The following is a 144,179-nucleotide window of genomic DNA, read 5'->3' on the forward strand; positions in this document are numbered from 1 at the left end:
AAGAGTTTGATCTAACTCAGGGACAAGCAAAATCATTTTATCAAGGACTGCAAATAACCGAAAACTAATATTTGTGACAGTTTATCTAAGATGTATTTCTTTCCACTAGCATACAAAGACAGATACTATACACTGGAGCTGTTAGTCAGTCCTCAGTACAGTGTGAGAGTGAATTATGCTAATAAATTTATACTAATGAATTACAGGCCCTCTTGGCCTGCATGGGGTGAAATGTTCACATTCTTTGGTTGCCACTTGACCAGCAGGGCTGGGAAAAAGTTTGGAGTCAATAAACTCTTTAGAAGAAGAGGAGATGAATGCATAAGTTCCACATATCATGAATTGGACATTTCTGAGATAAATCCTAACAGAGGTTTTAGGAGGAAAGGCCCCCAAGAATAATTGCCACTTCACATAGTCATTTTTAAAGTATAAAATTCACTGAGGCAATAATTTTGAAGCTGTGATAACTTACTACATAGGAAAATTTTCATAAGAGTACTGCACCACAGGAAAATAGAATATGAATGAGAAAAGTTGTAAAATGGTGATCTTTCCACAACTCGATTCTCTTGAAATCAGTGTCATGTATTCCATCAATCTTAATGCCTTATCTAATAAAGTCTCAAAGTACTGTACACTATAAAATACAATCACAATAAAGACACAATTAATAAAATTGTACAAATAAAAAATTAAATTGCACCATCAGGAATTAAATTTGAGGAATAAAAGTAATATGAAACAAATAACTACATTCCGTGATAGTAATTAAAACAATTAAATGCCAAAAAACTCCACAACTGCACTGAAAAAGAGATCCTTTTAGACACCAAATATTTTTGCATAACTTTTCTTTCTTCCTTTCAACTTTGGCTGAATTGGGACTAACAAATCTTTGAGCTCTCCAATGGATTTAATACCAGGTTCAAAAATGGTACAGAAAAGGAAACATGTCTTTCTTCTTCAGTAACTCACACCGTGAACACTTTACTTTGGGGAGAGCTCATGTTCCATCTCCTGTTAGAAGACTTTTGTTAGACAGAGACATTAGAAAGAAATGGCAACCACACAATTAACTGCAGTAGCTTTCAAAGCTTATTTAAATTTTGCTGATGATGTGAGGCTGGGATGCATGAAGGCTGAATCAGAGCTTTCCTCTCCCCCCCAACACGTGTCTCTCTAACAATAAGCATTTCCATTTATAGAACCTTGGTAGATGGGCTGATGTCACTGCCTATTCACTTGGTAAACATAGCCCCCTGTGTGTGTGTGTGTGTGTGTGTGTGTGTGTGTGTGTATGTGTGTGTGTGTGCATTGCTTCCTACCAAGAAAGCAAAATCGCTACTGGATCACTACTGCTGCTGCATCCCTTCTAGTGCTGCTAAGCTTGGAGCATTTGCAGTTTGGGCAGAGAGGAGAAGAGGACTGAGGTCTCAGCACTTGGGGATTTCCCTTGCAGAAAGAGAATCCATGGTATGACTATTCTGTTCCATCACATTGAAATGAATGTACCAAATGAATGTACATATGATGACGCACCATTCGAAGAGAGAAAACCTGGATAATAGACATGCCAAATGCATCAGCTGTTAGGTAAATGGGGCTAGAGAATGTGGCCAAAATAAATCAGTAGTAATGCCATTGCCCTTCTATTTATTGGACAAGGTATTTAATTTTGTGTTTGTGTTTGTGTGTGTGTGTGTGTTTATTCTATTAAATTTCTATATTGCCAAATTCAAAAGCAACTCCTGGCAATTTGTATAATAAAAATATAAAACATTACCAACATTTCAGAATAATCCAATACAGAGACAGAATGCAAGGAAGCATAGCCACTTTACTCCCCCAGGCCCTCCAGAAAGCAGATTAATCAAAAGGGAGACTAATACAAGGATCACAATGAGGAACACTCTGCTTCTGTGCTTACCCTCCTCTTTCACCTCAAGGATTGATAATCAAAAGATGTCGATATGTGCCCTAAAACTCATGTGAGCCGCTTCTGTGTGAAGTGAATAGTCCAGAAAGTACCTAAAAGCCTTTTGCCATATTGGACTTTCTAAATTAAAAACCAGCATTTTGAATTTCAGCTGAAAACTTATTGGTAACCAAAGAGGTAACAGGCATTCCTGGCTTGCCCATATACAAGCAAAAGTAGTTTGATAAAGTTTACAAGAACTTTCCAGCATTATCTATTATTTAACAAAGAATTGAATAAAGAATTAATAAAGAATTATTTTAATTGCCACTGCTTGCAACGAGGACAGAAAATCTTTTTTTTTTAAAAAAATCACTTTTTAACCATTGTCCATCATGGAACCCAGATTGTATACAGTTTCCCAAAATATTATTCTCCTATCAGTTCTACAGAGAGTGGATTTCATGAAGTTGTGTTCTGGTCCCAAGGTCTAATCAGAAAATGTGTACACTAATACCACACAGAGACGATCATATTCTGATCTGCATAAACCTGTATTTTATTTTCTCTGAAAAATCAAGCAGTTTTAGACTGAAATTAAAGATACTCAGGTGATCTCAAGAAGCAGTTTTCCCTTTTCATATGTTTGGAATTCTGAAGAGACAATAGCAAGAGTCAAAAATCTAGCCTTCAGTGTAGGGTTATACCTAATGCATTTAATTATATAAATATGTAAGGATTACTTCTGCTCTAATCATAAGCATGAACCAATGGCTTAGTACAAAACTAAGCAGTGGTGGATGGTCAGGGCAATACTTCTGTAATTCAGCAATAGCAAGTAATTTCTGGAGACTGGGCAGATTTTTCTTAACTTTCCTGCTTAAAGTCAGTTTAAAAAAACAACAACAACCAAACTTTAATAAGGATTTGCATCATAGTTTTCATGTATTTTCTACCAGGAACATGTAGGTATATGTAAAAAAAAAAAAAAGATCAAAATAGTGGCTCTTATTTTTCATGACACCTGACAGGCACTCCCCTTTCCTACTTCAAAATGCCAAAAACAACACCATTGATTTTTGACAGCTGCAATCAGAGAGGGCCCAGGGAAGGTCCAGAAAAGAGGAGCAGAGGGTCATAATACCCAAAGGCTCTGGCTGCCCATCCTTGTTCTATGCCAGGGGTGTCAAACTCAATTTCATTGAGGGCCGCATCAGCATTGCAGTTGCCCTGGGGTGTGTGTGGCCAGAGTGGGTGCAGCCTACTGGGTGGGTGTGGATGGAGTGGGTGTGGCCTACTGGGTGGGCATAGCCAGCTCTACATCATTCGCGTCAAGGGTGTCTGTGGGTGCCTGGGCAGGGAGTGGGACAGATCTGAGGGTCTCTGGCAGAAGGGGGTGGGCAAGCGCCAAGGCATGGTCCATTTCTTCATTCCTCACAAAAGGTGACACCTACCCAGCATGCACCAGGGGGCAGGGCTGACACGGCAGGGGCTGGTTCCTCGCTGTTTCTAGACAGCCTTGTGGAGCTAAGACTGAATGTGTTTCAGCATAAATGGCCAGCACAAAATTGTATATTGGCTCCCAGACGGCCTAGGCCAGGGCCAAGGTAGCGGGGGCCATTCTCTTACTGTTTCCAGGATGGCTTCGCGGGCCACATGAAACCACTTTGCAGGCCGCATCTGGCCCTCGGGCCTTGTGTTTGACATGTCTATTCTATGCAATCTAGTGAACTGGCCTATTCACTAAATTAACCATGATGCAGGAAAATGTATGAACTCGGTCCAAGCCTCAGCCAGGTTAGGTCTTTGTCTGCAATGATCCCATATTGCTGCTGTATGATTTCTCAGAGATTCCCGATTTCCACAGCAGTAGTCATGCTAGACTGTTGCAGCAAAAAATAAGTCTCATAGCAATTTTACACCAAAATTATGAATGGGACACCTACTGAACCCAAAGGTTGTTTCTTGTCTTTAAGTTGCCAGGAGTTGGTTCCAAAAGCAATCACTTTGCTCACTTAAAAAAAAATAGTACTTCATTTCCAAGCAGACTTACATAAAATAAAAACAAACAATTTACCACACAGAAACAAAATGGGGGAGGGGAATAACGTGACACAACAAATGGAAACATAGACAAAACCCCTCCATAATTACAAATATATTCCAAGGTCACCTGATTTTATAAAATATTTGAAAGGGAAAACTAAGCTTTGAATATTATTCTCCTCTTGCTTGACCACAGAGGACATCTTGTCTGGAGTCTGTTTGGATTGAAACGTGTTCCTTTTTTTTTTTTTTTTTTTGCTTCACAACACTCACCAGCTGTTTCATTGTTTCACAGATATCCCCAAGATCTTGTAGGCAACACATTTGGCAGAAGGCCAGGCTGGGTTCATTGTGTGATTTTACTACACAACAGACACTTAGCTCTTAATAGAAACACAAATCCAAAGCTATAGTAATATATAAAGGAAGGGAGGGGGGAAATAGAAGACAATGTAGTAAAAGCAGGAGCACTTTTGTCCTGGAATGAGCTTTCCTCTCATTTTTGCAACGCAGATGCCTGACAGACTACATTAGGCATATGTTAAGAAGGAATTCAGTAAAGCACAGTGGGATGTGGCCTTTAAGTTCCATCTATCCATATATGGTGCAGACTTTTTCATCAATATATCCACACCCGCAGCTCAGGCTGAAATTTAACATCCACAAAGTACAATTCACAGATGCTCACATAAGATCAAAACAGAGGGGTTTAATAAATTAATACTATTTATTTATATTATTTAAATTAACACTCATTGATTCCAGTTATAAAATTACAAACACTGCATTGTGAGAATTTAATTATTCAAAATTGCAGGGAAAAAATCAATAATTTTTCACTGCTATATACAAGGTATAGCCCATCTGAATAGAATAATGGCTGCAGAAATCTAAAAACTGAGAGGGCCTTTTCAAGTTTTTAGGACAATTTTCCCTACTTGATAGCTTCCCAACATGTTGAGACTATAGCTCCCACAATTACAAGCAAGGGAGGGAGGGAGGGGGTTCTCATGCTGCTGGGAACTCTGCTGCTGAGAACTGCAGTCTAATACAACTGGAAGGCAACAAAATGAGGCAGTCTATTTGAGGTTGATAACTGTCTGGCAAAGTTGTTTTAAGGCACATATTTAGGAACAAAGCTGCTCAGCTTCTGTTTAAAGATCACAGCTCATTCTCCCAGCACCAAATACTTTTAAATACTATAAATTTAAGAAACAATCTTAGAGTGCTTGCATTTGTTTACCAAGTTAAGACATTTAGCACTTGGAGTCAGTTTTGGTTTTTCAAAACTGTGGAGCCCAATCCATCTGAAAATTCTCCTTTGAAATCAACTAGGAGGTCAATGGATCTTGTGGAACCAAGTCTCCTGGAGACTTTTAATTCTGAAGACAGAATAGGCCTGGTACTGTATACTTGGATTTAACCCAAGGGCTAAGAAGTTCTAATCTGGTATCTAAATAAGGAAGTTTTAAGAATGAATAGTCAAAGGCTTTCATCACAAAGAATCAACATACTGTACTGAAGGAGCATGAAGTATTGAGTAATCTAAAATCAGAGAAAAAACTACATTCAACAAAGCCAAACATGTTCTAGGCATCTCATGCAACCAGAATTAAATGCTTCTAGAGCTCTGTAATCAAGCCTCTCTCTGGAATGCCTTGGGTGTGAAGTCTCTCATTGACTATGTTCACACTATATATTAAGCCAAATTTATCTCTCAAGTGCTACTTTAAAACCAATGTGTTAAGCAAGCAACTCATGGTCTCTGAATCTAGGGCCTTTCCTCATATTTTGGTTAAAATACTATCCACTCATCCTTGAGCTGGCAAAAATGATGCAACCATAAAGTTTTCTGTTGACCTATATAGATGCCTCTATAGCATTGACACCCTATGATGGTGTCCTGATTCTAGGTGTGCAGAGCATGTTAGGCAAACCCATTGATTAAAAAACGGGTGTCAAACTCACGACATCATGTGTCATGATATATCGTGACTTTTTTCCTATTGCCTGCAATGGAGTGGCTGGCATGATGCATCCAGCCCGCGGGCCAACAGTTTGATATCCCTGGATTAAACCCTCTGGCCTTCCTGCCCTCCCCTTTTCTGAATGACAGCTGGTGGGAAACTATCTACCAATCACAGTACAGCTGGTTTTCACAGATGGCCACCTCCTATTTTACTAATGTACTTTAAATAAAGAAAAAGGTAGGAAGACTTGAATCCATTAGTCACAGCCAATAGAATAATGTACATTTTCTTTAAATGTTGTTGTTATTAAGGATGACTTTAGATAGATTTACTCTTTCTTAAAAATTAGCAATTGCTAGCCATGCAACACATAGGCATACTCCTTCTACATCAGCATGGTGTGCTATTCCAGATTAGTAAATGAGGCATTAGTAGGTTTGTGGAATTTTCTACAATGCTGTTGTTCTTCTAGGTTTGTGTTGATGCTATCTAAGTTTCAATTAGTCCTCTGACCCTGACATCTGTTGGAATTCACAGATTTCAAAATTCATAAATGAATTCTATTAAGATTTGCCTTATCTTACTGTTACACTTTTGTCAGCTCTAATACAAAGCCAACATCATGATATCCTGTCTCTGTACTGGTAGCTGTGTTTGCATGTATCAGGATGAAAAACAACTATAACAGAAGAAAGACATAGAAACATTGAGGGGAAAACAAGAAGCTTCTGTCAATGGTTTTAAAAGAAATGGAATCTTGCACCAGCTACTTGTTTAGACTCTTGAGAACAATGAAATTAAACAAGTTCAGCCTAGTGTGGTAGTGCCTATACCCTTCCACAAGGCTGCATTCACTGAGGCATACATTTGGGAGTGAAGAAACTTTCACTGTAAACTATTGTTGGGAAGATGTGATTGTCATATACAAGAACAGCGAGCACAAGAAGGAATGACACCAGAATGGAATACAGCCATAGTGGATAGGGATTTTGGGAGTTAAATTCCTGGCACATTCAGAGGCAACAGATATCGCTATGGTTTTGATTTATCCAAACCACTGAGCAAAGGCAAGTGTGCCTTGATGCTAGCCTTATTAAAACTATTGTTTTCTGGTCTTTAGGAGTGTAACCGCTATAGTATCAGCAGGTTTCTTCGATGGAATGCCAAGTTTCAGTTGATTTAGTAAAACAAGGATGCTATTTACAGTACTGCTGTCCTTCTAACCAAGGTCCTGAAATCCGGCCACTGGGTCCTGGGAAATCCCACCGTTTGTAGTCATAACTGGGCACTATTTCTTCCCTCACCCCTCCACTATTTTCCATCCACTTTACCACTAAACATGGCCCAAAAGTCCCTAGCAAACTGGCAATCAAGGAAAGATAACTTTCATATATATATTTCCTATCTCTTCTTCCCCCAGAGCCAGTCTTTTCTTCCAAGGAGGAAATGGTACCTGATCATCATCCTGGACAGACTGATAGCTGAAAGAGATTAAATTCCTGAATCTATTAGAAACACCACCTGTTCAGTGGTGAAGTCTCATTCAAAAGTCCTATGGAGTATCAGCAGAGTCCCCCAATCCAGGAAACTGTTGACCACTGTGTCTCCCAAGCATTCCCATTTGTGCCAAAGGAATCCCTAGACTAAATATACCTCCATTTTAAAACTGCCTGTTTTCAGCCCTGTGAAGTGCATCTATAGCCTCATCTCTAGAAGATGGCAAATCGCTGAATCTAGTCAATTTGGCCAAGACCTTTCTTTGACTGAATGGAAAACTATATGCTCCCTTTTTAATGATTCTGGGATTCTTTCCCCAAGGACATAGTCAGGAGCAATTCCTAGGGCTAATGGCTTCTAAGGGGATTAGAAAAGGAAATCCATCTTTGTCCAGCAGAACATGGGTCTTCCAGGTCAAGTATCACCACTTTTCTTTCTTCATGCTGCCTTGTAGATCTTAGACCGGTATAAAGCTCGGTAGAAGCCACGGACAATGCGGTACATCCAGACCAAATTGAGCATTTCCAAGGCAATGCTTGGCCCAATCCAGGCCAGTTGTACACCCAGGCCCAAACGTTCATATTCAGGAGTTCCGTACCAAGAGTACACCTGCATATAATAGCTGGGGATGACAGCAATGCGCACCATAAAGAACACTACAGTCATTGCCAAGCCATTGGCCAAAACAAGCCTTGAAGTACGTGGCCAGCCAGCTGCATCCAGGAACCACCTGAGGCAACACAAATTTAAAAAAAAAAAATCAAATGGATGTTAGTCCATTCAGATTCTCCACCTCCCCCAGAAGAGCAGCAGCATAAAAATCACCCTCAGGATTACAACAGGTAACTAAAATAGTTAGATATGAGCATGCAACAGGGTTGAGGTGTTGAGCTCAGCCCTGTGGCTTTAATGGGGAAGGAGTATAGGTGATTGCTGTCCATTCCTAGAACATAGATACAAGGGCCCCCTTTTCAAGAAACTGGTGCACATTCTTGGGCAAGCTATTGAATTCACCCATTTTGTTTCTTATATCACCAAACTCACCGCAAATTCACAAAGGGTGTAGAGAATTCCGAAAGGAGACGGAAGTTGGCAAAATAGGGAAGCACCCCACGACTCTATGACAAAAGAAAGAAATACCTCAGATTTTGGTTTTACCATCCCACGGCCATACTAAAGGCTTTGCCTTTTTCATTGAATCTTTAAAGTTCTAAGCAGATATCTCAAATCTCCTTTTCCCAGAAAGAAAGAAAAGTAAAATATATTAGACAGCAATAGAACAGATGACTAATATAGGCAGACATGCTGCTACCACTAAAACATTCTTTTTTTTTCAAAGATCAGTATCAATATTTACATTTAATGCTACAAAATAAATTCAGGAAAGTTTAGGTTGCAGACATAACATTGATACTTTTACCATGAAATAATGGGTGCTTCCAATTTAAAAACAGTCAATAGATCTGTTTGGAAGGTAAACTGGGTCTCTTACAATTTTACTTCAACTTATGTCTTATGATAGCTGTTTTTAAAACTAATTTGGTTTATCAAATTTTTGGCTGTCTGTTCAATGGTAGTTTATTCAACTTAAGCACTTGCTCAAGCTCTTTGGCCCTGGTGCCTTTGTTCCTTCTTAAGTTCCATGGTTCTCATGGGTTTTGTGAGAAACAATTTTGAGTCCTAATCCTAAAGTAGGCAGAAGAGGACTGAACTATTTGAGTGTATATTAGAAACTGCAGAAAATGTTGAGTAAGGAGGGGACACAATCAGGACAGGCAATTTAGAAATTGAAACACTAATTCATCAGATCTGCTTGACTATTACCGTAAATGCCGGCGTATAAGGTGACTTCCGCGAGCGCTGAAATCGGCGCCAAAGACGGGGGTCGTCTTATACGCCGAGTCGTCTTATACGCCGGAAATACTGGTAGTTTCCGGCGTATAAGACGACGTTCTAGGAATGCGGCCTGGCTATAAAGACGGGGGTCGTCTTATACGCCGGGTTGCCTTGTACGCCGGCATTTACGGTATATACTCTGGCCTTAAATTCACATGATTTTAAATATGACCTTAGTAAAGGTCATAGTAAAGGATATATTACATTCTATATTCTCAACTTTTAGAATTTATTAGTACATCAGGAACTGTGGACTTTTCACACACAAAATTACTATATAACACTGGAAGACTAAATCTATATCTAATCTACAGAAGAGGACCGCTGATTAAGTATGATCTGTCAATTTTCCTCTCCTCTCCCACTTCCCTTTCAATAAAAAGAATATTTGAACAATTGGGTCATTTTTTGATTTTGTATATGAAATATATTTTAACATTTCTTTTTCCTTATTAAATATAAATTTCACTATTACATACTTTTGTCTTATATATGCTACTTTTCTTTATTTATTTTAATTGGTTTTATTATTTATCTATATCTATCATCTTTCCCATAATGTTGTGCTTATTGGGCTTTTATATTCAGTTCTAGGTGACTCATAGGAACCTGCAACATTCATATAGAGCAAGGGTGTCAAACTTGCAACGTCACGTGACGTGTTGTCACATATCGTGAATTTTTTTGCCACTGCCGGCAATGGGGTGAGCACGGTTTTGGTATGATGCATCTGGCCCATGGGCTGGCAGTTTGACACCCCTGATATAGAGCATAGAAGTTTTCTCTGTACTCCCTCTTCATTGACATGCGGTGATTTTTTTTCATTCATATTTCAAGATGAAAAAGGAACTTTGAGGAGAAACTGCATATTTTATTTTTACCTGGGTTCTCTGCCACTTTGTTGAAGTGGTTCACTTTCTAGTAGCTACATGTAAATCTATATATGTGTGTTCTCATATGATCAGAGACAATTGGAGATCGGGAAGGAACCTTTTCAGCTCAAATCAGTTTGGATTGTATGATAGATTCACAAAGCCAACTGTGATATTTCTTTTCTTATATGGAATCAAAGATTTCAGGAAATTGTTTTATAATTTCTGTTATACTGGCTTAACATTTGAGCACAATACAGTTGATCCAAAACTATCTGACAGATGTAGGGATAATATGCCAAACTTCTTGTTGGGTAGAAATTCAAACTTCTAACACTAAAGAGAACATTTTTCCTTGGGGTTCCACACTCAAGTGTGATAACTTCTAGGTTTTGGCATAGCCTGGGGATATAATTATTAAACCTTGACTTTTCCCTGACTTGGCTTTATACCAGTTCATTATATGATTACTCTGAAAGATGTCTGATTTTTAAAATTGCCATAGGGAGGTTTAAATGCTGGATTCATTAAATCTTCTCTTATTCCTTATATCAAATCAAATCTTTACAATCAGCAAACTTTATTTTTGTGACTCATTTGGAATATGTTTTGCCCTAAAATAAGTATTATTCTAGGATAGGCTTTATTGTTTTGGAATAAATTGTGTGTAAAATCTAGGCAGGGAATGCCCTCTGGACCACAGAATGAATCAATAGAGCAGAATTCTGGAAGAACATTGTTCCCCACTGCATCTTAGAAGCATGAATGGATGTGTTTTTAAGGGAAGTCAGATATCTCACATTTTTGGTTGGGAATCTACAACACGAACATGACTTAAAGGGCACCACCTCAGAAATTCAAGGCTTCTAACACCTTCTCCTCTAAAGAGTCCAGTCCCCCACTGTATAGGTGGTCCTCGACTTACAATAGTTTGTTTGGTGACCATTCAAAGTTACAAAAACACTGAAAAAATAACTTACGACCATTTTTCAATTACCATTGTGGCATTCCCCATGATCTCATGATAAAAATTCAGAGGCTTGGCAACTGACTCATATTTATGATGGTTGCAGTGTCCCGGAATCATTGTGACCTTCTGACAAGCAAAGTCAATGGAGAAACCAGATTCGTTTAACAATTGTGTTACTAACTGCAGTGATTCACTTAACTACTTTGGCAAGAAAAGTTGTAAAATGGGGCAAAACTCACTTACAAGTGTCTCCCTGAGCAACAGAAATTTTGGGCTCAATTGTGGTCGTAAGTCGCAGACTACCTGTATTGTATGTGTCTTCTGAATGAGGACAACAAAAGCCAGGTGACCACTAGATGGCAGCAAAGAGTTAGGGTTTGCCATCCTCGGTTCTTTACATTTTATTTCTACTGCATAACAAACCTAGGTCTCTTCATTCTTAGGAATGCTCTGCATCTGGCCTCCTTTTTTCAGGTCCGGGATTTGTACAATTAAAGCAACATAGAGAAGATAACTAACTGTCTCACCCTTCAGGTGATTGGGAGGGAGCAGATGGCAAATACCAGAAAATGTTTGCTCATAGAAGTTGGATTGGAGGATGCTGAGGTGATGGATAATGCAGAAAGCACTGAAGCATGTTGAAGAAGCACAGCCTTTTTTAAAGGAAGAAGAATAAAGTCTTCTCTCCCCCACCCCACCCACCAGAAAAATTAAAGATCTCTGGAACTAACCAATACATATCCATAAGCATATAGTGCCACCAAGTGGTGGCAAACGAAAAGAGAATCCCCCAATGTCTTCCAGTAGCGCACTAGCAGCAACAGATCTAGAATTCAGAGCACAACATATGTTCATAAACAAGTAGCTTGTTTTTACTGGAAAACAAACATATAGAAAATGATTTCATATTTAAGAAAGAAAATGCAAGAGTAAGGTGCTTTCTTTTTCTCCTGTGGCCCTGCTTCACCTGTGCTACCTGCAGGAATTTAGTAGTTGAGGCTTTTCCAAATGTGGGTAGAAAACATTTCACTCCTAATTTCTTTCTCTCTCTTTTTGCTGCCATTAGCAGCACAGGTGCATGGCAAACACCGGCAGTCTGAGCATTGAGATCATCTATTCTTGAACAACTCAACTAATATTCTGCATACAAAATGCCCTTCTTTGGCAAACACGTTACATGTTTCCCAATCCTTTCTTAAAGTGACCTTGATTTAATAGGAACTCAGCAATCCACTGATTCCTCTGAGTAAATAATTTTAACTAATTAAACTTCCCCAAACAAAACATTTTGTCAAACCAGAGGGAAGGGGGAAAATTTTGCTTTTACACAGAGAGTCTCTGTTTGAGGAAGGAGATCTCAGCTAATTGAATAGGTGAGATCAAAACCTCACTGGGAAGATCCAATCTAAACCAATCTCAGAAGCAAAAAAGAGTCCTCGGAATGCAGCTGGGCAACAGAGAAATCCTAGCCAAAAGTGAATGAGCAAAAAAAAAAAAAAAAGGCTGAGGGGAACTCCTGAAAGTAAAATAATTCCTCAGAGCAAATGCTGGGGAAAAGGTCCTTTGCACAAACCATGATCAGGCTCATTGTCTTCTCTCAAAGAGTTAGCCCTGCAATCTGTGCCAACCTTCTTGGAGATTAAAAATAGGCAGCACTGAGGAGCAAAATAAATTCTCATGGCCCTGGCCCCATTTTTATGGGAATAGGATTTTCTTTGGAAAAGGACTGAATTCACCTCAGATTCTTCTAGTATTTTTTTTAAAATACTATCTGATAGTTAATAATTGACAGGCAATTGCAGGTAACACGACTTGCACCGGTATTCGGTCACTTTTGATTCTAACCTTACCCCCCTATTCACATAATCCACACATTTATTAATTTATTATTTAACAAATTAATATAGCTGCTCAATTCATTCATAGGTGACTCCAATGTGATGGATTTTTAAAATGTTGTAAGCCAATCACCTACCAAATTATCAAACATTAAAAAAACATTTTAAAAATCCACTGCATAATAAAAACTCATAATAAACTACCCTCCCTTCCCCATGGTTGCAACAACACACTCGAATCAGCCACTTGATTGGCTTCATCTCCATTTGTGGTTCCCTTGTTGTAATTCCACGTTTTTAGGGCCGTTGAGAGAAGCAAGATCTCTACATACCACAGAGCCTGTTGCCCTAGCAGAGTCTTTAAGTCTGGAAGGCAAGAATTGAGTTGAAAACTGCCCCAGTTTTAATGATAAAGTGATCTGTCAGAGCGTAAGTGCCTCAGCCAATATTTCAACCACTCTACCTTCCTAGAAGTATCTCATATGACATAAAAGTATCTCATATGACATAAAAAGGGTGTGGAGATAAACGGTTGGCTTTAATACTATCAATGGGACTGTTTGAAGACAAGAGGCATGTGACCAAATATTGTAGAATATATATAATATATAAAATTTTGGAGCCATACGGACGGGACTTGAAATTCTTCTCTAAGCTGGAAAACCTGGCACTAACACACACGCTCTTGCAAATATCAAATAAAAACTTACTTATTTTGTCATACCTTCTACATGACCGATTTATTGTTTTGTTTATTTGCTTATATGTATTTAGTTTCTTGTGCTCTATAAACTTTATGTATTTTTGTAGTAATAGGAAAGGAAAGGAAAGGAAAGGAAAGGAAAGGAAAGGAAAGGAAAGGAAAGGAAAGGAAAGGAAAGGAAAGGAAAGGAAGAACAGGATAGCAGCAAACGCAGTTCTTCTGAGTCTAATCCAATTGCTCCTCTTTAATAGTTAAAGTCAGCCACTTCCAGGAAAATGTCCTATAATGGGTCACATTACAAGATATTCCCAGTGGCACTGGCTTAAAGGAAGACAAAGAAAAGATAGGCATGTGACATTTGAGCACATCATAGGGCAGTGGTAGATTTGTTCATCTTTATTTAGACATCTGGATTTCACTTGAAAACTTGGCTTTTTCCAAGTGTCAAGCTGAAAAGTTGTTCAAAGCAGTATGGGGCAAAATGTTTGAAAGGAAAAGTGCAACAATAAAATACAACACACACACCCCCAGTGAGCTGACAACATAACTTCGACTGGCCTCAGTCACTGCAACCCCTTACAAAGTTTTCTCCCTTTTAAGGACCCCTCCACCTCACTGCATCATGATAAAAGAACAGGGGGGAGCCATGAGCTCCCAGCAGTCTTGCTTTGATTTAACTCTTTTGGATAGAAGCTATTGGAAATGTCTTAGTGAAGTAATAACTGCTTGTATATTGCAATGGATCTCACATAGGAGGTATTCCCAGTAGGACTGGCTGAGAGGGAGGCAAGGAAAAGACAAGATGATCATTATATGTCCGGTTTATTATGGCAAAGAAAATCTTGATAGCAAATCTGAAAGCTGCCTTGAAAATCACTCCAGCAGTGAAATGGGCAGCATATACCTTTAATCAATAAAATAAAATAATAAAATAAACCCTCCAGCCTACCTTGTGAAACCCAATGATGGGGTGCTTACCATAGAGCAGATAGCCACAAGTGACAGCTACGTTCAGTTTGACCAACCTAGGATCTCCCCTACAAAATGAATGAATGGAAACAAGGTCAAAAGACAAAGATCTGATATTGAGAGAGGAACCCCCTTCCTAATGCATTAGAGGCCCATTTCTTCCCCACCCTCCATCAAGCAACCTCATGTGGCATTATGGAAAAAGGACTTTTTAGGTCATTTCCACCCTAGTCATTCAGAGTTTCTTCTAGCGTCAACCAGCTTATTTCTGGGCCTATATTTTTCAGTGTTGCTAAACTGATACATATATGTATTGTACACACACATATGTAGATAAACTGATACATATGTATATGTACACATGCACATATACATGTACATTCATATGTACAACCCCTATACATATACAAAGCTTGCTGCATTTGTCAGAATGACACAAGAACTGTTATAGCATTGTATTGGAAGCTCTGGATTATTTTGTACATGTGTGTGACTTTATGACATACAAAACAAAACTTGCAAGGTTTCTTTCACAAAGATACAATACTGCTTTCATTATTCTGTTTCATTCCCTTCCCCAATATAAAATAGCATAAAATCCTGATAAAATTAAATGGTGTCCTACCCTATAGAATTATTGTAAACAATGGAGTAATAAATCGTCATATAGTTATTAGATTTATTTCTGCCTTCTCCTGGATCCAACCACCTGTGTTCTTTCTTTGTTCTCATGTCTAGTAATAATATGTTTCTGAACTACTGTCCTGTATGGTTAGTTCTATTATTTGAAATGCCCATAGAATTCCCACCTCATTTTTCAAGGTAGAAAATCAATCTTTAACTCAAAATGTCCATGAGCAATGGTGACTCACAAGACATGATAAGCAGAGGTATTAATATGTTTCTATGAAATTCTAATTTAAGGCCATTTGTTAGCAAAATGTGATTGGTGGCAGGAGTGAAATTGCTACAGCAGGAACCATTATTTCCCAGGCTTGAGAAAACTGTTACATCAATCTTTCAACTGCAGCCACCTTGAAGAGATGGGAAGGCAAAAGAAGATGGATAGGACTTAAATTCTGAAGCACAAGCATATACCTTTTCACCCCTGTGTACTGTATTAGGCTTTATTTTAAAATAGTGTAAGGACCCACCCCACTTTGCATCTTAAGAAGACAGAACTCTTGGAATAATTCTTCCAACAGGAATCCTTTATTAAGAAGAAGTGGTTGCAGGCATGCTAGACAGGACTTGGGGTCCAAGCTCTCCCATTCAAGGTTTTAAGGGGTTCCCCAGCAGTCCCACCCAATCACCCCCCCTTCCAGTGATAGTTTCAGGCATCACAATTCCACCCCCTTGCTCCTTTCTTTCGTCTGTATGGAGACTTCAGATAACTACATGAAAGGTAATTAGCTCTCTTTTGTGATGGTAAAGTTCTTTGATGCTATTTACATTCAAAGTCTCTCTTTGAAGTTGCAATAAACACATTCAGCTCCCTAGAAGTCTACTGAAGGAAGTGAGGGCCATAAAGCCCCTTTGTTCTCCCCCTTCTCTCCCTCTTATGGCAGAATCCAGAGAAGGCAGAATTGGGAGTTTCTATATTTGATAATTAAAGATGAAATATAATTGGATTCTGACATCCGGCCCCTCTTAACAATAAGAGAGATCCACCTGCAAGAAAACAAAACAGGTATAAAAGTTAGTTAGGCTTGTTGGGATACTCTGTGTGAAACTTCTTCAATAGTTTCGGGGCTCTGACATGACGTTTATGGACCCACTCGTTTTGTGAGGCAGGGAGGTGTTTCCAGGCAACTAGGTACTGAGTTGCTCCATGATATCTCCTAGAGTCAAGGACTTCCTTTATTTCGAAGTGTTGTTCACCCTCCACCATGATTGGAGGTGGGGGGGGGGATTTTTGGCCGTAGAGGTGACTGATGCTCTCTTTTCAGCAAGCTGCAATGAAAAATTGGGTGTATTTGCCTGAGATTTTTGGGTAATTCTAATTCTACTGTTACTGGATTTATGATTCTTTTAATTGGAAAAGGTCCTATATATTTTGGTCCAAGTTTTTTACAGGGCTGTAGGGACTTTAGGTATTTTGTAGATAAGTACACCATTTCTCCTATAATGAATGGTGTAGGCTCAACCCTTTTTTTATCGGCTTGTGCTTTGTATGCCCGCCTAGCTTCATCTAGTGATTTTCTGACTATTGGCCAGGTGTTTTGTAGGTTTTCCATCCATTCTTTCAGTGAAGGGATCGTTGGTTCTTTTGGGGTTAACTCTGGCATAGGGTTGAAACTTTGCCCGTTGGCTATTTGAAAAGGAGTGTAGCCTGTGCTGGAGTGGACTGCATTATTGTAGGCAACTTCTGCAAAAGGAAGTAAGTCCGTCCAATCACTCTGTTGGAAATTTAAAAAACATCTCAAATATTGCTCAAGTACCGAATGGCACCGTTCCGTTTGTCCATCCCCTTGTGGATGATGGCTAGATGTCAGTCCCTGAGTGGTCCCTAAGAGGGATAAAAATTCCTTCCAAAATGCAGACGTAAATTGCACTCCCCTATCAGAGATGATGCGTTGGGGTGCCCCGTGCAATCTGTAAATGTGCTGGATGAAAAGTTTTGCTAAGGCCTTTGCAGTGGGAATTTTTTGGCAAGGGATAAAGTGCACCTGTTTGGAAAATAGGTCCGTGACTGTCCAGATAACAGTATTCCCATTGCTTTCTGGCAATTCCACTATAAAATCCATGGCTATTTCCCTCCAGGGGGCTGAGGGATTGCCACTGGTTGTAATAGCCCTGGCGACTTCCCTTGCAACCTCTTTGCCGATGCACAGGTTGGGCAGCTGGCAACATAACTTTCTATGTCCTTTTTTATTGATGGCCACCAAAATTGCCGTTTAATTAAGTGTAAAGTTTTTACAAATCCAAAATGCCCTGCTGATTTTGTGTCATGGCAAAGCTGCATGAACGTGATTCTTTGGGTTGTTGGTATATATAACTTTTCCCCTACCCAAGGCAACCCGTCTCTCATTGTGCACACATTTTTGTTTTTCTGGAACCATTCATCTGTTTCCAAACTTTTTCTGAATTCAATTCCAGTTTGGCTGTCCAGTTGTGGTTTTAATTTGGCTTGGGTTCTTGTGGTTACTGGTGCTGCCAGTTGTGACTCTGCCATTATTGGTCTAGAGTCTGTGGTTCGTGCGCTGTTATATTGAGGCATGCAAGATAGAGCATCTGCCAGGAAGTTCTTTCTCCCTGGTAAATGTTTGAGTTTAAACTGGAACTGGTGAAAATGCTGAGACCAGCGGGCTTGTTTGGGATTGAGTTTCCTGGACGTTTTCAGGGCTTCTAAATTTTTGTGATCGGTCCACACCTGGAAGGGGATTTTGTTGCCTTCCAGGAACTGTCGCCACGTGAGTAATGCCCAACGTATCCCATAAGCCTCCTTCTCCCATACGGGCCAGCGCTGTTCTGTTTCCGTGAGTTTCTTGGATGTATATGCACAGGGTTGCAATACTGCATCATTATTTTCTTGTAATAGCACAGCCCCCACTGCCACATCACTTGCATCTGCCTGTATTATGAAGGGCTTGTCCATATCTGGGTGCCTTAGTACTGGTTCGGCAGAAAAAAGTCTCTTTAGTCTCTCAAACGCTGCTTGGCACTCCATTGTCCATGTTAGTGGCTGGCTAGGTTTTACTGAGGATGCTCCCTTCGTTTTTAGTAAGTTAGTGAGGGGCAAGGCTATCTGGGCAAATGAGGGGATGAATTGGCGGTAAAAGTTTGCAAAGCCCAGGAAACTTTGTAGTTGCTTTCTTGTGCGGGGTGGCGCCCAATCTAATACTGCTTTGACCTTCTCTGGGTCCATTTCAATGCCCTGTGGGGATATGCGATAGCCTAGGTAGTCTATCCTTTCCTGGTGGAATTCGCATTTTGAGAGTTTGGCATATAGGTGAGCGGCTCGCAGCTTCTTTAAAACCGCTCTGACAAGTTTGACGTGTTCTTCTTTTGTTTCAGTAAAGATAAGAATGTCGTCCAAGTAAACAAGGACCCCCTTAAACAGGTGCTCCCTTAGAACGTCATTGATTAATTGCATAAAGACTGCAGGGCCCCCTTGTAATCCAAATGGCAAGACTTTGAATTGATAGCACCCCATGGGGCAGTTAAATGCAGTCTTCCATTCGTCCCCTTCCTTAATTCTCACGCGATAGTAAGCTTCCCTTAGGTCTAGTTTAGAAAAAATTTTCCCTTTCGATAGGTGTGACAGCATGTCTTTCATGAGGGGCAGCGGGTATAGGTTGCTTTCACTGATTGTATTCAGGGCCCTATAATCCACGCATAAACGTAAAGAGCCATCCTTCTTCTCTCTAAAAAGGACCGGGGCAGCCACTTTAGGCTTGGCTGGCTCAATGAAACCTCTCTCCAGGTTTTTTTTTATAAATCTTTCCATTTCCTCCTTCTCCTTTGGGCTCATGGAGTATAATCTGGGCTTCGGGAGTTTTGCCCCAGGCTTGAATTCAATGGTACAGTCTGTGGGTCGGTGGGGGGGAAGCTCATTCGCCCTCTCCTCACTGAAGACTTCAGCAAGGTCCTTATATTCCTCTGGTATTTCTGTTAATCTTTTTTCCTCTCCTATGGATGCTTTTTCTATTCTTGATTCTGGTAGCCTCCCTTGGGGTTTTAAGTCCATAGGGTCCCCCTTCGGGAATTTGATTTCTGTCGTCCTCCAATTTACCCAGGGGTTCCATTTTTTCAACCATTCCATCCCTAGAATCATTGGGCATTCCATACCTGGGGTCACCACAAACGTTATGTCCTCTTCATGGTTGCCCAGGGAGAGGTGTATTGGCAGAGTGGCTAGGGTAGCTGGCACCCCCCCTGCTATGGATCCATCTAGCTGGCCAAATGAGATTGGTTGTTCCAGTCTCCTGGATGGGATGCCCAGATTCCCCACTAGTGTTGGGCTAATGAGGCAGCGGGTGCAGCCACAGTCTATTAAGGCTTTCACCTTCACAGCTTCGGGCATGGGGGGGATTAATATAGTCACTGTTTTGAAGATGGGTGTGATGCATCCACTTACCAGGGGTTCGCCCTCCGAGCTGTCATCTGAGGCATCCACCGGCCCTGTGGTGTAGGCTGGAGTTCTTTCCCCTTGGTGAGCAGAAGTGGGGGGTTCTGCAATTTCCATCATTCTCATGGCCGTTTCTTTTGGCTTAGCTGAAGACTTTCCGGGTTTGTTGATTGGGGATCTGTCTGGGTTGTGTTGGGGGGCCTTTGAGCGGCATTCTACAGCTCGATGCCCTTCTCTTCCGCACTTGAAACACCCCATTTGCTTCTTGGCTGTATCCGATGATTTCACCGGTTGGTGTGTCAGCTCAGGCGGGGGGCGGCTCCATTGTTTTCCTCGGCGGTGCCTCTTCAATATGTCGATCTCTGCTTCCTCTGCCAAGACGTACCATTCCTCAAGTCGATGTGGTCCCCTCGGGGCAGGCAAGCATCATATAGATCATAGTTTAGTCCGTCTTTGAAATGGCCAAGGAGGATGTCTTCTGGCCAATTCAGTTTGCTGGCAATGGCCCGGAATTCTTGTGTATACTCAGCCACTGGGCGTTTGCCTTGCCTCATCGTTTTTATCTTTCACGGGCTTTGCGATCAGCCAGGGGGTCTTCAAATCGTCTTCTCAAAGAGGACATGAAACGGTTGAAGTTACTGAGTTCTGGGGCATTGGAGTCATGCAAGTTCACCACCCAATCTGCAGCTGGTCCATCCAGGGCAGATTGCACGATCCGGATGCGGGCTTTGTCGCTGGGAATGTCCTGCCCATATTCCTCCATGTAGCTGAGGACTTGGGTTAGGAAAAACCCCAAGCGTGTTGGCTCCCCTTTGAATTTCACCTCCAACGGTGGACGTCTTGGAATGGATCGGTGCCTCCGTTGTGGGTGGTAGTGTCTTCCGTCCAGATTGCCATCTGTGGTCCGGTAGGGGGTGGGGGCTCCTGGATCAGTAGATGTCCCTGGGGTTGCAGGTTCCACGTCCCCCTCGGTGTCTCTCCCTTTGCGGCTCCAGGAGCTGGGGCGGCCGTAGGGCTCAGTATTCTCCTCTCCTAGGAAGCTGAGAGTTCTCTTCATCAGGTCAATAGCTTTCTCTAGGATCCAGTCTGAGTACGGTGCCCAGCTTCCTCCCTCTTCACTTGCGTGCAGGGATTTCTCCATCTCCTGCTTCCATTCTGGTTGCTTGGTCCCCCGTCTCAGGGTCACCTTTCTTGATTCCTTTCCCCACTCACTTTTCTTTCCAACGCCCATTGACCAGCGAGGCTTGTGGTCCCGTGTCTCCACCACTTCTTCTCCCGAGGAATCTGACCTCTCGGATCCCAACATCTGGCAAGGTTCCAACTGGGTCAGCGGCTCTCTTTCCAGGGAGTTTTCCCCCTCTCTTGCTCCATTGTCTGACATGGTAAATTTTTGCAAAATCCCCCGGCAAGGGTCTCCCTTCCAGGTGGATTAATTTTGCAAGTCCTGTCTAATGTAAGGACCCACCCCACTTTGCATCTTAAGAAGACAGAACTCTTGGAATAATTCTTCCAACAGGAATCCTTTATTAAGAAGAAGTGGTTGCAGGCATGCTAGACAGGACTTGGGGTCCAAGCTCTCCCATTCAAGGTTTTAAGGGGTTCCCCAGCAGTCCCACCCAATCACTCCCCCTTCCAGTGATAGTTTCAGGCATCACAATTCCACCCCCTTGCTCCTTTCTTTCGTCTGTATGGAGACTTCAGATAACTACATGAAAGGTAATTAGCTCTCTTTTGTGATGGTAAAGTTCTTTGATGCTATTTACATTCAAAGTCTCTCTTTGAAGTTGCAATAAACACATTCAGCTCCCTAGAAGTCTACTGAAGGAAGTGAGGGCCATAAAGCCCCTTTGTTCTCCCCCTTATGGCAGAATCCAGAGAAGGCAGAATTGGGAGTTTCTATATTTGATAATTAAAGATGAAATATAATTGGATTCTGACAAATAGCTTATCTAGTCAAGTTTTATCCATGAGTCTTCTGCAGCCAAATCTTGAATGAGCAGTTCAGAATCTAGAGTGCCCTGACTTTCAGTCATGCCACGTGCAAGGCCAAACAAGGAAACTGGAGAAGTGGGATTAAACAGGAATTGGGGAGAAAGAGCAGAAAGATAAAATGTGCTATAGACAGACACAGTAATGGTATCAGTGCCTTCTTAGCTTTAGAATCTCAGCCCATTCATTGAAAAAGGAGGCATAGATCTATGGGGCATGTGTGGAATGGGATTAAAGGAGTGATTATGGCTTGGGGAGGAGTGTTTGCACCTTTTTAGGCTCAATGCCAGGGCCAGTTCAAATCCTCTTGCCTAGAGTGACCCTGTTTCCATCCCTCACATCCTAAAATCAAAGTATAACAAAGGCTTATTCTTTCTCAGCATAAAACAGTCCTTGTGCTTCTCAACACAATGAAAACAATCAGGCTCATAGACACCTCCTCCTCTTCCTCTCTTTCTCTCTCTTGCCAGGGAGAGCAGGCTGCCAAATCTATACATGTGTGCCTAGGAGACATGCATGCAAGTCGGTTGCCTGTAATTTCTTACCAGATGGGGTTGGCATTTATAGCATCATCATACCAAAGGATGTAGAGGCAAAAGAGGCCGACTATCACCGCATGAAGAGTAGACACACATCTAAAGAGGAGAACACATAAGGGTTATTTCATAATTGCAGCCCTAGCCAACGATCTCTCTCTTGCAATATGCACACAATTATTCTGTGCAAAGCACACTAGGAGTGGAACATAACCTCTCAAGTTCTATAGAGATTCTTACAGTGGAAAGGCGAGAGAACTGCAAATCTCGCAACCATTCGTCCAGCCACATCCACCAGAGCCTCTCTCTACCTGGAATTCCATTCACTCTGCTTGACCGAAGGAAGGCTGGAGTAGCTGGGGCTCAAGGACAAGGACAGCTGGGGGCTGAGGGCAGAAAAGGAGAACTGGAAGACTACGAAGCTGCCAGCCACAGTGCAGTAACCCAGGCGAGTGAAGTCCTCCATTGAGTTTCAGTAGCACCTGCAAGTAGACAAAAGGGTCTGTTCAGAGTAGAGAACAGAGTTGCTAGACCCTCTTCCAGCAAAAGGCCTCAGAACTAAGGGCAGAGACAAAAAAGGGACCAATTCTTTAAACAGAGAGAAGTCGAAAAATCAGGACTGAAAATCATAATGACAAAACAAGACAGAGAAAATAAATAGTTGTATGATGAAAAGCTCTCCCTAAATCTGATTGTCATATTGGGAAATGGAAGCTGGTCAAAAGTGGATCCTGGGGTGGGGGGTGGGGTAGGGGATGGAAGTATTGAAGAAGAATGTGGGAGTATTGGGTTGGCAAACATATGATTAATTGAATTCTCTCAGAAGAAGAGAGAAATTGAGAAAAAGAAATGGGGACAGCAAACAATATGTACAGCATAAAAATTATAAGAACATCAAATGAATTCTGAAGGGAGATGATTAGGAGAATTAACAACACATAACAACCTCTATGCAAACCAAAGACAAGCAAAAATGGGCACAGCCATCTTGCAAAGTAGAATCCAGTTCTGTGTAGGACTAAGAACATGGAAAAAGAAAAGAAAGGCCCCTACTAAAAATTGATTACTACTAATAAAAGACAGATAATTAGTGGAGGAAACTTTTCAGTTGGTGTTCCTTTTTTGCCCACCAATACTATCACAGTCTAATTTCCAAAATGTTTTTGTCCACCACAGACCTATTGACTGCCACAGGGTAGATCTGATTTAAATCAAGTTGAATTTAAAAGTAAAAAGGCTTGATTTAAATCAACTCGATTTAAGTCATAATTTTTAAAGAGCAACTGTCATCTCTGTAACACAGTGGCTCATCCTCTGACCTGCTGTTGACTCACCAACAGACTCACTTTAATGGGATGGCTGGTGATGCGGCAGTGACACAGCAAGGTGAGGGACGTGGCGGGCAGCAGGTGAGTGGATGCCTGCTAACAGGCGCTGCCATGATGGATCTGAAATGACAGGTGCTCTTTAAATATAAGGACTCATTCTTGCTTGTAGTTAGAATCTTTAATATTATTGTGTGAATGCATCAATGCAGTGCCTGTTATCTCAGCTTGCAGAGCTTGGATTCATTGAATGAGTTTACCAAAAATGTAAATATTGCAGAACATACAGCCTCATGCTAAATAACTAAGCTCCATTTCATGCTGAATAAATTACATTATTAATATATCTTAAATAGAAAACTGTCTTTAGATAGATTTTTACTCTAAAAGCATTTTATTAAAATAAATTTGATAAAAATAAAAAAAAATCTGATTTAAATAAAAACAATCTGATTTTTTAAAAAAAAAAATTTAAAGAAACATTTGATTATTATCCACCCTGGACTGCCATGCTATTCATGTTGCGATTACAGCGTGGACACATCAAATTTGCATTAAGTCATTAGCAGTCAAGCTGGACTGCTGACATTATCTTTACTTTACTTCAGAGTAAGTTCATGTACCAAGTAACTATTTGCTGCAAATGAATATACAGCTAACTCTATATGTCTATTCATTTTTTAAACCCTGTAATTCATTTTATCTATTTATGTATATGATTTGTTTGGCCACCCATAAGTGTACAAAGATTAAAAAAATAAACTTGTAGCATTCAACCTCAGCTCCCAGGGTTAAAACAACAGCCCCACTCAAAACCCAAGCTGTGTAATGGTTTGCAGTTGACCACTTAATGATGGTTTGCCTCCCCTTTACTTCAAAATTCAACAGAAAGAGTCATGATTTTCCTAGGAAATTTATTCTAAAGTCTGCCTTTCACTTGAACTGACATCAAGCTACTTATACGTTACTCACAAGGGTAATGCTCACAAGACAACCTGTTCCCATTCTTTGTTCAGAAATCCTTTTAAATATTTCTAAACCTAAACAGATGCCCACAAAGGATTCCTTCAATTTGGGGAATAGATGAACATTGCATAACATCAAATCTGAGCTGAATGGCAAAAGGAGTTAAGACTGTGAGATCACAAGCTATTAAGCAGGGCTCAAGAGGGCTCCTGGACAATCAGGAATGTGGGTCTAAAGACACAGGCCCAGTCACCGTCCATTGGAGGCATTACTTTTCATTCAATCTTCATATATGAAACCTTGTAGTTTTAGACCAGAATGTGCATCCAGAAGCTAATCAGTCTCGCAGCAGAAATGCCAATTATTTTAGCCCAATCTTTAATCTTATACAATAAGATTTGGCCAGTTGTTACAAAATACTCTTAATGGGTATTCAAAGGATTTACAGATTAATGAAAAATAACAGTTCAATTTATTGAGGCATACAATAAATTCCTATGCATCATCATCATCCTTTACCAAAGCACAGCACAGTATAAATCAGAAAAACATTATGCCCTGCGAGATGATTAAGCATATAAACTTAACTCTTATTGTTTTAGGTGGAGGTTTATTTTGTTTCCTTTAACCCATTCAAATGGAACTGCTGCATTTGAAAGAGAAATGTACTTTACATATTGCAATCTGTTTCAACAGACTACTGATGACTTGAGTCTATAATAAATATATTGGCAACAAAGAAAAAAATGGCATTATTAAAAATGATATAACATTGCCTATCAGAGATTAGTTTTCCATCACATATGGAAAGGATTTCAATGGACAGCCACAGGATTTTCACAGCATTTAATTATCTGAGTTATATACAAGTGTATACTGTACGTATATAAATCATTGTTAACCACACAAGATGCATTCACACAATATACTAGGTTAAATTGTGGTCTGATAAATTCTGTGTGTTGTGTGAACACATTAGAAAAATGGATGCTTCAAATTGAAATAACAGACTTAGCCTTGAAAAGGCCATCTTGCAGTTAAGGTATGACGAAGGATGATATAAGAAGTCAGATAGATAAATAGCCATTAGCCAGCCTGATTTCTTTAGTGTCCATCTGGATATGCTAGCACTCTGCACTTTCTGGATTCATACATCACAACATGCAAAACATTTTTGTTACTTCATGACTAATTATGTTATACCAACTTAAACCACAGCTTACTATGTGTGCAGAGTGATCTGTAAACTTCACAGATTCCTGAAGAGACGATCCCCATACAAAGCCACTGCCCCTAGAGAAACAGCTGTAAGAGAGGTTGTCAGGTTGGATTAAAACTGACTTACCCAGCCGCACAATCTAGAATCGGAGACTTTTATACAGCTACTTTCAGTCTAAAGAAACTTTGGACTGAAGGGACAGGGGCAGCTGGGTAGGCCTGTTTCTATCTCTTGCCTCCTTCCGGGAAATACCTATATAGGAAATGACCACCTTCTGCTCAGCCACAGTCACTGCCACTAACCTATACGGTTCTGACAGGTGTGCCTCTTTTCAACATTGGACCTTTTCAAACAGTAGCCCATTGACACGGAACTCTCTCCCCCTCCTCTCTTGAAGGGTCTTTAGTCATAGTTTGCTGGATCTGGCAATTTGAATTTTAATATTGTGGTTGTATTTCATAAATGTGTTCTTTTTTTACATAAGCCATCTTGGGTGGTTTCAAATGTCAAATTCCAATTGTAGGATATAAATTTTTAACATCAAATGCAGCAGGTGTGCTTTATCTAGGAGCTGCCTCAACACATTCAGGCTGCAGGGACTCTTTTACATTATGATAATAACAATCCAATACAGGACCAAATGAGCTTTTCCAGTGGTGAAGCAGAACCATTCACTTTAATCTGTCCCTTGCTGAAGATAGAGAGATAGATAGATAGATAGATAGATAGATAGATAGATAGATAATATATTCCTTTTCCCTACCTGTAGACTATATAGTTCATTTATCTTTGTGAAATTGTGCCCTGAGTTAAACACTTTTGATGCCCTCAATTAAGTACTAAACTGCAATTTCTTTCCCCACATTCTCTGCACTTGGTGTGGTCACATCTTTAATGTGACATTTCCCAAGAATACCTTGGGGGGGGGGCCTTTCCCATTTTTCCACTCTGATTTGTAAAGGCTCACAAACACAGGCTCACAGAACCCCCTGTCCGGGGTTCTTCTGATGCAACGTCCCCACACTACGTGTTACATCCGTGTGTCACGGCCAAAGGACCTTCTCCGCTTTGAGCCGGAGGGCCGCCGAGAGGGCGACTGCTTTCAGTTCCTTCCCCGCAAAAATTATGGCGATGGAAGGTGCGAGCGCGCCAGGCTTAGTCCCCAAAACGAGGAACTCCGAGCGCCTCTGCCGTTCAGGATTGCGACCTCCCGAAGCATTGCAGTCTTATGCCTACCTCACACAGCTTCTTTCCTCGCAAAACCGACGTTCCTCCCGCCCTTCGCCAAGCAGTAAGCCAGCTGGCGATCGGGTCGACTTGACATGCCAAGCTTTGCCGCCCTTTGCTCAAAACGATTCCCTCCCATGCATGTTTTGGGAGGGGGGCTTCAAGGAAGCCAGCTTATAGCTCGTCCTGCCGCGCCTTCACCCGCGCGGGGTACTCACCTCCCTCCGGCTGCCTGGTGCCTCTCTTTCGGCCGGGGGCACAAGTACGCCCACGACGCTGAGCCTATCCAGGCGGGACTTCGGTCCGATGGCCATCCCTCCTTCCCCCCCCCCGACGGACCAGCGCCCCCCCTCCGCTTCGGCCAATCGACCGCTGCTTCACAGCCCCGGTTCCTCCCCCGCCCCGTAGACTGGGAGAGGGAAACAGAGAAGCCAAAACCTGGGTGGGGCGAATGAGTTGCCCCCTCCCCCGCGAGTGTGCTGCCACAGAAAGCGAAAGGGAAGCCCTGCTCCACGGTGCACAAATTACGTTCAATTTCGAGGCTGCTTATTTTCCCTTTTGGTTCGCCCGGCTCTCCTTTTCCTCAGGATTTACTCCGCCTCCCGCCCATCCCCACCCCGCGCAGACTGCGACAGTCATAAATCACGCAGTCAAGGTAACACGTTTCCTTTCCCTCTGATCTCCCAGGTCACTGAGCAACCCTTGCCCCACGGGACCCGGGCTTGCCATCGAACGCAGCCAGCATGTTAACGGAGACGGTCCTGAGGAAGTACGCCCTCTGCCGCCGCCGCCGAACTTGGCAATTAAATTCAGCACCGCCTCCCTGCCTGCCGATGCCACGTGTCACCTTTCCTAGCAGACAGGTATCTTCCCTTTCACGTAGAAAGGATCCGACTCCACACGACATGGAAATCGATTCTGCAGGGTTCACACGGCTTGCTAAATCACATATCATGTTTACTGAGATTTATACAAGGTGTTCAACCACAAACAAGCAAATTACAATTTGGCTGAGTGTGTGTGAACCCAAACTAGTCCATGCAGTGATACCTTTTTTTTTTATTAGATCTGACTAAGGAATTCATTTTATAGCAGGATATGTACCGTCAACCCTCATTTTATCCTTACAACAACTTTGTGTGGTAGGTTGAGGCAAGAAAAAGATACAACTCACCCAATGAACTCTGCATTTCAGACCCTTATCTCAGTCCAGCATTCAAAGTACCATGACAGTGGCACGTATTACCTAAGACAGGGATCCCCAACCCCCGGTCCGTGGACCAGTATTGGTCCGCAGCATGCCAGCAACCGGTCCCCACAAACAAGGAAAGCCCAGCACACAAATGCAGGCAGCACACAAAAACCACACCCCCTCTGGTCCACAGAAAAACCTCTCTCAACATAACTGGTCCCAAAAGGTTAGGGACTTCTGACCTAAGACATCTTGTAAGTTGTTGGGTTTGGCTCAGTGTTTTGAGTAATGTCCCGTTTGGAAAAAAAATCAAGTCACTGACCGAACTTGTGCATTGTGTTAACTATGCTAAGTTTAATTAAGCTTAGTTAAATAAGCTACAACTGATTAAATTCACCCATTACATACAGACATAAAGTGTGGATGCAAACTATAATCACTGGAGAAGCATCCAAAAACTAAACATGTTATATTTAGGACCTAATTGATACCATAGGGTTAAATTATATTCATATGACATACTAGCCAGTCTAGGAGGAAATTTGTGTATCCATGTGTGTGTATAATGCCATCTTACTTGTCTTCCATGAAGTTTGATAATAAAATACTGTACAATAGAGAGGCTTTACTGAAATGGGTTGTACTTTTTAGTATGTGAAAATCAAAATTTAAAAGAATCATAATTCATGATTTTATGTATATTGTATATAATTGCAGTAAGCTATTGTGCACTTAACTATATTTTATGAAATAAGCCATGGTCACATGGGTTCACAGTAAGCCATTAATCATATTTACAAAGCACCGTGGCCATGTTCATACAATATGCCACAAACCAAGCAAAGCATAATGTGTGCACTACAACATGGGTTGTGTAAACATTGCTTCAGTTAAAATATAATACACTTGGTTTTTAATGTTATGTGTTCTGAATGCAGACATAGTTCATAAACTCCTCTTTATAGCTTAGATCACAGGTGTCAAAGTCGCCGCGTCATGTGACATGTTGCGATGTATTGCAACTTTTTTTGCATTGCTAGAGCTGGGGTGGGCTCGGCCTCCGCATGATGCAACCAGCCCGTGGGCCGGCAGTTTGATACCCTTGGCTTAGATTGTTCGGCAAAGCTAATCAACTGTTCTTTATTCAATAAAGTTTGTCTAAACAATCAGAAGACAATTCTCAGGAGAGGATAAGGAGTGTAAATAATTTAGACTTAGCACAATATGTGAGCCCATGTAGTCTAAGGAGCCTCTGAAACATAGCTCCAACCCTCTTTCCGTCAAAGATCTACAGCAGTGGTTCTCAACCTGTGGGTCGGGACCCCATTTGGGGTCGAACGACCATTTCACGGGGGTCGCCAAACAACGCAGTTCACCATTTTTTTCCCCCTTTTCCTTAGCTGTGCTACTCCCTTTTATTCTATTGGCTTTTGAAAGCCAATAGAATAGACTCTCTTGAATAGAGTCTAATTCTATTGGCTTTCAAAAGCCAACAGGAATTGTCCAGGATGTCTCTGCCCTGCTGAGACCGCCAAAAGTCCCATTCTGCAAACCGTGCTGCACCAATTGAGTAGTCCTCGACTTACGACCAGTTGAGTAGTCCTCGACTTACGACCGGTTGGGGGTCGCGGCATTAAAAAGGTTAAGAACCACTGATCTACAGTGACCTACAGTCAAAAAAGGAAAAAAAAAACAGAGCCAGGAAACTACAGACCAATCAGCCTAACATCAGTACCTGGGAAGATATTGGAAAAAAAAATACACAAAAAACAGATCTGTGAACATTTAGAAACAAATAAAGTTATAACCAGAAGCCAGCTCAGGTTTGTTAAAAACAGACCATGCTAAACCAATCTTATTTCATTCTTTGACAAAGTGATTAAATTAGTGGACCAGCTAAATGTTGTGGACATAGTGTACTTAGACTTCAGTAAGGCATTTGACAAAGTAGACCATAACCTACTTCTCGGTAAGCTAGAAAAATGTAGGATAGACAGTATCACCACCAGATGGATTTGTAAATGGCTGACAAACTGTACTGAACGAGTAATCCTTAATGGTACTACATCTACATGGAGGGAAATAAGCAATGCGGTACCACAGGGCTCCGTCTTATGCCCAGTACTTGTAAGGACCCACCTCAATTTACATCTTAAGAAGACAGAACTCTTGGAATGTCTCTTCCAACAGGGATCTTTATTAAGAGAAATTGATTGCAGTCGTGCTAAACAGGATCTGGGGAATCCTCTCCCACCATTCAATGTTTTAAAGTGTTCCCAAGCAGCCCCCACCCCACAGTTCTTCCAGGTGATTCAATCCGTCAGTCTGCTCCGTCGGCACGATCACTCATCCTCTCTTTTCCCAGATCCCAGGCGTTGCATTTCCCACCCCTTTTTCCTCACTGCCGGCAAAGGGGAGAACTTCAGAGAGCATGAGATGAAAGGCGATGGCTACACTGTTATGGGTAGTTCTCTCAAAGAGAATCCAGTCACTTTGTAGTTAAGGAAGGAAGTGAGAGTCATAAAACCCCCATGCTTACCCTCCTCCCCTTTCGTAGTATGACAGAATCCAAAATACAGTAAGAATTGTTTTTTTATCAGAGTAAGTAGTTAGAAATGAAATATAATTGGATTCTGACAGTACTCTTCAATATCTTCATAAATGACTTAGATGAGGGAATAGAAGGGGAACTCATCTAAACTGCAGATGACACTAAGCTGGCAGGAATAGCCAACACCCCAGAAGACAAGCTCAGGATCCAAAAAGATCTTGACAGACTTGAACTATGGGCCCTATGGGCCCTATCTAACAAAATGAAATTTAATGTGGGGAAAAGCAAGGTTTTACACCTGGGCAGGAAAAATCAAAGGTACAAGTATAGATTAGGCAAAACCTGGCTTAAAAACAATAACTATGAGAGGGACCTTGGAGTCCTAGTGGATGAACACTTAAACATGAGTCAGTAGTGGGTAGAGCAGTCAAAAATGCTAATATAATCCTTTGTTGTATAAACAGAGGCATAGAATCAAAATCACAAGAAGTATTAGTATCACTTTATAAAGCCTTAGTAAGGCCATACCTGGAATACTGCATCCAGTTTTGATCATGTTACAAAATAAATGTTGAAACTTCGGAAAAAGTACAAAGAGCAACTAAGACAATTAAAGGCCTAGAGACTAAAACATATGAAGAACGGTTGCACGATTTGGGTTTGGCTAATCTAGAGAAAAGAAGAATTAGGGGGGACATGATAGCTGTATTCCAGTATTTGAGATGCTGCCACAAAGGGAAGGGGGGTCAATTTATTTTCCAAAGCACCAGAGGGCAGGACAAGAAATAATGGATGGAAACTAATCAAGGAGAGAAGCAACCAGGAATTAAAGAGAAACTTCCTAACAGCAAGGACAATTAACTAGTGGAACACCTTGCTTTCATACATTGTGGGTGCTTCATCACTGGAAGTTTTTAACAAGAGACTGGACAGTCACTTGTCTGAAATGGTATAGGGTCTCCTGCTTGAGCAGGGAGCTGTAGTAGAAGATCTCCAAGGATCTTTCCAGCTCTATTCTGATTCTGAATTCTGTCTTCAAAATAATTCCCACAATACTGTTTTATGTTTAAGTATATTTACCATCTAGTATGGCTTTATTACATTTATCCTTCTCATCTGTTCCATTACCTTCTCTTATTGGTTCATTATTATGATTATTACTTCGATATTTTGATTATTATTACTTTGTTGTTTTGTATGTACACTGAGAGCTTATGCTCCATAGACAAATTCCTTGTGTGTCTAATCACACTTGACCAATCATGTATTCTATTCTATATGCTGCTTAAAGTTTTTAAAGAACTAGAAGGGCACATTCTCCCTATGGAGAGCCCAATGAAGAATATCCAGAACTTGTGCTATTTCAATTTCATGATGGGTCTGGATCTGGCAGCAATCCAGATAATTTATTTCTTCTGGGACTTTCTGAAGCCGAGTCTCAAACTTTTTCTCAGAAGTCTTCTTCCCAAAGGCAAGGTTGGAGATAGAACGTATTGAAAATGATTGGATCCATCCTCAAGAGAAAACACACAATTTCCTCTACATTATTCCCTCCTTCAAAGAAGCACTGACAATTTTCTTAATCCAGCCACTGACCCCTTGCCTCATTGCCTGCAGAAGATAGGAAAGACATGGATCCAAATCTCAGGTACACAACTCATTCTGTAGAGAACGCTATCCAGTTCCTATGGTTAAATAAGCACTGAAAAATCCTGGCATTGGCACAATAGGCAGTGTCCTGCACAACTGCTATCCAGTCCTGAGCAGATGCAAGGGAGACATATTTGCATGTTCCCCTCAATCTAGCTTAAAAATGACTGGTTAACACTTCTTGAATAACACTTCCACATGATGCAGTATGTTAAGCTTTCCCTTAGCCAAGCTCATACAGTAAGTAATTCATGACAATGAATTCCGGATCCCGTGAACAGATTAGACATAGCAGTAATTACTCAGTAAAGGCCAGAGTGTGCCATGGACAACATATTTACAAACTGCTGGAAGAAGAAAAGGGATTTAATTAAAATGACTGAATTTGAAATGCTTATGTGAAAAAAAAATACTTAATAGATATACCAAGATACTGTGAATTCTAGTCCATGAAAGCTGGTTGATGACCTTGGGCCAGTCACTCTCTCTCTGAATCCAACCTCATTACAGGGTTGTTGTTGTGGAAAAAATACAGGAGGAAAGAGTATTAGGTATGTTAGCTGCCTTAAGTTATTTATAAAAACAATAACAGAAGAATAAACATAATCTAAGTAAATAAATATACACTCCTACTTAGATATGACACAGAGACAGAACAAATAAGAACATACATGATAAATTGGACTCAAAATTTCAAAGAACTTGTTTCAATCCAGCAGTTGAAAGAATTTTGGAACAAATCTGTAATATTCACTTCAGATTATTGTTTGAGAGAAAGCTTTATAGGGAGAATTCCTAGGATGCATTAATAAAGGGATAGAATCAAGATCACATGAAGTATTAGTACCATTTTATAATGCCTTGGTAAGACCATATTTGGAATATTGCATCCAGTTTTGGTTGCAATGATATAAAAAAAGATATTGAGACTCTAGAAAGAGTGCAGAGAAAAACAACAAAGATGATTAGGGGACTGGAGGCTAAAACATATGAAGAACAGTTGCAGAAATTGGGTATGTATGGTTTAATAAAAAGCAGGATTGGCGTGACAAAATAGTGGTGCTCCAATATTTTAGGGGCTACCACAAAGAGGGTGTCAACCTATTCTTGAAGGCACCTGAAGATTAGGACAAGAAAAAATGGATGGAAACTAATCAAGGAGAGAACCAACCTAAAAATAAGGAGAAATTTCCTGACAGAACAATTAATCAATGGAAGGACTTGCCTCCAGAAGTTGTGGATGCTTCAACACTGGAAGTTTTTCAGAAGAGATTAGACAGCTATTTGTCTGTAATGGTACAGTGTCTCCTGCTTAAGCAGGGAGTTGGACTAGAAAACCTCCAAGGTCCCTTCCAATTCTGTTTTCTTTTAAAAAACATTTCTAAACATTAATACACTGGAGATTTTGACATTAAACTCATTACTTCATTTTAATAACATAAAAATGGCTTAATGTAATCTGCTTTGAATCCTTACTAATGTCATAGTGAGTAATAATTGCATAACATCAGTAATTATTAGTTTATTCATATTTTTTGAAAATTTAAATTTTGTTTTAAAGAAAATGATTATAAGACTAAATAATAATCAAAAAAGCACACAGTACTGCTGATATATTTAAAATAGGAAAAATTATCTATCTATATTTAGGTATCCACATTGTACCATTGTTCAATAAAGTTTTTTTTTTTTTTAAAAAAAAAAAGACTGGCTATTTGCATGATGCGGTGATGACAGGCAATAGGATCTGTTTAGCAATTAGACCCTGCTTTTGGCTTCTGGAGAAACATTTCCTCCCCTCCAATCTGCTCCAGTAGGTAGTAATAATTTTTATTTCCTCCTCTCAAATCTTCCAAAGCACATCAGTTAAGTTGGTGGTGAATTATTAGGTGTCAGAGGTTAGAAATATTGGCTGAAATAGAAGGAAGACCAGTAAGTTTAATCAGCCAGTGCCTTCCTCATGACATGCTAACAAATCACACAGGGGATTTGGGAGGTCTCCAACCCCAAGTCACCTACCATGTAAACCAGTTACTGCAGCAAATAACACAGGGACATGGGCATATACTTTTGCTGCCATCCTAGCCACATGTCTGCCTTTCATACCTTACCCATCAGCACACCAAACTTTTATCAGTGCTATGCCTAGCATTCTTCCTGCCAGACCCAACTGTGTCATGCAGGCAGAGCGCTGCCAAACTAGTCCTGAAACAAAAGTATCTGGCCAAGCACTTACTCAGCATGGCACAATTCATCAGCATAGGCTTTCACCAGCAAAAGGACTTTACTGAATATATGACTTGAAATCCCTTCACAAACAAGTAAGTGAGCAACAAGTGCTTGGCATAACAAGTTTTCTATAGCACCCAGTTACCCTCCTGGTTGCTAGCCCAGGGCAGTGAAGCAACTGTGAAAGACATTTTACCAGGCAGCCTCGATAGGAATAGATACACAAGTGAGGTTGGTTAGAGTTAGGGTAAAGAAATGAAATTTATAGTGACATTCTGTGTGCCACCTCATGGACTGGCGGACTACATCTTAAACTAGCTATCTGGACTGCCAGAAGAGTACAAACTGCAAGGGAAAACAACAGCAAACCAATTGCGGGACGGATAATGGCTGTTTCCCTAAGGCAAGGGTAAGCAACCTCGGCTCTGACTCAGGAATTCTGGGAATTGAAGTCCACGAGTCATAAAAGAGCCGAGGTTGCCTACCCCTGCCCTAAGGCTATGATCATTACTTCTTTTCCTGCCCTTTGATGCTTTAGACTAGAATAAATCAATCCCTTCTTTTCTGACAGCCTTTCAAATAGTGGTTTATTGTTCAGATAGGTTTATCCTACCTTCCTATGTTCAAGTTATTTTATGTACTCTCCCCCCTCCAAAATCTTCTCTGAAATTGAGGAAAGAACAAAAAAAAAAAGAGAGAGAGATGATACACATTTGCAGTATTAGCTCTGTACAAATGAAGGTGTTGTGGCTGACAGCGTAACCGCCTGGAATTTAAGGACAATAGTGCAATCGGATATGCGCAGAATTTTCCCACAAAAGCCACTTTACTGGAGTGGTTTAAAAATAAAATTAAAAATCCTGCCAGGTGAAAATTGTCATATCCAAGAGACAACGAACTTCCAACTTCCAGCTGTAGAAGCTTAGCCAAGAAATTAAAAGACAATTCCAATCGAAGGAATCCGCGGACGCGCTCTATCCGCTAACGCCAATGCTGGCTATGGAATTTTGGGAGTTGAAGTCCAACCGTCTTAACGTTAGTAAGGTTGAGCAAGACTGCACTAACGCACAGGAAGCCTCCCATCAGAGGCGGCTCTCGCGAAACTCCAATTACCCCCACCTGCCTCGAGTCTGAGAGGAGGCGGGACTTTAAGCAACAATCTGAGCAATTGGTGGCGAAGACGTCACGCGGAGAAATCCCAGGATGGCGGTGGAGACAGCGCAAGGTCAGAGGCATAAGGGGAGCGTGTGAACTTGTCTCGTGGGGGAGGGATGGGTTGGGGCGCTTTGAACAAGAAGAACCTGCGGGAATAGGACGGAGGAATGTGCTAGAACTGGGAAAAAGTCAGCTAGTAATCGTCCATGCGCGTTATGCCATTTAAATATGAATTAGATTGACAATGAGGTTAACGTTTAATATATCATTATATCTCTGTGACCAAAATGTATACGTGTTTATTTCTTATCGGCTCTAGGTTTTACTATATATTTAATATTTCCTAGCTTTTTAAAGGAGGTGCAGGCTGAGTTCAGAGTGCTGAGCATGCGCCACAAGTAAGCGGAATGGGGCATAAATATTTAAACGAGCAGCGAGGAAATTAGCTGGAATTATGGGCAATCATGTAGTGATACACTTGTGTTACATATAAATTAGATGAGAGTTGGTGTGTACTGAGTTGGGAATTGAGGTATAGTACATATTACAAATTCTGATTGCAGGCCATCAATAATTTTTGACACCTAGTGACCACATCGATATATTTTCTTCATAATGATCTGGCCCTAACCAGGTGTTTCAGGTCTTCCAGCTGTGCTCTGGATGTCCCTGTAACTGAGTCCATCTGCATTGCTGCCAGTCATTCTTTTTTTTTTCTTCAATCTTTCCCACCATCACAGCCTTTTCCAGAGAGCTAAGTCTTCACATAACATGTCCAAAGAAGGTCTGTCAAACATCCCATTTGGACATTGAACAAAAGAAACCCTCAGTTCTTTTAAATTAGCAAGAGTGTAGCTTTATTGAAAGATCCATCTAGGTACAGCTGAAGCAAAGTCAGTAGTGGGATTTTTCCAGCTAAAGCCTCATAGGTAAAACCTCTTTTCCCCCTCCGGGCCACCCACAGTTCATAGTTCACTAATTAGGTTCAATTCTTTTGTTTTGGAAAAGACTATGCTGCTCAAACATTTCATAACTTGACTTTGGTGTCTAACGTCTCTCTGGCAACAGAAGGCACTCTTGCATTACAGAGCTTCCCTCCCTCCTTAGGAATTTGCCCACCCCCTTCTTGCTGTTTGGCAAACTGTGACCGACAGCAGATGCAACTATGGAGTTGAGTCAGGTTTGACAAGGACAATTTAAGCTCTATCATTTGTTCCTCAAGTGAGAGAACTCTGGGCCAATTTGTTCAATGATCCATTTATTTGTTTTCTTGGCTGTGCATAGCATTCTCAGGATGTTCTCCAATACAAAAATTCAAAAGTGTCAATACTACTCATATTCTGCTAGGTAGGTAGCAGGTATCATATCCTGCTAGGATAGGTAGACCACAATCTACTTCTTGGTAAGCTAGAAAAAATTGGGATAGACAGCACCATCACCAGATGGATTTGTAACTAGCTGACAAGCCATACTCAGTATGTAGTCCTTAATGGAATTATATCCACATGGAGGGAAGTAAGCATTGGGCTATCCCAAAGTTCCATTTTAGGCCCAGTATTCTTCAACATCTTTATAAACTATCTAGATAAGGGAATAGAAGGGGAACTCATCAAATTTACAGATGACACTAAGTTGGCAGGAATAACCAACACTCCAGAAGATACACTCAAGATCCAGGTGACTTGAACACTGATTTTGGTCCTGTCTAACAAAATGAATTGCAATGTAAAGAAAAATAAGTTTTTATACTTAGGCAAGAAAAATCAAATGTACAGGTACAAATTAGGTGAAACTTGGCTCAAAAGCAGTAACTTTGAGAAGGATCTCGAACCAAGAAAATTTTTCCTGATAGTGAGAACAATTAAGCAGTGGAACAGCTTGCTGTCATGGTTCCGATAGTTGAAACCATTTAAAAGAACTTCAAGGCAAGGATTTCTTCCTTAAAGAACATTTATTTAGGAAACAAGATATTGGCACATACAAAGGTGAACCCAAGACTAAAATCCCCTCCTCAGGCTACAAGGATTGACCTTGATTCTCACACTGAAGTATTGGTATGGTTAACTGAGAAACTTAACACTCCCTCCCCCTCCTTCATCTAAAATCTCTAAACTAAAATGTGGCAATGAAGACAAAATGAAAAATGGCTTCAGTTTAGTTTGTCACAATGTTGACATTCAGCTCCTCTTAAAAGAAAAGAGAAATCCTGCAAATCAAACAAGAATAAAAGTTAGGAATCTCCCTCCGTTTGTTTGCATGTTTATCATAAAATTTACATATGAGCCTATCAGCTTTCACATCAGTACACTTCACCCAGGTAGCCTCTGATAACGGATATCCCTTCCACTCCATTAAATATTGCAATTTCCCTTTATACAATCTAGCATCAAGAATACACTTCACTTCATAATGAGTGTCTCCAGCTGTCACAAGTGGGCCAGGTGTTTTCTTGGGAGGGGGTCTCAGAGTAGAATCTCTGAAAGGCTTCAACAAACTGCAGTGAAATACTAGATGGATCTTTCCTAAAAGTCAAGGGAGTTTTAGTTCCACAGTCACTGGGTTTAAATCTGCACTATGGGAAAAGGTTCCAGGTATTTTGGCCCCAATTTTTTGCTAGGTAATTTGAGTCTTAAATATTTTGTGGAAGGATAGACCTTCTCTCCCACACAAAATGACTTTTGAGGTGCCCTTTTCTTATCAGCTTGTTTTTTGTAAGTCTCTGAGGCTTTTTTCAAAGCTTTCTTTGCATTGACCCACACCTCCTTCCAAGCAGAAACCCATTGATCTAAAGTGTGAGATGCAGGTGGTTCCTGGGGGTATTCAGGCATTGGGATGAAATCCCTCACTGTGGCTATTTTAAACGGTGTAAATCTGGTGCTGCTATGTACAGTGTTGTTATAAGCCACCTCAGCGAAAGGGAGGAGATCAGTCCAATTTGTCTGTTGGTAATCCACATAGTATCTATTCTAAGATATTGTTCCATCATTGTGTTCGCTTTTTCAGCCACCCCATTTGTAGACGGGTGAAAAGCCGATGACAGTCCTTGCATAGACCCAATTAATTTTAGAAAATCCCTTTAGAACCTGGCCATAAACTGCACCTCCTGTTGGAAATTATTCGATTTGGCGTGCCGTGTAGTTTGTAAATATGCTTAAGGAAAAACTTAGCCAATTTCTGGGCAGAAGAGAGGCCTGAGCAGGCAATAAAATGAGCCTACTTTGAAAATAGATCAATCACAGTCCATATTACCATATTTCCTCTACTCTCAGGTAATTCGACAATAAAATCCATAGTGATCTCTTCCCCTGGTTGGGAAAGATCCGCAATAGGCTGCAATAGGTTTTCCTGGGATTCTTTTCATGGTAGCACAGACTGCAAAGCTTTTTACATAGTTCTCCACATCCTTCTTTAAGCCTGGCAACCAAAATTGCCTCCAGATTAAGTGTAGTACTTTTAGGTAACCAAAATGACCAGCTTGTTTAACATCATGACTGTGTTGGAGTGCTTGGAGTCCGAATGATTTAGGTAAATATAATTTCCCCTCTTTCCAAGCTAGATCATCCCTATGGGTAAGGGTGGCTTGATTGTCCTTGAACCATTGCTCAATAATCAATTCTTGTTTTAACTTCTTTGTCAAAGGATTGTCAGGGTTAAGAGTCTTTGCAAATTGGTGACTCTGGGAAGTTATTTGAGCAATAACTTGAGGTGGGGGCATAATAGAATCTACGATTTGTTCATGTTGGCTTTTGTATTGGGGTAATGAGAGGGCATCAGCTAAGAAATTCTTTCCACCCAATATGTATTTCAGGGTGAAATTAAAACAATTAAAATATTGCGCTCAGCGTACTTGTTTAGGAGACAGTTTACGGGGAGTTCTCAATGCCTTTAAATTTTTGTGATCAGTCCATACTTCAAAAGGCACCTTGCTTCTTTCCAGGAAAGTCCATCTAATCGCAAAGGCTTCTTTCTCCCACATGGCCCACACTGCTCTGTGTCAGTGAACTTTTTTTGAAGTGTAAGCACAGGGCTGCAAAACCCCCTCATGATTCTTTTGTAGGAGTATTGCCCCCATAGCCTTGCCCTGATGCCTAACTTTAGAACAGCTGGGAGGTTGATTAGGCATCGTGAACATCCCGAGTCCGCCAACATTCGTAAGTCCATTTGAGCACTTGTCTTAGGAACTATAAGTTTGGCAGAGAGGGAAAAAGGTGGAATAGGCTGACTCACCATCGGGTCGTTCTCCCCCTCGTCGTTGCTGTCATATGGAGCAGGTGCGATGGCAATATCAGCTGGGGCCTCGACCTCTTGGGTAATTTGCTCTTGAGTAATCCAATTTGATTTCTCTCTGGTGGAAGGCTGGCTTCCTTTTCTCTTTTCTGGCGGGGCCGAGATGCTTTTCTGCTGAAGAAAAGAAACGGGGCAAGCTGCTGACTGGTGGCCCAGCTGGCCATATCTAAAACACTTGATCGGCGGTCCTGAAGATGATTTTGGAGGTTCAGTCATCCCAGTTGTTGGGGTTCGTTGGGCAGGTGGCCGTCTCATCTGGTCTGGTCTCAGTCCAGGTCCAGAAATTGGCATTTTTTGTAGTGGGTTAGCTCAATGTCCAATTTCACTGCCACACGATACTATTACTGAAATTCGTCGGGAATTCTTCAGTAGACACAAGCCTGGAATAGATTAGGGTGCAGGCCCTTCTTGAAATGGTGGACCAGGGATCGTTCTGACCACTACTCAATTCTGTCTGCCACTTCCGGAATTCATGCACATATTCCTTCGCTGGTTTGCCTCCTTGCTTTACTTTGTGAATGTCCTTCTTAGCTTGCAAAGCTATGGACTCATTCTCGAATCTGGTTCTTAACCCTTGGATGAATAGATTGTAGCTCAGGTGCTTGCTCATTATGTAGTCTGTTCAGCCATTCCGATGCCTCCTCCTCTAGAATCATTGCTATCACGTCAGCTATAGCGGCAGAGTCCGGGTAGGCAAGGTGCCTTTCAAGTATATTATTCTGCTATTTCAACATCTAACGTTTGGTTCCATAGGGTGTCACATGACTTGTATAATTTCAATATTTTTGAAATCATAAAATCAACATCACTTATCCATCACCAAGGTTGGAGATGAAAGACATAACATGGAAAAATAGGGTAATCTATAATTACTATTTTTATGTTAATCTTCCTGCCAACTTTTGACTGCTATCTTTCCATTGTTTTATATGTTTTGCCTGATCTTGGGATTGGTCTGTGAAAACTTTTTGTGTTGCATTTTGACTACAGAATGCACACATCAAGGAATAAGATATCACAACACAGTTACCCTTTTATTTCACACACAGTTATAATGTTTGGACAATGAAGTTTTGGGACAAAGCAATTTGGAATGGTTGAGGGGAAGCTACAGAATGTACTTGATCTCTAATTGTGAAAGGAATATGCACTGTTTATGTACAAGAATGATGGAAAGGTAATAGCATCCTAATATCTTCCTTTACCTACAGAATCTTAACGTGTTTCTTCTATCTTTAGCAATTTCTGCATCTCCAGAGCTATTATTATGCTTGCATTGCAGCCCCTCAATACTAGTTTATCCCAAACTGAAATCCCTAGCTCTCCAAGCTTTGGACATCAGCATAAGTATGGGCTTTACTCCCTGTTTTGGTGGGGTCATACTTATCTCTTTGATAATTCTTTGATTAGGGCATTGTTTTCTATTTGATTGGCCCAGGGTTAATATCTGTTGATATGGGTTTTGGCTGATGGAGAGGATGTGTTCTGGTCTGTTCATTTCCTTGTCCATTTTAATGAAATTATGGTTGAACTTGTCCATGTGATTTATGAGATTTATGTTGTGTCCCAGCCTACGTGAGTCCTTGTTATGCTCACAAGGAGAAGCCCCTCTTCCAAGAAACAGGCAGGAACTGCAAGAAAAAAACAAACCCTTTTATTCTCACAGACTTGAGTCAATGTCCAAGGAAAACAAACACAGTCCACAGAAATTCGATCTTCAACACGAATGGTTGCCTTTGGCAAGCAGCACCTCTCACACCTTCCCTTTTATTTCAGCCAAGGCATGGCTTCCTAATGCCTTCTCCTTTGCCTTTGGAGCTGCCCCATTGCATTCCTTTGTCCTACTCGCTTCTCTTTCCTGCGCATTTGTGCATCCGGAATTTGTCCCAACTGTTCTTCATCCCTGTCCAACTCAGGCTCCCAGCACAGCTGTGTCTCAGCCTGAGCGCGAGTAGAGGGGCCAGGTTCCTCGTCGACTAAGTCTTGGAGCTCCTCAGAGCCTTCCTCTGATTCTAATGTCACTCCAAGCCTCTTCTCCTCATCTGATTCCTCAGACTCAGCTGCCAGATCCACTGGCTGGCGAGGAATCACAATTTGGGAGTTTTCACAGTGTCTTCTGACTGGTAGTTGGCATTTATGGATAAACTCTGCAAGTCTTCTGTCTGCCTTATATAGTGACCATTATAATACATATTGTAAGTGACTTCTGTTTTTTCTTCCTGGTCTATTGAATCTTTTGGTTTACTTCAGAAGTTTTGAAGGGCTTTAGTTGGTCAGTGTACTACAGTGATGCTATGTGGTTGTCATAGTATTTTTATTTATTTAGGAAATTTATATGGCCACCTACTCGCTCAAGGCGGCTTACAAACAATAAATAAGTATAGAAAATAAAATAAAAACAATAAAAAATAGTATCTCCTCCCTCCCCCGCCGGTATGTACTATGCTGGTTGTTTATGACATTTTCAATGTATGGTAGTGTTAACTTTTCATAACTTGTGTTGTGTTAGAAAGCTATGAAAAGTAAGTTGGTGAATTGAGCGTCAGGCCCTTTATGATAAAGTTGCATGGGTAGTATGTAGTTTGTTGGGGGATTTGCATAGGCAGCCTATTTCCTTTTTCTGGTGTTCTGGGTGCTGCAGTGCATTTTTACTTTTGTGAGCAAAGTTCTTATATAGCTCCTTTTGTGGGAGGTTGGGTTGTTACTTTGGTAATCGAGCATTTGGTTAGTGTAGGTTGTTTTTCTATAGACTTGCATTTCTAATTTGCCAATGTTTCCTCTGTTGATGAGGCTATCCAGGAAGGGGAATATGTTGTTGCTTTGTTCTTCTCTTGTAAATTTTATTCCTTTGACAATTGCTGATTGTCTCATGTGTCTCATCTTGTTATTCCTTTTTATTGTGACAAAGTTGTCGTCTATTTACTGGATCCATACTTTAGTTGTATGCTATTGTTTCTAGATGCTGCATTACAGTCTCTGCTATGAGTTCTGAGAGTGGTGAGCCATTGGGCGTTCCTCTGATTTGTTGATATCATTAAAAACTGCTAATGAAGCAGAGGTTGATGAGTCCCATGAATCTGGATATCTCCATCTTAGTGTACTTGGCTCGATTGGGTATGCTGTGTAGTACTGCTGCCATGGGTTCTTTTGTTACTTCTGGTTCTACGGATGTAAAAAGTGCTGTGATGTTGAATGAAACCATAATTTCATCTTCTTCTGTTTTTAGGTCTTTGATTTTTCTGGAGGCACTGAAATGGGGAGTTGGTAGATCCCAATTGTTCTGGAAAACAGATGGACTGTCATGAAGTGTCTCAGGGCATTATTAGTGGCTGGGGAGCTTTCTGCAAGAAGAGGCTCCTTTCTTAAAAAGGATCTTCTACAATTGCAAAGAAGCTCTTCTTTCCAGGTACAAAACAAAAAATCCTAAAAACTTCTCTTAATTTCTGAGATTGCATAAAAATGTGAGTCTATGCAACTGCAGTATTTCTTTGACTGATTCTCTTGTCTGTAATCCTTACATCTCTCTAATAAACTTTGTCTGCTTATCTTAGAACTCCAGGTTGATCCCTGTGAGAAGTATCCAAATGAGCACAGTTCTTGGCACTTCCAACTTTGCCATAAAGAACCATGAAAAATGTGACAAAGAATCCACCAACCAGTCGTTAGTGAAAATTGAAGATATCTTCGAGACAACATCTGTACATGAAAAAACTAAAGCTACATTTCAGGAAGCCATGGATATCTTCTGCAAACGGGATGTCCGCCGCACGGGTCACGTAGAGTTCATCTATGCAGCTCTAAAGAAAATGCCAGAATTTGGAGTGGAGAAGGATATTAATGTGTACAACAAAATCTTGGATGTCTTCCCTAAGAAAGTGTTTATTCCTCAAAATATTTTTCAAAAAATGCTCAAATATTACCCCAGGCAGCAGGATTGTGCTGTCCAGCTGCTTGAACAGATGGAGCACTTTGGTATGTACATAAAAATAGCAAGAGGGCCCCAAAAGCATGGAAATTTTTTATGATATGTATGTGAAAAAACATGGGATCCTTCATCTTCACAAGCTGGCTCTTAATTTAAAAATTGTGCCATGTATTACATGAATAATCTTAACATAGAATGTTGACTAACACTGCTTATAAAATAACTGTTAATGGAGAACTTTCTGGTCACTTGGAGAAGTTTTTTGGGGGATTTGCTTTGGAAAGATTTTTACAACATAGTTCATAAGAAGTAGTAGAATACTTGTATTTTTTTTCCTCTTAATATGAAGAAATGGAACAATTACGGGAAGGAAGCCGTGGAACATTACCATCTAAACTTGCTATTGAGTTATACAGGACCAACCAGTTTGAAGTCAGTTGATGACAAAAAGCTGTCTTTGGAACTGTACCTGCCTCTGAGCAATGTGCTAGTGATTTTGCTGCTTTTGGCTCTTTCTATCAGTGATGGGACCAACACATCTAAGTGTCTCTGTCCATGATTTCTTTTACTGATACCTCACTCTTTGCAGATACATTAAGTGTCAATAATGGGTAAATAAAAAGTTTCTTCCCAAGCCTGATAAGTTCGTCCTTTCTCTTGTCCTAAAGGTGTCATGCCAAACCAGGAAACCAAGTTTTTGCTTCTCGAGATCTTTGGTAATAAAAGCTACCCTGTAAGAAAATATCAGAGGATCATGTACTGGTTCCCTAAATTTAAGCATATCAATCCTTATCCAATCCCAACTCCTCTGCCAGAAGATCCTATTGAACTTGCAAAGTTGAGCTTGCAGAGGATTGCAGCTGACCTGAATGCCAAGGTTACGGTATATCAGGTAAATTGAGAAATTTGCAAGGTCCTACTAGTATAGTAGATAATTTACTGTGCCAATTGAAATGATTAGTTTCTCCACTAGTTTGAAGTACTGGTCTTTCTTTTGGATGTAGTACATTTCCTTTATCATGTGTCAAACATTCAAATTCCTTAATAGAAAAAATCAAAACCTTGACATTTTGGCCTTTTACAGTATATGGGCCACTGGCTTTGTGTAGAATATATAGGCATATTCCTGAAATCACAGAAAGCTTAATTATGAAAATCTTAACTTTGTAAAAGAAAAAAAACAATCAAAGTTTGGAGTTCTCAAGTAAATGAAAGCTAAATCTGAAAATATTCTGGAAGAAATACTTCCTTCCCTTACCCATCTGCTCCTCTACTGATACAGATAGTCCTCAACCTATGACCACAGTTGAGCCCAAAATTTATGTTGTTAAGTGAGGAATTTGTTAAGTGAGTTTTACCCCATTTTACAAATTTTATTGCCATATTTGTTAAGTGAATCACTGCAGTTGTTTAATTAGTAATGCGGTTGTTAAGTGAATCTGGCTTCCCCCATTGATTTTGCTTGCCAGAAGGTCGCAAGAGAGAATCACATGACTCTGAGACACTGCAATTGTCATAAATATGAATCGGTTGGCAAGCATCCAAATTTTATTCACATGACTCGGGATGCTATAATGGTCATAAGTCACTTTTTTCAGCGCCATTGTAACTTTGAATGGTCACTAAATGAACTGTTGTAAGTCAAGGACTACTGGTATTTCACCTCCTAATCCTCCTGTTTCATTCTCATCTTTATCATCTGTCCCTTCAAGGCTTCCTGTAATTATGTTGCTCCTTAACTAACTTTTGGATCACCAATGAATTTAAATTATCTTAACGTTTGCAGATCTCCCACTCGGAAGTCCTAGATTCTGGGAAAGAAATTAATCATCCACATATCATAGGTACCGAACTCTTTCTGTCTTTTTTTTGTGTGTGTGTGCTGACTGGATAATCTCAGATGTGAGGACCAAATGAATTGGGATTTTCATCGTAATTTCTGTAGGTGCCACTGTGTAGCTACAAGTAAGACAAGGGTGCTTCTTTAGCTACGGTATGTTAAAAATGAAAAGAAAAGAAAAGAATCTTATCAGCTGCTGGTTTCTTCCTTCTTGCTTACCTTCTCACTCTGCCATAGGAAACAGAAGGAACTCTACAAAAATGTGTGACTCAATATATACCTGCAACAGCCATTGTTTGCATAATTATTGACTTGAATAGACTTGGGAAGCATGGGTATTTGTGTACCAATTGCAGAAGATTTGTGCAATCCATATTCTTCAGCTCAGAAATACAAATGTTGAAACTAGAATGGTAGCAGATTGGTCAGAGAGGAAAGAATAAGGAATTTCCTTTGCATGCATTTTTTTCTGTTCTGTTTATTTTTCTCATAGCTAGCACTTAATTCTCTATGTTCTAGCTATTTCATTTCTTCTAGGACTAGAAATACAACCACAGGAGAATTATATAGTGACAGAAATACTGTGGCAATGAAGTGAAATACTGACTTATGTTTTCAGGATGTAATACTTTGGCTGCCAGCTTCAGAGTTGAATAATATGAATGAATAGGAGGATCTGAAACACTTGTGGACATTGTCCAGAAATCTCAGTCTGGTTTCTAAACTCTTCCTTGGACATAGCTGATAATGCTGAGAATTCTTGTTTTGAATTAAAAAAATATAGCAAATCTCTTTTTATTTTACTAAAGAGCTAGAGTTGACATACTTTTTTATATTTTAAAATAACTGCTGATCAATCTTTCTTTTATAACTTGCTCTTTTTGTGTCTCTTCTCTGCCTTTCAGGAATCCAAAGCCCTGATCAGCAGTCACTGCTGACTTCTCATAACACTGAAAAGCCCATTTTCCTTGAAGGCCCCTTTCGCTTATGGCTCAAGTCCAAGTGTGTTTATTATTATGTGCTCAGAGCAGAGCTTTCAGAAGAACATGTAAATTAATATTTGGTATCTTCTCTAAAGGCTGCTTGTAACATTGAGCTAGACACGGAAGGATGCATGTAATTTCTCTGCTAATGCACCAGATGGAGTTGTGTGAGCATGTGTCAGTGCAAAATGAATTTATAAAAAAAGGATTAACTGTGATTGTTTGTCTGCGGAAAGGGGGGAAACAATTCAGGGTGTGAAAAATTATTCCTGATAGAGTTTATTCAGCTTAGAAATTTTAGAGATGGAAACAGTGTAATTAAACAGGATACTACACAGGAATTTGATATCTGAATGGTTTGGTGTTATTTTTAGTGTTAACGTCTTAGTTGAGAGAGAAGAGCAAGTAATTATTAGTGGTTTTGGAAGACAAAGACTAAATTTTGTTTAAGAGCAATCTGTGTCTTGCACAAGCTGAAGCTCCAATAAAGCACTACCATTCATTTCTGATCAATTATTTGGAAGTGAGGGCCAGAGGAGCGAAACAAAATGATAGACAATTTGTGTTTATTTAAAAAATAATTCAACACCAAGCACATTAAACAAAATCTCTGTTTGACATGTTCAGGTGCAAGTATGTAAAAGCCAAAAGAAATGAAACTGGGTATCCCAAAATCTTAACTGGGAATAAAAGAGGGCATCCAGCTACAGGAAAAATGGAGAAAAAAAGGCTCATTTCTGTGACTTTAGCTGAGCAGAGAAAAAGAACCTCAGGGAGCTCTCAGTTGTTTATATGGGAAAATGGTATTTTTATACTTCAGAGGACATCTGAAGGGATAGGCAGGCTTTGGAAGAACCCCGAGTACTAATCAATCAAAAATAGTAGAGACCAATAACTTTACTATACTTTGAGTATTTCTAAAACCTTGTTGAAAATTGAGATTAAGTATTAGAATAAAATACATCATAGAGATTGCTCCGCCATATCCTCTGAAGCATGTAGCTTTAATGGAGATGAACACAGGAACAGGAATAAGTGACTGGATGTTTCTGTTTATTTCTAACCAAATATAGCAGGGTTTTGATCAGATAATTTGCTATTGAAAAAAAAGAATCTACTTCCTTGCTTCTCTTCACAGATGGTGGAAGTGATTGACCCAGAAAGGAATTTCTACTACCCCATGCATCTGGATATTGATCTAGAAAGGGATGTTCTGGATGATTATGAGTTTTACACAGATAAAGGTAGCAATCATATATGTTTTGTTTTGTGTGCATCATCCCTAACAAGTAGGATGAAATCCTTCCCAAAGTTAAAACTAGGAAAGGATAGGAGAATAAAGTGAATGGAGTTTAAAGTAACAGCTTCTCTTATTTTACATGACCATTTTGGTAGAAAGATCCCTGACTGCTTGTCTATGACTTCTCTTATGAAAATGTGAACTCCCAGGATGTGGGATCTGTGTAAAGTCCCATGCATATACAAGTAGTCCTCAATTTACAACCCAAATTGGTATCAGAAGTTCCAATGCTAAACAAGGCAATTGTTAAGTGAGTTGCACCCAATTTTATGACAATTTTGTTAAATGACTCATGCAGTCATTAAGCAAATCTGGCTTCCCTCATTGACTTTGCTTGTCAGAAGGTGACTGGGAAGGTCATAAATGGCAATCATTTGACCACAGGATACAGCAACTGTCTTAAATGCATGCCAGTTCCCAAATTTTGATGATTGCACTATAAGGATGCTATGATGGTCATAAGTGTAATGACTTGTTTAAAGTGCCATTGCTAGATAGGGGTGTCAAACTGGCAGTCCGCATCATGCGCAGGCCATGCCCACCTCGGCTCCGCAAAGGTAAAAAACATCTTGATACGTCATGATATGTCACATGATACGATCAAGTTTGAAACCTGAACATTAGATGAATGGTCGTAAGTCAAGAACTGCATGCAAGTAACAAGCTGTATTCTGGGATTTGACAGTGGATGATGAATTGGCTTTGAGGCGTTTGTCATTGTCCGCTGATGCTTAAGTTGAATATTTCACACCTATAATTCTTTGTAATCTTTTTTGAGCTGCCTTATAATGCTGATACTGTATTTTGTGTTTCCTCTACAGTTAAGGAGGGCCCTGTTTTTGCCATGTGTATGGTTGGGGCAGAAAACAAGGCTACCTTGGCCAAATGGATTGTAGGTCTTCAGGAAACAAACCCTATTTTGCATGATACAGTTGTCATATTCCGCCTCACACACAGCCCTCAGGAGCTGCAGTGCAACGAAGAATTAGAGGATGATAATGCAAGAACACAACCCAAATTCTTCAAACAAGAAGTTTGAAACTTCACTGATCATGTTTTAGGTTTCAGTCATGTTATATGAGGGCTTTAAGGGCACTTGAGCCAATAAATTCCTGAATTGTAAATCAGGTTAAGATGTAGGTTAATAAAATATGTTTCTGATATTGCAGATGGAGGAAGATTTGTAAAATAAGATCTGACATAAAACCTCCAATTGTCTTATGTATATAATTAATTTCAGTGCTGGATAGCTGTAGATTAAAGAAACAAATTTGAGAATGTTCAAAATGTTACAAATTCTTCACAGTTCCAGATCAAGTTTAATTCTGTAGATAATAGTTAACATTTTCTGGATGTTAGTAAATCTGGAAGGAAATCCTCCTCACTGCATCATACCTTATGTCAACCGAATTGCCCATCTTTTCATGTGTTGGGGAGAGAGCTAAACAGTATTGCCTATAGTAGTTAGTACAAAAAAGTGGTTGTATTCTTGCCAAGGACACATCCTTGTCATCAGAATTTGGACTTGACTTAAAGGAGGTATATTTATTAGCCTCATATAAAGAAATTCCCCAGGTTCACCAAAAAAATGAATAGTATGACAAATAGAAAAATTCATAGTGCTTAGTGCTGACACTTAAACAATCCAAATCCTGCCAGGAGTCATTATCCAGATCATTCTCTTAGTGTGTCATTTGCATTTCAACTTTATCCACATTTTTTATTATTCTCCAGTATTTCAACAGCATTATTTAATATTTCTACATCAGATATATTTGTTTCAGCTCTTTATCCTATGGATGTTCCCAGATATTCTCCAGCATGTAGAGGAATGTAGACTCCACGAATGGGTTGATTTAGTCTTCTAGTCCAATCAGACCAAACAATCAAGGTTGCCATGCCTCTGCAGGGTCTGACCATGCCCCAGTTTCGTTTGGTCTCAGCCCTGAAGAGACGTGAGAATTTGGCTCCTAATTTAGATTCAGAAAGGTAGTTATTGCCATTCATGGATTCTCTATCCTTTTTTCCTTTGGGGGGGGGATTGGTTCAGCTCTGAGCTCAGTGCTGCACCATTTCTTCTCTCTTAATCAATTCCCTTCTCCGTGAGTTTTTCAGAGGCAGACAGCTGATCGTAGATTGCTGCCTCCTCATTACAATCCACCTCCCCCACCCCCTCCCAGGATCTTCGCTGTGAATGCGAAGCTTTAAACTACTAATTTTCAGCTGAAAACTGAAATCACCTTCCTGGGTTCATTACCAATTCAAACAACCTGCGGGCGCCATTTTGAGCCTCTAGAAGGCTCGATCCTCATACTACTCAAGTACTTCCTTGTTACTGTTGATTGTCAGCTGTAAATTACCCAAAAAACCGCAGGTGAACTGTTTGACTAAAAGACCTTATTACCAGATTACTTGCAGGAGAGGATCTTTTCTCTCAGCTTGTCTTATCTCTCATCAGATTGTCCCGGCCGCCATTTTGGGCTCCGCCCAATCGCACACATTAAATTGACTGCTTTGTCCTAATTACAGCCTTTTCAGTCACAAAGTAACTTACTTATTTGGTGATTCTCCCTAAGTGGGGGGGGGGGAATAGGAGTTCTAATTACATTCCTTTAGATCTTCATTCAGCTGCTTAATAGGCACCATCTCAGGTTGCCTAGTGGACATAGGGAAAATACCTTGAGTCTCTCACTCCATTTTATCTGGTAATATTCCAGACTGTGACTTACCAGTACCTTTTAAATATCCAGTGCCAACAGATTGGATGGCTGTTTGCCTTGCCTGTTTTCCGCTGTCTGCATAGTGGTCGGCACTTACTGTCCTAGCCGTCACTAAGTGAGACACGAGGGTCAAAAAAAAATAAAAATCAATTAAAATAAAACAGAATTAAATTAAACAAGATATATACCTATATTCATATATAGACTTATCTTTAATTGATACCTTTTTGGCCAAATTGTCTCTATTACAGTGGGCCTGAAAAATTGAATGGGGAGGACAGCCCCTGAGTGTAGCGCGGCTTATATCACGTAGTGACTCCGTGCTTAACGGCGGGCCGGACCTCACAGACCCTCATGCAGGCCTGTACCACCCAGGTGGGCCGTGGCCTTCCTTTCTCCTGCAGACCAAGGGCCGATCCAGGGATCTCCTGGTGAAAACCTGTCTTTTCATCTACTGCAGTACAGGCCAGATGCAGGGATCTCCTGGTGAACACCTGTTGTTTATTTCCTATTGTTTATTTCAATATGGCAGATAACACCGTTTCACAGGCTTCCACCTCCAGTGGAAATATAAAACGCAAGCCATCCAGTCTGGATACACCTGCAAAAGCCAAGGCCAAGGTCAAACGGACCTCTAAGGCCGATGACAAGCAAGCAGATAGCAGACATAGGGCGCTGGAGCGACAATTCTCCAAGACAGGAGAGACGCAGCTTATCCCCTCACCTCCTCTTGCATCCACATCAGGGGAGCATCGACCTTCCCCTTTTACACGGGCTTGGTCTCCTGAGCAGACCCTGGACCAGGGTTCTTTGCTGGGATATGAACGGGAACATCTGTCCCTCTTTGACCGAGAATTGAGATTACAGGTCCAAGATTCAATTCCAGCTACTGAGCCAGGACCTTCCTCAGTGTCTTGTGGGTTTCGGGGAGGTTACTACAGTTGTCCCTCCCCCAATCCTGTCAGCATCTTTCATGCCGACGGCGGCGGGTCTTCGGGGCCCCGAACATCCTTCATTTACTGTCCAGCTCCAAGCCATGATCTCACAGGCGGTGGCTCAGGCAATGGTGGCTTCAGGGAGGGCCATTCCGGTCCAAGGACCATCAAACCCCCCTACGCCCACGGAAACTATGCATCCCAGGGAGTATGTGATCTCAGATCACAGTTCTCCACCTCAATCTGAAGGGAGCGAGATATCGGATTTTTCCGCTCAGATTCCGGAAGAAGGCATGTGGTCAGACGGGGAAGACATTCAGGCGGAGGCCACTCCTATGGTAGGGGTGTTTAATCCAAATTCCTTCTATTCTCTTTTACAAAAGGCCTATGTCACCGGAAAAATTGAACCCGTGAAACCACAGACGACCGATCAGGACTCTGGACAGAGTTCTGACCCACTGTTTCTAGAACCGGTCAAGAAGAACCTACCTTGCCCCCCCATGTTTCTCAAATCCATTCAGGATCAGTGGGGATCTCCTGGAAGTTTCTCTGCTCTTGGGGGATTAGATCGTAAGCTCTTAGATACGGTCCCTTCCCTCAACGATGTCCTCGAAGTTCCGAGTGTAGACGAGGCTCTCGCCCCCATACTGTCAGACACCAAAATCCCAGGAGATATGTCGGAGGCCCTTAAGGCTGAGGACAAGAAGTCTGAGATTTCCCTCAAAAGGACCCATCAGGCATCGGCTTGGGCTATAAGAGCCTCAACATCTAACTCCTTTTTCGCCAGAATTGCATTAATCTGGCTCAGGGAATTACAGGCCAGATTATCCCCAGACGAAGTAAGGGTTCACCAGGATGTCACTAAACTAAGGGCCGCACTGGAATACATGGCGGATATGTCTCTGCAGTCGGCCAAATATTCGGCTCGGGCCATAGCTTCCAACGTGGCCACACGCCGGTTCTGGCTAAAAAATTGGAAGGCCGATACCAGGCACAAATGGAGAGTAGCTGCAGCACCATATCAAAAGGGTCGCCTTTTTGGAGAGGCTCTCACTCCTTACCTGACTGAAAACAAAGAAAAGTTGAAAGTACTAGCTCATGTTGTCAAAAAAACGGGCAGACGTTTTTCTCCATACAACCGGCGTCTGTCGTTCAAGTCTGGCTCAGACCGAACTACATGGAGCGGGTATCGGCCCTTTCAAGCAGGGCTGGACCGCTCATCGGACCGGTCCGGCTACAGAGACAAGCCAAAGCCACAATTCCAGGCTAAGCGGCCCTTTCGCGGCACAGGAGCTCGTCCTTTCTGAAAGTCAAAGTGACTTGAGGCGGATTCCTCCCATTGGCGGAAGACTGGCACTATATTTCCACAAATGGGAAAGTACCACCACGGACAATTGGGTTCTAACCACTATCAGAGATGGACTGTCTCTGGAGTTCCTCACACTCCGCCCTCGGCGCTTCATCTCCTGCCCCCTATCCAGAAATCCCGTGAAACAAGGTCTCGTGGAGGAGGCCATTTGTCATCTGTTAAGCATAGAGGCAATAGAGCGGGTACCCCCAGATCAATGGGGACTGGGTTTCTACTCCATCCTGTTCGTGGTACCAAAACCCTCAGGAGGATGGAGGGCGATCCTAGACCTCAAGGCTCTAAATCGGTACCTAATTTACCAAAAATTCAAGATGCAAACTCTTCATTCTATTCTGGGCAGTATTCGGCCAGGGGATTTTCTTACATCCATAGATCTGACAGAAGCTTACCTGCACGTTCCCATACATCCAAATCACAGGCGTTTCCTCAGATTCAGGTATTCCAACCATCACTATCAGTACAGGGCCCTGCCATTCGGCCTATCATCAGCTCCAAGGGTTTTCACCAAAATCCTGGCAGTTCTCACCGCATAGTTCAGGTTGTTACCAGTCCGCGTTCAGTGCTACTTGGACAATATCCTAATCCAGTCATCCTCAGCACTAAACGCCCGTTCAGACATGGCACTGACGATCAAGACACTCCAGGATCATGGATTTATGATCAACTTCCCAAAGAGCCATCTGATCCCAACAAACCGTTTGCTCCACCTAGGCGCAATAATAGACACCAGCCAGTGCTGAGTTTTCCTGTCTCAGGAGCGTCAGCTCAGCATACGTACGATGGTCAACAGGGTGCGCAAGGAGAAACGTGTAACCCTGCTCCTACTGTCACAGCTGTTAGGGAAACTGATCTCATGTATTGCCATAGTGCCTTGGGCCAGGCTTCATACGAGACAACTACAGTGGTTTCTACTCCCTTACCAGAAACGGGGTGTAGCATGTTTTCCACAGAGGGTGCGAGTCCCACCACAGACACTCACGTCCCTCATCTGGTGGTTGTCCCCAGCACTGTCCAAAGGATCCCTGTTCAGAGAACCGACTCAGGTAACCTTGACCAGATGCCAGTCTGTTTGGATGGGGGGCACATCTGCAATCCCAATTCGCCCAGGGACGGTGGTCTCAACAGGATCTCAAGAAAAATATGAATTGGTTAGAGCTCAGAGCCATACACTTAGCACTTCGCCATTTCCACAAGAAGTTGGCGGGCCACCACGTGCTGGTTCTGACAGACAACGTGGTAGCAAAGGCCCATGTCAACAGGCAGGGCGGCACTCGATCGCAGATTCTAATGTCCGAGGCCCAGTGTCTGGGGTCATGGGCGGAACAGAATCTGTTGTCCCTAAAGGCGGAACACATTTCAGGGGTGGAAAACGACCAGGCAGATTTTCTGAGTCGATCTACGATAGATCATTCAGAGTGGCGTCTACATTCCCATCTCTTTCGGGAGATAATTCACCGTTTCGGTCGGCCCAAAGTTGACCTGTTTGCATCCCCGAAGAACACCCAGCTTCCCCGGTTTCTATCTCGGTACCCATCCCAGGGTTTGGAAGGAGCAGATGCCCTCTGCAGCCCTTGGCCGGCGGGCCTTCTATATGCATTTCCACCCCTTCCCTTGATCCCGGCCGTCATCAGGAAGCTGTTACAGGAACGGGCGGAGCTAATCCTTGTGGCCCCGTATTGGCCAAAGCGTCCATGGTTTGCGGATCTCGTGAACCTCGCCGTAGCCTCCCTTGGCAAATCCCTCCAGAGAGGATAATTCTAACGCAGGGGGCCATATGCCATCCAGACCCACAGTGGCTACAACTAGCCATCTGGCATCTAAGCGCCAGTTCCTGATGTGCGGATCTTACTCTTCAAGGGTGATAGCTATGATCCAAGCTTCCAGACGGCCGGCGACGAACCGAATCTATGATGCCACTTGGAAGAATTTCTGTGACTGGTGTACCTGTAAGGGTTTGTCTATCTCTTCTGTCACTATTCCAGTGATTCTTGACTACCTCATGGATGGAGTGGATAAGGGCTTAGCGCCCAACACCTTGCGTAGACAGGTGGTCGCTCTTTCCACGGCATTCACTTGTGCCAACGCTACTCCATTGTCCCATCATCCCAGGGTCCAATCCTTTATAAAAGGAGTCTCCAACACCAGACCTCCGGTAGTACACAGGTATCCATCTTGGGAACTACCTTGTGTTCTGCAGGCACTCGCTAGGTCTTCCTTTGAACCTATAAGGTCTTGTCCTCTTCACATTTTGTCCCACAAGGTGGGTTTCCTAGTAGCCATCACGTCGGCGAGACGCGTGTCAGAGCTAGCTGCTCTTTCAGTTAGGGAAGACCTGTGTACCTTCTATCAGGACAGAGTGGTGCTGAGGTTAGATCCCTCATTCATTCCCAAGGTGAATACACTGTTTCACCGGGCTCAGGACATTGTACTACCAAACTTTTGTCCCAATCCTTCTCACACACTAGAAAAGCAGTGGCATTACCTAGATGTACGTAGGGCATTACGTCATTACATTAAGAGGACAGCTTCCTTTCGCAAATCAGAGGCATTGTTTGTCTCTTTCCACTCAACTTCCAAGGGACAGAAGGTTTCCTCCTCTACTATAGCCAGGTGGATCAAGGCCTGTATCGCTCAATCTTACCAGACTTCCTCTTTACCTCTCCCAAGCTGCCTGACAGCGCACTCTACTCGTAGTGCTTCCACATCGGCGGCGTGACAGACTCAGGCGTCCATAGAGGACATCTGTAAGGTGGCTACGTGGTCGTCCCCTTCATTCATTCACCACTACAAACTCGACAAGTTTGCTTCCACGGAGGCCGCTTTTGGCTGTCAGGTTTTACAACAAGTGGTCCATTTCAGCACCGACACTTAACCAACCTGCTTCCCACCCGTGGGATCATAGGGGCTTTGGTATGTCCCATTCGTGGAGTCTACATTCCTCTACATGCTGGCGAAGGGGCGTTGTCTTACCTGAACACCTTTTCTCAGCATGAGGAATGTAGACTCCACCCCCTCCTTGATCATTACTAGCAGTTAGGTTAGTGTCAGCAGTTTGGAGCCATCACGTCACACAATCATTCGCTTCGCCCTTTTGAAACTGGGGCATGGTCAGACCCTGCAGAGGCGTGGCAACCTTGATTGTTTGGTCTGATTGGGCTAGAAGATTAAATCAACCCATTCATGGAGTCTACATTCCTCATGCTGAGAAAAGGCGTTCAGGTAAGACAACACCCCTTCTCTTTCATATCTATTTCATTGGGAAATAATCTATCCATAGAAGACACCACTGCTGATATTGTAACTTGTAGTTGTATTTGAACATTTACCTTGTACTGCAAAAGAATTTTGTACTATTTGCTTACTGGGGGGAAAGTAATCTAGAATCCTTAGGAAATGCAGCTCTTGTCATTTGAAGAAAAAATTATTTTTTTCTTCCCTTTGATTAAGTGGACAGAAAGGAGGAGGACTTTGTTAGAACCAATAAGCCTTCTCCCTATCCATATTGACTGGTAATTCTTGGTCAGATCTTAAGGACTGTTAAGAAAAGTACCATCACTTGCACAGAGTGAAAAGTAATAGTACTTGATCCAAAAGTTTGGAGAAATGTAGTATAAGTATTTGCCTCATCCTCCTTCCCCACAGCATTTTGATATAGATGCATACCTTTCTTACAATAGGTGAGCTTTAAAATCAATAGGACAATACAAATAAAGGCAATTATAAGAACAATGGCAGAGGAATATTCTGATCACTGTAGTCAAGAAGATGAATTATTATCAACAATTAAGGGCTAGATACAATGATTCACAGTATTCAGATACAGCATTTAACAAAGTCTGGAGTATAAAAAGAAAGGATTGGAAAGGACAACTTGTATGTTTGTGATCAGAAAAAAAGGACTCTGTGGAGCTCCATTTGAGTGAATTAACTCAATGATAGGGGAAATATCCACCAAAGTTGAGGATGCATTGGTATGTGGAAGTGGAAAAGCAAGGAGAGAAATCCAAGAAACAAAAAGGAAGAAAAGAAAGTGGTAGGCTTGTACTTTTCTAAAGCCAAGATGACCATGAATAAAACAAAGCTTTCTTTTCCTTCCTACAGTAGTATATAGTGGAACAGAGAATACAGAAATACAGAATTTTCATAACAAGACATAGGAACAATATACATATCAACTGAAGGAATCTAAATGGTTCTCAGAGTGTCTTAAAGTGTCTAGGTCCAGGACAACTCACAGTGGCTAACTAGCTGCCCCAGCTTGCCAATGACAACTTACTGCAGGAAAACATGGTAAACTCGCCATGGGGACAACTCTCCATGGGAGCTGGCTGGGCGAGTGAATGGGTGGCCAGAGCTCACAAGGTGCAGTGAGAGCATGGGCTGCATAGGCAGCTGGAGGGTGAGCTGGCTGGGTGAGCAAGTGGATGGGTGGGCAGAGTGCATGGCTAGATGATGGACTGGGCAGAGCTGAACAAGTGGGTGAGCAGAACAAGCGGAGTGTGGCGAGATGATGGACCGTGCCACCAGCAGCAGTAGCTGTCATCACCGCCCCCAGCCAGCCAGTGCTTCGCACAAGTTGACACACGCTGCAGCAGGTTAGTGCCCCTCTCCCTGCCCGGCACATCTGATGTGACCATGGTGATGCCAATGCCACTCATCCCCCTCACTGCCTGTCCCACCATCCATGGCCTGTTTTTTTTTCCTTTTATGGTGTTTGTTTTATTCCAGGCTTAATTAAATGGTGGTCGCTTTATGTCATTTAGTTGACTAAACCTCTAAACTAGTCTTCCCCATATCTGACATCTTCAAAAACTGTTGGAGAAAATCTTCACTCATTTCTTGCCACCCCAAAAAACAAGCTAGTGAGAGCCTCTTTTCCTTGATTCAGAACTCATTGAATCATAGGGCAGGAAGGGACCTTGGAGATCTAGTCCAACTCCTACCCAAGGGAGGAGAACTTACTGCATCCCTGACAAAAGGATGCCCAATTTTTTTTTATAGTTTTTATTATTTTTTTAAAATTACAATCTTTGGAGCCTAGCAAACAACATGTTGTCTGGGTTCACATATTTAACATTAACTTCTTCAATATAAATCTATTCAATACTGCACAATCCAGTATTTTTCCTTGATCTTCCTTTCTTCCCCATATTTTTCCCTTTCCCCCTCATTAAACAATTACAATTCTTAGTACTATTGATGTGTACAAAATTATAGACATCTTCATCATATTTTACTAATATTATAGAAATAACATCAATTCACAAGTCAATATCCTGTTTTTGTGCTCTTATTAAAGTTTGATTTCCCATCAATATTTAAAGTATCTTTGTCAATTATGATTTTCTCAATATTAATTACATTTATATAGCTAAACATTTTATTCATACCAATCCTCTTATTTTCAAATTTCCCATATCAAAAGAAGAAAAAAGATGCTTTTTTAATTCTAAATCATATCTTCCATGATCGACAAGGCACCCCCTCCTTCATCACCTCTTCAGGGCGACTTTAGGCCCTTTTCAGGGGCCCCAGCCACAACGCAAAACCGGAAGTCTCCATGGTCTCTTCTATATGTAGCCCAGAGAGGGGGTAGCATTGGGCTCTGGCATCACCATAGTCACATCAGATATGCTGGGCAGAAGGAGGGGCGCTCTTAGCGCAGTCCCACTGTGACCCACACCAGTTTGTGCCGAGCACTGGCTGATCGGCCAGGGCGGCAGCTGCTGTTGCTACTGCTGCTAGTACACTCCATCCTCTTGCCACTCTGCCCATCTGCTTGGCCAGCTCCTGTGGTGAGTTGTCCCTGAGGTGAGGTAAATGTGTCACATTTCCTGGGGTAAGTTGGCGGCAGTGAGCTTCCAACAGCTAGTTGGTCGTGGCTGGTTGGCCATGGTGAATTGTCCCATTCTGGACCTAAGATCCTCCATATGTCATGCAAAAGAAAGACAGCTGATATGTCAATGCTGATAGGAAATATCTCTTGTTGCTGCCAACTCATTTAAATGTTGGATTTCTTTAGCTTCTATTTATGTAACAGAATTAAGCCAGTGATTTCAATTCTCAGTCAGTTATTTAGATCCAAACAACCCAAGTTAAAACTAATGCCCTCACAGTTTTTATGGTTTGCACAACATGCTTACCCCCAATAGCCCAGTTAGAGCCTTTCCAGTTCTATAATTCAATAATCTTGTACTTCGGACTTCTAATTTCTTTAAAAATAGCTTCCATTAATATACTAACATATTTTATTTCTGAATTTGATCCTGAGTATATAAAATCCACATTGCTATTTGTTGGAACTTTTTAAATTATATTTTATTAATTTTTTACAATAACATTCTTTAGTGCTTAGTAAACAGGTTCATATGTTTAAAAACAATAATTTCTATAATTCCATAATCAATATGTTAATTAGTGATATATTTCTTTGATTTTCTCTTCATCCAATGGTATTCTTCATTTATCAACATTTAGCAAATATAATTCTTAAAATTCAATACATATAAAGTTAAATATAAACCTTTTTCTTGTATTTATACAAATAACAGTAACATCAACACATAGCATCTTTTTTATCAGTTTATATTTCAGTTGTATTTCAGTAATCATCTTATTAAATCACTATGTCTTGTTTTCAAAATTCTTATTTAAACTTAATTTCCCCTCTGTATTCAAACCATTCTTATCAGTCATAGTTTTCTCAAAGTTAGTAACCTTTAAATATCCAAAATGTTCATTCATATACCCAATATTTTCATATTTTACATTTCACAATAAAAATTACTATACTACTTGTATGTCTTATTTCTTTTACTATGAGACCCCTTTATATCCATAATGTATCTATTCTTTTAACAATATTCAAACAAGTATTTAATCATATAGTACTCCCTCAGTTAGATCGCATCAAATATCTCAAATCTGATTCTAGCCTTCTTCTTTTGCCAAGTAGTTTTCCAAATTAATGTATTCAACTTGCCCAGGGGTTTTTGCTTTATTTTTGTAACTGCTGTTGGGAATAGAAAAAACAAGTTAGGTAAGACATGTATTTTTTTGTCTCCCAAACTTTAATAATTATCCTGGTTGCTCTATAGTCCATTTTATTAGATTTTCTTTTCAATCTTCAAGTTGATTTTGAGGTCATGAAATATAGAATATCTTTTCCATTTCCCTTGTTATGGTAAAACCTTTCAAATTTTCTTTTGTTTGTATTAGTTTGTAGTTCTCTTCATCTGTAGTTTCCCTTTTTGGGTTGCCGACCTTTGATTTATATTCTGTTATCTGGTCTGTTTTTTTCATTTTTTTTCATCATTTTCTGAGAACTTTTTACTTGTAAGTGTAAGTTGGAATGTGCTCATTTATGCCAGCAAAATTGTTTTTAATCTCATCATGATTTGAAATTATTGTCATTTGAATCTGTCACAGCATTCCATACACCTCCTCCTGGGAAGTATTTGCCTTGTCTTGAATTATTGCTCCTGCAGAGCTCTAATGTTCCAGGCTGGGGCCTTCAAAAAAGGATATTATATGTAGTTTACTGCCACTTTTTAATAGGTGTGCAGTATCCATTTTATCTTCCCCTTCCAAATGTTCTTTCACCAGTACCATAGTCTCTGTGTTTTGCCTTTTAAATCAGCCAATCTTAAAGTCCAAACTACCAAATTTTATATAGTTTTTAACTTTTTATATATTTTTTTTTTATATAATCCAATGTGTTTCCAATTATCAAAGCACCACTGAAGGCAGTATTTTATAATGTTTCTTCTGTTCAGGGGTTTTACAATTTATCTTCCAGCCAAGGTTGCAGTCCAAAATATTTGACTATCCAGTAAAATTCCCTCCTAGATTAGCCAATAGTTAAAGTTTTTCTTTTTCTGCAGACACAGAAAAGATCACAGCTCAGTAAATATTTATAATCCCAGAAGGTCAGCTGTTTTTGAAGCAAGTATAGTTCTCAATTTATAATATATGGTCCAGTATGTTTACTTTCTTTGTTCTCAGTTGTTTCCTATTTGGCTGAAAGTTATTAAAGTTCAAGGGAACAGATTATTCTTTGTTTCTGGGCATCTTGCAAATTTCTGAGTTAGTGTTGTTGTTGTTCTATACTCTAATTCTCCACTAGATGTCAGTATTTATTTATTTTCCAACTTTTCATACAAATTGTTTTTTTATAATTTCATCAAAACTCTTTTAGATATAAAATCTTAATGATTATTCTTAATTTTCAGATTTATCCAGACCAGTGGTTCTCAACCTTTTTAACGCCGCAATCCCCAACTGGTCGTAAGTCAAGGACTACTCAACTGGTGCAGCACCGTTTGCAGAATGGGACTTTTGGCGGTCTTTCAAAAGCCAATAGAATAAAAGGAAGCTAAGGAAAAGGGGAAAAAATGGCGGACTGCGTTGTTTGGTGAACCCCCGTGAAATGGTCGTTCGACCCCAAATGGGGTCCCGACCCACAGGTTGAGAACCACTGATCCAGACTATAACATTATTAATTTCATTTCAATGTATTCCCCCGTGAAGTTAATTCACCACTGCATCTATGGAAGGGTGGGAGTACAATCCCCTCCCTTCTCACTTTCGGAGGATCTTGCTTTGGGGATTTTTTCCAGGGAATCAATTACAAAATAGAAGAGAGAAGATCGATGTTCTCACCCTGTTCCAAGCACGTTGTTCTGGTTTGTGTTCTTGGACTTCGGCTGCTGGTAGCTTGGGCTAGACACTGATGTGCAGCTAGCCTTTCTCCTGTCGGGTTGGAGGGCTTCCCCTGGATCAAATGGATCGACCACTGTCATTCTGTGATCATTGGGGTGCCCCTCCTTTGTCGCCTCTCTGGGGCAACTTTAGACCCATTTTAGGGTCCCCTGGCAGAGCAAAACCAGCTATGGGGTGCAGAGCCCCGCAATCCCTTGGCCATGTCACCACAGGGCAGAACCAGAAGCCCTGTTGGAACTTTTTAAATGAGTAGAAATTACACTTATGGTAGTAATAGCACTTAGACTTATATACCGCTTCACAGTGCTTTACAGCTCTCTCTAAGCAGTTTACAGAGTCAGCATATTGTCTCCAACAATCTGGGTCTTCATTTTATAGATCTTGGAAGGATGGAAGGATTGAGCTGTGAGAATCGAACTGCCAAACTGCTGGCATCCGGCAGTCAGCAGAAGTAGCCTGCAGTACTGCATTCTAACCACTGCACCACCACGTAGTGCAGAGAGTGGGCATTTTATTTTCAGAAAATACTGAGTAATAAGCAGTTTGCTTAAACAGACTGATTGTTCCTATAAACTGAACACGATTTGAGGTAGGAAATTGAATCCAGTCCCAACCCACCTTTAGGCTTAATATCAACAGTGGATATGACGTTATAACTGAATACTGATTTCCTCTTCCAGAATCCCTGTTGTTAACAGTCCTTGTCTATGCCTCCTTGAGATAAAATATTGGTAGTTTCTGTTGCTACCAACTATTTTCTCAAAGGCATTTCACAACCCCCCTCCCCATCTCTGCATGAGAGTATTCTTACTACTTGTATTGCTTTACTGACAGTAAAAAAGTAAATGTAAAAAAAATGAACCAATTTCTGTGATGCAATTTTTTTACTCTAAATTTTATAGGCACATAACTAAGGGCTTTAGCCCTCTGTCTCTTTTTGGTAATTAATTCTGCAAGATATAAAATCAAACTTTATTTTTTTAAAAAAACTCGAAGATATACAAAATCCAATTTACAAATTTATTTGTGACAGACCACCAAGTTACAGTATGATTGGACTGAGGGCAGGCTAAAGCTCACAAGAATTCAAAGAGCAGCTATTGAGGACAGTCCTGGCAAAAGAATGTCCATCAGAGTCAGCAGCGGGTAAGTGACTGAACAGCAAAGAACAAAGATTTTCTTAGTTATCTAAATCAGTGGTTCTTAACCTTTTTGAACAAATCGCCCCCTTGAGCCAATGAGGAAGTTGTCATCGCCCCTCTCCCCCAACATAACCTCTCAATCACAAGATAGGAAATAATTTTTCAATTTATGCAAACACTTTTTTTGTTTCCTTTAAAATTGTCATCAGGACATATCGATGCAAATAATTTATTTCCAGTCTTTTTCCCATATCTCCCATATTCTGGCCAATGGCGCGCCACTGTGTGGGTAGAGGCTGCTGCGCAATGCGCATAAAGATAAGCGATATGTATTCACATATGTAAGGCGCTCTGTACTGAAGCTAGCTGGAGGAACATTTGAAAACACAATTCAATCCACTAATAGCGATCATCTGATGTTTTTGTATGACAGATATACAGCTATTCACTGTACGAAAAAATCTCAAAAGCGTCCCCAAAACTTCTCGCTCCATCGCCCCCATAACGCCCTCTTTTCGTTCCTTCGCCCCCATGTCGCCCCCTTGAAAAACGAAATCGCCCCTAGAGGGCAATATCGCCCAGGTTAAGAACCACTGATCTAAATGAAATACTTTGAAGAGCTTTCCATACACGAGAGCTATGACAATAGTTATGTGGGAGGATCAAGAGGGAAAACGAGGTTATATTGGTCTACTTCTCCCACTCTAACCTCCTCCCTACTAAAAGGCAGGATGCTCATTTTTTTCAGTCAGAACCATTTCATTTGAACTATGAAAATCCGAAGGATCACTAGAAGGCAGCAGAGAGAAAAATACAACATTTTGCTATCTTTGCCCTCGCAACTTGTTTAATCGTCCTACCATAGGTAAGCCTGTTGCACTTTTTTTTTTCTAACAGTAGTGCTCCCATCTGCCAAAATGCATATTCCAGAATCTAGACTTGATTATCTTCCACCTTCAGGAAAGTTTACAGCCAAAATTCCCTTCCACGTTGGACTCGCAGGGAAAGAGCCCGAGAGCTTTCCTCCACCCGGAAGTGGATGCAAGCCGGCAGTCGCCAATGACGTCATTAACGCGCGCCCAAACCCTCTTCTAACAACAAGGTTTCTCGAGTGGCGGGTTCCCTGGTTACGAAGCAGGGATGAGTGATTCGGAGCGCGGCCCAGCCCCAGGTGAGGAGGATGGTGGGGAGCCCGAGGAAGAAGGGGAAGAGGAGGAAGAAGAGGTCGCTGCTGGGGATGTGGATGCCGAGACTGCGCCGGGTGGGCGGAAGGTTCGTGGTGGGCGGAAAGCCCGGGGTAGGCCGCGCCTCACCGAGTCTGACCGGGTACGACGACGCCTCGAATCCCGCAAGAAATACGACGAGCGGCGGGTCTACCTGGGCGAGTCTCACGGCTCGTGGGTGGACCTGAGGCAGCGCAGTGGCTGGAGTGACGCCAAGCTGGCGGCTTATTTACTGGAACTGGAACGAGAACAGCGGGCCGGGCGCCGCGGGTGAGAGTCGGCAGAAGGGTCTGAGGGAGGAGATGGCTAGCTAGACGGTTAAGGCAAATGGAGTATTCAGCCGCATGCGCCCCGAAAGCCTCGTGTCATACAAGATGCGAGGCGTGAGAAGCGTGCGCCTTCCCTCCGAGGGCAAGTGCAAAGCAGGCAAAGGGCCAGAAATGAAGGGTTCTCCCAAAAACATGAATTGGGAGAGGTACGAGGCCTGTTTTCTGCGCATGGAGGCTGATAGCGCGGTTTTGCCAGCAAAACTGCCTGACGTTTCGGAGATTAGCGTAGGACTATTTCCAGTTTACCTTAATTTCCTGTGTACCTTCGAATTCGGCTGCTCCAGAAGATGTCGCTCTCTAGATTTCAAGGCATTTGATAAAAGGAGTATGAGATGGTTAATTCTGAAAATGGGCATCTTATGTCATCTTGGGTTTAGAAACGAGTAGTGAGAAACAGGTGGATACCTGGCAAACTATAACCATTCTGTGTCCCCCCCCATTATCATCAGGAAGGGCACTTATATGGCTGTTTTAGAATGAAGTACTATAATTTGTCACATTTGAATATTGTATCCATCCTCACTATATTTGGGCAGCCAAGAATTATTTATCAAATTTTTAAAAACATTTCCTAAAAATGATCAGTCGTATCCTTAGTTTAGTTTGTAATGCACACATGTATTCTCTGGAAATGTAACATACAGGTCTGAAAAATGTATGAAATTTAGAGACTAATCGATATTACTATGCATGGTGACCTGGAAAAATACTAGATTAATTAATAGTGGATAACTGTTCTTCATAGATTCCTTGTTTGCTCATTGGCAGTATTTGCTCTAACTGAGAAACAGAGAGCTTGTTTGAATTCTGTTTTCTGTTGCTTGTTGCTCTGATAGAGACTATTAATATTAAAGAAGAGTGTGCTGATTAGGATATAAACTAGGTGTCTTCAGAAGCATAATTTCCTTATTTCTTACCATTACTTTCCTCTCTGTGAATGACAGTCTTGTTGAAATACTATCTTTGAAGAAGTTTTTCAAAGGCTTTTAGTACCTCCTTTGGCTAAAGCTTTCCTTTGACAAACAGGTCCTAGTATTCACTTCTGGAGATCTAGGTGCATACCATGATATTCTACCGTCTTTACTTGCAGAAAACCATGGGAGCAGATGCCTTATGAGCGACAACGAAACAAAAGTAAGTGTAATCTATGCATTGATATATTAGGCTTTATTCATACTCTAAAACAGTGGTTCTCAATCTTTCTAATGCCGTGACCCCATAATACAGTTCCCCATGTTGTGGTGACCCCCAGGAGCATGGCCAAGTGGGTGTGGCCACCAAGTGGGCGTGGCCACCAAATTGTGGTGACCCCCAACCATAAAATTATTTTAGTTTCTATTTCATAACTGTAATTTTGCTACTGTTCTGAATGGCAATGTAAATAATTATTTGGATGTGATTTGAAGTTTGTGTAATGAATTGAAATGAAGTAAGGTTTAACATTGTTTCTTTTTTTTAACTAAGTTAGTTATTATTGGAAGAAGATATAAATGATGATTAAAAGAGGGATGAAAGAGATTAAGAACTTGAACATATCTGGAAGAGATAATTGAAGTGATAATCTGTTGAAGTAAAACAATATTTGATTATGGAAATTGTAAATTGATAGTCTTAAAACAGGTTTAGTAGTAACAGAAACTTAAACTAGAAATGGAATACCGTATTTTCCGGCATATAAGACGACCCCCAACTTTTGAGAAGATTTTCAGGGTTTAGAATCCTAAAAATTTTCAGGTTTAGAATCCTGAAAATCTTCTCAAAAGTTGAGGGTCGTCTTATAGGCCGGAAAATACGATGTTTCCTAGTTTGATGTTACCTAGTTTGGTAATGAAACATCTGCAAGAAAACACAGAGATCACCAAATCACAAACCAGAAGTCATAGGCAATACATTGCAGAAGTTACCAAAACTGTATCAAAGATCTGTATCTCCAGATCACCAGTTGATAGCATCAGTTGAGGCAAATTCTAATCCACACATCAAGAGGGCATCCAGGTGAAGAAGATTCATTCAGGAGGAAAGGAAAGCAGACTGACACCATTTGACTGCACAATCAGCTCAGTAGTTGACTGGCTCCCTCCCAACCCCTTACTGATCTCAGACACTGATTCTGGGCCAAACACAAGGCAAGCAAAATGCCATCAACATACTGATGCTACCTCCTTCCAAAGTCCAAGCTAATTTCTTTGAGCATTTGTTTGTACTTGGAAAAAAGCAGAGTAGAGGAATATTTTTTAAGTGGATCTGAGTCAGTGGGAGACAATGGAAGGTTGCAGGACCAATTCTGGGCATCTGCAGCTCTGTATCTGGTGGACATGGCCACCCCCAAATGACACAGGTTGTAATTAAAAAAAAAACCATTTCTCTGGATGTTTCTAGGAAAACTACAAAGGTGACTGGAATTATTTTTAAAATAGTCAAAAGAGTTTCAACCTAAGCCAAGATTTACTGATGAAAAAGTTGCCAAGTGTAAACCATGCACCACAAGCTTCTTTTGGAAGAGAACAAAGTCAAAAAAAAAGAAAGCCCTTTAAAACAAGCCTTCAGACCAGAAAGGATTTTATCACTATGCTTAAAAAACAAAAATCCATTAGTAATACTATATCACTGCTGCTTGCAAAGGGCTCCCCTTTATGCCGAACCAGGCACCTGATGAACTCTATTAGCTGAATAAACCATAACAGCAGCTTCCACAGTAAATCATGGTTTAACAACCACAAAACCAAGATAAGATTTGTTGGTTTGCTTTGGATGCTGGGTGAATCAAATCATAATACCCCAGGCTCTTTAGCCACTGCAGGGGAACACTTCTTCTCACTGAAAGTATGGGATGGTAATTTTTTGCTCCTCCCCCTTTTATTATAATTATTGATACAATATATTATTTCAATGCAGATTTCAGTGAAGTAATGTTTAACAATATGATTAAAATTGTTAACATTTTTAAAAAAGTGTTGAAAATAAAACATTCTATCAGTGTAATTGCCATTTAGGACATCAATATTACAAGCATAAGATTATTTAACTTTTTATGCAAAGTTGAGTAGAAGATATTTCTCCGTTTTCATTCATTTAGCCACCATAATGTTCCCCAAAGGAAAACTCCATTTTTCCCTGATCCAGACCATGAAGAGGAAGTTTACACACAGTTGATTGGTTACCTCTGAAAATTCATATATCCATGCTATAATCACAGCAAGGACATCATGCTAATCAATTTCATTCGCTGCAGGGAAAGACATTTTGAAGATGAGATCCGAACATTAGTGACGGGTAAAAAGGATCAAGGGCTTTTATTTATAAGCCCCAAGTGGAGTGGGCCTAGGACTCAGTCAACAACGTACACAGAAAGAGCCACTATGCAATTAAATCAGAAAAGCAGATGCCAGATTCTGGAAACTTACCCTAAATAAAATTAGAAAGATAATATTTCCTGCTGTGCAAATCACCAAAAGGGAAGCACGGAAAAGAAGGGAATGGCCAGCCTCGCAGCCCCGTCGCTGATCCCAGACCTCCCGCTCGGCTGAATATATTGAGTGCGGCTTTTTTGGTTCAGGGAATGCGAACGTACTCGAGCTGGTGGATGGGGGGGGGAGAAAAAAACCGGCAAAGAAAGTGGGGGCGCGCAAGGCTTTTTAGGAAAGGCGGTCCCTGCTTTCCCCCCCCCTCACTGCAGGCGCAATCAATGCCCAACCCGAGGCCCATTTTCAGATGGTGGCTTGGCTTGGGTGAACGCGATATGGAGGAACCTAAGTTACCTTCCGAGGTGAGGGAAAATAATAGGTGAAGTTTAAACAGCTTTCTCTTTGATCCTGGCGTCAGGAGAAGCGGCTTTTGAGTGATGCCGGAGCTTTAAGGTTTTAAGCTGGGCTAATCAGGGAAGCGCTCTAGTATGCAAACGAGGCAGGTCTTGGGTTTAAAGGGGCAGAGAAACTTTAAATGCGTTTTCTTGCAGTGAGAGGTAGAATCTGCCGGGGAGAATATGGGCGTCGCTGGATTTGCTCATTTCTGAAAATATCCCTGCACCCCTTTTCGCCTCCCGGAATTGTGTGGCTCCCTGACCAGATCTGCGCGAGAGGCCACTCAGAAATGGGAGGGGGGGTTCGGGGAGTGTAACAAAAGGTGCAGATGTCTTTCCCCCGTTTATTTCTGGCTGCAGCCTGCCTTTCTTCTGAATGGGGTCAGGCTGGATACACCACGAAAGAGATCGGCTTGAAAACCCAGTCTGTCACCTTTATCATTATCTCCCCTCTCCCCCCCCACACACATACTTTTTATTGTTTGTTGCTGCTGTTTAAACAAACACACACACACACATACACACCATTGCTGTGGGTTCAATGCCGCCAGAGAGAGAGGGAGTTTTGATTCTGCAGGCTTATCGCGAAGGTATTTGAACAAGCAGACTAAAAGAAGGCGTGTAAGTCGTGGCTTAACGTTGCTGCAACAAGACTTGGTGTGTGTTTGGGTGGACGGTATGCATGCTCGCTGTCCTCTTTATTGCGATTTCTTTTAAGCTCGTGGCACCCTTTTGCTAACCCCTTTCCCCCAGAGAGGAAACTTACCGCTTTTGGTTGTTTCTCTCTCGCTTTCCACCACGTGCTCTGAAACTGAAACTTCCTAACTTTATATAGAAAAAAGCTGCGCATGTGCAAAGAGGAGGGAGGCAGGAACGGCACTTTTGAAAGCCAATAAGAGGGAGTAGACAGCTAGGGAAAAGGGAAAAAAATGGCGGACAGTGTGGTTTGGCGACCCCCGTGAAATGGTCGATCGACCCCAAATGGGGTCGCGACCCATAGGTTGAGAATCGCTGCTCTAAAAATGCAGACAATCCATTGCTGTCAGTTTTTAAATTAAAAAAAAAAACATTAAAAAGCAGAATGCCATAAAGTATAAAAAAATCAAGACAAAAGTCTGGAATGGCTTTATAGTGATACAGAAATTGGTAGCAGTTCTTTGCAAAGTAAATCTCAGTGAATTTGAATGAATATATAATTATATATAATATATATAACATATAACTCGCATGAGCAGCCCGCCTTTCGTGTGGTTCAAGTGGTGCATGCCCGCTAGCCTGCTGCTCATGTGAGTTGAGCTGCGCACATGAGCCAGCCAGCTGCTTGCATGGCCCAGTTCCAAATACACCATGGCCGGTAGTGGGCCGCAGCTCCAGGGGTTGGGGACCCCTGCATTAAAGGTTATTTCATTTTGTTATTTTTCAACATGTAATGACAATCCTTCAGTAATCAAAAATCACATGCCTGTTCATGTTGAAATTTCAATTTCTTGAAATACTATATTAGAATTGGCATTATGAGTAATGACTGTTAAAAATGAAATGGAGGCCTAAGAAATTAATAACCTTTTATCATCCTTTTTAAAAAGTACTTTTTTTAGTTTGTGGTAGTCCCTAATATAGAGCTGAAATTACTGAGCTTAAAAGCTTTTTGTTTACTTCAAAGTATAAATTCTCAGTTATAGCAGGAATATTCTTACCTTTTAATAAAAATCATTTAATATACTATATATATGATTGTAGTCCTAAAAAATCCTGGAATAAATCCTGTTGAACTAAATTGTCATAATCACTAGAACCAGCATTTTTTTTTTATTCATTTACAAAGGTTTTGGTTTCTGTTGTAAGACATTTCCAAATCTTGTGAGTTAACTAGATACGGGAGAGAGAGAAATACTGCTCTCCATATAATTTTCAGGGCTGAATATAACCAAATAGGACAGTTTATTGCATAAGCTAAAGCAATTGTTTGTAAGACTTACTGATGTCCAAAATTGGACAGAATGGATAAAGGACTGGATTTTCTAAAAGGAGAAGAAATACATGGTCAAGCAACCTAAATATCAGCACTGTTCTTACAAAAGTTTCAGCCTGCAAAGTATTTCTCTCTCATAAAGCATAATGTACAAACTGGTCTCAGGAAGTGGTCAAATACTGTAAATATTCAGCTTAGTGACCAGATATATCTAGTTAGTATCATGTGATGCTAAGGCATTCTATGACTGTATTATTCCAAAGTGCTGATGTTGCAAAGGAAAGTGTGGAATAAAACTTCATTTATGTATTCATTCTGATGAAATGCAAAATGCTATTCTTTATTGTCATTAATAAAGAAAATTGTGAACAATGATAATACACTAAGGCATACCATATTTATTTTAACAGCTTTGCTGTCCTAAAATGGGTATATTTTCTTTTTCTTTTACATTCTATTTGACTGAAATTCATTTGGTTAATTGTTTTCCTAAGTGTAGAAATAATTAACATAAAATTACATAATATATAAAGACAGATGGATTTTGTCATTAGCTTTCAGAGACAGCATGCCATCTGTTCCAAGTTTCTTTGCTTTATTTTGTTTTGTTTGCTTCCCATTCTTATCGTGTCCCAAGGAAGAAGGCGAAACGTGAACTGCCTGAAGAACACAGTCATCTGGTATGAAGATCACAAGAATCGCTGCCCTTATGAGCCTCATCTCTCTGAGCTGGATCCCAACTTTGGGATGTACACCACAGCTGTCTGGCAATGTGAAGCAGGGCACCGCTATTTCCAGGACTTGCACTCACCACTTAAATCACTCAATGATTCTGAAAATGAATGTGACAACGGTAAGTGTACAGTGTCCAGGATGTTAAAACTCCAACCTGACTTTTTTTTTTTTTTTTTGCAGTTAACATGTAGCAAATATTTCTATGTAGCTTTTGCAACTCATATAAGCTAGCTGCTTTCTTTAAGGCAGCTGAGCTTGGAAATCAGTGAGACAAGCTGGGATAACTTTGGAAATACATGAACGCAGTTTAAGTTAGAGCAGTGAAGTTGGAGATGGACTAATACCCATTAATGAAAAGAAATTCATTTCTGAAATAAATAATTATCACATCACGCATGGCCCAGAATTCCTAAAGTTTATTAGTGTATGTATGGTTTTCAGTTATTTTCCTTCCAGATTGAATATTGTAAGGTAAAATGTTATCTTTAAATGTTTATATTAAAATGTCTATGTAATATTGCACCATTTTAACCAGTGTTTTTTCATAATTTTCCCTAGGCCTGTTCTGATAGTTTGTGACAAATAATATGTTCTTTTTAAAAAGATTTAAATGATTTTTAAAATGCCACATTAGAACATTTTCTAGAACATTAGAACATTTCCTAGTGCCAACCAGAAAATAGTTTATTTTCCAGACTTGATATTTACAGTCATTGATTGTAGCACACTATTTTTCCAATAAGTATTCTTGGCTAGTTGACTTGTCTGTCTGATTTCAAATACTAAAGAAATTAGACTGCAGAATACCATTGTCAAGAGTGATTTGCTTTTCACCTATTTTCTTCTCTGTTCTCAACTTGACAACAATGGGGGGGGGGTTGAATCGTCTGGGGTGGGAATGGAATGCCAAGAATCTGTCTGCAGATTGTGAAGCCCTGCTCCCCCCTTCAAGGATACGTGCAGATGTTTGAACAATCCAGACCAGACATGTCAAACTCAAGGCCCACATGCCAGGTCTTTGAATGATCCAGACAGTTCCCATAACAAACTATGCAAGCAACTAACCCAGCCACCAAGGAGGTGTCACTGGCAGGGGCTCAGCCAAAGTCCCAGTTGATCCAACCTGGGAAGCTGGTACTGCAGGGAGGAACTATGATCCTAGTGGACCTCTATCAAGCTGAAGCTGCCCCTCAGCGCAAGAGCACTCTTATTGTCACTGAAGAGGAACTCCTGTTACTGCTGTCCCAGGGGTTTTCATCCATGGCATACCAGAAGGGCGAGGGATCGATCAGAAGATTCCAGAAACTGAAAGTTCCAGTCCGCAGTCCATATCCCCTCACTTGAGCAGCTGAAGGAGAAGTTTGACAGATTGGAGGTAAAAGAGATGGTGTGAGCGCTGTGGGGGGAATGCCAAGGGCTACCCATCTGTCCCCCCCCCTTGCTGGAGTCCCAGCCCAATTGCGGGAGCTCGTGCTGCCTCACCTATTCCCCAGCCAGCTGTGATGTCAAGCCCTGTATCCCAAGCAAGCCCGATGTTGTGGCCTTGGGCTGCCAATCCAGGAGCCCAGCCAAGAGAAATCCGGAGGGTGGTTCAGCCACATCCCCAGGACCAACAAGCAGCTCAGCAGCAAGAGCAGGCAGCCCCGCCACGATTTGAGCTGCCTCCCATCAAGCCCACCTTTGATGGGGACCCCGAGAAGCTATCCTTCTTCCTGAATCAACTGTGGCCTCATCTAGTTTCTCTACGCTTATGCCTATCTGGATGATGCCCAGATGGTGAATGCCATGGCAGTCAATTTGGAGGGGGAAGCGGCCAACTGGGTGACCAACCTCCATGATGAAGGGGCTCCTGAGCTGCAGAATGGTAACCTATTCGTGGAACAATTGAGAGGTCATTTTGAAGTCGAATCCCAAGCCCTGTTGGCCGAGAAAAAAATCCATTGTCTGAAGCAAAAAGGCCGACCTGCTAAGGAATATGTTTGTGAATTCAGGCGAGTTGCTGGTCAGCTAGGGCAGTAGCTGGGATGATCATTGATCAACTACTTCAAGCAAGGGCTAGACCACGGGTCGGCAATCCGCAGCTCCGGAGCGGCATGTGGCTCTTTGAGCCTTCTTCTCCGCCATTTGCAGAGAGAGAGAGAGAGAGAGGGGCACTTGCACTTCTCTCTCTCTCTCTCTCTCTCTCTCTCTCTCTCTCTCTCTCTCTCTCTCTCTCTCTCTCTCTTTGTGTGTGTGTGTGTGTGTGTGTGTGTAAAAAAGAGAGTGGCCTCACGCTGTTCTCGGACAAGCTGACAAGCTTATTGGGCAGGGCTCCTGCCTTTGCTGCGTTGAAGCAGGAAGCAGCATTTCTCTCTCTCTCTCTCTCTCTCTCTCTCTCTCTCTCTCTCTCTCTCACACACACACACACACACACACACACTGAGTGGAGGAAGAGGACTGGCAGACCAAGGGCAGGAGAGAGCCCAATAAGACTGTGTGTCAGCTTGTCTGAGAACAGCGTGAAGCCAGCTTGCCAGGTGAGCAGAAGATTGGAGAGAGGGAGATGGGGGGGGAGAGAGAGAGAACTCATGCACAGCAGCCTCTATTTCTTTTTAATTAAACTCTTCAGTCAAGCTCCCCCCCGCACACACATGCGCACGAGTTTTGCAGCTCCCAGTGTTTTCTCTGGGAAACGTGTCCAAGTGGCTCTGGGCTAGACTGTGACCTACTCCAAACCTGCATCATTGGGGGCTTTCCTAACCAATTGTTACAGCATGATGGTGATGCTGGACATCGAATTGGATTGCCCCAGAAAGCCAGGCACAGCTGAACCCAAGTCACTGCGCACCCAGGAGAAGTGCCTTTTTGGCCGACGTTCCCATGCCACCACAACCACCAGCGCCACCCAAGCACCAATTAGAGCTCCAGTCAAATGCTACTGATGCGGCCAAATGGGCCACCATGCTGTAGAGTGCCCAGTCCCCAGTCCTGAAGCACACCGGCTGCCACTGCTAAGCCACAAAAAGCCCCCAGGGGAGAAAGGGATAAGACAAACTGGGCATGACAGGACTCAGCTGTTGGACAACCCTCTCCTGCCGAGCCCGAGGCAAGAGCCCAGCCAGAGCAATTACAGATGCCGGTGCCCTATGGCAGTGATGAGGAAGGCGAAGAAGATCTGATGGTAGTCAACCCATCCCACCTTTCGCCATCCCCACCAAGATAATAGTACCCAAAACCGGGGCCCAAATGATCTTAAATGTATTAATAGACTCAGGTTGCACCAGGTGCCTAATTAATCTACTCACAGTGCTCAAGCTGGGGATTCGGGCAGACCTATTACCCCTAGCCATGAGATTTGAACAAGCTGACGGGTTCCAAATCTGCATCTGCCGCGTACCTGACAGAACCAGTGTGGTTGGAAATGGGCTGGCACTGGGAAATCATTTGTTTTGTGGTGGTCCCAAAAATGACTGAGGCTGTAATTTTGGGTCTGGCCTGGTTTGACAAGTGGCACCCGAGCATCTGGTGGGAGAATGGAGTGAGGAATTTAAGATTGGGGGTAGGTCCGACTTCCAGTTTGCCATCGTGGCACCTGCAGACGCAGGAAGGCGAGCGCTATCTTCGGCGTCCGAATTTGTTCCTCTGGGGGACCCTGGAAAGGGTCAAAAGTCGCCCTGTAGGGGCGATAGGCAAGGAGGGGACCCCTGCTTGATAGCGGGAGGGTGACAGCCCTTCCGTTTGATCCGGGAAAGCCCTCCAAACCGGCAAGGGAAAGACCAGCCATAGCAATATGGCCTGTCACTAAACTGCTGACAACCGAAGTCAAAATCACCACCAAGCACCTTTAAAGCAACCTAGATGAAACTGGGTAAGATCTGGTCCTCTCTTTAAGACGTTTAAGTATTTTTTCCTGTAAAAGCTGCCCAAAATATTTTTCCCCCTGTGAGGAGAGAGGGAAGGGAATTTCTATCTCACCCTCTAAGAAAGAGCAACTATAAGAAAATTTTTAATTTAATTGGATGTATACAGTGGGGCAAAAAAGTATTTAGTCAGCCACCAATTGTGCAAGTTCTCCCACTTAAAAAGATGAGAGAGGCCTGTAATTGTCATCATAGGTAGACCTCAACTATGAGAGACAAAATGAGAAAACAAATCCAGACAATCACATTGTCTGATTTGGAAAGAATTTATTTGCAAATTATGGTGGAAAATAAGTATGTGGTCAATATCAAAAGTTCATCTCAATATTTTGTTATATATCCTTTGTTGGCAATGACAGGTCAAACGTTTTCTGTAAGTCTTCACGAGGTTGGCACACATTGTTGCTGGTATGTTGGCCCATTCCTCCATGCAGATCTCCTCTAGAGCAGAGATGTTTTGGGGCTGTCGCTGGGCAACACAGACTTTCAACTCCCTCCAAAGGTTTTCTATGGGGTTGAGATCTGGCGACTGGCTAGGCCACTCCAGGACTTTGAAATGCTTCTTACGAAGCCACTCCTTTGTTGCCCGGGCGGTGTGTTTGGGATCATTGTCATGCTGAAAGACCCAGCCACGTTTCATCTTCAGTGCCCTTGCTGATGGAAGGAGGTTTGCACTCAAAATCTCACAATACATGACCCCATTCATTCTTTCCTGTACACGGATCAGTCGTCCTGGTCCCTTTGCAGAGAAACAGCCCCAAAGCATGATGTTGCCACCCCCATGCTTCACAGTAGGTATGGCGTTCTTTGGATACAACTCAGCATTCTCTCTCCTCCAAACACGACGAGTTGTGTTTCTACCAAACAGTTCTACTTTGGTTTCATCTGACCATATGACATTCTCCCAATCCTCTTCTGGATCATCCAAATGCTCTCTAGCAAACTTCAGACAGGCCCGGACATGTACTGGCTTAACCAGGGAGACACGTCTGGCACTGCAGGATCTGAGTCCCTGGCGGCGTAGTGTGTTACTGATGGTTGCCTTTGTTAGGTTGGTCCCAGCTCTCTGCAGTTCATTCACTAGGTCCCCCCGTGTGGTTCTGGGATTTTTGCTCGCCGTTCTTGTGATCATGTTGACCCCACGTGGTGAGATCTTGTGTGGAGCCCCAGATCGAGGGAGATTATCAGTGGTCTTGTATGTCTTCCATTTTCTAATTATTGCTCCCACAGTTGATTTCTTCACACTAAGCTGCTTGCCTATTGCAGATTCAGTCTTCCCAGCCTGGTGCAGGTTTACAATTTGTTTCTGGTGTCCTTTGACAGCTCTTTGGTCTTCACCATAGTGGAGTTTGGAGTGTGACTGTTTGAGGTTGTGGACAGGTGTCTTTTATACTGATAACAAGTTCAAACAGGTGCCATTAATACAGGTAATGAGTGGAGGACAGAGGAGCTTCTTAAAGAAGTTACAGGTCTGTGAGAGCCAGAAATCTTGCTTGTTTGTAGGTGACCAAATACTTATTTTCCACCATAATTTGCAAATAAATTCTTTCCAAATCAGACAATGTGATTGTCTGGATTTGTTTTCTCATTTTGTCTCTCATAGTTGAGGTCTACCTATGATGACAATTACAGCCTCTCTCATCTTTTTAAGTGGGAGAACTTGCACAATTGGTGGCTGACTAAATACTTTTTTGCCCCACTGTATGCTTTTGAAACTTGGGGACTAAAAGTGTTCCTTTTCTTATTGGAGATGTTTATTTTTATCTAAAAAAGAAATAAGACTTGAAAAACTATCATAAAAATTTTGGACTTAAAAAGCTTTAAACGGTGTCAATGACATCTTGTAGCAAAGTATGGTATTACAGTTTGTTATTGAAACTTGGCTTGAAGTCCAGACTCTAGAAAAAATTTCCTTGACCTTGACAGTTACCACCTGTGAAAAACTCAGCTGCAAAGAAGGAACTTCTCAGCGGCATATCTGGCCTGTTTGAACTATGAATGTAAACTTTTACTGACTTTCAGAGCTATACTTGGGGAATTGCTTTCCTATTTCTTTACATGAGAAACATATGTTATTATACAAGATGAGAGAATATCTTGGATTATAAACTCTTACCTGACAATTTCTACCATGAAGGCCACCTATAACATGTGAAATAGATACCCCATACCTAGCTATAAAAAACAAAAAACTATTTTTAACGTTTCATTCTAAAGCAGTGGTTCTCAACCTGTGGGTCGGGACCCCATTTGGGGTCGAACGACCATTTCACGGGGGTCGCCAAACCATGTTGTCCGCCATTTTTTCCCTTTTCCCTAGCTGTCCTACTCCCTCTTATTGGTGGCCACACCCACTTGGGGGTCACCACAACATGGGGAACTGTATTATGGGGTCACGGCATTAGAAAGGTTGAGAACCACTGTTCTAAAGTCTTCAACTTAACATGCTATCAAGAGAATATGGATGAAGATCAGGAAAAAATCCTTTCCGTGTTGAAATCAGTACATGAAACTATCAGCTTGTGACAAAATAAAATGCAACATAAAGGAACAAGATGCCAGCTTAAATATACAAATCCAGAACTTGACTACAACCAAAGAACTAACAATGCAGAAAGTAACAGGAAAAGTGGAACAACTAAATACTAAGACAATGGATCCAATTGACCAACAAACCAAGTCAAAGGAAAAATCAGAAAAGGGAGTGGCAACACTGAAAATGGAAAAGACTTTTTACAAAAATCCGAAGAAATTTGAGGAAAAGGAAGAAGAACAGACTGAAGGGAAGATAAATCTATCAGGACAATTGTGGGAAATTGGAGTAACAGGGAGGCGATCTAATGAATACAGATGGGCTAGCCCTTCCAAAAAAACTTCAACCAAATGGTCTTTCTTATTCCAAATAATATATATAATAATAGAGGGAGAACTATTCGATGATTCAAAGGCACTGACATGGAAGGTTAGTTGGCAAAGGAAGAAAGCCAGAGTAAGGCTGAAAAAGATTATGGCTTTGATTTATTAAAGGGGATATCATATTACTACCTAGAGGGTTGAATATGGTGGAAAATAGATAATTTTTAGAAAATAAAGTAACATAATTGAATAGGTAAGATGTGTAACAAGACTAATAGACTTTGATATGAAAAGGGAGAAATTGAGATAAGGGAAATTTTGGTCACTAATATAAAATATTTGGAAATCATAAATAATAGTATTTCCCCCCTTTTTTGAATACTGATGGGAAATTAAAGTTTATAGGCTAAAAAGTATTGATAAATGTAACAAGAATTTTTCTTTTACTCAGTTGAAAATAAGAATTCTGTTTGCCCAATATGAGAGATATTACTAGAAAAAGAGAGGGAGTATTTGAGCTTCTAAAAATTAGACCTAAACTAAAAGATTTATGTATATTACTGATTTATTGGACTTTAGCTACCCTGACATCAACTGGGAGACAAATTCTGCACCAAGTGGAAGATCAAACAGATTCCTGACAAACCTAGAAGACAACTTTGTCTCCCAAAAAGTAGAGAAGGGAACTAGGGATTAGCCATTTTGGATCTAATTCTCACTAACAGAGATGAAATGATAGAAGGTGTTGAAGCCACAGGAACCTTGGGAGGTAGTGATCATGCAATATTGGAATTCAACATTATGGAAGCACAAGCAAAAGAACATAGTCAAACTAGAGTCTTGGACTTCAAGAGAGCTGATTTCAATAAACTTAGAGCATGGGAAGGATTCCATGGATGAGAATCCTCCAGGGGAAAACAACTCAAGAAGCTGGGAAATTCTGAAAAGCGAGATAATAGAAGCCCAGTCTAGCACAAGAGGAAATAGAAGCCCAGTCTAGCACAAGAGGAAGCCCAGTCTAGCACAAGAGGAAAAATAACAGCTCTCAAAAGAAACCAGCATGGCTGCATAAAGAACTCTCTGATAAATTGAAAGATAAAAAGGACAAGTATAGAAAGTGGAAAGGGGGGCACATAACTAAATCAGAATATCAACAAATAGCCCAAGCCTGCAGAGATGAAGTGAGGAAAGCTAAGGTTCATAATGAATTAAGGCTTGCGACCAAAGTCAAAAATAACAAAAAAAAGCTGCTTTCAACATGAAAAAACAAGGAAAAAAGTGAAGGAAATGATTGGTCCATTAGTGGGCGAAAGTGGCAAGAAAGTGACAAGCAATAGGGAGAAAGCAGAACTATTTAACTCGTTTTTTTACATCTGGAAAAAACAGACCAACCTATCAAAAATAGTGCCATAAAAAACAGAATAGAAACACAAGTTAAGATAGGCAAGAAAATGATAAGTGAGTACCTGTCCAACTTAGACAAGTTCAAATCACAAGGACCAGATGGATTACATTCAAAGTTTCTCAAGGAACTGGCAGATGTGATCTCAGAACCACTGAACTATATTTTTCAAAGATCTTGGAGCACTGGGGAACTACCAGAGGACTGGAAAAGAGCTGATGTAGTTCCCATCTTTAAAAAAGGAAAAAAAAAATGGATCCAGGAAATTCTAGACCTATCAGCCTGACCTTAATACCTGGGAAGATTCTGGAAAAGATAATCAAAAGCCGAATCAGCGAACACCTAGAGGCAAACAAAATCACTACTAAAAGCCAACATGGGTTTGTCAAAAACAGATCATGCCAGACAAACCTTATTGCATTCTTTGACCAAGTGACAAACTTAGTGGATCAGAGGAATGCTGTGGATATAATTTACTTGGACTTCAGTAAGACATTTGATAAAGTAGATCACAACCTAATACTCGATAAGATAGAAAAAAGTGGGTTAGACAGCATCACCACCAGATGGATTCGTAGGTGGCTGACTGGCCGTACTCAGCGTGTGGTCCTCAATGGAACTGCATCTACAGGAGGGAAGTGTGTAGTGGGGTGCCCCAGGGCTCTGTTCTAGGCCCAGTGCTCTTCAACATATTCATCAACGATTTGTATGAGGGGATAGATGGGGAACTCATCAAATTTACAGATGACACCAAGCCGGCAGGAATAGCCAACACTCCAGAAGACAGGCTGAAGATACAGGAGGATCTGGACAGACTTGAACACTAGGCGCTATCTAACAAAATGAAATTCAGTGGTGAAAAAAGTAAGGTTCTACAATTAGGCACGAAAAACCAAATGTACAGGTATAGTATAGGAAGTACCTTGCTCAATAGTAGTAACTGTGAGAGGGACCTTGGAGTCCTAGTGGACAATCACTTAAATATGAGCCAGCAGTGTGCTGCAGCTGCCAAAAAAGCCAACTCAGTGCTGGGCTGCATTAACAGGGATAGAATCAAGATCATGTGAAGTATTAATACTACTTTACAATGCCATCTGTCTGAAATGGTGTAGGGTTTCCTGCCTGCCTGAGCAGGGGGTTGGACTCAATGACCTCCAAGGTCCCTTCCAACATTATTATTATCGATCATCGTACAGTCAGCCAGATGTTCAGACTGGATTTGGCATTTTGTCTACCTATCGAGTCCTTACCCAGGACCTGGGATAGGCAGATGTGGATGTTTGATGGTATTATTATCATTATTATTATTATTATTATTATTATTATTATTATTATTATTATTATTATTATTATTATTATTATTATAATTATACCCAGACAATACATACAATGGTTTTGATTTATTAGAGGGGATAGTGTATTATTAATTGAATGATTTAATATGGTGGAAAATAGATAACTTTTAGAAAACAGAACAAGACTATTCAAATAGATAAGATGTGTATTTAGAATATTAGATTTTGTTATGAAAAGGGAAAAAGGAAGAAATTGAGATAAGGGAAACTTTGGTTACCTAAAGCTTGGAAATTATAAATACCAAATGTTAATTTGAATATTGATGGGAAATTAAAGCTTGGGAAAAAAGCAGTAACAGAACATTGATTGTATATAAGGATTGAATGCAAATACAGTTAACATATGTATAAGCTAAAAATTATTGATAAATGTAACAAAGATGTTTTTACTTAGTTGATAATAATAAGAACTGTATTAGCTTAATATGAGATAGTAGATATTAAGGGAAAAAAAGAGGAAATATCTCATGTAACTTGAGATTTATATTAAAGATTTATGTATGTTATTGAACTATTGATTAACCCAGTCACCATGTTGCTTTTTAAATACTTAATTGTAAAATTAGAAAATTAATAAAATATTATAAGAAAAGAAAAGATTGGGGGTAGGTCCCTTCCCCCCTGCCACCATCAGTGATACAAAGGACTATACCATAATGAGGCTCAAGAAGAACACCCTGAAACACTAAAGGCTGTTGTAGAGAAGCTGCCAGGAATCCAGCTTATCCCAACCGAATACCGTGATTTAGATGAGGCGTTTAGTGAGAAAGAATGTGACATCCTCCCCCCTCACAGGGCTACGGACTGTGTCATCAAAGTCTTACCTGGGGCCAAGCTCCTGGAGCCAAGAATATACTCAATGATGCTCAGAGAGATGAAAGAGTTAAGGGAGTACATTGATAAGAACCTGGCCCGGGGCTTGGTCCAACCAGCAAAATCTTGTGTAGCAGCCCCTGTATTGATCAAAGAAAAGAAAGATGGGTTGCTGAGATTATGCGTAGATGTCAGCCTAGAGAATATGTACTCCCTCCTCTTAATGAAGGACATGTTAGCCCACCTGGCAAAGGGGAAAGTTTTTACAAAGTTGGATTTAAGGGAGGCTTATTACCATGTCCGGATTAAGGAGGTGGACAAATGGAAAACTGCCTTCAATTGCCCCCTGGGAAGCTTCCAATTTAAAGTGATGCCTTTTGGACTACAAGGAGCTCCTGCTGTATTTATGCAGTTAATCAACCAGGTGATCCATGATCATCTGTATAAGGGGTTTTGGTTTATCTTGATGACATTCTCATTTACACTGAGGCTATGGAAGAGCACATTAAATTGGTCCATAAGGTGCTGAGGAAACTGCTGAAGACTAAACTGTATACAAAGCTTTCAAAATGTGAGTTTCTCCAGACCTGCTTTGACTATTTAGGGCAGGCGTCGGCAAACACTAAGAACCATTTGGACCCGTTTCCCACAGAAAAGAAAACACTGGGAGCCACAAAACCCTGCTGCTCCCCCCCAGTAGTCCAACGCTCCACTGTTGCTGCTGCTTACCCCTCCCACGCGGAGTGCCCTGCCACTGCTGCTTTCTTGCCCTATCTCCCCCACGTGGAGCACCCTGCCGCCGCTTTTACCTCCTACCTTCTCCGCGCTGAGTGCCCTGCTGCTGCTTTTTCCTTCTACCTCCCCCACGCGGAGCACCCTGGCCAACCAGCCTCCCGCTCTTCTCCTCCTCCTCCTTGTCCTCTGTACTCAATCGGCTGCTAGCAGCTTGGGTGGCTCTGCTCGGTCCGAGTTGAAGAAAGCAGAAGCATAGCAGAAAGCAGCTTTCTTCAACTCGGACAGAGCAGAGCCACCCAAACTCTAGCAATTGATTGAGTGCGGAGGACGAGGAGGAGAAGAGTGTGAGGCTGGTTGGCCAGGTGAGGAGTAGGTCGGCCATGGTGGCTGGCTGGCTGGGGAGGGGAGATCATGGCCGTTCGGGGGGCTCTGCAAAGCCTCATGGCAGTGGCATTGGCAGCTTCCCCCACCCAGCCCATTTCCCCAGCTCCATATACTGTAAGATGCTTGGCAGACCCCCCCCTGCACCCCTGATGGGACCCATGCGGCACCTTCTTTCCAGGTCTATCGCAGTCCTTCGTCTCTTTCTCCGCCACCGCGTGCAGTCCCAAAAAGAAACATTTGTGGGAAGTCCCACAAACAAAAGAAGTGGGACTAAAAAAGTTCAATCAATTCCAACTTCGCGAGATTATTCGCCATGCCAATAATCAACTTATTAAAAATGGGGAGAGGGGGGAAGAAACTCTGACTTTGTCAGCCATTGCCTTGGTCCCTAGAATGTCAAGTGGCATTCGAGAATCTAAAAAGACTCTTTGCAGCTGAACCTGTTCTCAAGCACCCTGATCCTGAAAAGCAATTCATCATTCAAGATAATGTGAGTGACGTGGCTGTGGGTGCTGTTCCGTTACAAAAAAATTACCAGGAGGAAGTTACAACCCTGTGCTTACACTTCCCAGAAGCTAACTGACACAGAGAGGAGATGGGCCGTTTGGGACCAGGAGGCTTTTGCGATGCGATGGGCATTAGTAACGTGTCATTTTTTGGAAGGGGGGGGGGATACCTTTTGAAGTATGGACTGATAAAAATTTGAAAGCTCTGAAAAAACCCCGCAAATTATCCCCGAAACAGGTCCGATGGGCTCAATACTTCAATTGTTTTAACTTCACCTAAGTATTTCCCAGGGGATAATACTGTTTTGGCTGATGCCTTGTCTGGAATGCCCCAGTTCGAAATTCACTGGGAGGAAGTAACTCCATTATTCCCCTGCCGCTGTCTGCTTCTCAAATAACAACTAGATCACAAACATAAGGATCACCTGCTGGTCCTGACAATCGCTTACTGAAGGAACTTAAGCAGCAATTAGAGACTGATACCTGGTTCAAAGACAACAAATCTATTTTAACCCTTAGGAGAGGACTAGCCTGGAAAGGCTCTAGTTATACCTCCCAGATGGCCTCAGACTCCAAGCCCTTCAGCAGAGTCATGATGAAAAGCAGGGAGGTCATTTGTGTTCCTGAAAACATTGCATTTAGTGTGGAGGGAATTCTGCTGCCCAGGGATAAAAAGAAATGTCAAGAGTTATGTGAGGAGCTGTGCTATCTGCTCTGCAATGAAAAGACATCCTGGGAAACCCCCAGGATTGCTGCAACAAGTAGCTGAGGAAATAGCCATGGATTTTATAGTGTAGTTGCCTGAGAGAAAGGGAAACACTGTAATATGGACTGTAATTTTCCAAACAAGAGTATTTAATCGCTTGCTCAGGACTTCCCTCTGCCCAGAAGCTAACCAAGACGTTTTTGAAACATATATATCGGCTCCATGGAGCCCCAAAGTGGATTATTTCTGTCAGGAGAGTCCAGTTTACTACAAAGTTCTGGAGGAAGTTTGTTAAACTGATTGGGTTGACTTAGGGGCTTTCGTCAGCTTTTCATCCAAGTACAAATGGTGCAGATGAAAAAGCTAATGCAGTGGTGGAACAGTACCTCAGGTGCTATGTTAATTACCAGCAGACTAATTGGGCTGACCTCCTACCTTTCACAGAGGTAGCCTATAACAATACTGTGCACAGTAGCACTGGACTCACCCCATTTAAAATAGTAATGGGTCGAGATTTTGTGCCTATGCCTGAGTACCCCCAAGAGCCTCCTACTTCCCAGACTTTGGATCAATGGGTGACATCTTTCCAGGGGGGTTGGGTGAATGTGAAGAAAGCATTGACCAAGGCTGCCAAGGTTTACAAGGAGCAGGCAAACAAATGACGTTCCCCTCAAAAACCTTTTTATGTTGGGCAATTGGTTTATCTTTCAACAAAATATTTAAGGTTAAAGCTACCCATCAGAAAATTGGGGCCAAAGTTCCCATCACAAAAATCATAAACCCTGTTACAGTGGAATTGAAACTTCCATGACTGTTGGGAAAAGTTCACCCTGTGTTTCATTGTAATCTGCTGAAACCTGTGTCTGAATCCTCTTTAAGACCTATTCCAAAGAAGCCGCCGGGTCCATAGTGATAGAGGGAGAGACACATTATGAAATAAAACGAATTCTTGATTCTAGGTCGTACAAGGGAAAGTGCAGTGGAAAGGTTATCTCCTGTCAGAAGCTACATTGGTGAAATGTACCAATGTGAAAGCGAACAGGTTAATAAAAAAGTTTTACGATAAATACCCTCACAAACCTCGAGGAAATACTTAACTTGCTTTTTATTTCTCCTGCAGGAGACTCTTTCTTTTTAAGAGGGGCCGACTGTCAGCTCTACAAATGAGCATGGCTGCAGCCATTTTTTCTTCTCATTCTAGGTTGCCACATAGAACGGAGGGAGGGGCTTGCTCAGGTGATTCGTTAGTCAAAATAATCTTCTGTCCCATGGGAATCAAGATCATCGGCTACTCCCAAGACTAGGGACTGGGCATTGCATAAAAAGCCCGCCAAATAATCATATTGGGGAACGTAGTTGCTTGCATAGTTTTATGGGTGGGACATTTAACTTTGTATTGGGAAATTGTGTATTCAGACTTGGTTTCACTTTTGACCGTGCTGATACTTAGTAACTAATAAACATGTTCTTAGGAATTCTCAAGCTTCAGAGTTCTGCTTTATTCCTCTGTCTGTCGGAACCATGACAGTAAACCAAGTCTCTTAAAACTTTCAGTTTCTTTCGGGGTGCTGGGCCCTGACCACCTACCCATCCTTTGGGAAAGTGGTAAAGACTCAGTGAAGATTTGAGAATGGAGAAAAAGAATGGAGCCGTTGCTGACCGCAATGGAACTCCGGCTGTCGGAGCACAAGCAGTCGCTCCAGCCACCAAGGAGGCATCACTGGCAGGGTCTCGGCCAATGTCTGGAGGAGAGTGGAGGGGCAGCGGGGCTTCTGCTGGATGGGACTGCTACTGCCAGTGATGCCGCCGTGGAGTGAGGCAGGTGATGGGGCAGGGGTGGCCTGGTTGTGGGGCCCTGAGGTCCGTGAGTGCGGGGCAGGTGGGGCAGGGCCGAGCGCCGCACATACCACACAGACACATCATTCCAAGCTTGGAGACTTTTATCTACATCTGAACTGGCAAGCTGCCAATCATGCCTGGGCTTGGGAAGAAGGACCTCTCCGTCCTCTGTGGGTAAAAGTCTCCAAACCTAGAATGGGGATTTGCGTGCGTGCATGTGTTTGGCTGCCGCCAGTTCGGGGAGGCGAGCTTGTGGGCTCCTTGAGTGAGCAGCAGCGAGCTGACCACGCCCACCCAGCCACGCCCGCCTGGTCGCAGCGACCTGGATGTGACCACCCTCACATGCTTATCTGGGCCTTTGAGGGCAACCATAATGCTGATGCGGCCCTCAGTGAAATTGAGTTTGACACCCCTGATCCAGACAGTTCCCATAATAAATGGAGCATAGGTGATTGGACAATGCACTGGACCAAAGGAGAGCAACCAAAGGGGGAATTCATGTTTAATTATACAGATCTTTGAGCGGGAATTTCAGAGCTGGTTTTGCCCTTTTTTTGTGCCAATGTAGTATATTCAATAAACATTACTTTTGGGAAGAAAAATGTCCCAGGAGTTCCTTTCTTGAATTCCCTAGCTGGACATCTGACATCCATTCAGGAAATACTGTTCTTTATATACATTTATATAGAGGTTGAGGAAGTACAATGGAGAGAGAGTAATAAATAACTCTAATCATCTCTTCTTGGTAAAATAAGTTCTAGACATGCTTATTTTCTGCACAGAGAGTAATGATGGAAGACACAGAAGGCAAGAATGTACACTTTTGGTCTTATTAAGTGATCTAAAATTCTTAATGAGCGTGAAGAGGAGGCCTTTTTAAATGGAGGCAAATAGGGCAATCATGGTTCTGCAGGTGTTTAAATATTATCTATTCTGAATAGGTAGAATCCTGGATACAGCTATGGATAATAAGCAGGTGACGTGCCGGCTGTAAGGTTTGTCTGTCAGTGTTCCTAAGAAATTACCTGCTAATTTTCTCATCCTTGTTGAAATTTGTAGTTGCCAATGGCACTGGAACTGGAAGCTTCGAATCTTCAGAAGAGAGTTCTAGCTCTGTGATAGAGGAACAGCTGGAGAATCAGAAAGACAAGCCCCACATTCAGCAACCCTCAGCAGAAGGAGAAGGAGAAAATAACAGTGGGCTCATCACACAGGATGGCATCCATATTCCATTTGAACACCATATTGAGAACTTACGAGCAGAACAAGGTGCCAGCATGTGCCACAACCCATCCCTCAATGGACCAGAGACAATGGAAACTGTGGTATGCATGCCAGTGCCCATGCAGATGGGTTCAGGTCATGGAACTCTGTTTGAGAACGTTTCACAAGAGACACTTGGTGAAGTAGTAGCCAGTTGCCCTGTGCAAGGTATGATGCAAGGTTCACAGGTGATCATCATTGCTGGACCCGGCTATGATTCTCTCACAGCAGAGGGAATCCAACTGAATGTCACCAGTGCAGGAGAAGAGGAGCTGCCTTGTGCTGTGATTGAGGGTGTAGCACCTTATACTCAGGTAGAGCCTGAGAATGGACAGCAGAGTAGCACAGAAAATATGGAATACATCAAAACCAAAAAAGGTAGTTTCTACCATCCATCTTGGCTGCCTATTCCCAAATGACCAGGTGTCTAGCTTTAAAATGTCTGTGTGTAATGCACTGTTGTAAGTATAAGAGTGGCATTTTTGCTATAAAGGAAAGATTGCAGGAGCCTCCAGCTCTATGCTTTAAAATTCAGAAGGGGTGGGAGGAATCGCTTGTCTGCATATTGTTACATGCAAATTTAATCTATTTTCCATAAGCATTCTTCCAGCTGTCAATGCAGCATTCTGTGAAGAAGTTACATTCCTCTGAGGGATTACGGTGCAGATCTGTTCTGTACTTTTTCACTCATCTTGCAATAACTCCTTTTGTGGTTCTTTTTGTGTGTCATGCCACAACAGTTGAACTACAAATATATCAGCTTATGAAGTCCATAATAGTAGAGAAAATCAAGAATTGGAAGGTTTGCCTCTATTTAATATTTAATAGAAGGATAATGTTAATTTTAAAATAGATTATTTGATATCTTCATATTTGGGACATGAAAATGTATGTTTTGAATGTGTATGCATATTTTTATGTTAAATTTTTATGTCTCATTTTTTGATAACACTTGTTAGCTTTATGTGCAAGAATGGAATTCATGTAAAGAAACGGTCCAAACTTCTTTTTGGAGTGGTGATACCGGTATGTTTGACATTGCCTTCTGTTTCTTTACATGGAGGTTCTCCGGTTTATCGTCAATATGTTGCTTATTTAGTTTTCTGCTTCTCCCCCAATCACTTGCACAATATTTTAGGAGAGAACACATTTCAGAAGTGATTGGTTTTTGGCTAATATCCATATATAACTTGAGAGAGTATGTCAGCATTTAGAATTACAATTTTGCTTTCTGATTGATGGCAGAAAATGAGGCATTGTTTAAACTCAAAAAAGAAGAGCATCCCCCTCCAACAGAAACAGAAACATCCTGTGATTCAAAATCAGCCCATGAAAGCAGAGAGCAGGAACCAGAGCCTGAACCTGAGGAAGAGGAGGAGGAGGAGGAGATGGATGGAAACCACATGTCATCCATTATTTATGAGATTCCAAAGGAGCCCGAAAAGTGAGTGAGCAACAAAAAGAGATGTGGCCATCTAAATCTCTACATTTAGGGAAGCAACTGGGTGCTGCTTCTTGGAACAATGGGAAATGCTTATTGTGTGTTTCATAAAGTATTGAAGAGTCTGGTTACTTTTCCACAATTGCTGCCAAGTGATTTACCATTGTTTAAATGGTAAACATTGACATCCCTGAACAGACTTTGCTGATCAGTTGCACCTGTGAAAGGACCAATTTATACATCCATTCAGATTAATATTTATGGCAGGCAGTTTGTAGTAATAGTAATCTGTGCAAAGATAAGTAAGCCTCTGGAGGAACAAAGTTTACTGAAGAAGAATCCGCATGGTTCTGCCAATCTAGATTTTCCATTGGCAATATTGCCCCCCCCCGCCCCTCCCCAGAAGCTGGTCACTGTAAGAAAAAATACTGGAATAGTTGGGTCTTAGCCTGGTCCAGCAGGACATTTGTGATAATCTAAACCAGAGAAACTTAGATTAATTTTTGTTAGATCAAGCTTTAGTAAATGGAAAGTAGTTAACGTTTCCAGACAAAACATTTGGCAAAACGTAGTGCTAATTCCTGGAAGTCTGTCTTAGACGTCCAGAAATGAGTATCGCAAATCTTTTTTTTTTTTTTTTTTTTGGTTCAGGCTTCTCTGCAGCCCTGAAACTGATATTCTTAAGATTCTCTACAATCTCTGTTTATTGTGATGCAATAATGAAGCTCTTTTTAGGGTTTCTTGTTGTTTTTCATAGAGCACAATACAATAGTAGAATAGTTTTCTGACATTGAAGTAGATTTATGGGCAATGTGTAGCAGTTTTCTTTTGAATAATTTTTCTCCTCTTAGAAGGCGGCGAAGCAAAAGAGGTCGTGTCATAGATGCAGATGGCATGTTGGAGATGTTCCACTGTCCTTATGAAGGATGCACCCAAGTCTATGTAGCACTTAGTAGCTTCCAGGTATAGTTCCTCTGACCTGATAGATTATTAAATTTATGGTGGTAGAGTATAAGAGCTTCTGACCTTAATTTTACCACTAAATTGTATTCTATGCTGGGGAGTCAGGCAAAATGGCAGATGTAATAGAATTACTTTTTTGTAGTGGATCTAATTACTCTTGATATGTTCAAGCAGAATTTAGACAGTCCTTTGCTAGGGATGCCTTAATTTGGATTCCTGCATGGAACATTGGATTAGACCTCAGGGCCTAAATGGCCTAATTAAACCTTAAGATAACTTTTAATGCAACCAAGGGCATATAATACATCATTTTGTCCATTTTTGACATAAAATCAGAAATATCGAAGAACAGGTAGTGATTTATTCTAATTACTATAGATTTGTGTTTTTGTGAAGAAGTAAAACTTTCCAATTTGTACTGTAGAGCACGGGTCAGCAACCTGCGGCTCCGGAGCTGCAAGAAAGAGAGAGAGAGAGAGAGGGAGGGAGAGGGAGAGAGAGAGAGGCACTTGAGAGTGGCCTCATGCTGTTGTCCGACGAGCTGACAAACTTATTGGGTGGGGCTCCTACCTTGGCTGCTTCTCTCCAGGAAGCAGGAAGGGCAGGAGAGAGCCAGCTCAATGTGTGTCAGCTTGTTGGAGAACAGCTTGAAGCCAGCTTGCCAGGTGAGCAGAAGATCAGAGAGAGGGAGAGGGGGGGAGAGAGAAAGAGAGAGAGAGAGAGAGAGGAAGAGAAAGAGAGGGGGGAGAGAGGAAGAGAGAGGAAAGAGAGAAAGAGGGAGAGAGGAAAGAAAGAGAGAGAGGGAGATGAAAGAGAGGGAGAGAGAGAACTCATGCACAGCAGCCTCTATTTCCTTTTAATTAAACTCTTCAATCAAGCTCCCCCCCTTGCATGCGTGCACGCATAAGTTTTGCGGCTCCCAAGTGTTTTTTCTCCTCTGGGAAATGGATCCAAGTGGTTCTTTGAACGTTTAAAGTTGCCGACCCTGCTCTAGAGGAGCAATTTTCATTTCATTTCTTTCTATCCTCAGAATCATGTTAATCTTGTTCATCGGAAAGGAAAAACGAAGGTGTGCTCACATCCAGGTTGTGGCAAAAAGTTTTACCTATCTAATCATCTCCGAAGACACATGATAATCCATTCAGGTATATTGTCACCTGTAAGTTTTCTTATCTACAATACGTCTTCATCACTTTGGAGGTATTTTGGTATATGGTGATTCTGATGGAATTGTTAACCTTGCATATCAACGCATACCACAGTTTTGAAATAGAGAGGTCCAAACAGGATATAATTTTCTTAAATGGAAAAGGAAAGTTGCTCCTCCCATTTACTTCAGTAGGCAACAGTAAAGGATGTACAGCAATGTCTAGAAAGGGGTCTCTCCCAGTCAAATCACTGAGGACTCTATGGCTTTCTAATCTAAGTAAAGATTGTTTCTTTTTTACTGTTTTTCTTCAGGGTGGAGAAACATAGTGACAAGTGCTGCAATTAAATATTTTACAAGATTCCCATTTTTTTTTCTTTTTTCATTGGGCACATGAATAATAGTTGGCCAAGATGGTACATTTTCTGTGGCAGTTGGCATAATGGATCTAATTTCCATTTTTTCATGCTGCAGGTTTTCTGTCTCTTATAATTTTATCTTGGTGTTTTCACTGATCAAATACCCATTAGTTTTTCCTAGAGCTGATTGCAGATGCTTTTCATTTTTCCCACAAGGGAAATTATTAATGGAACTGCAAGGTCCATTAAAAAGAATCTTTTTTTACGTACTCAGCAACTGGGCTGCATTTATGGCCATTTGCAGTGTCCTGTGATATATGACTGTATTTTGTGACTTTTTGTGGAAAACTGGCATATATTTCCATTTATTTTTTTGCAAAATTCTGCCTATAGCGAACTATTGGTTCACTTAGTGACTTCTATGTTCACTTAATAATTGTGGATTCACTTAGTGACTATAATGATTCACTTAACAACCACTGCAAAAAAGATCATAATATCAGATCCATTACATGGGTGGCTTGATTTACAACTATCTTTGAGTTATGACCATGATGGGCAGGCTTCATTACAGTTGTAACCTGTACAACAAAATAGCTGTCTGTCCTGTCTAGCAAGCTTTTTTGCACATGCTAGAATGTTAACAATGTTGTCACTTTCAGAACTGACATATGACTTTTAATTAACTGCTATATGGCCATTTTGTAGTCCTTACATTTTTAAAAAAAATAATCTCAGTCCCATAATATTATATCTGTTCCTCTCTTTCTTTTACCATTGTTCAGTCCTAAGTGTAGATCATTCTAAATGAGGTATGGAATAGGTTGGACATTTGCAGAGGAATAAAGATTTAATCTTTTATAAGATTATACCTATTGATTTACTTTCAGAAAATCAGTTTATACATAGCAGAGATTTTCCAAAGCCATATCAAAGTAGATCTAGTCTTCTGTTTCCTTTGTATGAAAACATTATTGATTAATGCTCTAGAGGCAGTCACAGCCCAGTCTATAAACAGGTCAGCTATCCAGCAACTTTGAACTTTTTGTTCCAGAGGTTCCTCTCAGCAATACATAGAAGGCCACTAGATGGATTTCTGCATCTTACTTTGTTAAAGGAAGTTTCTAAAAATTTTGCAGAATTCTATCTCCCATATGCTTCCCCACTATAGGAAAATGAAGTACTGGACTTAAAGGTTCTCTTTCTACAGTGGATGGAGGAGATAATAGCTTTGCTACTCAGAAAGGAAGAGGTGCTCTCTATCACTGTAGGTATTATAAATGATAAATAAATCTTCAGGGCTTTCCAGAAAGCTAGGAGGGTGGAGGTCTTTGGAACTCTACATTGAATTGAGGGAATCCTGAAAACTGTTTTGCTCTTTCCACTTGCCCCATCCTACGAGGTTAGATAGGATCCCTTCCCTTAAACACTACACCTTATGGGAGCTAGGAAGAGGGCCTTTTCTGTGGCAGCCCCTTCCCTATGGAACACTCCTTCCCTCTAAAATTCCAAAGACCTCCACCCTCCTAGCTTTCTGGAAAGCCCTGAAGATTTTAATAGTTTTAATGTGGTTTTTATGTTGTTTTATTACTGATATTGTTTTACACCTTGATTGGAAGCCACTCAGAATTTGGTATAAGGTGGGCAGTTAAATAAATGTTTTAGATAAATAAATAAATCATAGTAACATTCTTTTTGCACTTTTATTTTTTTCTTCTTTTGTGCTTTTACTCTATTAATTTGTGTTAGTTTTATGCTCTATGAAACTTTTAATACAATGTTTATTAAAAACTTACTAGTTTTCTTCAAATTGAATTTGTTGACCAATGGGACTGGGACTCTCTTTTTATTATTTTTCTTTAAGTTTAAAGCAATATTATGTTCCTTTAAGTGGTGCATGCTGTCTTAAGGTTTAATTAGATTAGATTAGTGGTAGGGCTGCTCATTCAAGCAAGTTATTTCAGGAGATGTCCCTAGATCTAATCTATTTTCTTTGGCACAGAGAATGTCCCTATGTTAGCTATTGATGGCTTTTTCTGTTCCTTTTTTATTCCTATATCTTCCCAGGAGTCCGTGAATTTACCTGTGAGACTTGTGGAAAATCCTTCAAGCGGAAGAACCATCTAGAGGTCCATCGTCGAACACATACAGGAGAGACCCCGCTCCAGTGAGTGACCTGGGGCATGACAAGAAAGTCTTGGGCTGAGCCACGCTCCAGCATCAGAGCAGCAGGGCGAGGCCTCTGGAGCCTGCTTGCTTCGCTTTCTTTGTGCAAGTTAGCCAGGGCTTATTCTGGCTGATCATATCTAACCATTTTTTAAAACGGGAACCCTGAATGAGCTACTTAGTAATTATTGTACTATCAGTACATTTGATATGCTTGAGACTAAACAAGTGTACTAATTATTTTTGTAATTATGCAATTATTAATTACAATTGTACCAAGAAAATCTAGTTTCAGTACTTGACAGGAAAAGCAGGTAGATTGAAATACATATCTTGCTTGATTATGGTAGTAGATGCTGAACTGACAGCAACAGCTGTTGATAGTGAATGGGACTGTGGGTGCTTTCCTGGTCTCTTGTCTGGAGTATAAAGAAATGATGACTCTTTCTCTCCACAGGTGTGAGATTTGTGGCTATCAGTGCCGACAAAGGTCTTCTCTCAACTGGCATATGAAGAAGCATACCTCAGAAGTCCAATACAACTTTACTTGCGAGTACTGTGGCAAACGTTTTGAGAAGCTGGACAGTGTCAAGTTCCACAAACTAAAGAGCCATCCAGACCATAAGGCTGCCTGACTCTGATCATGAATCGCTTTAATTATTGTTCCTCCAAATACCTAAACCAGTTGAGGGCATGACTTACATAGTCACAGCTGAAGACATGGTGTGTGCTACCCACAGCACAAGGGTCTATCCCTTTGGTTAGGATGATATGGAGTAGGTTTTTTTAAAGATCAGATGATGACTGACAAAAACTTCAAGCTGGATATGGAAATGTCAGTGTGCTCAGGGTGTTCGGACAGCATTAAGTTAAAACTTAACTGGAGATTATGGTGTTAAGCTGTCCTGTTTCTCAAGAGGAAAAGAACAGTGGAATAATCTTATCCAATTGAAGTATCAGTACTTTGCTATCTGCAGGGAGCACCGTCTACATTTTAGCCACCTGATACTTGATCTGAAGGAGAAGTGCAGTATGAAAGGTCTAATTGCATATCATTTAATTATGGAGAGACTACCAATATATAGATGCAGGTTTAGTTCAAGTGACTGTTTTATATCTGTTGACAACAGTGCAAGAAAATTATTGGCTGATATGCATTAATTCAATTTCCTTGAAATATTTGGTTGAACGTAGTCATATATTGGCCTGAAACATGGTTCTGTTTCAGGAACTATTTTCCCTTCAACATTCAGGGCTATTGCATTTGAAGACAACCCAGAGTTGGCATTTGTACCCATCTTCTTGAAATATTGGTGTTCTGTAAAGCACAGATTCTGATATTGGGTAGACTTAGATTCCAGCTCTAAGTTACTTTATTATTCTGGTTATCTGTGGCCATCCTCTATAGTTTGCTAAATTCATAGTCTCGTTTGCAAATAAGGAATTTCTAAAATTTAATGCCATCAGTGTGTTTTTTATTATACTATTAAGAAATATTGTCTTTAAAATGCCATTTAATCCTTAGGATTAAGTTAAAAAATATTAAATGTAAAAATTGATGGAGATTTATCTCTGTAACTGAAATTGATATGGCTCTATGAGAGCACTCATAACTGGGTGTATCATTTCTTCACCACCATCACCCCTCCAAAAAAACCTTTCTTTTGAACAACCTGTCTATATGAAATTGTCAGCAGATGAAATAGCTTAGTTGGGTCAAATTTTGTGGAGTTTGCCATTCTGGGATGGAGAGCAGGAAGAGCTCCTTTTTGTTAGTTTAGGTAGTTCTACTTGTGTGGCTGTTCTTGCCATATTCTTCAAAGATGCACAAGCCATTGGTGAACTGAATTTAAAACTTGCCAAACTTTTACTTCCTGTTTTCTGAATTTGCAGGTGCTAAAATGGACGGACCTTCCAAATCCTGCATTCCTGCTTCCCATCTGTCCCAGTAACCATTGTTGCCCTTGGTGAAGGATCAAGGCAATCTGGAGGCAGCATATATCTTATCATTGTGAGAGGGAAGCTGGCTGAATGAAATTAGCTTGTTGTCTTGCGCATTTGTTTCCTCCTGCATTTCTTAACCCAGGCAATGGTCACTCTAAAATCCATATAGATCCAGATCAGAGTAGAAAGGCAAGTCTGGAGGGATTTTTAAAGGAGCACCATAGTGTGTTCACAGGCAAATCAGGGACCAAGCAGTGATGAACAAAGAGTGATGAGCTCACTATGCCTCTGAAGAGACCAACCATAGCTGCTGGTGAAACATCAGGACAGCAGAAAACAAGATACGGCCATTCAGCCTGAAAGCTCATCATTCCTTGATTAATGCCAGCCATGAATGCCTATCACCAGTAAAATGGGGGGTATTATTTTTATAGAACACTGGATCAGCACTGGAAGACCCAGTAGGAAAAAAAATTATCATATCCGTGAACAGATGAGAAGCACTCTGGAGAAGAAGACTAAACACACAATCGAATTTAGTGATTTTGAATTCTCTCAAAGAGTGGAATATTGTCTTGATGCCAAAAGAGGGGGAGGTTAGATTTTGTGGACCTAAGAAAATAAGTTAAACAGGTATAGGTATGTATCCACCCTTGATTTAATGCATTATAATTGGCAAATCCCTTTGGATGCTATTTCCAGTGGGAAATTGGTTTTATAATGCTGAAGAAAGTATTTTATTTTGTGAAAATGCCACTTGGTCTACATCAGGATTTTCCAACTGTAGCAACTTCCAGGTATATGAACTTCAGTTCCCAGAATTCCAAAGCCAGCATAACCATTGCTGAGCATTCTGAGAGTTGAACACTCACATTTAGTTAGCCAAAGTTGGGGAATGTTGGTTTCCATGATGCCACTCCAGTGGTTGAGGGAACAGGTTATTGCACAGTGAAGGAAGTTCTGTGAAGTGTATCTGGTTAATGCTGTAATTTATAGTACTCTGTGGAAAGTACAGTAGTGCACGCTCAGGGTTGGCTTGCCCATGAACCTAGCAAAATGGGATCTGGGTTATACAAAAACAAGATCACTGAAATGTTTTAGGCTATTAGGATGAACTGGAAGGGAAGAAAAGTGGTCCCATATCCCAAGAAAGGGTAAGTTGTTTTGGAGGCCTTGGAGGATACTATAAGTATTTTATGCTCTGTTGGGTGCCTTGGACTTAACCAAGCAAAATGAATTACATTTGCTGGACTCGGAGTTCTTCAGGGAACTGAAGACAGCATTATGCAGTCAATATATATTGAGATGGCCAAATTTTGATTTCTCCTTTATAATATATGGAGATTTCAGATGCTGGGCTGGAGGCAGTCCTTAATCCACTTCATGAGGATGAGGACCACTTGGTACTGCACCCCTTTTTTTTAAAAAAAAATACATTTTTAATGAGAGCAAATAGTGTCACGGGGGAGTTGAACAATGGGTTAGCCCCTAAAGTTGGCTTTGCAGAGCTTCAGAATCAACATATGGGCACACAATTTCACAGTCCTCATCCCCCCATCCCTGGAAAAGATGGATACCAATTGATTCATCTCGGGAATATCAGTAAATTTTCTGTGTTGTTGCGTTACTTTTAATGGAGTAATGACTCCAAAGGAAGCAAAGAAAGCACTTGCTTTACACTACATTTTTTACATGGTGATAACATTCCCAGCCACCATAAAACCAAGCTGGGCCCTATTCTGACATGTGACTTGAACTTACTGCATTTTCTAATCTAAAGGAGAAATAACAATAAAAGATTTGGAAGGGACCTGGGAGGTCTTCTAGTCAACCCCCTGCTCAAGCAGGAGACCTTATACTATTCCGGACAAGTGGTTGTCCAGACTCTTTTTGAAAGCCTTCAGTGATGGACCACCCACAACTTCTGAAGGCAAGCCATTCCACTGGTTAATTGTCCTCACTGTTAGGAAGTTTCTTGCTCCTCTCCATTGCTTAGTTCCCATCCATTGCTTCTTGTCTTGCCTTCTGGTGCTTTGGAAAATAGGTTGACCCCCTCTACTTTGTGTCAACCACATGTCACTCCTAGTGTTTTTCACTAGACTAGACAAACCCAATTCCTGCAACCGTGCTTCATGTGTTTTAGCCTCCCCCTCTAATCATCTTTGTTGCTCTTTTCTGCACTCTTTCCAGAATCTCTACATCTTTTTTATAATATGGTGACCCAAACTGGATACAGTATTCCAAGTGTGGTCTTATTAAGTCTTTATAAAGCAGTACTAATATTCATGTTTCCTATATTTTTAGCTGTTCAATACTAAGCACTGAAACCCTTTTATTCTAAAGCAGGGATCTCCAAACTGTGGACTATGGCCCACTACTGGGCCATGCCCTATTGGCCACCGTGCTGCATGAGTGGCTGGCCACTGCGCACGTGCACATAGTCCCACTTAAGCCAGTGTCACCATGAGCGCTCACAGCCCCACTCGCGCAAGGAACAGGTGTTCATGCACATGCACATGTTTACCTCTCCCGCAAAGTCATCCATTCTTTCCCCTCCCCCCACTATGGACCGCCAACCCCAAGAGGTTGGGGGTCTGTTCTAAAGCACTGGGAGAAAGATTAATGGTAGGTTTTGATAAGAATGGTGTTTAAAAAGTTGCTATGCTGATTATGAGGCCAACTTTGAAGTCTTGCCACCAGGAAAGAATTGCTGCTTTCTGTAGGCTACTGTTGAGTAGTTATCGTATCTGCAGTGCAACCCTATGTCAGATTCAGCATTCTGTATCTCATATTTTATCTATTGTGCAGCTGAAAAACATCCCACAATACTTCACATATTGCCAGTAAAAGGAATGTTGTAGTTATTGCCTATGGCCCCAATTAAACAGTTTCATCCTGCAAGCTTCATCTTTGTTTTTTAGCCTCTTCTAGAGTAGATTAGTTAGGAAGGGGGTTAATCCATATCATTTCTGTACCTTTTATCTTAAAGGCACCTTGATGCCTCTTGCACTTCCTGCAAATAGTGCTAAATAAATAATTCACTACCCAACAAGGTCATATTAATAATGCAAGCTTAGGGAACTGTTCTCAACACCAAGGACATCTCAAAAGCTCCTCAGAAACAACCTGGATTTTCTCCCTTTGCAATCACAAGCATTTTATTCACATTCTCAAGATGTCTTCCTCGTGTCATATGGATGAGAGGTTGCAGTCTGTCCATCCATGCTTTGGAAGAAGACAGGCTGCTGATTGAGCAAAGCTAATAAAAAACCAATTCTACCATGAAGGAGTTTGTCTGATGAGCTTGATGTGAACAGCTCAATGATGCTTGTGCTGATGAGATTTTGTTGGCTTGAGATGCTATGCAGAAACAGAACCACCCAGATTCGTTATTGTCAGCAAGAGGACACTTCAACCTCTTGAAACACAGAGGACCACATTCTGTAACACTTTAAAAGCGTTAAAGGGAAGACCTGAAGATGCACTAGTGAGCATAAGATCATTTTGATGATCTTTTTGATAAAGAGCTTTTTAACCCACTTTTTAAAACTATTAACCTATGAAAATTCAAGCAGTCACTTTCTTAACAGACGTTTAAAGAATTAGTAAGCATTTTTCCTACCTATGTTTCACATTTACAATTATTCACTTGCTCTTTCAGGTTTATAAGGCTGCCCAATTCAGTGCAACTTCTATTGTTCATTAATAGGCTTAGACTTTACCAGCAGGTGGAGCTATTGGTATATTTTGGTTCAAAGAAGCACTTTAGTTAAAGTGCATCCATCAAGCTTTCCCAGCACAATACTGTAGTATCATACAATGTTTAGTGCTACTATGAGTACACAGTCGGGATGAATTTAAATGTACAGATAGTCCTTGACTTACAATCACATTGCTAAACACGGTGGTTATTAAATGAGTCATGCCCAGTTTTATGACCATTTTTGCCAGTCATTAACTGAATCGCTGCATTTATTATCTGGGTCACATGGTAAGTGAATCTGGCACCCTTCCATTGCTTGTTGGAAACCGGCTGGAAAGATTGCAAAAAGTGAATATGTGAATCTGGAACATTGCAAGTGTTATAAATACATACCAGTTGCCAAGTGCCTGAATTTTGATCATGTGACCATGAGGATATAGTGACAGTCATAAGTGCAAAGACCAGTCATAAGTCACTTTTTCATTGCTGTTGCAACTTTGATCACTAAACAAGTAGTTGTAAGTCAGGGACCATCAGTGGCTGTCTCAGTTTGCACATGTTTCTCCGAAAATAAGCCCTAATGCCTCTTGGAGGCAAAAAATATATATAAAACCGGGTCTTATTTTCGGGGAAACACAGTATGAGCACAATGCTTATTTGCCACTGCCCAATGGCAAAGGGACATTTTAAAAAATTGTAGATATTTCCAGAACGATAGAAGACACAATAAAAAAAGCAGTTATAAATAACTTGTAAAATTGATCGACAGTAAATTCAGGGCTTCACACAACACATAATGAATGTAATTCATTACCATAAAATATGGGCTGCAATCAGATAAAAAGGTAATATATTATTTAATGGAAGGTATAAAAGCAAATTATATGTATATATCTCAGCAAAAAGGAAAAGAAGATTATTGTTTCTGTGTTCTGCTTGTATAATTTCCAAAACATCTTACAAGCCATGAATAGTCTTCATCTGAACCATCAACTAGAAGTACATGGTCTTCTACTGGAGTATTGGCTTGAAGCAAAGGTATTGCTAAATTACCTATCGTTCTTTTTCTCCACTGTCTTATATCCAGATTACAATATAAGTAAATTCTACATTGTGTTTGTGTGTTGTTGAGGAAGTAAATGTTGGAACAAGGAGGTGGCTGTTGCTTGCCAAGTGCCATGTCAGTCCATTCATAGACGGGGCATACATTCCAGCCAGCCTGGGTGAGGAACACCTCCTTTGTTTCTTTTATGAAGGCTGGAGATTTGCAGCCACCCCTTCCTCTGCTGGTTTCTCTCTCTTTAGCTAATTAAGACAGATTGAGCCATTAGTGAATACCAGACGCTGCCTCTTCTGGGAGGAAATTGGATCAGAGAATGAGAAAATGGGAGATGATTTCCACCTCCCAGCGGATGTTTCCGCTCCCATCTTCTGATCTGCTGGAAGCTTTCAAGAGACCAAGATGGGAAATAGACCAGGCCGGAAGGTGGAAGCATCTGCTCCTCTGACTTGTGATGATCTCAATATTAATTCTCTGCATTACAAAACTGGGGGGGGGAGGGAGTGACCACAAAATTAAGTTGGAGGATCCTGTTGCTCTCTGCTAATAGATTGGGTAGGTCCCATAATTTCCTGTGTATTGTGGCTATGCCCCAATGAAATGGATCTCTCTGGAAGTTTTGATAGCACTGTTTATTTGTTTAAGATTTTTATGGCCACCTTCTGGAACAAAAATACAAAAACAAAATAATACCAGCTAAAAGCAAAAGGCAATTCATCAATAATCAATGACATTCCTTAGATTATTCCAGATGGAAATTCAAAAGAAGAGGCACACTCTTCAAATTAATGAAGTGACATTATTTCAAGGAAGAGACTCAAAGTATGCTTATCTTATCAGTGCCTGTGGGATTGGCAGATACTACTGGAGAATGGTGGTTCTGTAAATAATCCATGTCTGCTGCTATTTGTAGATAATAACCAACATCTTATATTGTCTCTGAAAGCCTATAAAAAGCCAATGCAGCTTCCAGTGATATTGACCATGTAGTAATGTACATAGGCATACTGAATTATGTCTTTAATTACCCATGCCACTGCATTCTGGACTAATTGTAGCTTCTAGTCTTCAAAGACAGCCCCATATACAGTGCATTGCAATAGTCAAACTAAGAAGTGACTGAGGAATAAATGACAATGAGCAGGCCTACTGATGCATGAACAGGTACAGCTGGGTGTGATTAGAGTAGTGCAACCTGGGCCAGAACCAAGGATGAAACCTCTCCAGACTCACAATCTGGGAGCTTAAAATCAGCAGCCAATTGATCTTGAAATTTTGAACCAAACACTATTCTTCCATATCCAGACTCCCATAGCCACCAGATAATGGGTCAGAAGCTTGACAGCCTCACTTAATTGACATGGCCAGTGAATAATAATAATAATAATAATAATAATAATAATCTGCCTATCCCAGGTCCTGGGTAAGGACTCGATAGGTAGATAAAATGCCAAATCCAGTCTGAACATCTGGCTGACTGTGCGATGATCGATAATAATAATAATAATAATAATAATAATAATAATAATAATAATAATAGAGAAAGAACTGGAGAAGATAACAAAATACAAAGACCTACAAATAGAAATAGAAAGACTGTGGCAAAAGCAAGCAAGGGTAGTACCAATAGTGATAGGCTCCTTGGGTGCAATCCCAAAACATCTGCCTATCCCAGGTCCTGGGTAAGGACTTGATAGGTAGACAAAATGCCAAATCCAGTCTGAACATCTGGCTGTCTGTGCGATGATCCATAATAATAGTAATAATAATAATAATAATAATAATAATAATAATAATAATAATAATAATAATAATAGGTGGATGCAAATAAAACAGAAGTTGAAATGAAAGAACTAGTAATAACAACAAAAATGGTAGAAAAAAGAGCAAGGAAAATCAAAAATTGGTCAGCACCAGGTAAAGATGAACTGCATGGGTTTTGGTTGAAACATCTAACTGTTATACACCCACTCATTTCCAAGCAGTTCAACAATATACTACAAGGAGGAGAAATTGAAAAGTGGCTAACAACTGGGAAAACCTACCTAATAATGAAAAATCCAGCAAAAGGGGCAACACCAGGCAACTACAGGCCAATTACCTGTTTACCAACAACTTTCAAATTACTAACTGGTGTGGTAGCTGATGCAGTACAACAGCATCTAGTTGAAAACAATCTCTTTCCACCTGAGCAGAAAGGAAACCGCCCCAATAGCAGAGGAACAAAAGATCAACTCCTAATAGACAAAATGATCTTGGAAAACTGCAAGAGAAGGAAGACCAACCTGAATGTGGCATGGATTGACTACAAAAAGGCATTTGACTCTCTGCCACATGATTGGATAATAAAGTGCCTAGAAATAACAGGAGTCAGTAGAAACATCAGAAAATTTGTGCAAAGATCGATGGCACAATGGAAGACACAGTTGCAGATCAATGGTGAGAGGCTGGGAGAGGTTAATATCAAGAGAGGAATATTTCAAGGAGATTCATTATCACCATTACTATTTGTTATTGCACTGTTTCCTCTGTCAACAATACTGAATAACTCAGGACATGGCTATCAAACATCAAAAACATCTGCCAGACTATCCCACCTCCTTTACATGGATGATCTGAAGCTGTATGGAAAAACATCATCTGAAATAGAATCGCTGCTCAACACTGTCCGTATATATAGCCAAGATATTGTAATGGAGTTTGGCTTGGACAAATGTGCCACACTTACTATCAAACAAGGAAAAATAGTGAAAACTGAAGGAATCAAGATGCCCCACGAAAATAACATTAAGAGTCTGGATGAGGAAGAGTACTACAAATACTTGGGTATCCTTCAAGCTGACAACATCAAGCACACTGAAGTCAAGAAAAAGATTAGAGGTGAATACATCAAGAGAGTGAAGAAGATCTTAAAATCCAAACTCAATGGAGGAAATACCATAAAGGCAATCAACACCTGGGCAATCCCAGTTATTAGGTACACAGCTGGAATAGTGGACTGGACTCAAGCAGAACTAAAAGCAATGGATAGGCAGACCAGAAAAATAATGACAATGAATCATGCCCTTCATCCACGCAGTGACATTGATAGACTTTATCTACCAAGGCAAATAGGTGGGCGTGGAATGCTACAAGTACATCAGATGGAGGCCTTGACAACTAGGGAGAACACGGATTTAAAACACAATTAGTTGTACAGACAGTGCCCAGGACCCTGCCCATTTTCTTAGGATGAAGAGGATTCAATTCCTCCTAGATAACAATACAAGTCAACTTTATAGGACCTGCAAACTGAAACCCAACTCAGTGTAAATCCAAGTGATTCTATTTACCAAGTGTTGAAAGTAGCCCTCACTATTGCTTTGCAGGTATGTGGGATTAATTGCATCTGCCCATGGACATCTCCCACAAGGGCCTGAGATAACTGTTTCAGACACAGGATACATTCATCAGCCTTTTGGACAGACTCTGATAAGAACACTTGCAGTAGCCTTGCATCTGGAGAGTGTCTGTTATTTGATACATTGTAACCACCCCTATATACGTCTTTTGATTATGCTGTGTGATGTAAAAACCTTAGTAACAATAAAAGAGGGTGCTGGAGTCAGCTCTGGGCTCTCATCCCGAGATACCTGTCTGCGTGTCTCATTCTCCATGGGAGACCACCACATCTGGTGACCCCGACGTGATCCACTGAAGGATACGTCCCTGCCAACCCTTTACTTATCGCCTGGAATAGGCTTGGTGCACCCGACGAAGTTGCTGGCAACTGACTCCTCTTCGTAAGTATGGGGGGTGGAATGTCTCACGCTCAAAAGCAGCATGTGGAAGAGCTGAGGCTACTTGGCAGGAAAAAATATCTTACTGATCAGGAACAGAAATTAACCCGTCACCTTTCTAAATCTGAGGCTGTTAAATTGCTTGCTTATGTATGGGCTAACTGCTCATCCTATCCGGAGTCTGGATCTTTAAAAGTAGATACATGGAGGAAAATTGGTACTGTTCTCCACCAGTCTCCAAGAGCCCCTGTAGAGATTTTGTGCCTTTGGAAAATTGCCTATACTCTGATTCAAACCTATGCTGAATTGCCTCATCAGCCTTTATTAGATCCTCCACCGTATAAAAATCCGTCTGTTATGCTGGCCACTCCCTTGCCCCCTGGAGCAGGTTTTAACCCTCCCTCTGCCATTGCAAATTCTACAGCCTCTCCTGTTCCTGCCACGTTGCCTCCTCTCTCCCAGCCTGGAATCATCCGTGGTGCATTTCAAAAGGCTTTAAACAATGGTGATTTAAGCGTTTCTAAACTATCCGAGACAGAGTTGTTCCCTGTTAAACTAACAAAGGAGTCTGCAGCTAACCCCTCTCCAAAGGCTGCATCCTTTTCAGACCTTACTTCTTCTGCTTCGCAATGTTTTTCTGGCATAGATTTAAAATTGGCTTCTGCTCTTTCTGTTACTTTTCCTAACCTACTCACGGTTGCTGAAACCCTTTATTCTGGACCCTTGCCTCCGGAAACAGAGGCAATAATCCTTCCCACACCTGTTGCTCGGGAACAAGGAGTGTTTGTGCTTCCAGGTTTGATAGATCCCACATATAAAGACACCCTAAAAGTCCAATTTTATACCAATCTCCCTGTCACAATGAACCGGGGGGATACGGTAGCATGCTTGGTCTTATTACCATGTCCAGCACCACCTATTCCAAAGGCTGCATATGCACCTCACCCTGGGAATTCTTCCTTTGATTTATTGGCACTAACAAAGCAAATTACTCCCCAAAAACTGGTGATGTCTTTTTTAATCAATGGCATTCCATATAACTCCACTGGTCAAGCGATCGTGGAACGAGCCAATCAGACCGTAAAAAAGGCTCTAGACATGCATGCAAAAAAGAAAGGGGAAAATACCCCCGGCTTGCCTGGGATACAAAACACTCTTAATCTTGTACTTTTTACCTTAAACTTTTTGAATGTTTCTGGCACCCCTGGCTCAACTGCCGCAAGCAGGCATTTTTCTGCTTCTCCCACAGATTCTTCACGTTTGCCTGATCCCACCTGGAAGGGGCCTGCCTCCCTCATTACTTGGGGTCGAGGCTATGCTGCAATAGATGACCATGGCGAGATCATTTGGACTCCAGCTCGTTGTGTTCGTCCTTATATGGCTCAACGTACACCACCTCAGCCAGGCATATGAGGATCAGGGACTGTGGGCTTTTAATGCTTTTGTACGGGATGCCAGGCGCACTGCTCTTACACTTAACGTCATGAACTGTTGGATCTGCATGCAAATTCCTGGTGACAGTCGTGGTGGCCTTATTTTTCATGCCATTCCTTTCAATGATGGAATTCAGCAAAGAAATGCAAATCCATCAAAAGCAACCTTACTAAGGTAAATGACACTTATCGAAGCAATCAATGGACAAACATCAGTACTCAAATCAGCAGAGGGATTCTACCCAATCTAGGAATTGCCATGAACTATAGAGACCTTCATTTGCTTAACAATTGGACTGTTCATATGTTTAATGAAACAATTAACAGCATTAAAATGATTAATCAAGAAATGGGGGAAATAAGGGAAGTTGTTTTGCAAAATCGGTATGCTTTAGATATTATTTTAGCAGCAAAAGGCGGTGTGTGTGCTTTAATTCATTCTCATTGTTGTATGTATATACATGATTTTCAACCTAATATTTCTGCTACAGCTAGAAAAATGGAATCTTTGCTCCAAAATAATCCCTTACGCAGCGATGGATCAGGCACCGTGGATATTTGGGGTGCCCTTTGGTCCTGGCTACCGGATGGATCCTGGCTACGATCTTTGATTTCTATTATAGTAACCATTTTGATATTATTTGTATTGCTATGTTGTTGCATTCAATGTATTCCCTCCCTCCTGCAAATGTGCAAAAATGTTACGCCCTCCACTAGGAAGGACGCCTTAATCAGTGAATCAAGATCCCTTCTGGAACTGGAAGTGAGTAACATTAAAGAAAAAACAGAAAAGGAGGAGATGTGGGATTAATTGCATCTGCCCATGGACATCTCCCACAAGGGCCTGAGATAACTGTTTCAGACACAGGATACATTCATCAGCCTTTTGGACAGACTCTGATAAGAACACCTGCAGTAGCCTTGCATCTGGAGAGTGTCTGTTATTTGATACATTGTAACCACCCCTATATACGTCTTTTGATTATGCTGTGTGATGTAAAAACCTTAGTAACAATAAAAGAGGGTGCTGGAGTCAGCTCTGGGCTCTCATCCCGAGATACCTGTCTGCGTGTCTCATTCTCCATGGGAGACCACCACACAGGTACTCCTCAGGCCCCCCCTGACCCAAGAAGGATGGGTCATTCTGAATAGGGAAACCAGCTGTCACTTGAAGGATGCCGTAAGAGCAGAGAAATAAGGGTGTTTTTGCTGCTCTTATTGCCATAAGATAATACCTAATAGACTCATGCCTCTATGCAGTCAACATCACTCACTCTCTTCTGGCAGTAGTGTTTTGAGCATCTCTTCTGCTGGGTCATCTTTCTGAGTCTTGTAAAATGGAAACCCACCAGGGTCTGTGCACAGAGATTTTGCACAGGTGCATTCACAATTGATGGGCAGGGTGTCCTTTAGGACTTTGCAGTAAGGCTGTAGAGATATCATATGCCTTGTTTCTTTGTCCTGTGGCATTCCACATTAAAAAGTCGGATTGTGGCATATACTTTAAAAGACATAGGAAAGAGAAAGTACCCCCTTTGTTGAGGCACTCTCCCTATCTGTCTGCTGTCAGAATGTGCCATACAAAATCAGTGAGTCACAATATTGCCTGTAGGATGACAGACACGCCTGTGGATTTTGGTTTCTGATGCTCCTGTTGAGTGGTGAGGTTTCCAAGTTCCTGGTCCCTAGCCAAGAGTCTTTCCTAGGTTATAAAGCATTCCCCTGATTCAATTTACTGAGTGCTGCAGGAGATTAGAAGCAATGAGGTGGGTGAGTTTGAATAAATAACAATTGTAATTTCTTTTGCAGGGAAGAGCAAGAAGAGACGGGGAGGGAGGAAACAAGCAGGAATCACAGAACATAGTAGAGGATAAACGAAAGACATTTGATTAGCTTCCAGCTCTAGCTTGGCAGCTTTGTAGATGCTTAGTAGTAGAAGTTGACTGAGCACACCTAGAGAAATTAGTTAAATCAGGGCCTCCCTCTTCCGATCTAGCCCCAGCTCCAGGAGGCTTCTGCTTCATGAGTTTTACAGGAGTTTTGTTTGTTCCTTTCCAGCCAACAGCAGCACTGTAAGGACCCACCCACCCCACTTTGCATCTTAAGAAGACAGAACTCTTGGAATAATTCTTCCAACAGGAATCCTTTATTAAGAGAAAATGGTTCCAGGCATGCTAGACAGGACTTGGGGTTCAAGCTCTCCCATTCAAGGTTTTAAGGGGTTCCCCAGTAGTCCCATCCAATCAACCCCCCTTCCAGTGATAGCTTCAAGTATCACAATTCCACCCCCTTTCTTCTTTCTTCCGTCTGGATGGAGACTTCAGATAACTACATGAAAGGCAAATACCCTTCCTTGTTATGGTAATGTTCTTGGGTGCTAACACTTTGAGGTTACAATAAACATACATTCAGCATTCAGCTCTTTGAAGTCTACTGAAGGAAGTGAGGGCCATAAAGCCCCTTTGTTCTCCCCCTTCTCTCCCTCTTATGGCAGAATCCAGAGAAGGCAGAATTGGGGTTTTCTATGTTTGATAATTAAAGATGAAATATAATTGGATTCTGACATCCGGCCCCTCTTAAAAATAAGAGAGATTCACCTGAAAGAAAACAAAACAGGTATAAGACTTAGTCAGGCTTGTTAGGATACTCTGTGTGAAACTTCTTCAATAGCTTCGGGGCTCTGACATGACGTTTATGGACCCACTCGTTTTGTGAGGGAGGGAGGTGTTTCCAGGCAACTAGGTACTGAGTTGCTCCATGATATCTCCTAGAGTCAAGGATCTCTTTTATTTCGAAGTGTTGTTCGCCCTCCACCATGATTGGAGGTGGTGGGGGGGGATTTTTGGCCGTAGAGGTGATTGATGCTCTCTTTTCAGCAAGCTGCAATGAAAAATTGGGTGTATTTGCCTGAGATTTTTGGGTAATTCTAATTCTACTGTTACTGGATTTATGATTCTTTTAATTGGAAAAGGTCCTATGTATTTTGGTCCAAGTTTTTTACAGGGCTGTAGGGACTTTAGGTATTTTGTAGATAAGTACACCATTTCTCCTATAATGAATGGTGTAGGCTCAACCCTTTTTTTATCGGCTTGTGCTTTGTATGCCTGCCTAGCTTCATCTAGTGCTTTTCTAACTATTGGCCAGGTGTTTTGTAGTTTTTCCATCCATTCTTTCAGCGAAGGGATCGTTGGTTCGTTTGGGGTTAATTCTGGCATGGGGTTGAAACTTTGACCGTTGGCTATTTGAAAAGGAGTGTAGCCTGTGCTGGAGTGGACTGCATTATTGTAGGCAACTTCTGCAAAAGGAAGTAAGTCCGTCCAATCACTCTGTTGGAAATTTAAAAAACATCTCAAATATTGCTCAAGTACTGAATGGCACTGTTCTGTTTGTCCATCTGTCTGAGGGTGATGGCTAGATGTCAGTCCCTGAGTGGTCCCTAAGAGGGATAAAAATTCCTTCCAAAATGCAGACGTAAATTGCACTCCCCTATCAGAGATGATGCGTTGGGGTGCCCCGTGCAATCTGTAAATGTGCTGGATGAAAAGTCTTGCTAAGGCCTTTGCAGTGGGAATCTTTTGGCAAGGGATAAAGTGCACCTGTTTGGAAAACAAGTCCGTGACTGTCCAGATAACAGTATTCCCATTGCTTTCTGGCAATTCCACTATAAAATCCATGGCTATTTCCCTCCAGGGGGCTGAGGGACTTGCCACTGGTTGTAATAGCCCTGGCGATTTCCCTTGCAACCTCTTTGCTGATGCACAGGTTGGGCAGCTGGCAACATAACTTTCTATGTCCTTTTTTATTGATGGCCACCAAAATTGCCGTTTAATTAAGTGTAAAGTTTTTACAAATCCAAAATGTCCTGCTGATTTTGTGTCATGGCAAAGCTGCATGAACGTGATTCTTTGGGTTTTTGGTATATATAACTTTTCCCCTACCCAAGGCAACCCGTCTCTCATTGTGCACACATTTTTGTTTTTCTGGAACCATTCATCTGTTTCCAAACTTTTTCTGAATTCAATTCCAGTTTGGCTGTCCAGTTGTGGTTTTAATTTGGCTTGGGTTCTTGTGGTTACTGGTGCTGCCAGTTGTGACTCTGCCATTATTGGTCTAGAGTCTGTGGTTCGTGCGCTGTTATATTGGGGCATGCAAGATAGTGCATCTGCCAGGAAGTTCTTTCTTCCTGGTAAATGTTTGAGCTGAAATTGGAACTGGTGAAAATGCTGGGACCAGCGGGCTTGTTTGGGATTGAGTTTCCTGGACGTTTTCAGGGCTTCTAAATTTTTGTGATCAGTCCACACCTGGAAGGGGATTTTGTTGCCTTCCAGGAACTGTCGCCACGTGAGTAATGCCCAACGTATCCCATAAGCCTCCTTCTCCCATACGGGCCAGCGCTGTTCTGTTTCCGTGAGTTTCTTGGATGTATATGCACAGGGTTGCAATACTGCATCATCATTTTCTTGTAATAGCACAGCCCCCACTGCCACATCACTTGCATCTGCCTGTATTATGAAGGGCTTGTCCATGTCTGGGTGCCTTAGTACTGGTTCGGCAGAAAAAAGTCTCTTTAGTCTCTCAAACGCTGCTTGGCACTCCATTGTCCATGTTAGTGGCTGGCTAGGTTTTACTGAGGATGTTCCCTTCGTTTTTAGTAAGTTAGTGAGGGGCAAGGCTATCTGGGCAAATGAGGGGATGAATTGACGGTAAAAGTTTGCAAAACCCAGGAAACTTTGTAGTTGCTTTCTTGTGCGGGGTGGCGCCCAATCTAATACTGCTTTGACCTTCTCTGGGTCCATTTCAATGCCCTGTGGGGATATGCGATAGCCTAGGTAGTCTATCCTTTCCTGGTGGAATTCGCATTTTGAGAGTTTGGCATATAGGTGGGCGGCTCGCAGCTTCTTTAAAACCGCTCTGACAAGGTTGACGTGTTCCTCTTTTGTTTCAGTAAAGATAAGAATGTCGTCCAAGTAAACAAGGACCCCCTTAAACAGGTGCTCCCTTAGAACCTCATTGATTAATTGCATAAAGACTGCAGGGCCCCCTTGTAGTCCAAATGGCAAGACTTTGAATTGATAGCAGCCCATGGGGCAGTTAAATGCAGTCTTCCATTCGTCCCCTTCCTTAATTCTTACGCGATAGTAAGCTTCCCTTAGGTCTAGTTTAGAAAAAAATTTCCCTTTCGATAGGTGTGACAGCATGTCTTTCATGAGGGGCAGCAGGGTATAGGTTGCTTTCACTGATTGTATTCAGGGCCCTATAATCCACGCATAAGCGTAAAGAGCCATCCTTCTTCTCTCTAAAAAGGACCGGGGCAGCCACTTTAGGCTTGGCTGGCTCAATGAAACCTCTCTCCAGGTTTTTTTTTATAAATCTTTCCATTTCCTCCTTCTCCTTTGGGCTCATGGAGTATAATCTGGGCTTCGGGAGTTTTGCCCCAGGCTTGAATTCAATGGTACAGTCTGTGGGTCGGTGGGGGGGAAGCCCATTCGCCCTCTCCTCACTGAAGACTTCAGCAAGGTCCCTATATTCCTCTGGTATTTCTGTTTATCCTTTTTCCTCTCCTATGGATGCTTTTTCTATTCTTGTTTCTCGTAGCCTCCCTTGGGGTTTTAAGTCCATAGGGTCCCCCTTCGGGAATTTGATTTCTGTCGTCCTCCAATTTACCCAGGGGTTCCATTTTTTCAACCATTCCATCCCTAGAATCATTGGGCATTCCATACCTGGGGTCATCACAAACGTTAAGTCCTCTTCATGGTTGCCCAGGGAGAGATGTATTGGCAGAGTGGCTAGGGTAGCTGGCACCCACCCTGCTATGGATCCATCTAGCTGGCCAAATGAGATTGGTTGTTCCAGTCTCCTGGATGGGATGCCCAGATTCCCCACTAGTGTTGGGCTAATGAGGCAGCGGGTGCAGCCAGAGTCTATTAAGGCTTTCACCTTCACAGCTTCGGGCATGGGGGGGATTAATATAGTCACTGTTTTGAAGATGGGTGTGATGCATCCACTTACCAGGGGTTCGCCCTCCGAGCTGTCATCTGAGGCATCCACCGGCCCTGTGGTGTAGGCTGGAGTTCTTTCCCCTTGGTGAGCAGAGGTGGGGGTTTCTGCAATTTCCATCATTCTCATGGCTGTTTCTTTTGGCTTAGCTGAATACTTTCCGGGTTTGTTGATTGGGGATCTGTCTGGGTTGTGCTGGGGGGCCTTTGAGCGGCATTCTACAGCTCGATGCCCTTCTCTTCCGCACTTGAAACACCCCATTTGCTTCTTGGCTGTATCCGATGATTTCACCGGTTGGTGTGTCAGCTCAGGCGGGGGGCGGCTCCATTGTTTTCCTCGGCGGTGCCTCTTCAATATGTCGATCTCTGCTTCCTCTGCCAAGACGTACCATTCCTCAAGTCGATGTGGGTCCCCTCGGGGCAGGCAAGCATCATATAGATCATAGTTTAGTCCGTCTTTGAAATGGCCAAGGAGGATGTCTTCTGGCCAATTCAGTTTGCTGGCAATGGCCCGGAATTCTTGTGTATACTCAGCCACTGGGCGTTTGCCTTGCCTCATCGTTGTTATTCTTTCACGGGCTTTGCGATCAGCCAGGGGGTCTTCAAATCGTCTTCTCAAAGAGGACATGAAACGGTTGAAGTTACTGAGTTCTGGGGCATTGGAGTCATGCAAGTTCACTACCCAATCCGCAGCTGGTCCATCCAGGGCAGATTGCACGATCCGGATGCGGGCTTTGTCGCTGGGAATGTCCTGCCCATATTCCTCCATGTAGCTGAGGACTTGGGTTAGGAAAAACCCCAAGCGTGTTGGCTCCCCTTTGAATTTCACCTCCAACGGTGGACGTCTTGGAATGGATCGGTGCCTCCATTGTGGGTGGTAGTGTCTTCCGTCCAGATTGCCATCTGTGGTCCGGTAGGGGGTGGGGGCTCCTGGATCAGTAGATGTCCCTGGGGTTGCAGGTTCCACGTCCCCCTCGGTGTCTCTCCCTTTGTGGCTCCAGGAACTGGGGCGGCCGTAGGGCTCAGTATTCTCCTCTCCTAGGGAGCTGAGAGTTCTCTTCATCAGGTCAATAGCTTTCTCTAGGATCCAGTCTGAGTACGGTGCCCAGCTTCCTCCCTCTTCACTTGCGTGCAGGGATTTCTCCATCTCCTGCTTCCATTCTGGTTGCTTGGTCCCCCGTCTCAGGGTCACCTTTCTTGATTCCTTTCTCCACTCACTTTTCTTTCCAACGCCCATCGACCAGCGAGGCTTGTGGTCCTGTGTCTCCACCACTTCTTCTCCTGAGGAATCTGACCTCTCGGATCCCAACATCTGGCAAGGTTCCAACTGGGTCAGCGGCTCTCTTTCCAGGGAGTTTTCCCCCTCTCTTGCTCCATTGTCTGACATGGTAAATTTTTGCAAAATCCCCCGGCAAGGGTCTCCCTTCCAGGTGGATTAATTTTGCAAGTCCTGTCTAATGTAAGGACCCACCCCACTTTGCATCTTAAGAAGACAGAACTCTTGGAATAATTCTTCCAACAGGAATCCTTTATTAAGAGAAAATGGTTGCAGGCATGCTAGACAGGACTTGGGGTTCAAGCTCTCCCATTCAAGGTTTTAAGGGGTTCCCCAGTAGTCCCACCCAATCAACCCCCCTTCCAGTGATAGCTTCAAGTATCACAATTCCACCCCTTTCTTCTTTCTTCCGTCTGGATGGAGACTTCAGATAACTACATGAAAGGCAAATACCCTTCCTTGTTATGGTAATGTTCTTGGGTGCTAACACTTTGAGGTTACAATAAACATACATTCAGCATTCAGCTCTTTGAAGTCTACTGAAGGAAGTGAGGGCCATAAAGCCCCTTTGTTCTCCCCCTTCTCTCTCTCTTATGGCAGAATCCAGAGAAGGCAGAATTGGGGTTTTCTATGTTTGATAATTAAAGATGAAATATAATTGGATTCTGACAAGCACACTACTTGGGGCTCTTTGGCAAAGGAACCTTCCCAGAGACAGATGATGCCAAATGTCTACCTAAGCTGGTCCCAAGAACCATACTGGACTCTATGACTGTCCTAATCACCATATCAATTTAATAAAATAGAATAGAGCTGGAAGGGACCTTGGAGGTCTTCTAGTCCACCCCATCCCCCCTCAAGCAGGAGAACCTATGCCATTTCAGACAAGTGACTGTCCAGTCTCATCTTAAAAACCTACAGTGATAGAGTGCCCACGATTTCTGAAGGCGAGCTGTTCCACTGGTTAATTGTCCTCACTATTAGGAAGTTTTTCCTTAATTCCAGGTTGCTTCTCTCTCTGGTCAGTTTCCAACCATTGTTTCTTGTCCTGCCCTCTGGTGCTTTGGAGAATAGTTTGACCCCCTCTTCTTTGTGGCAGCCCCTCAAATACTGGAATACTGCTATCATATCACTCCTATTTCTTCTTTTCTTTAGACTAGCTAGCCAAACCCAAGTCCTGCAGCCGTTCTTCATATGTTTTAGTCTCCAGGCCTTTGGTCATCTTAGTTGCTCTTCTCTGAATTTTTCCCAAGGTCACAACATCTTTTTTGTAGTATAGTGACCAAAATTGGTTGCAGTATTCCAGGTATGGTCTCACTAGGGCAGTGGTTCTCAACCTTTCTAATGCCGTGACCCCATAATACAGTTCCCCATGTTGTGGTGACCCCCAACCACTTATACATCACCAGGTGCCAGGGGCGTGGCCAAAGAAAAGGGGGAAAAATGGCGGTCAGCCTTGTTTGGCGACCCCCGTGAAATGGTCATTCGACCCCAAATGGGGTCCCGACCCACAGGTTGAGAACCACTGCACTAGGGTTTTATAAAGCGGTACTAATACTTCATGTGATCTTGATTTTATGCCTCTGTTTATACAACCCAGGATTGTATTAATTTTTTTGGCTGCTGCTGCACATTGCTGGCTCATAGTCTGCAGATGCTTTTATATTATACTCTCTGCCTCGGTGTATGTAGAAGGTTCCTGAACCAGAAAATATTGTTTTATTAATCTCATAATTTATCATGTGGATTGTCCCCTTCCACCCTCTTGGGCATTGCTTTATGACCAAGCTGAGCTGCCTGTGAAGGGCACCGATTTAAAATGAAACAGCTAAAATCTCCTTCATTTTTCTAAGCACGCTTTGTTTTTAAAATCAACATGCTAGATCGTATTAATATCATTTAGGTTAACTGATGGAGTTTCCTAATTAGGGAAACATTCCTGATGAATTCTGCTCAACCTAGGCCATGAATGCTGTGCAACCAGTTCTGTGTTCAGCATTTTTATATACATGGAAACTCCAATGTAGCATATATAGATGCAACTTAGAGCTCAGGAAAGAAAGTCTCAAGGATGGTTGAAACACAACTGTATTAGGGTTTAGAGGACAAAAGGGTGAAGGAGGACATAATAAGAATTCTCAGAAATTTGCAAGGAGTACAAAAGATGGAGCAGAATTAATTTTTGTTAATTTGATTGGGCAAGGCCAGAATCAATGTGTGAAAATGACAGCATATTTTGATCAAGGATTAGAAGAAAGTTTCTAATTTTAAAAAAAGTGGAGATAATAGAATAGAATTCCTAGAAAGACGCGGAGTGGGGCCCTCTCTTTTGTTCAAAGCTCCATCACTGGAGGCTTTTAAGAAGAGACTGGACAGCCACCTGTCTGGAATGCTATAGGATCTCCTGCTTGGGGTGCAGGGGGGGTGGGTTCTGCCAAGCATCTTATATGGAGCTGAGGAAACGGGCTGGGTGGGGGAGCTGCCAATGCCACTGCCATGAGGCTTTGCAGAGCCCTCCGAGTGGCCATGATCCCCCCTCCCCAGCTAGCCAGTCACCATCGCCGACCTACTCCTCACCTGGCCAGCCGGCCTCATGCTCTTCCTCGTCCTCTGCACTCAATCGACTGCTAGCGGCTTGGGTGGCTCTGCTCCATCCGAGTTGAAGATAGCTGCTTTCTGCTATGCTTCCGCTTTCTTCAACTTGGACGGAGCAGGGCCACCCAAGCCACTAGCAGCCGATTGAGTGCAGAGGAGGAGAAGGAGGACAAAAGGAGCATGAGGCCAGCTGGCCAGGTGAGGAATAGGTCGGCGATGGTGGCTTGCTGGCTGGGGAGGGGAGGATCATGAGGAGAAGAGCGGCGATGGTGGCTTGCTGGCTGGGCAGGGATGATCATGGCTGAAGAAAGCGGAGGCGCAGCAGCAGGATTGCTCACCTTATTGAGAGCAAAAAAACTGCATGAGAAGTGATAAATGAAGGATTATTGAATTTACAAAATATTTTCTTTTAAATTTTGAAAGATGAACAGATGAACAGCAAGCTAGTTTTTGTTTGTTTTTTTGAAGCAGTTAACCACTATCTTTAAAAATTCAGGGAAGACTTATAAATGTGGCTTATTTTATCAGAGCTAAATGGTATATTGGAGCAAGAGAGAAAGAGAGAGGGAGAGGGAGAGAAAGAGAGAGAGAGTATATGTGATTGTCCTTACTGGACTTTTAGTAAAGAACGTTTAATGAAATATTTTGATGTTTTTTTAAATTAAGAGATGAGGTATGGGGATAATTATGCTGTATTTAAAGATGGAAGATAAGCTACTAAAATTGTTTTTACCTGTTGGGATGAAGGAGAAAGGTTTTTTTTTTTCCTCTTTCTCCTGTCCTTTTTTTCCCCCAATTTTTTTCTTTTCTATTTTTCTATTTGTAGTTTTTATAGTTTGTACCAGCTTTTACTTTTTTCATTTATAATCCTTAATAAAAATATTTGAAAAACAGAGAATATTGTAATGAAAAAAAGACAGCGACAGAGAGACGGAGACAAAGAGAGATAGAGAATAACCTGCTATAATCATGCTGGAATGAAAAGTTATGACAGCTCAGATTAGATTGCAGGATCCTTTCTATGAGAGTGGATCGTTGTGAGTCCTCTGGCTTTCAGAGCGTGATGAAGTGGGTAAGAGATGCCAAGAGAGTGACTGGAGGAAAATGAGTGAACCTGATCAAGCACAATTAAAGTTCTTAAACTTTTCTTTGTAATATTGATAAAGGTGGTGAAACATTTTTATGTCCATGTTAAATTCATGAAGAGCTGGCTGGCTGGGGAGGGAGGATCATGGTTGAAGAAAGGGGAGGAACAGCAGTGGGATTGCTCTCAAACAATAAGAGCCGGGTGCGCTGCTCAGCTCATGTGCGCCCACCTTATTGAGAGCAATCCTGCTGCTGCGTCTTGAGTGGGGAGGACGAGCTTTACTGCTGGGCCATGCCTGGGTTACGCCCTGCCGCTGCATCCCAAACTCCACCTTCCCTGCTGGGGAAAGCCGTGGCGGCAGGGTGCTCAGCACGAGGGAGGTAGGAGGGAAAGGCGGTGGCAGGGTGCTCAGCGCAGGGGAGGTAGGGAAAAGCTGTGGCAGGGCACTCTGTGCAGGGGAGGTAGGGTGAGAAAGCAGCAGTGGCAGGGCGCTCCACGCGTGGGGTAAGCAGCAGCAGCAGTGGAGCAGTGGAGTGCTGGAGGGGGGAAGCAGCAGGGTTTTGTGGCTCCCGGTGTTTTCTTTTCTGTGGGAAATGGGTCCAAATGGCTCTTTGAATGTTTAAGGTTGCTGACCCCTGCTCTAGCTCTAGAAGACCTCCAAGATCTCTTCCAACTCTGATGATGTTCTACGTTCTAAGTATTTAATTTCCCTAGATCAGTGTTTCTCAACCTTGGCGACTTTAAATATGTGGACTTCAACTCCCGGAATTCCCCAGCCAGCTATGCATCATGTTGCTAAGGTTGAGAAACATTGTGACATTCGTCTATATGAATGTTGCAGCAACACCCTACATTGCAGATCCTGCATGAAGCAGACATTTGGATTAGCCACCTTCCATATTTCCTTCTATGATACCCCACGATGTAATTTACTTCTCCACACATCATGGAAGCTATGTTCCTTTTAGCAGGGGGTGCTTGTCTCCATAGTGTAGAGGTAAGGGTATTCCTTGCTTGGAAGCTGTAGTCAAGGGAGAGAGTTTGATATGTTTCTGGGGCCTTTGCTGTCCATTCAGGGTCAAGCTCAAGAGTCAGAGGATCCTTGCTGGGTTTCAGAGAATGCAGTGCTGTGGTCAGCTACAGCTCCTTTGCTGATGCCTCTGAAAAAAATGCTATCCAAATCAGCACTTCAGCAGTCAGGCTATGCTTGCACAGCCTATATCCATGAGCTCCAGGTAGTCCCATGTCAAATGTGACTCTGGTTCTGTGGTAATTCATGTTCTCCACAAGACCTGGGGCTGACCTTTGTAGCCCATCCCTTCTTCCCTCCTTCCTTTTTTGCTCAATCCCAGCTGCCCACTATCCCATGTATAATTGATACCTGCTGCTCTCTGCTCTGTCTCAATTATCCAGTCATTAGCCACCATCAATAATTCATCTCCCCCCTTCCCCAGCAGCTGCACTGATTCTCAGAATCAGCTGCCTGGGATAGCCATTTCACCCTAATGTATTAAGGACTGTAGGAATGACCACAGAATTGTCCAGGGAAATATTGTAACCACTAGGTAAAGCTGATTTGGCTTTTCCTGCAAAACCATTGTGCACCATGAAGAAATTGGAGGGAGAGACTGGAGCTCTTCTCTGTGCAGGATCCAAGCCTTTTGGATAGTAGGAAGTAGGAAACATCCTGAGCTTCCCGACCAAGTCTTAAGACAGTGGTGGCAAACCTATGGCACACGTGCCAGAGGCGGTATTCAGAGCCCTCTCTGTGGGCACGCGTGCCGTGCCCCGGAGATGGCGAGGGATTGGCCCCTGTGGCCCCAGCTCTGCCCACCCAGTGTGCCATGACCACCATGACCAAGCCCACCCAGCACCCGGTGATAAATAAGTGGGTTTTGGGTTGCAGTTTGAGCACTGGGTCTCTAAAAGGTTCGCCATCACTATCTTAAGACAACTCAGCCTAAAGGGAGAATCGGCACTCTTTTGATTTCCATTGACCATTGTGGCCCTGCTTTGTTGGAGTAGGTAGGACAATTGGAAGAATTTAGCCCTCACACATCTCACTGCTTTGGAGTAATAGTTAGGGAAGTTGCCTTGATACTTTGGAAAGAGGATCAGATTGTGAAGCTTGTCACAGGATTGTTCCGGATTTTACTGGAGTGGCAAGTGTCAGAGTGGATTATGTAAAGCTCAGCATAAAGCTTCTCTTGGCTTATCTCCATTTAGTCCCTACACAGCCAGTCATTTGGCATGACCACTTGTTCTTAATCATGATTGTGAGGCATAAGTAACCAGTGACCCTTGACTCCAGAGCGCAATAAGAGCCTCTTCTGCCCTTGATGAGGTTCCTTACTAACATCAAATGGGTCTTTGAAGTGAAAATAGAGTACCAGGTGGGAAATGAAATCATGAGAGGTTTACAGCAATGAGGAACTGATGCCTTTCTTTATACAGGAGAGGAAATATAGCTGGGCAGGCCATTTCTGTCCACAGTGTCATAGAAATATGTGAGCACAGGGAGCAGTGTAAATTCTTATGTGAAGAATACTCTCTAGAAATTGGTATGAATTGCCTGACTTGAAGTCTTGGATTGCTTGACCTGATGTAATCTTTTATGTAAATAGTATTTCTGTTTGGTTCCTCAAATATTTGTACTTGGACACTACTATGGCAATGGGAAGAGGAGAGGGAGCACTTCTTTAAAAGCAGGCGTTTTTAAAACTGATTTTATGCATGTCAGGTGAATGAAATTCAGGAGGAAGTCCCCATTTTTCCTTCAACAGAAGACTTGGAATAGCTTTTTTTCAATGCTGTCCATATAGAATAATAATAAATAATAATAATAAGGAATGACAAGGGAACTGGAAGCTAAATGATGTACGACTAAGGGAACTAGATACATTTAGCCTAACAAAGAGAAGGATCAGGGGATATTTGAAGGGCTGCCACAGGGAAGAGGTGGTCAATTTATTCTCCGTAGCACCCAAAGGTAGGACAAGAAGCAATTGGTGAATGCTCATCAGAGGGAGATTCAGTCTGGAACAAAAGAGGAATTTCCTGACAGTGAGAACAATCAGTGGAACAGCTTGCCTCCCAGAGTTGTGGATGTTCCATTACTGGAGGTTTTTGAATCCTACTGGTGCCATTAGAGTGGTACAAACTCTGCCTTGTGTTTGAAGTTATCATCTTGAAGTTTTGGCAGCCACTGTGACTTTTTGAAATACAAATGATGTATCTCTACTCCAACTTGCTTCCACTTGGGATATAGTATAATTCATGGATGGCGACCTAAAGATATGGCTAGCTTACTGGGAGAGATACAGCCTTCCACCCTAATATCTGTGGATGCTGTATTGAAAATGGTTCCATTAATGAAGTAGGCTACTTCTAAGGAGATGCTCCTTCTATTCAAATAGTAGTCATTGTTGAATCTCCCCTTTTAAAATCTCTCTACGTGAAATATTTTTGTCTATACATGTAAAAGATACCCTTTTCCATAGTTGCATTATATTGAATGAATACTTGTGTAAACTCTTATTGTGTTCTTTAGCATTTAATCAGACAGATATGATTTTGCTATGTTCCCTAGGCTTGTTCTGGCAAGAAAATGTCATGATTTAAATATTTTGATTTAAAACCAGTTACATTGGGAGGTCGGGCTTTTGAGGGTGAGCATATTTGGGAGGTCTGAGCAGAAACCAGGACTTGGGACTTCTGGACACAAAAGCTGGGGAGATGGTACATGAAATCTGGCCCTGGAGTAAGATTGTTTGGGGCTATTTTATGCCTCCAGCCCCAGAGTTGCAGAGATGAACCTTAGTGCCAGGCCAGGAGTCCTTGGCTTGAGCCTGTATTGCTCCCAATGAAATTTCCCCACCTGGATTTATTTATTTATTTATTTTAGCTATGCCAATGCTTCCACTTTATAAACTCTGTCACCTGGTTGCTTTGGCAACGGTAGAAAAGGAAGCCATAGTTGCCCAGTGCCCAAATGAGATTTCTGAGATCCCACCTGACCCTCCTCTTTTTTTTCCCTCCAAGTCATTTCCTGACTCAGATGAAAAAGAAATAGAGCCCAGATTAAGAGACTGTCTTTCTTTCCCTTTGACACACTTCCTCCACTCATGGTTGCTAAAAGCAGTAAAAGGTTTCAGCCCTGCAATAGCTATTGTGAATAGGAAACAAGCACATGGTTATTTATTTTCCTTGATTAATTGTGAAATACAAGAGATCAGCTCTCAGCTCCAATTATCTCTGCTCTGAACAATATATAGTGGATGCTTCCCATTCGGAGGCCTTATTCCCTTCAGGGCAATGCAATGCTGGAAGTGGGCAAGCTAAGCTCAAAATGGGCCAGGCCAGTCAATTCTCTTTTCTCTCCCACCAGCTTTTCTATTTCCAAACATCTTTTCCCATCACTTCCATCTGGCTGGATGAGCAGGGGACTGGACTAGAAGACCTCCAATGTCCCTTCCAGCTCTATTCTATTCTAATATTCTAGCCTAGCTGCTAACAGAAAAATAGATTGCTCTTTATAAAACCTGACCAGATCACTGGCAGAGAATTTTTCCACAATTGTGATTGTATGTTTATGTATGTATGTGTCTCTTATTCTTTGGTGACCATGGCAAGGTAAGCTGGCATCGTGCCAGTCTAGTCATAAAGGAAGACAGTACAATATCTCTGTGCTGAACCTTACTGGACAAGATCCAAAAGAGGATCCCTGAGCTGCATTAATGGCATTTTGAAAACATTCACCAGTTAAAGAAATCTGACTTGGCATGTCTTCATTGATTAATCAATTCCATCTATATGCATAAGAATAACCTGCTAGTAGGCTTCCGGTTCCGGGTCACAGTGCTGCGGTTGTGCAGAGAGGCTTCTCTCTTTGCCAGCCGAGTTTCCCCCACCAGTAGACCCTTGATTGGGTCAAAAGTCACCCTGGAGGGGCGACCACCATTGAGGAGGTTGCCTGTCTGACTACAGAGGGGCGGCGGCGCTCTCTGATGTCCAAGCGAGCTCCTTTGGGCCAACAGAGTAAAGATCGGTCAGTAAAATGGCCCATCACTTAGCTGCACCAGCCGTAAGCCACAAGAACATTTAAGCGAAATAGAACCACCGTGGAAGATTTGGTGAGACCTTTCCTTGCCTCTCCCTTTCCTATTTATTCCTGTGAAAAGCCTTTGGAATCATTTCCCTATCTTTTGAAAGCGGCTTTGTTGATGGGGGAAGGAAAGTCTTGGAACAAAAGAAAAATTAATTTTAACTTTTTCAATGGATGATTTTATTTTTGAATATTTGGGAGTCCTAAAATTCTTGTTACAGAAACTTAATATGCTAGCAATTTGGAGGAATTTTTTTTTATTATTTTTTACTATTTTTATAACTAAAGAAAAGAAGGAAAAAAGGAAAAGAGGGAAGAAATTATTTTTATTGGGGGTCTGGAAAGACTGAACAACTGGCTAATCCTCTGGGAACATCTTGTGGTGAAATTATTTATTGCAATTGTTATTCCTTTTTTTGGGACTGACTCTGACCTTCAAATTATCTTAAAAGGGAAAGATAAAGAAGCTGTATAGCTGGGTGGAAGCGGATATTGACTGATTGTTATTAAATACAGTCTCCACCAAAAGAATAATGGCTTTATATACTACTGAAATGGAGGAATTCTGTCCAGATTTCAATTACAAGTATATATTGGACAAAATTCTTGAAAATACTGAACAAATAATTGCCTATACAAAAGAGATTATTTTTCAATGTCAAATTAAAGCGCAAGGTGTAAGTGAGCACTTTGTAAGCCAAGAAACAGCAGAAGGGGTATATACTCAAGAGACCCATCTTCAACCTTATTCACAATTTACTGAGATGGAGGAATTAAACTTACATCAGGATTACCAACCTACATCTGAAAAAACTTTTGATGCTAATGAACAAATGACTCTTAGCACGGAAACTAAGGATGCTACCCCAGAAGGGCAGGCTGATCTCCAGACTCCAACTGATTACCTGATAGATAAAAAACCAATAGGAGGAGAGCAAAATTAAAGAAGACTCTATATTATTTTATAGACAATCTATTGAGACTTTGGAGATTCAAAAATAACTGTAATTAAACTAGACGCAACTTCTAAAAAGATGAAGATGGATGTTCAACCACAAGCTATTGAGAATCGCTACAACTTTTTCACTAGCCTATTAAAATGGACAATGGGAGATTTCCCCCTGATTTATGCATTACGGCAAGAAATGGAGGGAGTTTTATTTGTGGACTTAGAGGCCTTACTATGGAAACCCATTTGGAACAGAAAGAAAGCTAGAATAAGATATAAATATGGAATTTAAGATTACATCTATGGGTTGCAACAGCTTTATAGAGATGTGGATTGATTTGGATTTGGATTTTTAAAAGGTGTTTTTAGGATAAGATATAGAATTTAATATTGAAATATAGTAAGAATATATCTTTTGGAATAATAGATCTTCCGCCTTTTCTCTTTCTTTTTCTTGGTCTTTTTTTGTTTCTTTCTATTATTTTTTTCTATTTTTCCTATGCTTTTTTATTATTAGATATGATAGCTAATTTGTGGAGCTATAATGATAAAAAGATTGTAATGATGGAAGAGATGAAATTAATAAATGAAGAATTGCTGAAGAAGAAATAGAATATAGTTGAGAAATGTAAGAATGTAATTATGGAAATAATATGCTTAAATAAGAGAAATTATGGACACCCAAATTGTAAATATTTTTGTTTAAGGCTAAGTTAGATATGGTATTTGGAAATTAATAAATCTAAAAACAGGGTTTGATTTACTCGATGAAAGGTTGTTGATAATTTCTATTGATTAATTGAATTCTTATTTAGGAATGTTTTAATGAATTACTCTTACCTAGAAATGTATTAGTTTGACTATACTATTCTATACATATATTCCAGCATATAAGATGACTTTCGCAAGCGTTAAAATCAGCGCCGAAGTCGGGGGTCGTCTTATACGCCGAGTCGTCTTATACACCGGAAATACTGGTAGTTTCCGGCATATAAGATGACTTTCTAGGCATGCGACTTGGCGCCGAAGACGGGGGTCGTCTTATACGCCGAGTCGCCTCATACGCCGGCATATACGGTAATTGTTAGAGAGGGAAATTTTAAGGAGCATTATTTGAGCTATATATGTATGATGTTATTGTACCTAACTGATTACCCTATCTCCATGTTGTTTCTGAAGCTTTCTGGTGTAAAAAGGGAAAAATCAATAAAAGTGTTTGGCAAAAAAGAGCAACCTGCTAGTTTGTAAGGGAATGAATATTTGTGGAATAATAGATTATATTGGTCACAGCAGTATGTTCTCAGAAGAAGCCTGCTTTCTCAGAAATGCTCCTATCTTGCTTCCTATCTATCATTTGTTCAACCGGTACTTTCTGTAACAGGTTCTGATAATTAATTATCATTCCCAATAGTGTGGCATTTTTTGTAACAGCACCATTTTTATGTAATAAAGGTGTTTTTGTTTTTTCAGAAATCTATCCCAGCCTCCCAGGCTTCATGGTCTTCTAGGTGTGGATACTGCATTTTGCAGTATTCTCCACAATTAATTTAGGGGAAGGTGTCTCCTTCTTGAGTCTCATGCAATCTTAAATACTGTTACTCCAAGCCTTCAAGTGAAATAAATAATCTCCAGCTCCAGAAGTTCATTCAGAGTCTGAAGGAAAGGTATTTTGGACCTTACTGTTTTCTTAACACTTGGAATCATCTCTAGATAAACTGGCCTGAGTGACTTTGCTTCTTGCTATGAAAGGTAGGTGTAAGGACCCACCCCACTTTGCATCTTAAGAAGACAGAACTCTTGGAATCATTCTTCCAACAGGAATCCTTTATTAAGAAGAAGTGGTTCAAGGCGTGCTAGACAGGACTTGGGGTCCAAGCTCTCCCATTCAAGGTTTTAAGGGGTTCCCCAGTAGTCCCACCCATCACCCCCCCTTCCAGTGATAGTTTCAGGTATCACAATTCCACCCCCTTTTTTCTTTCTTCTGTCTGGATGGAGACGTCAGATAAACTACATGAAAGGCAATTAACCTTCTTTGTTATGGTAAGGTTCTTTGGTGCTAACTCTTTGAGGTTGCAATAAACACACATCCAGCTCCTTAGAAGTATACTGAAGGAAGTGAGGGCGATAAAGCCCCTTTGTTCTCCCTCTTCTCTCCCTCTTATGGCAGAATCCAGAGAAGGCAGAATTGGGAGTTTCTATATTTGATAATTAAAGATGAAATATAATTGGATTCTGACATCCGGCCCCTCTTAAAAATAAGAGAGATCCACCTGAAAGAAAACAAAACAAGTATAAAATTTAGTCAGGCTTGTTAGGATACTCTGTGTGAAACTTCTTCAATAGCTTTGGGGCTCTGACATGACGTTTATGGACCCACTCGTTTTGTGAGGGAGGGAGGTGTTTCCAGGCAACTAGGTACTGAGTTGCTCCATGATATCTCCTAGAGTCAAGGATCTCTTTTATTTCAAAGTGTTGTTCACCCTCCACCATGAGTGGAGGTGGTGGGGGGGGGATTTTTGGCCGTAGAGGTGACTGATGCTCTCTTTTCAGCAAGCTGCAATGAAAAATTGGGTGTATTTGCCTGAGATTTTTGGGTAATTCTAATTCTACTGTTACTGGATTTATGATTCTTTTAATTGGAAAAGGTCCTATATATTTTGGTCCAAGTTTTTTACAGGGCTGTAGGGACTTTAGGTATTTTGTAGATAAGTACACCATTTCTCCTATAATGAATGGTGTAGGCTCAACCCTTTTTTTATCGGCTTGTGCTTTGTATGCCTGCCTAGCTTCATCTAGTGCTTTTCTAACTATTGGCCAGGTGTTTTGTAATTTTTCCATCCATTCTTTCAGTGAAGGGATTGTTGGTTCGTTTGGGGTTAACTCTGGCATGGGGTTGAAACTTTGACCGATGGCTATTTGAAAAGGAGTGTAACCTGTGCTGGAGTGGACTGCATTATTGTAGGCAACTTCTGCAAAAGGGAGTAAGTCTGCCCACTCGGTTTGCTGGAAACTAAGAAAACATCTTAAATATTGCTTAAGTACGGAGTTCATTTTTTCAGCCGCTCCATTTCCTTGTGGGTGGTGGCTAGATGTCAGTCCCTGAGTGGTTCCTAAGAGGGACAAAAATTCCTTCCAAAATGCAGACGTAAATTGCACCCCCCTGTCAGAGATGATGCGTTGGGGTGCCCCATGCAATCTGTAAATGTGCTGGATGAAAAGTTTTGCTAAGGCTTTTGCAGTGGGAATCTTTTGGCAAGGGATAAAGTGCACCTGTTTGGAAAACAAGTCCGTGACCGTCCAGACCACAGTATTCCCATTGCTTTCTGGCAATTCCACTATAAAATCCATGGCTATATCTCTCCAGGGGGCTGAGGGACTTGCCACTGTTTGCAATAGTCCTGGCAATTTCCCTTGCAACCTCTTTGCCGTGGCACATTTTGGACAACTGGCTATATAACTTTCTATGTCCTTTTTCATGGATGGCCACCAAAATTGTCGTTTAATTAAATGTAAAGTTTTTACAAATCCAAAATGCCCTGCTGATTTTGTGTCATGGCAAAGCTGCATGAAAGTGACTCTTTGAGTTGTTGGTATATATAATTTTTCCCCTACCCAAGGCAACCCGTCTCTCATTGTGCACACATTTTTGTTTTTCTGGAACCATTCATCTGTTTCCAAACTTTTTCTGAATTCAATTCCAGTTTGGCTGTCCAGTTGTGGTTTTAATTTGGCTTGGGTTCTTGTGGTTACTGGTGCTGCCAGTTGTGACTCTGCCATTATTGGTCTAGAGTCTGTGGTTCGTGCGCTGTTATATTGGGGCATGCAAGATAGTGCATCTGCCAGGAAGTTCTTTCTTCCTGGTAAATGCTTGAGCTTAAATTGGAACTGGTAAAAATGCTGGGACCAACGGGCTTGTTTGGGATTGAGTTTCCTGGAAGTTTTCAGGGCTTCTAAATTTTTGTGATCAGTCCACACCTGGAAGGGGATTTTGTTGCCTTCCAGGAATTGTCGCCACGTGAGTAATGCCCAACGTATCCCATAAGCCTCCTTCTCCCATACGGGCCAGCGCTGTTCTGTTTCCGTGAGTTTCTTGGATGTATATGCACAGGGTTCCAATACTCCTTCATTGTTTTCTTGTAATAGAACAGCCCCCACTGCCACATCACTTGCATCTGCCTGTATTACGAAGGGCTTGTCCATGTCTGGGTGCCTTAGTACTGGTTCGGCAGAAAAAAAGTCTCTTTAGTCTCTCAAACGCTGCTTGGCACTCCATTGTCCATGTTAGTGGCTGGCTAGGTTTTACTGAGGATGTTCCCTTCGTTTTTAGCAAGTTAGTGAGGGGCAAGGCTATCTGGGCAAATGAGGGGATGAATTGGCAGTAAAAGTTTGCAAAGCCCAGGAAGCTTTGTAGTTGCTTTCTTGTGCGGGGTGGTGCCCAATCTAATACTGCTTTGACTTTCTCTGGGTCCATTTCAATGCCCTGGGGGGATATGCGATAACCTAGGTAGTCTATCCTTTCCTGGTGGAATTCGCATTTTGAGAGTTTGGCATATAGGTGGGTGGCTCGCAGCTTCTTTAAAACCGCTCTGACAAGGTTGACGTGTTCCTCTTTTGTTTCAGTAAAGATAAGAATGTCGTCCAAGTAAACAAGGACCCCCTTAAACAGGTGCTCCCTTAGAACGTCATTGATTAATTGCATAAAGACTGCAGGACCCCCTTGTAATCCAAATGGCAAGACTTTGAATTGATAGCACCCCATGGGGCAGTTAAATGCAGTCTTCCATTCGTCCCCTTCCTTAATTCTCACGCGATAGTAAGCTTCCCTTAGGTCTAGTTTAGAAAAATAATTCCCTTTCAATAGGTGTGACAGCATGTCTTTCATGAGGGGCAGAGGGTATAGGTTGCTTTCACTGATTGTATTCAGGGCTCTATAATCCACGCATAAACGTAAGGAGCCATCCTTCTTCTCTCTAAAAAGGACCGGGGCAGCCACTTTAGGCTTGGCTGGCTCAATGAAACCTCTCTCCAGGTTTTTTTTTATAAATCTTTCCATTTCCTCCTTCTCCTTTGGGCTCATGGAGTATAATCTGGGCTTCGGGAGTTTTGCCCCAGGCTTGAATTCAATGGTACAGTCTGTGGGTCGGTGGGGGGGGAGCTCATTCGCCCTTTCCTCACTGAAGACTTCAGCAAGGTCTCTATATTCCTCTGGTATTTCTGTTAATCCTTTTTCCTCTCCTATGGATGCTTTTTCTATTCTTGATTCTGGTAGCCTCCCTTGGGGTTTTAAGTCCATAGGGTCCCCCTTCGGGAATTTGATTTCTGTCGTCCTCCAATTTACCCAGGGGTTCCATTTTTTCAACCATTCCATCCCTAGAATCATTGGGCATTCCATACCTGGGGTCACCACAAACGTTATGTCCTCTTCATGTTCGCCCAGGGAGAGGTGTATTGGTAGAGTGGCTAGGGTAGCTGGCACCCCCCCTGCTATGGATCCATCTAACTGGCCAAATGAGATTGGTTGTTCCAGTCTCCTGGATGGGATGCCCAGATTCCCCACTAGTGTTGGGCTAATGAGGCAGCGGGTGCAGCCAGAGTCTATTAAGGCTTTCACCTCACAGCTTCGGGCATGGGGGGGATTAATATAGTCACTGTTTTGAAGATGGGTGTGATGTGTCCACTTACCAGGGGTTCGCCCTCCGAGCTGTCATCTGAGGCATCCACCGGCCCTGTGGTGTAGGCTGGAGTTCTTTCCCCTTGGTGAGCAGAGGTGGGGGGTTCTGCAATTTCCATCATTCTCATGGCCGTTTCTTTTGGCTTAGCTGAAGACTTTCCAGATTTGTTGATTGGGGATCTGTCTGGGTTGTGCTGGGGGGCCTTTGAGCGGCATTCTACAGCTCGATGCCCTTCTCTTCCGCACTTGAAACACCCCATTTGCTTCTTGGCTGTAGCCGATGATTTCACCGGTTCGTGCGTCAGCTCAGGCGGGGGGCGGCTCCATTGTTTTCCTCGGCGGTGCCTCTTCAATATGTCGATCTCTGCTTCGTCTGCCAAGACGTACCATTCCTCAAGTCGATGTGGGTCCCCTCAGGGCAGGCAAGCGTCATCTAGATCATAGTTTAGTCCGTCTTTGAAATGGCTAAGGAGGATGTCTTCTGGCCAATTCAGTTTGCTGGCAATGGCCCAGAATTCTTGTGTATATTCAGCCACCGGGCATTTGCCTTGCCTCATCGTTTTTATCCTTTCACGGGCTTTGCGATCAGCCAGGGGGTCTTCAAATCGTCTTCTCAAAAAGGACATGAAACGGTTGAAGTTACTGAGTTCTGGGGCATTGGAGTCATGCAAGTTCACAACCCAATCTGCAGCCGGTCCATCCAGGGCAGATTGCACGATCCAGATGCGGGCTTTGTCGCTGGGAATGTCCTGCCCGTATTCCTCCATGTAGCTGAGGACTTGGGTTAGGAAACACCCCAAGCATGTTGGCTCCCTTTTGAATTTCACCTCCAACGGTGGACATCTTGGAATGGATCGGTGCCTCCGTTGTTGGTGGTAGTGTCTTCCGTCCAGATTGCCATCTGTGGTCCGGTAGGGGGTGGGGGCTCCTGGATCAGTAGATGTCCCTGGGTTTGCAGGTTCCACGTCCCCCTCGGTGTCTCTCCCTTTGTGGCTCCAGGAGCTGGGGCGGCTGTAGGGCTCAGGATTCTCCTCTCCTAGGGAGCTGAGAGTTCTCTTCATCAGGTCAATAGCTTTCTCTAGGATCCAGTCTGAGTACGGTGCCCAGCTTCCTCCCTCTTCACTTGCATGCAGGGATTCCTCCATCTCCTGCTTCCATTCTGGTTGCTTGGTCCCCCATCTCAGGGTCACCTTTCTTGATTCCTTTCCCCACTCACTTTTCTTTCCAACGCCCATTGACCAGCGAGGCTTGTGGTCCCGTGTCTCCACCACTTCTTCCCCTGAGGAATCTGACCTCTCGGATCCCAAAATCTGGCAAGGTTCCAACTGGGTCAGCGGCTCTCTTTCCAGGGAGTTTTCCCCCTCTCTTGCTCCATTGTCTGACATGATAAATTTTTGCAAAATCCCCCGGCAAGGGTCTCTCTTCCAGGTGGATTAATTTTGCAAGTCCTGTCTAATGTAAGGACCCACCCCACTTTGCATCTTAAGAAGACAGAACTCTTGGAATCATTCTTCCAACAGGAATCCTTTATTAAGAAGAAGTGGTTGCAGGCATGCTAGACAGGACTTGGGGTCCAAGCTCTCCCATTCAAGGATTTAAGGGGTTCCCCAGTAGTCCCACCCAATCACCCCCCCTTCCAGTGATAGTTTCAGGTATCACAATTCCACCCCCTTTTTTCTTTCTTCCGTCTGGATGGAGACTTCAGATAAACTACATGAAAGGCAATTAACCTTCTTTGTTATGGTAAGGTTCTTTGGTGCTAACTCTTTGAGGTTGCAATAAACACACATCCAGCTCCTTAGAAGTCTACTGAAGGAAGTGAGGGCCATAAAGCCCCTTTATTCTCCCCCTTCTCTCCCTCTTATGGCAGAATCCAGAGAAGGCAGAATTGGGAGTTTCTATATTTGATAATTAAAGATGAAATATAATTGGATTCTGACAGTAGGAGTGATCCATTTACACCTTGACGAGCAAACAAAATAAAACTGATCAGTAATTTTACTTATAGGTAGAATAAAGGCAAGATGCACTACAAGCCAATGCTTACAAAACAGATATCCTCACAAGGTGATTTTAAGCCAATGCACAAAATTACTCCACCCCATTGCAGAAGATCTGGAACAAGAAGATTCAGCCAAGCAGTAGCAACTTGTTGGCAGGAAGGAGAGAGCAAGCGGGAATTGTTGATTAATGCTGATGTTACTTGACCTCCTTAGCTCATATTAATAGAGCAAATACAATGATGTGGGTGACGATGAGAATTCCCAGAAGTTAGGCCCTGCTGCCCAGCATAGGGTAGAGAGCAGCAGCTGGCTGCACAGCCTTTCCTGGTAACAACTGGCTGAGGGAGAAGTCCAGTTGACCTCAGCATAGAATTGTCCCTGTTACTAATGCTTTAGGGAGTATTGGGAGTACTATTAGTGAATATTTACAATGTAAACTGCCCATAGTCATGTTGAGATGGGCAACATATAAATTTAATAAATGAATAATAATAATAATAATAATAATAATAATAATAATAATAATAATAATAATAAATGTAATACCATCAAACATCCACATCTGCCTATCCCAGGTCCTTGGTAAGGACTCGAAAGGTAGACAAAAATGCCAAATCCAGTCTGAACATCTGGCTAACTGTGCAATGAATAATAATAATATAACAACAACAACAACAATAACAATAGTAAACAGTAATGAGTAATTCCTGGATTTGTCATCTTGGACTGGGAACCAGCAACTCTCTGACGCTGATGCAAAAGAGAAACACCAAAGCTGCTCCTGCTGATCCATAGAAATGATAGGATGTCATTGAATACAGTGTAAACAAAATTAAATGGTGCACTGCTGAGTGAAGCATCTTTTTTTACATCCCCTTTCTTCCATAAATTAGGTTCTACCTGACAAATGGAAAGACATAAGAAAATCTGCTGCAGACTCCAAGATCCTTTTGTCCTTTCAGAACAGGCATGATCTCTGAGGCTCCCAAATGCACCAGGAGACACATTCTGGGCTTGTTTTGTGTCCCTCACCTGCCAAGGACTGGTTGCAGTTGCTTCTGCATTTTTACATGGACTCCATCGAGCATCTTATTGATCATAATTTTTTCCCCAAAGACAACGATCAGCTCTTTGCAAGCCAGGATTAGCTGATTCAGACAGTATCTCAGCTGACCTTGATGAAATCACATAGCCTTTCAAGTCATCCGAATCCTTGGGTCTTGCTGAGGACCGATTCCTGAGTGTGAGAAATACACTGGAAACCTCGAATGGAGATGAAACAATATTTTTGAGGACTGATTTTTTTATTGTTTGTTTTTAGTGAGGCAGGGGAATGACCCCTTAAGCAACCCCCTTTCTTGAGTCTTTCTTGCATTTGCCTTGTGGCAAACCCACTGGAACTCTGGGCTCTGCCCTCTGGCATCATGCTGTAGCCCTTACCTCCCTGAACCCTCAGTTAGCCTGCATGTCTTGTCCAATGGAAAATCAAGCCTGGGCAGTTTTGTATGAGGCTCCAGTATCCTTGCCAAACATTAATGTTCAATGTTGCTATACCAAAGACGCCTCGTTTGTTTGCACAGCTTAAGGCATCAAATATGTCCTTCTCTGCAAATGATGTCTTTTAGTGTGACATACACCCCTTTTCCAAATAGGATGTGGATGCTTTAAAAGGGAATATAGGCAAAATTGAAGGAGAATAGTGATGTCTTGTTAGATATTTTATCTCTAATTCAAGCTTACCCACTGAGAAATGCAAACAAGAAGCCTGCAGCACAGCTTTTTTGGCTGGAATCTCAGATCAATATGTGAGCCTATGCAGCTCTTCCCCTTTTTCTCAGGCTTCTGTTTCATCTCCCTCTCCCCCTTCCTCCCCCTCTCTCCCCCCTCCTCCTCCTTCCCCCCCCCCAGACTTTTCTGCTCCATCCATCAAAGGAGCCTTGCAGATTTCAGGACCATTTGCTGACTTCTACACCAATATTTCGCAAGAGTTAATTTACATGAACAGATAATTGAAATAACAAGTCAAAAGACTGAGATTGGTTAACCCAGGCAGTAGGGGACTTCAGTTGAATAAAGATTGTGGATAGGTTTCTCAACATGCGACAGCTACTTGCTTCCTATTGGATGTTTCTGAAATGGATTAACAGTCATGGTCTGATGCACCAGCATGTGGCTTAAGTTCAGAAATGTTTAGAAATGTCCTTGGTTGTTAAAAATCCTTCCTACACAAGCGGCAGTCCCAGAATCAGATAATTTCAAATATCATTAGGATTTAAGGGTCCATGTTCCAGCACCAATTTCTCCAGGTTGAGCCATGAAAGAGAAATGTCGGTGCCAGTTCTTATCCAATTTGGTCCTTATCAAATGGAACTGTGGCTCCCATCATCCCCATCTGGTGGTACTTTGCTTTGGTTAGTGTGGGATGTAGGGAACTGTAGTCTGATTTGACCGGTATCAAAGTGAAGAACATTTGCGACGATGACGACATAGTAATAATAATAATAATAATAATAATAATAATAAAACAAATAACAGCTATAGCCAGGAAAATCAGTAGATATGAAGCTCGAATTGCAAACTATAGGCACAACCTCCAATTTCAATCTAATCAGAAACGTTTCTACAAATCCATCAATGGAGAAACTGCCATGAATCAGTCAGTACCTGACAAGGAAGAAACAGTGCAGTTCTGGAAGCAGATATGGGATAACCCAAAGAAATACAACAAGGATGCGGCTTGGTTAAAAGAGGTGGATGCAAATAAAACAGAAGTTGAAATGAAAAAACTAGTAATAACAATAAAAATGGTAGAAAAAAGAGCAAGGAAAATCAAAAATTGGTCAGCCCCAGGTGAAGATGAACTGCATGGGTTTTGGTTGAAACATTTAACTGTTATACACCCACTCATTGCCAAGCAGTTCAACAATATACTACAAGGCAATTCTTGTCCGAGATTCTTGTCCGAGAATCCTTGAGACCTCGCAGGATCCCTGCCCCAGAGGTGGTTGGGTGTGAGTCCCTTCTCTTGAGGTTGGATTCAAGGGTTCAGTTGGGCTTGTTGTTGACATACCTGCCTCCCAGCTATGTGACAACAGCCCTGCCCGAGCTGCTGGAGGGGGTAGCCGGGTTGGTGGTGGAATTCCCCAGGCTTATGGTGCTGGGAGATTTCAATCTGCCATCACTCAGCGAATCCTCCAGTGTGGCTCAGGAGTTCATGGCTTCCATGACAACCATGGACCTGACCCAGATAATTCAGGGTCCGACCCATAGGGGAGGACACACGCTCGACTTGGTATTCCTCTCGGGGCAGTGGAGACGTGATTTTGATTTAAGGGGTATAGTTACTTCTCCCTTGTCATGGTCGGATCACTTCCTGTTGAGGTTAGATTTCTCAGTCCTACTCCCCCACCGCAGGGAGATGGAACCGATTAGGTGGTTCTTCCCCAGGCGTTTAATGGACCCGGAGGGGTTCCAAATAGCGCTTGGGGGTTTTCCTGATTCCCTCCTCCACGAACCGGCTGAGTCCTTGGTCGCTGCTTGGAATAAGGCGGCATCAGGGGCATTAGACCGGATCGCGCCTTTGCGACTTCTCCGTGATTGTGGATCCCGGAGGGCACCTTGGTTTACCGAGGAGCTACGGGAGATGAAGCGTCAGAAGAAACATCTAGAGCGATGCTGGAGGGCTAATAACTCCGAATCCGACTGGACACTTTTAAGAGCCTATATTAGGACTTATTTAGTGGCGATACGAGCGGCAAAATGTTCGCATTTTTCTGCACTTATTGCATCTGCAGAATCTCGCCCCGCCGCCCTGTTTAGGGTGACCCGTTCCCTACTTAACGTTTGGGAAGCCGGGGAGCCCTTACAGGGTAGGGCAGAAGAATTTGTGCAGTTCCTATCAGACAAAATTGCTCGGATTCGGACAGACCTAGACTCCGATTGGGCAGGGCCTTCTGAGATGACCGGGGCAGGTCTTAGCCCAGTTTTATGGGATGAATTTGAGTCTGTGACCTCTGAGGATGTTGACAGAGCGGTGGGAGCGATAAGTGCCTCCACTTGTTTATTGGACCCATGTCCTTCCTGGTTGGTCTTGGCCGCCAAGGAGGTGACACGAGGCTGGCTCCAGGTATTGATCAACGCTTCTTTGAGGGAGGAGTCTTTCCCGCAACCCTTGAAGGAAGCGGTTGTGAGGCCCCTTCTCAAGAAGCCTACCCTGGACCCGGCTGATTTAAATAACTTCCACCTAGTCTCCAATCTCCCCTTTTTGGGGAAGGTTGTAGAGAGAGTGGTGGTGCTCCAGCTCCGACGGTCTCTGGATGAAGCGGATTACCTAGACCCTTTTCAATCTGGCTTCAGGCCTGGCTTCAGCACAGAAACTGCTTTGGTCGCGCTGATGGATGATCTCTGGTGGGCCCGAGACAGGGGTTATTCCTCTATCTTGGTGTTACTTGACCTCTCAGCGGCTTTTGATACCATCAATCATGGTATCCTTTTGCGACGACTTGAAGGGGTGGGAGTGGGAGGCACCGTTTTACGGTGGTTCTCCTCCTACCTCTCTGGCTGGTCGCAATCGGTATTGGTGGGGGGGCAGAGGTCAACCCCGAGGCCCCTTGAATGAGGCATGCCGCAGGGGTCGGTCCTCTCCCCCCTCCTATTTAACATTTACATGAAGCCGCTGGGTGAGATCATCAGACAGCACAGGGTGAGGTTTCATCAGTATGCTGATGATACCCAGCTATATATCTCCTCCCCGAGCTCTCTCAGTGAAGCGGCTGATGTGATGGGCCGTTGCCTTGAAGCCATGAGGGTCTGGATGGGGGTTAACAGACTCAGGCTCAATCCTGACAAGACCAAGTGGCTTTGGATGTTGCCTCCCAAGGATCATGTTAACTGTCCAGTGTTGACTCTAGCAGGGGAAAACATACCCCCTTCGGAGCGGGTTTGCAACGTGGGTGTCCTCCTTGATCCACAGCTGAATTTGGAACATCATTTGACGGCTGTGGCTGGGAGGACCTTTGCACAAGTTTGTCTGTTGCACCAGTTGCGACCCTACCTGGACCGGGAGGCTCTCCTTACAGTCACTCGTGCCCTTGTCACCTCACGTCTGGACTACTGCAACGTGCTCTACATGGGGCTACCCTTGAAAAGTATTCGGAGACTACAGTTGGTCCAGAATGCAGCCACGCGAGTGATAGTGGGTGCTCCTCGGTACACCCACGTTACACCTATCCTCCGTGAGCTGCACTGGTTGCCTATTGGTCTTCAGGTCCAATTCAAGGTGTTGGTTATTACCTTTAAAGCTCTATATGGCTCAGGGCCAGGCTATTTGCGAGACCGCCTACTACCTCCTAGTTCCCTTCGTCCGGTTAGATCCCACAGGCTGGGCCTCCTTCATGTCCCGTCGTCCAAGCAGTGCCATTTGGCAGGGCCGCAGGGGAGGGCTTTCTCTGTGATGGCACCCACGTCTTGGAACCAGCTCCCCCCAGAGATTAGGACTGCTCCCACCCTGTTGGTTTTCCGCAAGCTGCTTAAGACCTGGCTTTTCCGGCAGGCCTGGGGTTTATAAAATCTGACCCCTGGATAACTGTTATTGTTTGTTTTGTCATGTTATATGGTGTTTTTATTGTTAGCTGCCCGGAGTCCTGCTGGAGTGGGGTGGTTTATAAATTTTATAAATAAATAAATAAATAAATAAATAAATAAATAAGGAGGAGAAATTGAAAAGTGGCTAACAACTGGGAAAACCTACCTAATAATGAAAAATCCAGCAAAAGGGGCAACACCAGGTAACTACAGGCCAATTACCTGCTTACCAACAACTTTCAAATTACTAACTGGTGTGGTAGCTGATGCAGTACAACAGCATCTAGTTGAAAACAATCTCTTTCCACCTGAGCAGAAAGGAAACCGCCCCAATAGCAGAGGAATAAAAGATCAACTCCTAATAGACAAAATGATCTTGGAAAACTGCAAGAGAAGGAAGACCAACCTGAATGTGGCATGGATTGACTACAAAAAGGCATTTGACTCTCTGCCACATGACTGGATAATCAAGTGCCTAGAAATAACAGGAGTCAGTAGAAACATCAGAAAATTTGTGCAAAGATCGATGGCACAATGGAAGACACAGTTGCAGATCAATGGTGAGAGACTGGGAGAGGTTAATATCAAGAGAGGAATATTTCAAGGAGATTCATTATCACCATTACTATTTGTTATTGCACTGTTTCCTCTGTCAACAATACTGAATAACTCAGGACATGGCTATCAAACATCAAAAACATCTACCAGACTATCCCATCTCCTTCACATGGATGATCTGAAGCTGTATGGAAAAACATCATCTGAAATAGAATCGCTGCTCAACACTGTCCGTATATATAGCCAAGATATTGTAATGGAGTTTGGCTTGGACAAATGTGCCACACTTGCTATCAAACAAGGAAAAGTAATGAAAACTGAAGGAATCAAGATGCCCCACGAAAATAACATTAAGAGTCTGGATGAGGAAGATTACTGCAAATACTTGGATATCCTTCAAGCACACTGAAGTCAAGAAAAAGATTAGAGGTGAATACATCAAGAGAGTGAAGAAGATCTTAAAGTCCAAACTCAATGGAGGAAATACCATAAAGGCAATCAACACCTGGGAAATTCCAGTCATTAGGTACACAGCTGGAATAGTGGACTGAACTCAAGCAGAACTAAAAGCAATGGATAGGCAGACCAGAAAAATAATGACAATGAATCATGCCCTTCATCCACGCAGTGACATTGATAGACTTTATCTACCAAGGCAAATAGGTGGGCGTGGAATGCTACAAGTACATCAGATGGTTGAAGAAGAAAAAATGGCTTTGGAAGAATATCTGAAGAACAATGATGAAGATGCACTGAAATTATATATCAGGAAGGCTTACTGACTACTGGAGAGACCAAACTGGCCTACAAGAAAGACCAAATGAAGAACAGAATAGAGGCATGGGAAGACAAAGCACTACATGGCCAATACATTAAAAAAAATAGCTGGGAAAGCAGATAATAACAAGACCTAGCAATGGCTAAGAGCAGGAAAATTGAAGAAAGAGACCGAGGGACTAATTCTGGCTGCACAAGACCAAGCCTTAAGGACAAATGCATACAAAGTCAAAATTGAGAAGACAGCAACAGACAGTAAGTGCCGCCTATGCAAAGAAGCTGAAGAAACAGTGGACCACTTGGTAAGCTGTTGCAAGAAGATTGCACAGACTGACTACAAGCAGCGGCATGACAAAGTAGCAACAATAGTGCATTGGAAGATCTGCAAAAAATATCATTTGCCTGTAAACAAAAACTGGTGGGATCATAAAATAGAGAAAGTCATGGAAAATGATAAAATTAAACTGCTATGGGACTTCAGAATTCAAACAGACAAGCACCTGCAAGATAACACCCCAGGCTTAACAATTGTCGATAAGAAAGACAAAAAAACTCTGGATAGTGGACGTGGCAGTGCCTGGACACAGCAGAATAGACAAGAAAGAACTGGAGAAGATAACAAAATACAAAGACCTACAAATAGAAATAGAAAAATTGTGGCAAAAGCAAGCAAGAGTAGTATCAATAGTGATAGGCTCCTTGGGTGCAATCCCAAAACAACTGGAGCACCACTTGAACACCATTGGCATTGACAAATTCGCTATTAGTCAATTCCAAAAGGCGGCCTTACTAGGAACTGCTTCCATCCTGCGACGATGTCTGTAATACCATCAAACATCCACATCTGCCTATCCCAGGACCTGGGTAAGGACTCGATAGGTAGACAAAATGCCAAATCCAGTCTGAACATCTGGCTGACTGTGCGATGATCCATAATAATACAAACAAGATATATGCAGACCCATGCCCTTTGCTGGTGGCACCATGGCCCATGAATTGACATAGAGCAAGCACTGTCACTGAGATGAAAAATTCAGAGTGCTGCATGCAACGAAGTAGCTCTGTCATCAGGCATGAGCCTCTGTCAGCAGCATTTTCTGGAAGGCCTATATCAGTTTTAACTTTAGGAAAGGGCCAGGAAGGGAAACTCATAGTGAAAAAGTATTTAAAATATATATATTTAGGGGAGCTTTTCTGCAGCTTGGGATAAGGAGAAAAAAGGCGAGTTTCTGGAACTCCGTGCAAGATAGATGGTCAGGGAGTAGGGATTTCTTGGAACTGGACAATTAATTTGAAAGAAGCACAAGAATTAAAAATATATGTTCTCGGCAATAATATTTTATCCTTATTTAGGATGTGAAGGCTAGTATTGTGGGGAAAGTAATATTTAAAATTTAAAAAAAATATGCTGGGAAAGTGGAAATAATCTACATGGGGGAAATATTATACATAGTTAAATGGATTTAGAGATGATGAACAATGTCAATATTTTTATATCCACATAATGGACAAAAGAAACACCATCATGCCTTGCTTGTTAAATATGACAATGATTATAACACTTTGAAATGAGATGATCTTGAAACTAGATGACTACAAGTGTGATCTGTGATGCATTTAATTTAATACAGAAAATGTATGGTTTGAAAATATCCTTTCTGTAAAAGGTCATAATTTGGAAACATTGCAGAGAAGTACTAAAAATCAATGCAAAACACCTTCTTGCAAACTTTTGGATGGGGTGAGGACAGGCAAAGAAAAATAATAAAAGGTATGTTTAGCATTTATGGAGGGAGAATTTTTCCCTGTTTTGGGAAATTGTGTATATATTGCAGAGCTGGATGGCAGTTGATTCAGGGCAAGCACAGGAAGCACTTTCTTAGACAAAACATAAATCACAAAACATACTGATGCCTGCTAACTGAGCCAGGGCTTGTTGAAAGGATCATCCACACTACATGCTTAACAGCAAAATATCTCCAATTTCATAGCCTGATGCATTAGATGCATCTTACACAAGGTGCTGAACTACCTGACTCTCAGTCAGAAGCATTGTTTTAGATGCTACAAAAACCTCCCTGTTCATAGCAGTATATTATGCAATGAAGGACTTTCCTATCTTTATTAGTCTGATTCTTTAGTCTTAAATTTCATTAGTATAAATATTTTTTTAATTTTGAAAACGAGTGTTAAATATTTAAACTATGAGGTTACATTCAATTAAATGAAAAGCTTTTGGAACTAGAAAATAAGAATATTAACAGTGTATCCTATGTACTCAGAGGTTTTACGAAGCTCAATACTATTTATGCACTAATAATTGCAGCTAAAGTGTAGCATATTCCCGTGAAATAATTATGAATATATATGTACACTTGGAATGAGGAATGGGGCTGGATAGCTGTTCTAATCTCAGAAGGAAGATTGATATCACTGGTTTCATTCTACTAATTTATTTAGGCTTGTTGTCTTGTTCTAGTATGTTTCTGAAGAAACTGTACCATTATACAAAAAAGGAGAAGAAAAATAGAGGTTCTAATTAGAACATCTGAAATCCATCAGAATATGTAAATGTATGCTATAAAATTAACTTTTGAACTATTATTTATTTAGGAAAACAATAGGGAGAGTCAAAATCCTGGAATTTCCATCAATACTTGTGTGACTTAATTATGATCCCATAGTTACAGTATGTTTGGGAGTGTTCATTGGATAAATGACAGCCAAACAGAGCACTGAATTCTGCACCAGCTGAATGCTGATTCTTAAGTGATAATCAGTTTACATAAAAATCAAGCTGGTGATGATGATCATCATGACAGACTTGAACATTGAGCGCTATCTAACAAAATGAAATTCAATGGTAAAAAAAGTAAGGTTCTACATTTAGGCAAGAAAAACCAAATGTAGAGGTACAGTATAGGTGGTACCTTGCTCAATAGTAGTAACTGTGAGAGGGATCTCAGAGTCCTAGTGGACAATCACTTAAATATAAGCCAGCAGTGTGCTGCAGCTGCCCAAAAAGCCAACACAGTCCTAGGCTGCATTAACAAAGGGATAGAATCAAGATCACGTGAAGTGTTAATACCACTTTACAATGCCTTGGTAAGGCCACACTTGGAATACTACATCCAGTTTTGGTCACCACGATGTAAAAAGATGTTGAGACTCTAGAAAGAGTACAAAGAATAGCAACAAAAATGATTAGGGGACTGGAGGCTAAAACATATAAGGAACGGTTGCTGGAATTGGGTATGTCTAGTTTAATGAAGAGAAGGACGAGGGGTGACATGATAGCAGTGTTCCAGTATCTCAGGGGCTGCCACAAAGAAGAGGGAGTCAAGCTATTCTCCAAAGCACCTGAAGGCAGAACAAGAAGCAATGGATGGAAACTATTCGAGGAGGGGAGCAACCTAGAACTAAGGAGAAATTTCCTGACAGAACAATTAATCAGTGGAACAACCTGCCTCCAGAAGCTGTGAATGCTCCAACATTGGAAGTTTTTAAGAAGAGACTGGACAGCCATTTGCCTGAGCAGGGGGTTGGACTAGATGACCTCCAAGGTCCCTCCCATCATCATCATCATCATCATCATCATCATCATTTTGCAGAGTATCATAGCATTGCAGAGAATGGAGCTGTCTCTGGTGCTGAAATTGGTTCTGTATAACAAAAACAAATCCTACAGACTTTTTGTGTTTCTATGGGAGGGTGAATTTTAACAGTTGGGTTCTCTAGATTAAAAGGAAATATACATAGTAATTAAAATATTAGGAACTAAGAAAACAGCATTTAAATCTGGATTGAGCAGGTGAATGTATCTTATGAGAATGAAACTTCCTGGTTTCACACCAAAAACATAATCATAAAAGACAGACTCAAAATAAAAATTAAAATAAGCAAGAAAATGGTAAGAGAACACCTTCTGCTCTAGACTAGTTCAAATCACCAGGACCTAATGAATTACACCACAGAATTCTGAAGGAGCTGGCAGATGTGATCTTAGAACCACTGAACCATATATTTCAAAGATCCTGGAGCACCAGGGAACTAAAGAGGACTGGAAAAGAGCTGATGTGGTTGCCATCTTCAAAAAGGGAAAAAAACAGATCCAGGAAACTACAGACCAGTCAGTCTGGCATTATACCTGGGAAAATCCTGGAAAAGATAATTAAAAAAACAAATCTGCGAACACTTAGAAACAAGCAACATGATAACGAGAAGCCAACATTGGTTTGTCAAAAACAGATCATGCCAGACAAATTTTATTTCCTGTTTTGACAAAGTCACTAAATTAGTAGACCAGTGAAATACTGTGGACATAGTATTCTTGGATTTCAGCAAAGCATTTGACAAAGTAGATCACAACCTATTTCTTGGTAAACTAGAAAAATGTGGGATAGATAGCATCACTGCACTGCACTCAATGTGTAGTCCTTAATGGAACTACATCTACAAGGAGGGAAGTAAGCACAGGGGTTCCCCAAGATTCCGTCTTAGGCCCAATGCTCTTCAATATCTTCATTAGCAACTTAGATGGAATAGAAGGGGAACTCATCAAATTTGCAGACACCTCAGATGATAGGCTCAAGGTCCAAATGGAGCTTGACAGACTTGAACACTGGGCCCTATCCAACAAAATGAAATTCAATATAGAGAAAAGTATGGTTTTACACTTAGACAAGACAAACCAAATGAACAAGTACAGATAAGCTGAAACCTGGCTCAAAAGCAGTAACTATTAGAGGTATCTTGGAGTCCTACTGGATAATCACTTAAATATTAGCTAGTAGTGTGCAGCAACAGCCAAAAACCAATGCAATTCTTGGCTGCATAAACAGAGAGATAGAATCAATATCACGTGAAGTATTAGTACCTCTTTAGTAAAATCACACTGCACCCAGTTTTGGTCATTATATTATAAAAAGATGTAGAGACTCTGGAAAGAGTACAGAAAAGAGCAACAAAGATTATTAGGGGCTGGAGACTAAAATATATGAAAAATGGTTGCAGGAATTGGGTATGTGTAGACTAGTGCAAAGAAGTACTAGGGTGACATGATAGTAGTGTTCCAATATTTGAGGGGCTGCCACAAAGAAGAGGGGGTCAACCTATTTTCCAAAGCAGGGCAGGACAAGAAACAATGGACAGAAACTAACTAAGGAGAGAAGCAACCTAGAACTAAGGAGAAATTTCCTAACAGTAAGTACAATTAACCAGTGGAACAGCTTGCCTCCAGAAGTTGTGGGGGCTCCATCACTGGAAGCTTTTAAGAAAAGACTGGACAGCCATTTATCTGAAATGGTATTAGGGTCTCCTGCTTGAGCAGGGAGCTAGACTAGAAGACTTCCAAGGTCTCTTCCAACTCTGTTATTCTGATTTCTATTCTGTTAATGAGAGAGGACACAAGCAATAAAAATTATGGATGCAATTCAAAGATCCAGTAAGATAAATGTCAAAGGGTCTCCAATTTCCAATCTCCTAAATTCCAAGAGAGAAGAAAATGGGTTAAAAAGACCAGCTTACAACCACCTGCACTTCTTTATGGAGTCCTCTTAGGGGACTATTACTGGTCCCCTACTGGTCTGAAGACTCCATTGATCTTAGACAGTTATAGTGGAAGTGAGAGAAATTGATAGGATCAGCTTTGCTGGTTAAAGGGGCTGATGCCAGGTGGTTCTGCAAGTATGATGGAAATGAATAATTAGGAGAAGAACACCAAATCAAACCCAGAAAAATGGCAATGATGAATCATTTCAGTATTTTGACAAAGAAACTGTACATAGATGGCTCATTTGTATAATTCTGGGTGCCATAAAATGAGGCAGGCAGTTTAGAAAATATTCCTCTGCCTGCTGAATAAGAAAGTTATTTTCACAAGTAAATTTAGATGAGATGATCAAACTAGGTTGCAAGGAAGTCTGATTACTAATGGTGCCTGTACTGAACATGGAGTTCCTTCTTTTACAAACATAATTCGAAGATGGCATGTGAGAAGTGTAAATCAAAGAAAACCTAAAATTTTCAAAGCAGAAATGAAATGCTCTAAATTAGATGTTTTGAGAGTAGGTGAACTTGGATGGAGGCTTTAAACCAGATGACAATGCAACTCATATCATGCATTATTCAAAATAACAGAGTTGGCAATGATATTCAAAAAGAAAACCTGTCAGCTCTGCCCCAGCTGGCTCACTAGGAAAGGAAAACGCTTGACTCTCTCTGAAGGTTACAAGGATCTTTTGCTAGAGACAACTTTATGCAATGAAAGCAAGGCCAGATCTGAAGAAAACCTGTGCTAATTGCTACATTGTTCCAAACCTTTAGCCCTCTCACCTTTAACCAGTTCATCAGTGTCCAGTAGGATGGTAGCTGGATGTTTTGAGAGCAGAACACTTCAAGAAGCAGTTAGTATTCCATTCCCAGTTCCTAGGCACCCAAAAGTCCTTGAAGCAGCCAGATGAAGCTGGTTCACATCTCTGCTTCCTGTCTGCACTGGTTTTTCCCCTTTCCCCCTTTTACAACAGGCCCTCTTATCCCCCCATACCTCTCCCTTTCCAGGTTGTGGCAGGCTGCAGCACAAGCGATGGGGAGGGCAGCCTGACTTGCTGCCCCCCTTCACAGGGATGTTAGTCCTGGAAAGAGAGACATAGAATGATTAGAACAGAGCTTTTCAACCTTTTCACAGATTGTACCACTTTTAGGACATGACAATATTCAAGTACCAACAGTGCTTAGCAAGGTATCAAAAATTTGATGACTAAAAAGAGGAGGATTTGGGGCTTTACTGGTTAGATTCTTTGTTGTTATAGAAATGGCTAGTTTATAATATTATGGAAAAGTAAAAGGTTGAGGTTCAATGTTAATGCTTCCTTCTACTGCAACAGAGGAACTCAGAAGTCAATGCATTTTCTTTTTCCCTTCTCCCCCTCACTTTTCCCCTTTTCTCTCACCCTTCACTTGCAAAAGCCCCCTTCTCACTCACTCACACTTTGCTCACAAAAACTTCTCCCTCGATCTCACTCACTCACACTTTGCTTGCAAAAGCCTCCGCTTGCTCTCTCTCACTCACTCCTCCATCTCTTTTAAAGGCCTCTTGCTTGGTCTCTCCCTCACTCACTCCTCTGTCTCTTTCAAAGGCCACTTGCTTGCTTGCTCTCTCACTCACTGCCCCATTGCTTCCAAAGGGCCCTCTCTCTCTCTTACTCACTGCCCTGTTGCTTCCAAAGGCCGCTCTCTCTCTCTCTCTCTCTCACTGCCCCGTTGCTTCCAAAGGCCGCTCTTGCTCTCTCTCACTGCCCCGTTGCTTCCAAAGGCTGCTCTCTCTCACTGCCCCATCGCTTCCAAAGGCCTCTCTCTCTCTCTCTCACTCACTCACTCACTGTCCTGTTGCTTCCAAAGGCTGCTCTTGCTCTCTCTCACACTCACTGCCCCATCACTTCCAAAGGCTGCTCTCTCTCTCTCATGCTCACTGCCCTGTTGCTTCTAAAGGCCATTCTCTCATTCACTGCCCCGTCACTTCCAAAGGCCGCTAGCTCGCTCACTCTCACTCTCACTCACTGCCCCGTCGCTTCCAAAAGCTGCTCGCTCACTCGCTCTCACTCACTGCCCCATTGTTTCCGAAGGCCACTTGCTTGCTTGCTCTCTCATCACCGCCCCGTTGCTTCCAAAGCCACTTTCTCTCTCTCTCACCCACTGCCTCGTTGCTTCCAAAGGCCGCTCACTCACTCTCTCACCACTTCACTAACAAAAGCCTCTTCT

At 41.9% G+C, this 144,179-nt stretch overlaps 3 protein-coding genes across 16 annotated transcripts; 2 read left to right on the forward strand and 1 right to left on the reverse strand.

Moving 5' to 3' along the window:
- Nucleotides 1–4,653: 4,653 nt before the first annotated feature.
- On the reverse strand, nucleotides 4,654–27,597 carry LOC120309877 (TLC domain-containing protein 4-B-like). 10 transcript variants are annotated; one of them, XM_039347519.1, is made up of 9 exons: nucleotides 27,231–27,530; nucleotides 25,790–25,871; nucleotides 23,622–23,723; nucleotides 22,587–22,757; nucleotides 22,285–22,374; nucleotides 14,689–14,747; nucleotides 11,901–11,995; nucleotides 8,476–8,549; nucleotides 4,654–8,161 (listed from the first exon to the last, which is right to left on the reverse strand). In XM_039347519.1, the coding sequence occupies exons 4-9, from the start codon at nucleotides 22,739–22,741 to the stop codon at nucleotides 7,870–7,872; spliced, it is 765 nt and encodes a 254-aa protein (XP_039203453.1). In that variant the 5' UTR covers nucleotides 22,742–22,757; nucleotides 23,622–23,723; nucleotides 25,790–25,871; nucleotides 27,231–27,530; the 3' UTR covers nucleotides 4,654–7,869. The 10 variants fall into 10 exon arrangements, with proteins under 10 accessions (XP_039203453.1, XP_039203455.1, XP_039203452.1 ...); XM_039347521.1 differs by lacking the exon at nucleotides 27,231–27,530 and adding an exon at nucleotides 27,022–27,224; XM_039347518.1 differs by lacking the exons at nucleotides 23,622–23,723; nucleotides 27,231–27,530 and adding an exon at nucleotides 27,541–27,588.
- Nucleotides 27,598–35,707: 8,110 nt separating this feature from the next.
- ECSIT (ECSIT signaling integrator) lies at nucleotides 35,708–49,411 on the forward strand. 2 transcript variants are annotated; one of them, XM_039347528.1, is made up of 8 exons: nucleotides 35,708–35,859; nucleotides 43,303–43,482; nucleotides 43,628–44,048; nucleotides 44,670–44,893; nucleotides 45,788–45,845; nucleotides 46,747–46,889; nucleotides 47,963–48,068; nucleotides 48,946–49,411. In XM_039347528.1, exons 2-8 carry the CDS (start codon nucleotides 43,378–43,380, stop codon nucleotides 49,161–49,163), a joined length of 1,275 nt encoding a protein of 424 aa, XP_039203462.1. In that variant the 5' UTR covers nucleotides 35,708–35,859; nucleotides 43,303–43,377; the 3' UTR covers nucleotides 49,164–49,411. The 2 variants fall into 2 exon arrangements, with proteins under 2 accessions (XP_039203462.1, XP_039203463.1); XM_039347529.1 differs by lacking the exon at nucleotides 35,708–35,859 and adding an exon at nucleotides 43,049–43,190.
- Nucleotides 49,412–62,314: 12,903 nt separating this feature from the next.
- ZNF653 (zinc finger protein 653) lies at nucleotides 62,315–94,468 on the forward strand. Of its 4 annotated transcripts, XM_039347530.1 has the most exons (11): nucleotides 62,315–63,015; nucleotides 63,760–63,876; nucleotides 63,972–64,504; nucleotides 65,654–65,697; nucleotides 70,972–71,187; nucleotides 86,624–87,205; nucleotides 88,073–88,271; nucleotides 89,120–89,231; nucleotides 90,262–90,376; nucleotides 92,805–92,904; nucleotides 93,361–94,468. In XM_039347530.1, the coding sequence occupies exons 3-11, from the start codon at nucleotides 64,152–64,154 to the stop codon at nucleotides 93,536–93,538; spliced, it is 1,899 nt and encodes a 632-aa protein (XP_039203464.1). In that variant the 5' UTR covers nucleotides 62,315–63,015; nucleotides 63,760–63,876; nucleotides 63,972–64,151; the 3' UTR covers nucleotides 93,539–94,468. The 4 variants fall into 4 exon arrangements, with proteins under 4 accessions (XP_039203464.1, XP_039203467.1, XP_039203466.1 ...); XM_039347533.1 differs by lacking the exon at nucleotides 62,315–63,015 and having other exon boundaries at nucleotides 63,571–64,182; nucleotides 89,123–89,231; XM_039347532.1 differs by lacking the exon at nucleotides 62,315–63,015 and having other exon boundaries at nucleotides 63,572–64,182; nucleotides 65,590–65,697.
- Nucleotides 94,469–144,179: the final 49,711 nt, after the last annotated feature.

The sequence above is a fragment of the Crotalus tigris genome, unplaced genomic scaffold (genome assembly GCF_016545835.1).
Source record: "Crotalus tigris isolate CLP2741 ecotype Arizona unplaced genomic scaffold, ASM1654583v1 scf7180000018084.670488, whole genome shotgun sequence".
NCBI lineage: Eukaryota > Metazoa > Chordata > Lepidosauria > Squamata > Viperidae > Crotalus > Crotalus tigris.

Excerpts from the sequence above, each read along its gene's own strand:
- LOC120309877 (XM_039347523.1), bottom strand. The coding sequence starts at position 22,741 with ATGGAGGACTTCACTCGCCTGGGTTACTGCACTGTGGCTGGCAGCTTC. Across the intron at positions 11,996-14,688 it reads TTGTGGCTATCTGCTCTATG|ATCTGTTGCTGCTAGTGCGC; the intron begins GTAAGCACCCCA and ends TCTGAATTCTAG. Across the intron at positions 8,162-8,475 it reads ACACCCTTTGTGAATTTGCG|GTGGTTCCTGGATGCAGCTG; the intron begins GTGAGTTTGGTG and ends GTGTTGCCTCAG.
- ECSIT (XM_039347528.1), top strand. The coding sequence starts at position 43,378 with ATGAAGTGTCTCAGGGCATTATTAGTGGCTGGGGAGCTTTCTGCAAGA. Across the intron at positions 43,483-43,627 it reads AAAGAAGCTCTTCTTTCCAG|AACTCCAGGTTGATCCCTGT; the intron begins GTACAAAACAAA and ends TGCTTATCTTAG. Across the intron at positions 48,069-48,945 it reads TGAGTTTTACACAGATAAAG|TTAAGGAGGGCCCTGTTTTT; the intron begins GTAGCAATCATA and ends TTTCCTCTACAG.
- ZNF653 (XM_039347530.1), top strand. The coding sequence starts at position 64,152 with ATGAGTGATTCGGAGCGCGGCCCAGCCCCAGGTGAGGAGGATGGTGGG. Across the intron at positions 65,698-70,971 it reads TGAGCGACAACGAAACAAAA|GAAGAAGGCGAAACGTGAAC; the intron begins GTAAGTGTAATC and ends TCGTGTCCCAAG. Across the intron at positions 90,377-92,804 it reads ACACATGATAATCCATTCAG|GAGTCCGTGAATTTACCTGT; the intron begins GTATATTGTCAC and ends ATATCTTCCCAG.